Source organism: Rutilus rutilus (genome assembly GCF_951802725.1).
Source record: "Rutilus rutilus genome assembly, chromosome: 14".
Classification (NCBI taxonomy): Eukaryota; Metazoa; Chordata; class Actinopteri; order Cypriniformes; family Leuciscidae; genus Rutilus; species Rutilus rutilus.
In genome coordinates, this window is record NC_140219.1 from 17,610,332 (window position 1) to 17,754,510 (window position 144,179).

At 38.5% G+C, this 144,179-nt stretch overlaps 3 protein-coding genes across 6 annotated transcripts; 1 reads left to right on the plus strand and 2 right to left on the minus strand.

The window, feature by feature from the left end:
• The first annotated feature begins 30,569 nt into the window (after nt 1-30,569).
• On the plus strand, nt 30,570-103,840 carry gria1a (glutamate receptor, ionotropic, AMPA 1a). Of its 4 annotated transcripts, none has more exons than XR_014629807.1 (16): nt 30,570-30,869; nt 31,022-31,156; nt 53,604-53,843; nt 58,645-58,829; nt 62,444-62,497; nt 67,960-68,118; nt 68,279-68,446; nt 69,345-69,449; nt 69,701-69,811; nt 72,508-72,714; nt 73,171-73,598; nt 88,210-88,408; nt 90,321-90,568; nt 94,704-94,846; nt 97,768-97,902; nt 101,647-101,785. XR_014629807.1 is itself a non-coding variant. In XM_084430304.1 (16 exons), exons 1-16 carry the CDS (start codon nt 30,788-30,790, stop codon nt 101,812-101,814), a joined length of 2,739 nt encoding a protein of 912 aa, XP_084286430.1. In that variant the 5' UTR covers nt 30,570-30,787; the 3' UTR covers nt 101,815-103,840. The 4 variants fall into 4 exon arrangements, 2 of the variants coding, with proteins under 2 accessions (XP_084286430.1, XP_084286431.1); XM_084430304.1 differs by having other exon boundaries at nt 94,704-94,818; nt 101,647-103,840; XM_084430305.1 differs by lacking the exon at nt 94,704-94,846 and adding an exon at nt 95,298-95,412 and having other exon boundaries at nt 30,579-30,869; nt 101,647-103,840.
• Nucleotides 103,841-129,626: 25,786 nt separating this feature from the next.
• lonrf4 (LON peptidase N-terminal domain and ring finger 4) lies at nt 129,627-142,285 on the minus strand. Its single transcript, XM_084430432.1, has 12 exons — nt 141,001-142,285; nt 137,841-137,959; nt 136,763-136,885; nt 136,468-136,638; nt 135,707-135,836; nt 134,625-134,700; nt 133,111-133,225; nt 132,660-132,781; nt 132,265-132,423; nt 131,793-131,955; nt 130,206-130,355; nt 129,627-130,104 (listed from the first exon to the last, which is right to left on the minus strand). The coding sequence occupies exons 1-12, from the start codon at nt 141,311-141,313 to the stop codon at nt 129,955-129,957; spliced, it is 1,791 nt and encodes a 596-aa protein (XP_084286558.1). The 5' UTR covers nt 141,314-142,285; the 3' UTR covers nt 129,627-129,954.
• A 448-nt stretch (nt 142,286-142,733) lies between these two features.
• Nucleotides 142,734-144,162, minus strand: med7 (mediator complex subunit 7). Its single transcript, XM_084430433.1, has 2 exons — nt 144,023-144,162; nt 142,734-143,671 (listed from the first exon to the last, which is right to left on the minus strand). Exon 2 carries the CDS (start codon nt 143,660-143,662, stop codon nt 142,934-142,936), a length of 729 nt encoding a protein of 242 aa, XP_084286559.1. The 5' UTR covers nt 143,663-143,671; nt 144,023-144,162; the 3' UTR covers nt 142,734-142,933.
• Between the last annotated feature and the right edge of the window lie 17 nt (nt 144,163-144,179).

A 144,179-nucleotide genomic window follows, 5' to 3' on the forward strand; every position in this document is an offset into this window, starting at 1 on the left:
AATAAGCAGACGGGAGACCTATGATTAATGGAGGTGCTGGCTCAGGGTCTCTAGACAAATACATAGAGGAGAAAACCATTGATGGTCTCATTGATCTTTCCCCAAATTATTCACTACATTAGTATCGTTCTGATTTTTAGATTGCACCAAGAGATTAGATCCTGTCTGATGAGTACTAAGATTAATTTCAAGTAGCCTATATTTCATAGGTTTGTAAACAAGCCACAGCTTTGACCTGATCCATATAAAATGAATGCAGCTGTGAAATGCTTTTAAAACTGTGTGGGCTGCATCTATAAAAACAGCTTTTGCACTTAACCCTGAGTTATCGGCATTATAAACCCTGGGCTGAGGTCACTTTGAACTGTGGCTAAAGCAACGTTTCATACAGTGTGGAACCATACAGTTATAGAATGTTAGCTGTTGCAGTGAGTTGTTCAGCAACAGACAATCAATCATAAAATAAAGCTACACAGTGCTTACCTCATTATATATTCATGAGCTTTTTATAGTCCAGACATTTTCACATGCTGTTTAGTTTTTTTTTTTATCATCTCAGAAAATAATAATTATAATAATGACTAAACATTGATATTGGCAAACTCGTTAACAGCAGGAACAGTTTCCTGTTCAAATGTGTCTGATTTGTCTAAAGTTATTGACCTCATTATTATGCAAATAAGAATGCTAACAGTGTAAAATATCTAAAAGGATCAATAAGGAATGAGCAGAAACATTAAAAATCCAAAGTTGACTATTTGAAATATAATAAAACCAAAAACTTTATGTTCCAGAGCAAGATGTGAAAAAAGAGGCTGATTTTCTTCCCCTAACGCCATGAGAACATTAGCTTATTTGTTCCACAGTATGGAGAACAACAAAAACAAGGTGAGCCAAATGCTTTCCCCGCTTCTTTCTCTCCCACCGCAAAGACAATGTTCTCTTCAGCTGCTAGATGAATGGAAATAGGTGTGATGGGGAGACTGATGCCTGCTATAGGAATATAAAGAACTGTGACTCTCTCAAAAGACAAAGACTGCAAGGGGTTAATGAGTGGGGGACGGTGACAGGAGAGAGCCTATTATCACGCAGCTGAGATGGATATTAAATTGAGTCATTTCTTTCTGGTCCAGCTGGCAGGCTGCGATAAGGCCCATTCCACTGAACCTGTGAACCCTCCAGAATCCATCAAACTACAGAGCATGGGCCTTTAAACACCACACACCTTTGTGTCTGAGCCTCGTTTAAACTCCACAGAGTGATGGAGGATTGTAACGCCAGGCTAATTGATAATTATTTGGTCTCCGTGAGTTTAAGATATCTGAGAAAAAGAAAGCTTGTGCAGACTTGCGTGGGTTTTCAATGCCAATTTGTTTCTAACCAACCATAAAAAAGCCAGAGCTCCACAATCTGCTTCCCAAACACATATGACGGAGTTGCGCACCATTAACAATTTTCAAACTCATTTTCTGAATGTGAATTTTATTTGAACCAGTGTAGCAAACAGGACGCAGAACTGTAATTTGAGACAGACAGACAGACAGACAGACAGATTGTTTGACTGAGCGTTTAGCTGCTCGCGGGACAGCAGCATAATCAGTACTGCATCGTAAAAGGCAATTTAGAGTCTAATTAAAAGAAACATCCCAAAACATCACTGGCCTCTGCTCATTACTGCATTACTGTGCTGGGTCAACAGTCTAAACATTTGGTTAATCATAACACAGCGAAAGCTGCCACGCAAGCCCTGCCAACATGGTAATTACTATAACTGGCACCCAAGACAGAGAAGCAGTGAGCTTCAGAGCCAGAGATGAAAAACTATTAGTCATCTTCATCAGAGTAATTCAACAACAAATTAGCACACATTACAGCAGAGTTCCTTTTTTGTTCTGTATTTCAACTGGATCTTATTGACTTTCATTTTACAACCTGAGATAATTGTGAAGATAACTTTGTAATGTTATCGAGTATCCTTAAGACCTTTTGTTTTTATATTATCTTGTGTGCATCCATGATTAAAGCTTCAGGCTGCTGTGGAGACGTTGAGGTTTAGGCCTTCCAGGGGAGACACATCCATTACCTGTCCCCCTCGTGGCAGCAGAGGGCCAGACGAGCCGTCACACTCATGCCTGATTTATTGGAGCTTTTAAAGCCTCGTCATCAGCGGCCCGTTTGATTTACACAGTGCTGTCCTGACAGCTGTCGACGCTTGGCAATACAGCAACTTACTGTAAACTAGCCACTCAGGACAACAGTTTTTATCACAGCATGACTTACAGTCTGTCTCTAAAACCCAATAGTCACTCTAAAATTCCTGTGGGGGGATCTGTGCAATATAGCTATGCAGCACAGTGCGTATATATAGCCCCTTTCACACAGCGCTTTGAACCCGGGAAATTGCCGGCAAATTGCCAGAGTGCCTTCTGTGTGAACGGAAACATGACCCGGGATTGATGCCGGCATCGATGCCGGGTTGGAGACCTAGTAACATTGCCGTGTTCAGTCCCGGAATGCACGCTGTGTGAACAAAAGCCGTTATAATGCCGTGTTGTAGGTGACGCTGAAGCGCGGGATCGTTCGCCAGCTGTGAAACGGTACGTAATGCGCAAGTTTATGATCGAATCAGAGAAAAAAATGCACAAGCGTGGTTTCATAAGCAGTTCAATATGAGATCGCAGCTCATAAGCAAACTTAAGACGCTGCTGAGACACAAGTCACATCGATGTCACGTGTCGTTACGGTATTTTTACGGGTTGTGTGTGAACGCACTCTCTGATTCCGGAAAATCACTCGCAGTGTGAATGAACCAAAATCAAACGAACCCGGGTCAAATCCCGGGTCACTTTATCCGTGTATTTTCCGGAATCTCTGTGTGAAAGGGGCTAATGTGTGATATAGACTAACTTTGTTGTTTAATAATGCAATTTTTTTCCATTTTCCATTATACTCTATTATATTGCGGTCGCCGGTCAGGACCACTTTTTTTGTCACATATAAATGTTTTACAGTAATGAGAATTTGTGGCAGTTTCTGTTGGTGTTGGCGGGTTCTGCTCTGTTCTGGGCAAACTCTAGGACCGAGCACAAATTAAACCCCTCATGGGTAACGGACCAGATCCAGCAGAATAAGATGTTACAAAATGACTGACTGATTTGCATAGAATACAATTGCATCAAATAATTAACATGAGTTTGTTTGTCAACATGAACTTTATCTGGAATTTGAACGTGTTTGAGTTTGAAATAATTAAGATAATTAATGAGCATATTAGAATGATTTCTGGACCATCTTCTTTTTTTTTTTTATTCAATTCAATTTGATGGAATTTGATTCAGTTCAAATTGGCTATTAAATAGTATTTGAGAGGATGTCTCAATGCATCATGATGCCTAGATTTTCTCAATTTATTTTTTACAATGTAAAAACGGTGTTCACTTTGCACCCCACTGTATGCTTTTATAAATATAGAATGGAATCCAGGGGATGCTTGTGAATCAATTACAGGAGTGATTCAGTGATTGCTTTTGAAACAAACCAAGGAGCTCTGCAGCAGTGAGTGCACTTGAAAGTGAGTCAAAATATGTGCTGTTTTCAGCTGCCGTGTATGTGATAAAACACTGATGAAAGCTTGTAAGGGTTGCCCCACGCTCTCCTGACCTTGATAAGGCATTGAGCTGCTGGCTGCCGAGCTGCAGCTGTTCTATGGGAAATTTAAACAGGGTCTTATCAGATTCTGCAACTCACCAACTGACTGAGTGCTGATATAGACAGAACTTACCGGGGAGGAGAAAATGTCTCACCGTCTGCATCTACACATAAAAAGCTTGGTGCCGCAGACATTTTGAGCAGTGGCGGTCATATAAGTGACTCGGGTTCGAACCTGGTCTCTGATGTGCCACGATCCAATTTCCCCCTCTCTGTCTCTCTCAAATACTTTCCAGGTGCTCTCTGCTCTGCCCAATAAAAGTGGCAAAAGCCTTTTTTTTTTTAAAGGGCTCGCCTCACTAGATAATTGCTTCCTCTGGAAATCTTACAGTCCACATCAGGAATCGAATGCAAAACCAGTCTACAGTTCTCCTCGAGAACATAAAAGTCATGCTGCATAATTCGCAGACCCAGAATTATAGTATTTCTTACTTTAGAAAGCACTGGTGGCTATTTTGAATATATAACACTTTTGAAAAGCAGTAATGGCTGATACAGGGCTTGGGGTAGTAGAGTGCATTTTGAAGCACGGTGATAAGTGATAAGTTATAGAAGCCATATGCGTCATGCCATGGTGTTTTAAACAGGGTTTCTGCTCAACTGTGCTTGAAATGGAAAAAAACAGTTACAGTGGTAGTTACACCACATCCTTCTCTCTCTGCATCACTGCAGCAGATGTATCAGGTGAGGAGCACTGACCTGCTTTACACTCTAACATGCGAGTATATGTGAACATGTTGACAACTCTCAGTCACATACTGTAAAGCTCAGGTGTGCTCAGGTTTGATGTGTTGTGAGCACTGGAATGCATTTCACCTTAAAGCTGGTGTACTGATCCTCCCTGAGGTCAAATATGTTTAATCTACTGTACAACCTGCTTTGATCATGCGTTAATAGTCAGAAGCACACATTAAACATTTGAACTACATGCTTAGAGGTCACAGAACTTAAAGTCGGCATGAAATGGAAATTGCGATCATCTTGTCTTACATATTGCGACATATCCTTGCACAGATAAATGATTTATAATAAACACTGTAATATTCCATTACAGTTTTTTTTTACAATTCGTTAGCCTCATAGCATAATTGCCTAAGTAATATAAAAATAAAAATAAAGGACTTAGGCAATTATGCTATGAGGCTAACGAATTGCTAACAGGCAGTTGCCAATACTTCAAGTACTTTTTCTAAACTCTTAAAGGGATACTCCACTTTTTTTGGAAATAGGCTAATTTTACAACTCCCCCAGAGTTAAACAGTTGAGTTTTATCATTTTGGAATCCATTCAGCCGATCTCCGGGTCTGGGGGTCCCACTTTTAACATAGCTTAGCATAATGAATTGAACCGGACAAGACCATTAGCATCTCTCTCAAAAAAATGAACAAAGAGTTTCGATATTTTTCCTATTTAAAACTTGACTCTTCTGTAGTTACATCGTGTACTAAGACCGACGGAAAATGTAAAGTTGCGATTTTCTAGGCTGATATGGCTAGGAACTACTCTCATTCCTGCGTAATAATCAAGAAACTTTGTATTAGGAAAAATATCGAAACTCTTTGTTCATTTTTTTTTCAAAAGGCAAAAAAAAAAAAAAAAAAAAAAACCCTGCTAACCCGGTTCAAAATCGAATAATTCTGTCAAAACACTAGAACTAGTTTTCTATCCAACAGGAACATATAGTCAATCAAGCGCAATGACTGTGAAACTAGTTGGTGGCATTACAAAAAGTGTTACTTGTCATGTTTCCGTTCTACCTGTATAGAACATACAGTATGAAATCCCTTTTTTTTTTTTAGTCAGCTGTAAACCACTCTATATTTTTGTTTGAATTCATGGTGCATTAGATAGAATTTGTAAACATAGTATCTGAAAGTGAAGGAGTCATCAATACTTCATAGAATGTACAACTGAGAAATAAAATCAGTAAGTGACAGAATTGCTGCAGTAAAGGCTTTATTAGCAGTATGAAATTGCTGCCAGTGATCAACAAAACAAAAAAGACAAACATATGTCCTTTGGTTCAAAGTGTGCAAAAATAAAACAAAGTGACAGAAAAAAGGCACAGAAAAAAAAAAGAACTGTCTTGTTCTAATCTATTTTATCTAGCATTTGCCACATGTTCTCGTCCACATCACATCTTATGTTGTTTCTCGCTATGCACCTTGGATAGAAATGCTTGGCATGCCTTATCCACCCCTGGCAGTCTTCAGCTGAGATGCCTCTGCATCCAGGAGGGACATTTGATCATCTGGCCTATGATCGAAGACATTCCGCCTCCAAGAAAAGAATTCCTCAATGGGGTAGAAAGGAGAGTGAACGGTGGAATGCTACATTGTCCCATTCAATCACAAATGTCCTAATTTTTCCTACCACCTGTTCTGCTCCTGGCACCATTTGTTCGTGGAGGTCATCTAAAAACATAAGGCACTCTGTGTTGTAGGACCAATCTGGCTTTTCTGCAGCACCAAACCAGCACTTGAGCAGCACACACTGTGATAGTTGTTCCTCTCTGACCCGGCACATCAGCGATGGCCCTTTTCCCAATTATGTTTCTTCCTCCTCGTCTACATGTTTTTTCCAGGTTAAACCCTGCCTAGTCTACATAAATGAATTAATGCAGTGTCTGATTAGCTCCATAAGAGGAAAGAAATCTCTGAAACAAATCAAACACACAATGTTTAAATGCTTTTCAATATGCTGTGTTTAAGCATTTGTATAATTTTGTATTTTTGTATTTTTTACTTAAAAAAAAGTCTATAAAGATCCATGATTTTGGTATTGGGTAAGTTTATATGTAAAGAAAATGTAGGCATTTTGGAAACGTGTTAATTGTGCAAAAGTGTATTATTTTAAAATGCTGACATCATCACACTCATGAGTTGGCTTTAAAAGCCACATGCTGACCTCAACATGGAACATGACGAGAATAACTATCACTTAAATGTAACTGCTCATTTTACCAGAGAAACAAATGCATTTGTATATCACAAGACAGTAGGTTACCAAACATGACAACAATTGACAATAACAACAGGGTAAATAAAACTTGCAAATGGTCAAACAATATAAACATATTCATTGCTGGTGAATGCACCTAAAACCCTTTTTTCATTCTTATTTGAGCAAAAGAAAATAAAAAAAGCTTTAACTCAACTCTGTGATGATTTCCCTTCTCTCAGTTATACTTTCCTGTCTCCACTCCACTTTCCTTCAAAATAATGGTAAAAAGTACAAACAAATGATTGCATGGTGGTGTTTATCTGTTTCATACAGACTTTGTGGTTAAAAATGAATATGTTTCCATGTAGTGAAGCATAAAAACCTATTTTTTTTTTTATAGACAGAACAATGGTCCCTGTATTCTTTCCTTAATGCCAAGAAATGAGATCCTTTTGCATAATTTCTCTTCAGAATCCTTCAATTTAATGTGTGCTCTACACAGACGGTTATGGCAGTTTATCAGCATTTTACTTATATTTGTCTAAAGTCAGGTTTAGACTGATCATCATGGCACAAGGCCATTAGAAAAAAAACACCTGGAAGAAATTATATTAAAAAGCATATCTTAAGCGTGGCCTGCGTTCATGTTCCATCAGACAATCTCCAGCACATTACTCACTGTCATATCTCAAATGATTCACCGTGCTATGCATAATGCATCAGTGTGAATCTTTAGAGGTTGCCTGCAGATTGCCAATGTTCTGACTGCAGGTTAATCTATCCTATATTCAGTGGGGAAAAAACAAACCTGTTGTTACCTTCTGCTGTGTAGATCTAACTTTTACACAGGTGTGTTTCCCCATCATCTCTCCATCACTTCAATCAAGCCACTGTTCAATTAATAGCCTGGATATGGTGATTTTAATGCATGTGGTTCAGGGTCTCATTACCACTGTATTGTTCTCTCAGATGCTGTGTAATGCTTCTATTAAACCAACCAAGTAAAAAAATATATATATATATGGAGATGGAATTGCTCTGGGCTTTGGGAGTAATTGAAGGAACGATCACCTCGCTACCGTCATTATCATGGGAATCTGAGATTGACTGTGCCATCATCCTCTGTGGGTGCTACCATTTCTTCTCATTCTTCTCTCAACATCCGCTCCAATATGTCCTCCTTAATAGCTATCTTTCACTTTTATTCTTTTCCCCCAGCCTTTCAAATGACTGAGAGGTGCATCAAAGGATGCCAAGATTCTAGGCAATAACAATAAAACGCTTCTGGTGAAAAAGAGGGAAAGCAATAAGAGTAGAGTGTTCTCCTAGTGTGCCAGCAAGCAGCCCTGAGACTATTGAGAATTAACCCATCTGCTTCAACTCCATTTTCGCTGTTGCGGATTACACAAAATATTGATGGAATTAGAGAATTAAAGAGGAGGTGGTGAGTTAGCATCTCCAGATATTTGGCTTTTTAACTTTAATGTTCTGGCTCTTTTAATGGCTCAAGAAACACATTGCAATGTTCAGGCAGGGAAAAGGATCCCAGGAGAGCCGGCATAGCCGGTGGGAGTGAGGATGCTGTTGGAGCTGAAGGAATAGTGGACCCCGATGGAGCCGAAGGAGTCTAGGTGCAGCTGCAGGCCCGGAAGCCCATCGTGGAGTCAGGGGGATGACAGGCAAAGAAGAAGTCGGAAGGATGTGGGAGCCCAGTGAAGCCAGGGGGATGACAGGGCACTGTGGAGCTGATGAGTTGAGAGGCCGAGGCGGATTAATGGGCTTGGAGGGCCAAAATGGAGCCAGAAGGTTGAGACTTTGCGGCCATCACTCCGAAGTCCACGTTGGATTTGGGTGACCAGGAGGGCTGAGGAGAGCCGGGGGATCAGGAGGATGAGGCAGAGCCAGGGAGCTGGACGGAACCAGCGAAGGAAAATAACTGGGTGGAACCAGAAAAGGAAGAGGAGCAGAGGAACTAGGCAGAGCCTGGGAACTGGCGGAGCTAGGAGACCGAACGGAACCAGCAAAGTATACTTCAGAAGTAAAGGCTGATGAAAATTTTGCATTGGAATGAATATATTACATAGTACAGTATGTTAAAATAGAAAACATTTATTTTAAATTTTAATAATATTTCACAATATTACTGTTTTTAATGTATTTTTGGTCAAATAAATGCAGCCTTAGTGAGCATAAGAGACTTCTTTTAAGAACAGTAAAATAATTGCCAAATGATGTTACTATCATTTGGGAATGGAATTGCATTTCTTTTTTCCTATTAATTCCTTAAAAGTACTAAAAGAACTGTTAAAGAAATCATTGACGATTCCCATCCCTACTTCTGTATTACCATTGGCCATATGCTCAACACTCATTGCTAATATCATTGTGTGAGCATGCTCATATGAGCATCCCGGGTAATGCATTCTATGTATTTTTGTATTTTCCACCTGTTATCAAGCGTATTCGTTTTTTCTGTCCTCTCTGTATTACTTCAAGGCTTCTCTGAGGCTTGGAAAAGGTCTGTATGTTTATATACATGCAGCATTTATAGTTTATTAAACTCAGTGCCATGACATCAGTTTCCCACCCCAACCCCCAATCCCCAACCCCATTCCGAAGGGCTGGAGGAAAATCTGTAATGGCTTCAAAGTGTTCTGCCGTTTCCATGGAAACAGCAATAAAAGCAATTAATTGTGATGCGCAAAAAAAGTGTACAAAGAGCCATCACTTCCGAATGGCCCTTGAAATTCCATCAGAGTCATTGCTTTGTCTGTCTTGCTCTCCTGCTCTCTGCATGAAGCTTTGAATTGTTCACATGCTTCGTACATTTGATTTTGCTCTGCAGTTTTCCCATCATCGGAACTGTGGCATCTGGGGGAGGGTGGCAGAGAGCAGTGCTCATCCCTGATGTGTGGCACATTAGCTGGTATTTGCATAATGTCTCCAGGCCTTATTAGGGCCATGCAGAAATGCTTTAGGGAGGATCTCCTTGGTCTGATCCTGCACGGACGCTCATGTTTCACACCTCCCACTACTTTGCAATGCAAATGAATCACACATGTGAACAAATCAGTTCATATATATATATATATATATATATATATATATATATATATATATATATATATATATTTCTGATATTAAACTTTCACTATTTCTATATTCACAATTTTTTTGAGGATTTGTTTAAGGCAGTGGTTCCCAAACCTGTCTTGGAGTACCCCCAACACTGCACGTTTTCTTTGTCTCTCTAATCAAACACACCTGATTCAACTCATCAGCTCATTATCACATGGGTTAATGAGCTGATGAGTTGAATCAGGTGTGTTTGATTACGTGCAGTGTTGAGGGTACTCCAGGACAGGTTTGGGAACCACTGGTTTAAGGCAAGACGCTACAGCCTTGAAACCAAAGGTCTTCAATCCTGCTCCTGGAGGGCCACTGTCCTGCAGAGTTTAGTTCCAACCTGCTTCAGCACACCTGCCTTTGAATATTCAAGCGATTCTGAAGAGCTTGATGAGCTGATTCAGGTGTGTTTGATTAGGGTTGGAACTAAACTTTGCAGGACAGTGGCCCTCCAGGAGCAGGATTGAAGACCTCTGGCCTAAACCATTGTTTTTTCAGACTTTAGGCTATTTTGCTTCTTTCAGACTAGTTGAAAGAAAACCTCCAAAATATTTTGGATTAAAAATGTGTTTATTTTATTACACTTTTTCTATGTAGGTTTCAATTATATACATATATTTAAAGGTCGTTTTCTCAAAATGTTTTTTCTCATGCACTGAGCCAGTAATTACCCCGTAGCACTTAAATGCACTAAACCTTCTGGTTTTATGTCTTTATTATTAATGTTCTTATAACTCTGATATGTCAACCAAATTAAACATTAATTTTGAATATGGCTTTATCAAGCTACAGGATGAATAAGCAATTGTATAAGTATGAGGGGTTGGTCAAAACAAGCCTGCAGTGAGCCATAGAGAATGCATCATCTCTCTCTGTGTAAACCTCTTCTTGCAAATATTCACAAAATACTGCGTACAGAACAGCCTTTTGTGATTGAGCACAACTTGACTTCAGGCTCTGATTGTGCCAGCAATGGAGACTGAGAGGCAGTGAAACAAAAATGTTCAATAGGAATGTGTTGTATATGTGCACCATGGATGCTCAGGGTTAAAATAAGATGTAACAATCAATATCTTCCTCATCTTGTCATCTGCCTTTGGCTGTATCTTTTCTCTCCTACTCAGTCTCACACATAACAGATCATGGCATTGTTCAGGGTTTTTGTTGCCCACACCCTATCATAAGATTAATTTATTTTGCAGCAATTAGTAGGCCATCCATGATCCAGAAATTTGAGGCCCCTCGCAATTTTAAATTATTATAAATAACCATAGCTCACACATTAGCGGTATTAATGAAAAAGGGGCCAATGGTGTTGACACCATATTGACTAATGAAAGAAAATTACGTTATATTTGTGCATAATTCAGCATTTATTTTTTAAGTATGATGTACAGTATATAAAATAAAATAAAATAAAAATAATATATATATATATATATATATATATATACAAAACATCCATAACCTGATCACCTTCTGAGCCTAAATAGGACAGTTTGGTTGCAGTTCATGAACCCTTGGCACTTCTGGCATATAATACTGTGAGGAATCCAAATGTAGATGCTTGATTTTAACTGTAGTGTCAGAACTAATTTAATTCATAAAGTCAATTGTTAAATTGATTGGAATATGATCAGTAATTTGTTGGAATAATGTATAAAATGGCTACAAAACTGCTTGGTCAGAAACTGATTTTAAAAGGCTACATTTCATGAAACTTTATCTAAAAAATTGTTTTAATTTTGAATGAAGAATTTTGAAAGGAAACTAAAACAAATCCACTCTCAAACTCTAAAAACTCATATTCATTCCATTGTGATCTTATGTAGGTACATGTATGGAAATGGCGTTAGCTTAGCATAGAAAGCTAAATTTGCAAGCTGTTCTCAAAACCGTAAACATATATATTTTTAAATGTAGTGTTTTATTTTAAACTTGTTTTAAACTTCTGATTTTGATTGATTCTGTTCATAGGGTAGAAAAAGTAGGGTAAAAAAAAATAGGACTACATTAAACAAAAATCTGCTAAGCATGTTACAACTGGGTTAACATTCAACTTTGTAATATATTTGTATCCTTCTAAAAAGAACAAAGATGCTTAGAAAACATGGATTTGAAAACCACATATTGCCACAATCGTAATTGGCTTCACGTTTCATTAGTCAAACATTTCTGTCATTTCCCTGTTGGTCTAGAAATGTAGCCTCCTGTGAGGAAGAATATTCACACATGTGACGTTACGGCGCTCTTCTTTGCCTAACATAACAGTTCAAGAGTGGCCTGACTGTGCGTATTAATCGAGCATGCATCATAAACATGATTTTGTGTAATATGGTGGCCCAGAGAGTTCAACGCGCTGCAACTGAAGAAAACACATGCAAATAGAAAAACACCCGCAAATTAAGAAAACATCTTCATCCATTTACAACACATGCGTGCTCCAAATACTCACAACACAACCAAATACAGAAACGCGCTACAAATAGCACAGAACACAACAGAAATGTTTCCAGGGGACCCCAATAAGTGACGAACCCGGCTGGGACGTGCTTATTGCTCGTGAGCATTCCTATCCTACTCCCTTCGAAGGGCAGAGCCCATGAAGTAGGGACTTTGGAGTGAGCAGCCCAGACAGCAACATAGTGTCGGCCCAGATCCGGCCCACATCTGGACCGTGTGAAATCCACATGAGCCAGATTTGGGCCAGATCTGGGCTGATACTATGTTGCTGTCTGGGAGGGCACTGCCATTATGTAGCCATTAGGAACGCACTTGGTGAAGGGAGCAAAGAAAGACAATGTAATTTCCTCATTATTTTCACCTGGGATGTTACCATGACAACGCAGCATGTGTCCATCAGCTGAATAGCTGATATTACCAGAAATATCTTTTTATTGCTGTTAACATAACTGTTGCAAATAAATATACATTTTATACTAAAAAGTTTTTAAAATATGCGTTATATATCTGTGTGTGAGTGTCTCAACTTTAAAAATTGGTGTCTCATACTGAACCCTGCATTACCTAACATTTCTTATGAAACTTATTTAAACATGACAACATTTGTACAATGTAACTGATGTATAGATTAATATCGTTCCCTCATGTTCTTTTTCTCTATCTTTTATTTTCATTGTTCTTTTCTCATTAGTATTCTTCTGATGACATTGAACATAGTGTTAATACATTTTGTAATATACAAAGTTGTCGTCTCTGTATGTTTTGCAATAAAATAAAATAAAATAAAATAAAATAAAATAAAATAAAATAAAATAAAATAAAATAAAATAAAATAAAATAAAATAAAATAAAATAAAATAAAATAAAATAAAATAAAATAAAATAGGAGCTATAAGCACGTCCCAGCCGGGTTCGTCACTTATTGGGGTCCCCTGGAAACTTTACCGTTGTATTCTGTGCTATTTGCAGCGCGTTTCTGTGTTTGGTTGTGTTGTGAGTATTTTGAGCACACATGTTGTGAAACTGATGAAGATCTTTTCTTAATTTGCGGGTGTTTTTCTATTTGCATGTGTTTTCTTCAGTTGCAGCGCGTTGAGCTCTCTCAGCCACCGTAGTACATGGATGAATTATGACTTTTGCTGAGTCCCAATTCGCATACTATCCGTCCTAAATAGTATGCAAAACTAGAATTAGTACGTCCCAAATCGTAGTATGTTGAAATGAGTATTCCAAAGATACCCGGATGGTCTACTATTTCCGGTTAGAATTCGAAGTGCAGATCAACGCACACTCTAATGGCTAATATTGCCCACAACCCATTGCGTGCGGGAGGGAGGAGCTTTGTGGTGATGGTGGTGATGTAGACATGGCAGCCGGATGCAGCAGCGGAGATCCGCCCTCAGTTTTTAAGTGTAAGAATTCAAATGTTTAACCCTAATTAAAGTGATATATTATTGTCTCGTAATATTAATGGGTTTATGTTGTGCCAAAAAAGTACCGTGTTTATCAGGCTACAAAACAATAAATAAAAAGGCTCTAGTAACGTTACAGTGTCATGCAAGTGTCTTTTTTAATGTATTTCTTTTGATGTTTCTGTCTTAGATTTGTACCTTACTATAAAGCTAAACTAGCCTGGCTAACGTCAGACCTCGTCTCATTGAGACGTGGTCTGGGAACCACATGTTAATGTTCTCGTATTTGAGGCGTGGTTTACGAATGCCCAGAGCCGTTTATTGGGCGCTACAAATGTCTATCAAATGCGCCTGTATGTAGCTCATAGCCAATCGTTTAAACTATACCAGATGACGTATGTAGAGCGACAGAAATTCGACGAGGAAGAAGACGAAATAAACTTGCGTTCTAAACTACTTAGAACACTATCTAAGGCTGCATCGAAAGCTAACTTCGCATCTGATGCCATGTTGGATCCATAGATATCAACAAACTGCTTCGGTGTGTCGCATAGACGTCGTCATCGTCTTGTTGCTGCTCCCTCCCCGGCTGAAGTCTTACACCCAACAATAATATATCGTTTTTAAAAAGTACAAAGTGCAGTAGCCTACATAAACAAATGTACACCAACAGACCTCGTTCATGCCTGGGGGAGGATAATGTTCGCCAAAAGGCTTCCTCAACTGTATAACTTAGCCAAAAGTAATTTAGCACACTCAAGTGTAGGCTAACGTTAAAAACATATTTACTGGTTTATTTATTTTTTGTGTCCAATTTTAGGTCTTAGTACAGTATTTATTTGATAAATCGGATATATTTTTAAGAATTTTTGTTCAGTCTTTCAGGTGAAACACTTGTGAATGGAATGTCCATCCTTCAAAAATCATTTCAAAGTACACTAAGGAAGTTGTTCTCCGATTATTCATAGCACATTAAATTAATGCCATTAACATTTTTAACAGTCAATATAAAATGCATTTAATTACCTGCTATAATTAAATGCTTTCTCCCAGTCTATTTATTATTCACTTACTCATTGCTGTGAGTGAGATTTCTCAATTGGACATTTCAATTCGCATTTAAGCCTATATCTAAAATAGCTGTATTGAAAACCATTAAAAATGAAAAACATTTAAAAGGGTTGAGTCAACAAGACATTTTTGCAGGGATTTGCTACTAAGCTGGGCTGCGTTTCCCAAAAACATTGTAAGCCTTAAGGCCTGTTCACACCGGGACGAATTTCGCGCGCGATATTCGCCGACGTTTAACGCCTCGTGACTAAACAAAGGGCGCCAATGTGAGTGTGCACACCGACGCGAAAAACGCCACGCGTAAAAGCGTCATTTTAAAAAAAACGCCTCGGGTTCGTTTTTCGTTTTTTTGGTTTGTAGTCAACAAACTGGGCCTTAAAGGGCCTTACACACCGGGACGAATATCGGCGCGCGTTATTCGCCAGCGTTTTTCAACGCGTTTTTTGTGTTCACACCCAAGCGATTTTCGCTGACGATGAGCCGAGTGAACATGCAAATTCATTCCCTGACATTAGATGGCGCGATTGTCAAACGTTCGTGGGAAAAAGTTACAAGCCTATGTACATGAAAGACAATTAAGTAAAATGAAACTCACCATCAAGGCCCATTTACTCTGCAATACCACTCCATAACAGTTCTCTTTTATCAAGATTTTTGTAGTCGCGTTTGACATATAGTTCTTTATGTTCCGACACCAACGAGGCCAGCAGCTCTACATTCATCTTGCCTTGCATCTTCCTCGTCTTATTTCTTCTCAGCAGTGTAGACGCTATCTTCTTCGCCTGTATGTGTGCTCGGCAAGACCGTTTTGTGTTTGAGCGCCCCCAAGTTGTGTTTTACTGTAACTTCAGAAGCTCCAGACACGTGAGCAAAAGCGCCAATCTCATTGGTCGGATAGTTTTTGACGCGGCGCGTCAAACCAAAAAGACGAACCCGAGGCGTTTTTTTAAAAATGACGCTTTAACGCGTGGCGTTTTTCGCGTCGGTGTGCACACTCACATTGGCGCCCTTTGTTTAGTCATGAGCCGTTAAACGTCGGCGAATATCGCGCGCGAAATTCGTCCCGGTGTGAACAGGCCTTAAGTTGATCAACAATTGCCACCAATGGTCTCTACGATCAACTTAGGCTTACAATGCTTTTGGGAGACGCAGCCCTGGTTTAGTCCAGCTAACCAACATATGGTATTTGGGTTGCTGATCATCCAGCATGAGATACAGTACTGGTGTTTGTACCAGACTTTCTAACTAGCTTAACCAGCAAGAATATTTTGGTCTATAAATAATACCATGCTAAATGACCAGATTCATGAGCTAAATTTATTTATCAACAGCAAGACAATTCTAGTCCACCAGCTAGACCAGCACTAACCACTATAAACCAACTTTTGTGTTAACATCTAAATGAACTGTTTTTAAAAGTCAGTGTGAGTCAGTTACAACCGACTTTACTTCAAGATTGAAATGTATTTTTGACCTTTTTTTTTTAAGCTATGGTAGATATAGCACATTAATGCAGTGGTTCCTTTTTGACCACAAGGCCTCCTGCTGAAATCGTACAAATTTGTATACCAAAATACGTACAAATTACCTTGAGATCAGGTTGTCCTGTCTAACTGAAATGTCTTATTACATTGGCCAAAAAAAAAAAAAAAAATCCCTAACTGTTTTTCTTGGTTGTCCATGGAAACTTGAGCAGAGATGCGTCTTCAAAGGGTTCTTCACATTTATTAGCATTTTCCATGCTAATGAAAGCGCTATCAGCACTCTTCGCCCCTCGGCTACTCCCACAGGCCTGCTTTGTCTTGCCATTTCCTAAGGTCTGACCACCAGACACTGAGCTTGAGCTCAACCATTACAAGGCCATCAGAGAAAAGAGAGATTATTTCCACCTCCGGTCACATGGGAGCAAAAGCCACTGGGAGCCTCACTAATTGTGCTAGCAACAAAGGATTCAAGCAACCCCAAGGCCTTAGTGCTCCAGAAGTGACCTGAAAGGCATAGCCGTTGATGGAAGGAGTGAATGGTGAGACGGGCTTGTTACCATCTAATGGGCGACCGTATTTGTGGAATGAACTAAGAGGGGTTTGTTACCTCAGTCCGACAGCTGCCTTTACTCTCTGCTGACAGTTGGGACGGAAAAGGCTTTTGAATAGTAGTCTTCCCTCATCTCTTACCATAGTTGCATGTCCGCTCTCATCCAGGCCTGGGCAGCACAATCCCATGTGAACTCAGAAGGAGAAGGGAGAGAAGCAGTATGATGTTTTGAGAGATGGCGATAGGGCTAATCAGCAGGATCCACTGCATAATACTGGGTCTCAGAGAAAATGTAGGTTGGTTTTGCACCAATATTTAAAAGCCGGATATACATAATGTTTCTGATTCAGTATGACCCAAATGGCATTTGACCTGAGAGATTCAGAATCAATTAGCCGCAGGCTCTACTGTTGTGTTGAAAAATTATTTTCGGAGCAACTCTTCAGGGTATTTTACATGTTCCAATATGTGTGAAGCTTTGATTGCGTGCATATACAGGCGATTTCCATACACGCAAAAGACGATATAGAATGATGGCCATTACCGCTTCTGCTCAATGCTAGCAAGTGAATATCTGAGGCAGTTATCATAAATATTGTGTTGCTTATAAAACTGATAAATTAGCATAATAACATGCCATTTAATTCTCCATAAAATGTTTTTCCATAGTTAATTATGAATAGCACTCAGCCTGAAGGTGCAGTCACATTAGTGAAATTTCACAGACAAAAAAAGTCTGTTGTCAGATGTGTAGCAATGTATTAAACACAGCTCACACAGAAGTCACTTTCAAACCAAGCAGCTTTCTGTTGGCACCAAATCTGTGTCTTGAACAAGCTGTAAAATCTGCATGGGAAAATCCTTCGCTCTAACGCAGAATTCCAGATCATGTGGATTCCTATTGAAATAACTGGACTTTTCTAGTGAAAATTTGCTGTACAATGGTAGATTTCACTTGTTCACTCACTCACTGTACTTCTAAATAGTAAACTATAAGTTTGATGTTATGTTCACTTAAAGAAAACGTACAAGTATACTTGTGTAACCGGTTCTAACCAAGCAGGATTTGAACCGGGGTCTCAGGTGTCGGAGACTGGCGAGCTACATGTATTAAGGATGCTAAAGAACGCAGCCGTTAGATCTCCTTTTGAGGCAAGTGGGGGGTGAGGTTTACACGCACAGCTCTTACTGGCCTTCAAGTCAAGCACATTGTATTGTGGGATACTGTGTTTTCCTTCAGTAAGCTCTGTTGCACCACACATTTTGACAAATTGCACAAGCAAAAGTGCACAAACTTTGCATGCAGTTCAGCCTCCATTCTGGCACCTTTCATCTCTTTCCTATTGCTAATGAAATGGAAGCGCACACTGTATAAAACAGGCTTTATCCCCTGTCACATGTGCACACTGTGATTGGGATAGATTGGTTGTCGGGGGTGGTGAAATACTCCTGGATCAATGATATGTACAATGAGGTAATTTTTTGTTTTTCTGAGTATTTATTCAGCAGGGATCTGTGCGTGTGCCAGGAATGCTTGTCTTGCTCTCTCTGCGGAGTGACACTGACGACTCTCTCTTCTGACACTCCTCTAGGGTGGCCCGCTTCCTCTCATCCATCCATGCACTTGTCTGCCTTGTTGACAAAGCTTCGCAGGTCTCTCTCCATCAACACCACCACCTGACAGCACAGCATTTTACGCCGCATGGAAGACTGTCGCGGAGTCAGGTAATGAGTTTGCTGACACAAACTATGCGGGTCAATAAAACTCAAAGATGTTTCGGGCTCTGGGAAATGTCTTTTCTGTAATGTCTGCTGGGAATGGGATCTTTAATATTGACCTTTGGCTATTCTCAGACACCGAGCTTTTGAAGCCATTACAGAGTCTGTGACACACTTTTCACAGAAGCTCACTTTGAAATACTCACCGCATTCACCGTTTTGAAGTTTTTAAAAACATCTCACCAGGGAATTTTGTTTTTAGCAAATATCAAATTGAAAAATCTTTTCATAAAGATTTTTCTTGCAGAGATGTAAGAGTTTATTTATTGATTGATTGATGATCAATGTATTTTAAACTATTCTGTTCATAGAGTACCTTAATTTGCCTTTGGCGCTGACATGGCTTAATTAAATAAACGGGTTTTACTATAATTAAATGCATTTATAGTTAATATAATATTTATTTATTAAAAAATACAGATAGCATCAAGGCGGTAAAATAATTTAGGTTTAATTCATTTTGTAGATTTTATTTTGGTAGATTTTTTAAAAATACTTGTATTATTAATACTAATAGTAATATTTGTAAATACTTTTTTTAAAGTTTCTGCCAGTTGGACCCCTCCAGGCGATTTGTGGATCGAAAATGAATATGAAAGGCATTATCCATCTGACACAGTGATGAGCCAGTAATAGAGCAGTGGAGGCACCACATGTGAGTTTTCACCTGAATTTCGCCATTAGCACCCTTACATTCACGTCAGATTTTAGGATATCAATGACAACGCAATAAGCTTGAGGGTGGAGAAAGAGACATTGCCTTCCTCTGAATCCTTATCTGTATCTGGTGTCACTGTTCGACAGTCACTTCTGAAAAAATGACTTTAGACACTTTTTGAGTTCAGAATTTTTAATATTTACTTTTTAAAATGATTTATTAAATATTTTTTTGTCTTGCCGATTATTTTCTCATCAGATTTTTCCCTCAGAGAAAACGCCCCTCCTAAGTAGGTATCTTTTGTGCTTGTATAGAGCAAGTATGACTCATTTCATGACCCCCCAGTAATTGGCATGAGACCTTTACAAGATCTGTGAGCTTTAACTTCAGGTTAATACTGGACAAGAAGACTTGAACCCTGCTGTACATGCCTTTAGGTGCAGTAAACTCATACATTAAATTTAAAAGGTCATCTAGGCCATAAATAATACAGAGCATTCCTCTTACAAACAAAACAGTGTCTCTTACGTTCATGTTTAATTATTTTAATGAATTCCAAGCTAATATGAATTCCAAGACCCTCTAGTGACTTTTTTTTAACATCCCAACCTCATAAAAAATGTAGGCAATACTGCTGTTTGAGGCAAAGAAGAACATGGGCTGAATCTATGCTGATGAAGGTACGTCTTGAGTCTAAGATGCTCCCAAAAAAGGAAAGCTTTGGCATGGTGTCTTTTTATTATAAGATATATGTAAACATTGTTGTATTAATAGGGCTACTTTTGTGGTTAGGGAAATGTGTGGGTGGAGTTCACGCTACTGTATATTTAAGTTTGGAAACAGTCTAATCTTGGCTGCAAGATGGACCATGTTGCACATCTTAATGGTCTCAAAGGGAATTGAACGTGTGTTATTCCAGAATACACCTACGTACATAATGTAGGTTTCCAGAAAACGCCTACACAGCAACTATACATTAAAGGAGCAGTAATAAATGTAGACGTTTCTCAACGTTCTGCGTTCCACCACTGAATTATCAAGCACAGAATAAATCTGATTGGTTAAAATCTGATTGGTTAACATGCAACACATAAATTAGCTCTATATTCTTATATTGCAGATGTTTAACCAGAGGGTTTTTTTTTTTCTTTTTTTTTTTTGAAGACTTGTAAAACCAGGAAATTGACTATATTTTCCCAGTCTGTCTTTCACGTCAGTGTTGTTAGCTTGTCATGGCATAATTTTCCTGCGGCTTCAGAATAATTAGTCTCATAGTTTTATATATCAGGTGACTGGCTCAAAACCTGTATGTGGAAGGAAGAAATTAGTCCTTATGGTCTTTTGCTCTTTCTCTAATTCCCTTCACTCATTCATCCTGTCATTCACTTTTTGTATGGCATTAAGGCGATTGCTTCAGACAGCCAAACGATTGAGATCATTAGGCGAACTGATTTAATGAACAGGAAGCGTCCTGCTTGGCCGTGGCAGGTGTGCGATACTCACACAGACAGGCACTAATTGATTTCTCAGCCAGTGATTTCCCCGGATAAATATATGAGGGCCCAACACCTCCACAATGCGAGCCGTGCTAGCACTGCATAAACAGTGCACAAGGCATGATACGCAAATCCATCAACGCTAAAAGAGCACCTTTGTTTACCTCATATGGCCTCCCAGCATTCTCGCCTGTTGCCACGTAGACTCTTATATCACATTCAGGTTTTGAAAAGTGATGGTATGACGGCCGAAATCAGGAGTGACTGTTGTATTGTATACAGCATGATATGGTTTTGTCTCTTCAGTTTTGACTTTGTCCATCTCCTGTTTTTCTGCTCTTTTTTTGTAACCCTCACAATACCATTTTCTTTATTATTGTTAATTATTAGGTAATGCGTGCAAAATGTTTGACTATACCTCACTAGGTGTGCAGCATCTCACAAATACTTATTTTTCATATTAAAGGGATAGTTCACCCAAAAATTTCAATTAGCCCATGATTTACTCACCCTGAAGCCATCCTAGGTGTTTATATGTCATTCTTCTTTCAGACGAATACAATCTTAGTTATATTAAAAAATGTCCTGGCTCTTCCAAGCTTGATAATGGGAGTGAATGGCTGTGAACGGCAGATGAGGCCGTACGCGAACGGGTTAAAGGCCGTACGGATTAAAGGCCGTACGCGAGACGACTTACGCCAAAAGAGTAACACTTGAACTTGATGCACAACGTAATGATAGCAATTGACGCCTCTCACGGTTAAAACAAACAGGGCTGGGCAACCGCGTTCGTCATTACGTTGTGCATCAAGTTCAAATGTTACTCTTTTGGCTTGAATCGATGCGTACGGCCGTCTGCCGGAAGCTAGTTATATACTTTTTTTTATGTAATTCCTTCTGAAATTTGTCTGAAAGAAGAATGTCATATACACCTAGGATGGCTTCAGGGTGACTAAATCATATGCTAATTTTCATTTTTGGGTGAACTATCCCTTTAAGGCTGGAATACACTCAACTTTTTGCCCCAATTTCCAGTCTAGTCACCATGAGTCAGCGCTTGTTGCAGATTTTGAGCAGGCAAAATTGACCGATTTCACAGAAAATTGTGTAGTGAATGATGGGCATCAGACTATGATTCCATTCAGTCGTAGGATATCAAACATGTCTGATATTTTGAGCTGATTTTAGAACACATTGTTATTATACGTCACTCATCTCTTAGCAATGAGGCACATGTTTCTGCATGAGTTTGTTGTGTTTGGAAAAACTTGACAGTCTGGTTGTTTGTGATCCATAGTTGTTTAGTGTATGATGACCATTTTTTCTCTGTAGCCATTTACAAAGTTGGGAAGTGTATGATCTTTACCTTTTCAGTTTCAAATCTGTTTCAGATATTAAGTCATGTAGTATATTCCAGCTTTTAATGACATCCGAATCCTAAAAATGCAATTCAGCGTTTGTGTAAATAAAGATGGCTTCCTCTAGACATTTTTAAAGGCAGCATGAATGTATCCTGTACTGCTATTGGTGCGTACAAGTCATTTAAAAAATCATCATATTCACGAATTGAGCAAACATGATCACAACTTAGAGGTATGCCAAATATAGATTTAGAAGCTGTTCACACTGACACACTGTGCTGCTTTTCGATTGTGTTCATGTCTCACATCTTTTGCAGCGTCTCACACATGGCACACCATTCTAAAAACACTCTGCTCAAGTTAAAAGATGTGCAGCTTTAAAAAAAAAAAAAAAAAAAAAACTTTGTTGTCCTTGCATTTCTACACAAAAATGTGTTGTGTGAATGGCCCTTTAAATTGTAATGAATCTTTATAAGTGATTGTATAGTTTAGTTTGTGCATAATTTGTACAGACTTGTTTACTCTTACTGAAGAATTGTCTGTCTGAAAATGCTAATCATATAGCGGTTGATGAAGAGACTGACTTTTGGGGGGGAAACAATCCCATAATTATTCAGGGCAGTATGAGAGTGGTGAAAAAAAAAAAAACCCGGAAAAAGCATCAACCACATACCTAATGTGCATATTTTGCTCTTCATTATGTAGCATGAATGCTTTAAAAAAGATTCTTGTCTTGGAAAAAATAAGATAAAAAAATTGTCTGATCAAAATACTTTAACGCACATCACACATCATAATTACAATTTCTCAAAGTGGGAGTTTCTAAAGTAGAAACTTTATGGGAGTGAATGCAAAATTTGTATTCAGTAATCAGAAGTGTCCTTTTTGTCAATTTCTTCATTATAATAAAACAAGTTTTGTAGTGTTAAAATATTTACTTTTCTATATCTTGAATTTTTGTTCTATTTCATTACATGACGTTATGGTGCTTTGGGAGGTACTGTCATACTAAAAAGTTGTTGATTTGTGCTTTAGGGTTCAGAAACCCCACGAGTGTCCAGTGTTTATCTGTCGATCGTTTGGGCCCCAAATGCATCTTTACCCTTCTGTTTTCTGAGGTCGCTGTGGGGTTTGGAGAGAGCCAATGATTGGCAGTCGTGGTGATTGGCACTCATTATTAGCCTCATGACTGCTTTGCAACCAAGTCCAATTCCATTTAACAAAACCCAGCTATTGCTGTCAGCCATTAATTTGTTTTGATTGATTTTTAATGCTTGTCAACTATAGTCACATTTGGGCTGAAGCAACCACAGTGTGTCTCGCTCTCTTTCTTTAACCCACATGTCTCTGTAGCTGATCAGATTAATTTCTTAGTTTCCTGCACCTTTTATTAGAGGGGGCGAGAACTGTTGTACACTGATAAAAATGATTTTGTGGTGAAGTAAATACTACAGAACAGAAAAAACTATGTAATTACATGAAAAAGTTAGTTCAGGCAAGAATAAAAAAAACTAAGAAAATTCTATATTCGTACTCAATTCAACCGTGTAGAAATGAAAGCGTTATATCAATGTTATAAAATTAAGTAAAATTATTCAACTTTTCTGAAACTGGTGTTCCCATCATGCACTGGGCCTTGAATAATTAATAAGGTTGTTTTACACTGGTTATATCATTGCTTTTGTTGTTGGGATTAGTAACTTGCCATTTTTTGACATTGAGTTAATTTTCTACTGAAAATGAAAAATACAAACACAAAAACGATCCATCAAATGTTACCGTCATTGTGTATTGTCTACCAAGTATTGAGGTCTCTTCGTTCACGTGACGTGTAACTTCAGACATATAGATATGGTGTCACACAATTTTTATTGTATTAATTACTTTATTATTATTTTAAAAGTGTGGTTTAATTCAATGTTATATTGTTTGAGTGAAATGTATTGCAAAGGAAATTTAAACTAAATAGATATTACTCAACCTTTTACTAGCCAAGTTAAAATAATTTTCTTTACTTTCACTTAACTTTAAGTTGAGTTTACTTAATTTCATATGTGAAATTTACTTAAAAATATGCGTGCAAAAACTTGCCAAAGAAAAATTAAGTAAATTTTACTTATTGTTTTTTTTTTTTCAGTGTAGATGTATTTCGACTGCTTTTTAAAATGTGGATCAAAGACTAGACGTAGTTCAGAAGTAATAGCTGTTCGTCAGTATATATATCTACCCGTCGAATACCCTCCATCTCTCTCTTTTATCCATCCTCATCAGTGAGAGTTTCCACCTCTTCACCTTGTCTTTATTTTCTCCTCCTCTTCTATATGAGCGTACCAAATGAATGGCCATATGGCAGGCAAAGTTCATAAGTATTCACAATATTTCTATTTTCCCTGAAGGAATTTATCATGAGTCAAGCGATAATAATTTGTTCCCTGAAATTTGTCATGTCTGTGTGCGGGGGTGTTCGATGTTCTGGAACCTGGCGAGGTATCGACTCCATCAATCAGTATTACCGCGGTAACATTCTGAAAGCCCTACATCCAGCGGCAGGCAGCGGGATGGAAAGACAATTATACCGGCGGGAACATGGAATGAGCGAGAGAGACAGATGGGGGTTTTAGGCCTTTAAAAAATGCCAAACACACATATCTTTGACTCACTTGTTTTCTACCTTTCCATCAGTTGGTGTCAATCGTAGTTATTAACAGTGTAATTTGTCCCTATAGACCCGCCATGATTCAGAATATTCAAAAATAGAGAAAATATGTTTTGTGCCACATGCAAACAAAGGGATCCGGAGACAATTAGTCTGATAAGGCAATTCTCTCCAGTCAATCAAATATGGTATTTAATTCAGTTGTAAAACCATTACCACCATAACAATTTATGCAAACTTGCTGTAAATAATACATCTTTTCCTGGCTATCTCTACATGTTCTGTTGAATCTACAGAGGTACAGATCTTTATCCTAAGAAAAAAACCCACCACACTTGATCACAAAGTCTAATTAAGTTGCAAATCAATACTCACAATTAAGACAGAGTTGAAGTTAAACATGCTTCCCTGCTTCATATCGATCTTTAGCATTGAGACATTGGTCCAACAAGTCAAAAAGGGATCCTTAGCTAACAGTAAAAACTAATTATGAGAAACTGATGTTGTCTATGAGTATACAGCTATTTCGAGCCTGCATGAATGGAGAAATACTGAAATCTCAAAAACTTCTTTTCAAATCCATATTTCTGACATGACAACTCTCTGAGTGTTTGGCATGGTAATGGATAGCGAGGAGGAGCGAATGTAATTTGGGCCTAATGGGTGGAGCTAGATTATCCAAGCACACCCTAACCCTACCCACAACTCTATCCCTCCACCCCTTTAGAGCTCCAGAGAGGAGGAGCTGGTCGTCATTTGACTCTGCAGTGAGTACCACTTGTATATTTCTGGTCTTGGCTGAATAGATTACTACCCTGCTGCTGCTGCTGCTGCAGAGCAAGTACAGGACTTACTACTGCCAGTGCATGCAAGACAAGCTGCTGTACAATATAGCGCACATGAATTACCTGTAGCAGATCTATATAGGTGGAGCTGGGGAAGGTGGAGTGTCTGAAAGCACGCTGCAACAGCAAATGCTAATCAAGTATTTGAAAGTTGAGCACACAAGTTCATTGGCTACTGATACAGCAGGAACCAATCAGATGTGCCCTATAGAGAATAATTTGATTGCAAGCAAATTGAGTTAAGAACTTATCAGCCTGTGCCATCCAGAATTTCATGACAGAACTTTGTCTTTCTTCCATATTGTGAAGTAAATCCGAGTGTAACATATTGTCGAAAAAGAGAAAAATGTAGGGAGGGGACTTTGTTCTATTGGTGGTTGATTGGATTTTGAGATGTTGGCGTTGCACAAAAAAAAAAAAAAAACTGACATGAACTGACCCAAACTTTTTGTTTAATATCCTCAAATAGCATTAAAAAATATATATATTTCAGGTTGATCCAGCCAAGGTGCATGTGCAGTCCAAACATACATCTCAGGACACTGACTGTTTCTATGGGAACCGGAGCTTCTAACAGCAGCTGCAGTTACTTGATGACTTTACCAACTGGCAATTGGCTCTTTTATTTTGAGGGTGGGACTTTTTCCACCATATGGTGCACTGCAGTTTCTCTTATGCAAGTAATCTCTCTTGGTATTTGCAGTCTTTGGTCTTTTGGTTGAACAGCCATCAATTTAGTCCACAATCATGAACTAAACAGAACATGACAGACAAAATATAAACCACATTTCTATAGGTGTCACTTACCATCTAATATAATCTGTCTGTCTGTTTATATGGCCTTCTGGGAGGTATTATGTGATTAGTGGTATAGGCATAATGCTTAAGCTCATGCAAATGTTTGTGTCTTCCTGTGAAAGCAAATGCGTAAACAATTAAATACTACAGAAAAAACAAATGTAATTTGTACTTAAATAATTTAGTTCAGGCAAGAATAATAAAAAAAGAAGTAAATTCTAAATTAGTACTCAATTTAAGATTTAAATTAAAGTATAAATATCAACGTTATAAAATTAAGTAAAACCTACTTTACTTTCTGATACTGGTGTTCCCATCATGCACTGGGCCTTGAATAATTAATAAGGTTGCATTTTTCACTGTTTTATCATTGCTTTTGTTGTTAGGTTTAGTAAATTGCTGTTTTGTGACATCTGGAGTTCATTCCACATTCATATTCAAAAATAATTCAAAGAATGTTACTGTCATTGTGTATTGTGTACTATTGAGGTCTCTGTGTTCGGGTGGGTAACACATCACTGCTATTATATGTTGTTTACACAATATCTACTGTATTATTTATTTGGATGTTCTAAGTTAAATATACACTTTAAAAGCATGACTTAATTCAGTGTTATATTGTATTGAGTAAAATGTACTTGAAACAGAGGACTGCAAAGTAATCTTTAACTTAGTAGAAATTAGTTAAACTCTAACTGGCTTGAATTTAGTTACTTATTTTCTTTGATTTTACTTAATTCCATATGTGAATTTTTTACTTTTTATTTTTTTTAATATGTGCAAAAACTTGCAAAAGAAAAATGAAGTACATTTTACTTAGTATTATATGCGGTATTATAAACTGGAGGAAAATATATAAATTAAAGATGATTCTGCGAATCAGTATCATGTCTAATGCACAGAAGAAAAAAACACATGCTGGCATTAACCGTTTGAGTTCTTTGACTGCAGACATCATCTTGAAAAAGAGATAACATTAATTATGTAGGCCCCAGAGAAGAGTGCACAGGGCAGAGAGAACAAGTTGTGTGTACAATAATCAAAACATCTTACGTAATGTGTGCAACTCATTTTCCAAGCCTCTAACTACTTGCTCCTTTTGCCTTGATGTCTAATAGAGGTCTTTTGGGTTGAATATTATACAGGCTTAATGAGAAAGGCCTCTTCACCTTCGCGCTTTCCAATGAGTAATTGAGCTTCATGGTAAGAAGCTGGTGTGGCTGATTTCAGCCCATATGCTTTATCTCGCCTCATTTGTATGTGTGCCTTCCTCTTGAACTTAGTTCATAATAAATGATACCTTCTCTTTCACACTTTGCAGGTGATGGTAAGTTCTCAAAATTCCTCTTTCATTTTCTGCAGTGCTACATCTCACCAGATTTCCTGCAGTCTCAAAGATGTCACAGCAGCCAGATACCTATCATGTTTTATCACTGGCGCATTGTGCGTGTTAAATTGAAGACAGAAAAAAAAAAAGGACTCTTGTTTCTCAACCCACACCCATTACATCGCTTAAATTGTATTGTCAGTGAAAATATGCTAATTGGGTCCTTTTTGCATGAGACAATATTAAAAGGAAAACAATTTTTTCATTATCCAGAGAAGAGAAATTGCCAGGGTCTGATAAATTAGTTTATCCTTAATCCTAATTATGTCAAAGACAGGATTTGCCCTTTTTCATAAACAAGTAGGGAACTTCACAAAAGACTTGACAAAGTAACGTGGATAACATTTAAGCCCACATTGGGCTTAAGCTGAGCTGGGCCCAAGTAGGTTTGCTCATCAACAAGGATAATGCTATGACCGAATACATATGGCATTTTTACTGTATCCTCAGACATGTGATAATTTAACCTATATGCATGATATATAATACATCGATCCATGAGAATATGAGCATCCAGGGCTCATGTTTGAGAATTACTGTTGTGATGCTGCAACAGTGACTGGCATGTTGTTTCCTGCAGTGTTTGCCAGGTAATCTCTATAGCACTTAAAGTGCAGTGGATTATAAATAACCCACTGTTGTTCTGAATCAGCCCAAAAGCTCTAATCTTGTCATTGCTCTCTCCAGCTCAAAGTGGCTGTGAAGCCGGCTGTGCAGCTTTAAGTGGTAGAGATTGCCCAGCAACATCATAAAGGATGGTTTCAGTGCCTGAGACTGTATCTTACAAACCATCAATTTGAACTCAGTTTAAATATTGTGTGAACCAAGGAAGATAAACCATAAAGTGGGCCTTTGAATTTACTTGGAATCCCCTGCAACATGATCAAACACTTTATTCATTTTTATTTAATGAATAAAATGTTTATTTATTTATTTTTATGTACACAAAAATTATACAAAAAATACACATTTATAAAAAAATGCGAATTTCTATTCATTTTTTTATCTGTTTCTTCAAATTCAAATTGCAATTCTACATCCTGTTTGCTACCTCAATTTAAAAGGCATTGTCCATTTAGTTCTGAATGGCACACAAAACCCTGGTATACAGTCTTGAACCACATCAAATTTATGTGAGCTGTATAAAGTTTTTTTTATTATTATTATCATATGGCCTACTGGGAGGTATTATGTGATTATGCAGTGGCTGATTAAGACTCTGGTGCACCCAGGGCATTCATTTACACTGCCTCTTTCTGCAACTTTTTTGCAAAGTAGGCTACAACGTGAAAGGCTGATGCTCTGTAGTGGATTCACACATACATGAGCGTCGCGAGGCAGTTTCATTTCGATTGAAAAGACGCAAAACACGCGAAACCGCACAGCACACTCCCAGAATCTGCATGGTGCGTTTCCACTAGCCTAGCGCGGAGCAGAGCGAGCGTTTTCAGTTCAAATTAGCTGCGCGCTCATGCGCTCACGCGCAAGCTTAAAGCTCAACTTCCATTTGGAATTAACTGAAAACACTCGCTCTGCTGGATACGCTAGTGTAATATGGGCGTTGAAATGAAACGCGCGTGCTCACGCAGTGTGAATCTGGCGGTAGATCGCGCGTCCACAAAAAAATAAAAACTTGTAAAATAATGAAAATAATAAACTTTCATTAAAACATTCAGGGAATTTAGAACGTTCTGATGAAAGGATAGGCCTAGGCTAGAAATACGTTGGTGAATGAATCGCTTGTTTTAAAAGAAAACAAATATATTTGCGTGGTGCCCCCCTGGACATTGTGCACCTGGGCACTTGCCCAATTGCCCATATGGTTAATCCGCCTATGGACGTAATGCTTATTCTAAGCTTATTCAAATTTGCATCTTCCTGTGAAACCGGATGCAGTAAACTGGATTGAAATATCTAAATTAAATTCTCTAAATCAGTATCATGCCTAATTCTCAGGGAAGAAACATGCTGGCATTTACGTTCTTTGACAGCTGACACCATCCTGAAAAAAGATGACACGATGACATAAAATATATATATATATATAGACTTCAGATGCAAAAGCATCTGTCTTGCAGCAGATGCAAAAGCAGCTCTAAATCCGTCTAACGTTTTTCTTTAATATTAACATTTTTATCAGGTTTCTACCTAAGTACCTATATTTTTTAATGGGCTGAGTCTGGGATTTAGTGAGTTTGAAGTGAAAGTATTTGATGAACGTATAGCCTACTATGTGCGGAGAGCATTCACTCAATATTATTATCTCATTTTTGACATAGGTGGCTTATATGGCTTTTGCATCGGAGGTCTTCATATATTCTAGCTTAATATGGTTAAAAAATGAAAGATGTCCAACATGTAGGCTAGCAGCAAATTTCTTATTTCAGTTTTCCCCGCAACAACTGTTTTTAATAAATGTACATACAGTTCTTGAAACCACTGGAATCACAATACGTTCTTATATTCACTCCATGTTCTGTTAAAAAAAAAAAAAAGCTTATCGTCAATTACAGGAAACCAGAAGAAATATCAGAGCCCTGCGAATATTATCTTTGACAATGAAGGACCTTGAAGTGACAAAGGTTGAGAAGCACTTTTCTGAAACATCATTTCAAAGTATGCGCTCTTGTTTGTTTACGCGTCATTCGCCATCGTCTCTTTGTGCGTAACAATACAGTTAAACGCGAGAAAGATCGCTGGGTAATTCAGTCATACAGTACGTGGTTAATCGTGAACGTGAGAAGAAAGTCCACTCACGGTGTTGCGCTGGAGTGGAATACGGTTATTGGGGTCCGTCACTCATTCTCTCTCTCGCGCGCGTCCGCGGCTCTCAGAGGAAGTAGTACTGTTCGTGTTGAAAGAACGGCTGGGAGCGCAACACACAAGGACGCAGCGCGAGAGAGGACAGCAAAGAGGTGCACCTGTAATCCACGCTGTTCACTCGCCGATGTGCGGATAGTGTGAGAACATCCACAAGAGATATTCTACACCTCGCGCATACCCATGCTTGGGATTTGGCTTTCTTTTTCTTCGCTAATGCAAAAGGAAATATGCAGCGAAGCCTCACACTGCTCTGCACCAGTTTTCTGGGATTGTGCTTCGGTTCCAGTTTTCCAAGTAATATCAACATAGGTGAGTGAATTACAAAAGTAAAGGGTGGAGTGTTGCGTTGTGAATAAAAAAAATATATATATATATTATGGTCTTAGTAAATGTACTTATTTTACCAGAAAACTGCTTGTGTTGTTTTATTAACGTATTCTGTAATGTATCTCTTCCCACAGGAGGATTGTTCCCAACCGAATCACACGAATATGAAGTGTTTCGGTTTGCGCTCTCGCATCACCAGGATATCCCTAAACTGGTACCTCAAGTGGATATGGTCAAAATGGGGAATAGCTTCTCCATGACATATGCTTGTGAGTACAACCCATTTTTACAGTGTAGAGAAATTGTGTGTAGTGAATATCAACACACTGCAGCTGCTGTTCATGTCTATCTGTTGCGTTGATGGCAGAATGATAAAATGAAGAAGTCTGTATGTGAAAGTTTTGTCTCCCTGTTGCGCATACAACGCGGAGATTAAATCGATCTTATTTGTATTAAACACTAATATATCTGGCATGGCAAACGTTTTTGAATGTATTATTGATAGGCCTATATAATTCACAACTGCATAAAGTGCATGGTCAGACGCAAAAATTGCGTGTTACGCCGAACGCGCGTGTGGAATATGTGGTTAGGAAATAACCCAATTATCAAATTAAAACATTTTAATCCACATATGTACGTAATTTGTTTGTTTCTTTTGTTATACTGTGCGTGCAATTAATCTCAATTATGCGTCATGGACGCGAGCGATTCGTTGCTGATGCATCATGAAACCGTTGTTATGCTTATGATGCGGATCATTATGAATTAATATCTATTTTGCGGATTTTTTTTGAGGATTGTCGGTCAGTTATGTTGGGTCATTTTGTGATTAAGTAGCTTGTAAGATATTTGTGTTTCTAGTCTTAAAGCGCACAACGTGTACCTTTCAAGCTATTTAGGCTCACGAAGATGTCTAACAGCAGGAATATAGTATAGGGATATAGACCGGGGATCTCTCTCTCTCTCTCTCTCTCTCTCTCTCTCTCTGTCTGTCTGTCTGTCTAACTGTATCAGTGATTCCCAATCAGGAGTAGCCTACTTTTAAAATTAATTGTTAGATCTTTCTTTGAGAATGCTTTTCATGTGAACCTAGAAATGCTTACAAAAAAATACAATCTCTGTTGTATTAGAAAGTACTTAAAGTATTGATCATGTTATGTTTGAAAGTGAATCATTGTAATAATAGCCACTTAATGATAATGCAGAGTGATATATCCAGTATAAAACAACATGATTCTTATGATTCTTGAGCCTTACTCATTGGAGAATGTAAGACAAAAAAAAAGGTTGGGAAACACTGCTCTATATCAGTCTTTGTCTGTTTCTTTTTGTCACCAAAGAATATATAGAGAGAATAGAGTTTAGAGAATAGAGGGGTTTTTTTTAAATATGACGCAAACTAGACACTTGAGTGGGAAAATCAGTAAGCAGATATCTTTCAGCTCTGTAACATTTTAAATATTCTTTGTTCTGTAATACTACTGAGAGGACATCAAAGATGTTCACATTAAATCCAAGGATTCGTCTCCCCCAGGCTACCAATATTTCTTTTTTTGATGTGAATTTTGAGCTACGCATAGACCCTCCTGCCTCATCCTCTATTCATGCATTCTGTGTGTGCCCATCCATCAGCACCTCATGCCTTCTCTCTAGTCTTGAGGAAAACCAATCAGATGAAATGAAAACGATTGCATAATGGCCTTATTAACAGATATTAGGATGCAGATCCAAACAGTAATGTGAGGGTCCCCAAACAGTGCAATTAAACTTCATCCACTGATTCTGTCAGAGCTGGAGGTGTGCAGTGGGATTTGTAATGGAGTGAAGAGACAAATCAGTCCCTCTATGAATTTCACAGGGTTCTCTCAGGTGGAAAATTCAACATGCTCATTAGCCAATGATGTTCTTGCACTTTTTCCTCACTGTCTTCCTTTTTTCCCCTCAAGATAAGACATTTGTTATTCACTGACCCATTATGAAGCTCAGTCGTATTTAAACGCTGCAGCAGTTTGTCCCGGATAATCGAAGGTCTCTTGTATTGCTCGGCTGTGCTCCCGTCCTGATCTGTTGCATGGTGAATGGGCAGCCCTCACACAATGAGCTGTGAGAGGAGTGCTGTGAAGGCCCCGACTCTGTGTATTGCTGAATGGCCTCTTGTGCCATGGACTGAATGTGTGTCCGGAGACGCCTGAGGAGAGTTACCCTCAGTTGCTCCCCCTCTGTGTGGGCTCAGTCCTTAGAGCAAATCATCCCTGTCAGCACCTGCCAGGGTGAACCAGAGAGGGGTGAGTACACAGAAAATGGGGTAGGATTGTTCTGGGTAAAAGGTTGATTAAATAAGAAGTGGTGTGGCACCTAGGAAAGCACAGTTTTATTAATAATTGGAAACCGTAATGAGAGCACACCTACCCCTCATGTTCTCTTTGGGGTCTCAGAGACCTCAAGGTGATTTTAGTAGCTAATGTTGCAAATGTATTTTTCTACAAATGTATTTTTTTTAGTTTAATACTTACCAATCTTAAGAGAAGTGATGATAAATGAGCAATATCACACGAGTAGCTGTGCGATATGGCTGTATATCAGCACGGCTGTGGCCGAGTGCTGTAGGTAATCACAGCGTGCTGATACACAGCCATATCGCATGGCTGCGAGTGTGATATTGCGTTTATACAACAGTTTGACGGCACATGTTAGTAAATAAATATGAAACAACAACGGAGTGTTTTTAAATCCCTCTTGTGCAGAACTACTTCCTTCCGTCATGGATTCAAATCTCAAGTTGACAGTTTAACAGTTGAGCCCAAGCCTCTGTTACTAATTCTAAAACATCACTTTAGAACTAGTAATGAAGGAGTCGCTTCAATAGGGTATATGTCGAACGTCGCATGACGAAACCGGAAACCTGGTCTCATCGCATCCGCTTGTCATAGAAAGTGTTAACAGCCGTATGAACTGATGCCGATATCTATGGAATTTTAAGGTAATCAGCTAACCTACCTATCTCACTTTGTTATTGGCTTTTTATTCTATTTAAATATCTAAACGTTAGTGTGAAGATTTTTTTTTTTTTTTACTTTTAAATATCGATCTTCACATGCGAGGGACATTGGTTATGATCATCTTTGCTCGCTCCTTTTAAGTTATCTTGAGTAAAACAGTAAAAAAATGCATGAAGCACATACAAAGGACCTGAACCGGAAGCGATGCGTTCTGTTTTCCGGTTTCGTAATGCGGCGTTCGACATATACCCTATTGAAGCTTGTTGTATTATGTAGAGTAGGCCTACAGTATTATGGTATTATGAGAGAGAGATCGACTAAACGAGTTTGTTACTGCATCTGATATAGTATTCATTCTTCAGGTCGATGTCCATAATATTATATCCAAAAAATCACTTTGAATGTCTTCTGAGAAAAGCAATATGTTCATCTTTGTCCTTCCCATGACAGCGCTAAAACAACTTCCTTGTGGCTCACTCATAAAGCCGCCATCTAATGGCGCAATAATGTAACTTTCACTGAAGTCCATATCACGATTCTTTCGTAATATCAAATATGGCGTATTATTTATACAAAATAATATTTATTGAACAACAATATTTAAATGAACAACCATAGCCATTTTTAAAAGACAATAGGAAATAAACACAAGCAAACAATTCAGTCAAACTTACAAGCAGCACTCTAGTAAAGGATTTAAGTGAAATATAGCCTACACTGTAAAAAATGATTTTTTGGTTAAGTAAATACTACTGAAAAAAACCAATGTAATTTACATGAAAAAGTTAGTCCAGGCAATAATTAAAAAAACTAAGTAAATTCCATATCAGTACTTAATTCAAGCGAGTAGAAATGAAAGCGTACATATCTACTCAATAAAATTAAGTAAAAATTACTCAACTTTTCTGATACCGGGGTTCCCATCATGCACTGGACCTTGAATAATTAATGAGGTTCATTTTTCACTGTTTTCTAGCTGTATTTACACTGTTTTATCATTGCTTTTGTTTTCAGGATTAGTAATTTGCCATTTTGTGACATTTCAAGTAAATTTTCTGCTCAAAATGACACATTCAAACACAAAAATGATCCATCAAATGTTACCGTCATTGTGTATTGTCTACCAAGTATTGAGGTACTGTATTTGCATTTACATGAGACTTAACATCTGACATGATGTAGTATAAATTACTTAGATAATCTAAGTAAAGCACATACTATAAATGATTGGTATAATTCAATATTATTGTTTGAGTGAAATGTAATGCAAAGGAAATTTCAACTGAATTGATGTTAATCGACCTTTTACTAGCCAAGTTAAATGACTTATTATCTTTGTTACTTTCACTTAACTAGGTTAAGTAAAGTTTACTTAATTACATATTCCAAGTAAATTTAACTTAAAGATTTCTAATTAAAGCTACTGATAAATATGTTTAGGTTTTACTTGGCAAACGTTGTAAATTTACTAGCATTTTCTGAGTGAAAAAAATTAGCAAGCTTTTTTCAAGTAATTCCTACTCCAAATTTTTTACAGTGTAAATATAAAGTTATGAAACTTAATTTTCCCCTTAACCAAAATCGATTTGTTATGGAACAAGTAATAGATTAATAAGACCAAAGATTGCCCGTTTGATATACCCCAAATTAATTATATCTCATGTTTAACCACTATCTACATAAGAGCCAGCGGCAAATACCCGAAGGACTGGCTGAGATGACGCTGTTCTCTGGGGGAACATGAGCGCTGAACGGCCAATGACGGCCTGGAGCTCGCATGTGTATATGCGATATTATATATATATATATATATATATATATATATATATATATATATATATTATATAATATTATATATTAGTCACATATTTGAGTTCTAAATAACTACATTCTTACCTAAAAAAAACTCTTAAAACAAAATTTTGTGACACAACAAAAGTAAGTACTATTTAAAAAGAAATATGGTGGATTTGCTCAACCGCCATGACAGTCGAAGCAAGCAGAGTGATACAAACGGTGAAACGGTTGGAAACTGGGTGAATAATGCACGGCAAACTGTTGTATAAACAATAATAAAACTCATTCTCCATTTAATGTGCTATTAATGTTTGGGGTCTAAGAGATTATACATGATATAAACCATGAATGAATGCGGTTTCTTTAGTGTGTTTTTAGTTACATTTCTGAAAAGTGGACATTTACTTTGTGGTAAAACAGCAGGAAAAAGTCACAATAATGTTTGCTTACTGGGATTTGATTGAGTAAAAGAAACGTATTAAAATAACTTTAAGTTTGAAATTAGTTTTATTATTTTTACCCTAAAAAATTGTGGTTTCCAGAGAGCATCAGAACCTGAGGGTTAAGACTGTCTTTTGTGATTTTAAGTTTGGAAAATTGTGTGTGCTGCTATTGTTCATTTGTTGTATGAAATACAGCATCAGCTGAATATGATATCTCTGTTGATTTCCCAGAGCCATGTTTGATTTAATTGCTGCTGTAGTCTTGTGTTTTCATGTGTTGGATTAGCAGTGTTGGGTGGTTTCTGATAACTCTTATTATATTAAGCTGGAGTAAATTTAAATATCCTGTATTTTTAGAGAGGTAATATTAATTACATTACCTCGTGGTAAAAAAAAAGTAATTAAAATAGTTGATACATAAATTGATAAACCAGGACCTGTTTCAAACACTCTCCCACTTTCCAGGAATAGACACGTTTTCACTCCCAATTTCAGAAGAATGTGCAATGCAATTTATTCAATGACCCCCAACCGTCTCGCTGACATTTGAAGTCCTCACAGTTAATGGTGGATTCCTTTATTTGATCCGTGAGCTGATCAATAGCCGGACCCCATGCAAATGGCTCCACAATCAATATGAGATGCTCACCGATTCCTGCATGTAAAGACTCAAGAGCCCACTTAAAGATCTATGGGAGAGTGTGATTTCTTAGACCTCCAAGAAAGAAAGCCTTCAGACCAGAAGAATATTAGCACGCTTCTGGACAAAGAACGGAATCGAGTGTATTTCCTGTTGCTATTATTGGATCTGCATTGAGCAAAGTCTCATAATGCTCTAAATTAAACATCTGTTTTTTTACTGCTCTGCTGCTGGTGAAGAGTAGTATGTTCGTGTGTTTCCTTTTATTTGGTGTTTCAAAGTTTGTAGTTTACACCTTCGTATCTGATGTGATTGCTCTTGGGAGATGGCTGTAAACATGCATCAGAGTATCTCAGTATAAGCAGCAGCGGCTTCTGTCATAAGCCTGAAATGTCTTTCAGCACTTCACACTGAGAAGAAAATAATAACCCTCTACAGCATGTCGTACAGTCACAGAGAAATGTGTACGGCAGTGAACCTCTAGGATTGTGAGTGTTGGGAGAGCTCCGGGGTATTGTGTTATTGTGTAACAGGAGAACGAAGCGGTGGAGGGATCGCCCTCAGCCACTGCAGGACCTCCAAATCCTGATCAGAACAACAAAATCATCTGGATAGGATTCCCTAAAGCAGGATATTCAATTAAAGTGCCAAGATGTTCGGTCTTTAAATGTTCTTTCCAGAAAAGGTCAGAACAAATCAGAGTTTCAAAACCACAATGTCGAATTCTGTTACAGGTTGTGCTGTTGCTTAGTAACCGTAAACAACCTACAGTAAACTGATAAATCACTTCCATTATAATCAATGTTCTGTCTGTACTTGTAGAATTTTAAGCAGTTGACACATTTCTACTGTCGCATGGCACTGGAAGTGTGTGAGTGCACCTTGTTAGCTTCTGGGTCGCCTATGCTTTATAATGGTTTATAATTATGCAATCGTTTTTTAAATTAATCATTTTATTCACCAAAGATACATTAAATTGATCAAAAGTGATCTTAAATACATTTACATTGTTGCAAAAGTATAGTGTTTTTCTTTTGAACTTTCAATACATTAAAGGTGTCAGGATAAACAGAGGACCCAAGAGCGAATGCAGGTACAAACAAAGTTTTAATTATGTTTTATTAAAGTTCGGGAGGAGCACGTTCAGATAATTAACACGAGTGGAGAGCACGCCAAATACGCATTAAACTTTACTCCCTCTAATTGTATGCAAGTGTGAACTTGTGAAATAGTAAAGAGGAAAAAAAGGCAGTCAGCCGCCAGGCGGGCGCAGAACTGGATAACACAATTATAATTGACTTGGCTTAATGAAACAGAAACAGCAGGGATCCCCGAGCTGGATAGCAGCGGTCAGCGAGGATAACAGTCTTAGACCAGTAGTTGCAGAATGGCAGGTTGAGGAGTAGTCGAAGGCCACAAGCAGCAGGATGGCTGGGCAGAGCACAGTATAAGCAGACAAGTAGACGAGAACTGTAGATAATACAGGAACGAGCATTACAAAGGCCCCGTTTACAAGTACATGGTTATTTTGAAAAAAGGAGACATTTACCCTGGTTTGTGCCCTTCGTTTACACGCAAACGGAGAATTCGCTTCTGAAAACGATTCTTTCTAAAAACTCCGGCCAGAGTGGAGATTTTGGAAAACTTCTTTTGTACGTTTGCATGTAAACTGAGAAAAACTGAGTTTTAGGATAGCCGACATCACAGTATGCGACAGAACTGGCACCTGCGTCAAAAGTGTGACCAGAAAGAGGAAGTGATTCGTTGCTGTTGTTGCTATTTTCGGGATTCTGATTGGCTAACGTGGGCTTGAGCTTCTCGTTACACTGCCACCTACAGGTTTGGCATGCTCTTGACGGCATATATACACGGGTTCGTGTAAACAAACACATTTCTGAAAACTGATAGGTGTGCACGGTGTTATTTTTGAAAACGGAGAGGGTGAAATGTCCGTTTATGAAAATAGCCGGCCACGTGTAAACGTAGCCAAAGCAACAATAATCTGGCACTGAAACAGGGAGAATGGTAGCTAGAAGTAGCAGACAAAATCAGGTTGAAGAGAAAACAGGTGTCGCAAACACTGATTGCGATGAAGATCAGCTGAGAGAGAGAGTGTGTGTGTGTGTGTGTGTGTGTGTGTGTGTGTGTGTGTGTGTGCGTGTGCGAGAGAGAGATCAACCCTGGTTCATGACAAAAGGATCCTAAAAAATGTTTTATTACGCTTTCCACAAAGACAGTTTTGTGAAGAATCATGTGGCAATGAATTTTCAGCAGCCATTACAATAGTCATCAGTTTTGCCATCACAAGAATATATTACTTTTTCAAACATATTCAAATAGAAAATGGTTATTTTAAATTGTAATAATATTTCACAGTAAGTGAGAATAAGATACTTTTTTTTTTACCAACCTCAAACTTTTGAACTGGTGAACTATGAGAAATGTTTTGCGTTTCACATGAAACCAATCCCGGTCTGGACCGGTACTGGTCCAAAACCAAATGTGGATCTCTTGTTAATTGTGACCTTTGACTTAAAGCAAACATGAATAACAACACCTGCCTTTCACAATATCCCATGCCAGCTCTGCACACCAGCAGCTTAGGAAAATGCAATGCAATTTCATACATTTTGGGCATTCACAACGATAATAGTGAGGTGATTGAGTCCACTGTGTGGTGAATTTGTATGGTGGCTTTTTATCTCTGATTTACTATAGCTGTTGGTTTTTTTAAGAGCTGTGAAAAAGGATCCAGCGAGGGATGTACTTCTCCAATGAGGAAAAGAAAGGAGCTGTCATGTTCAGTCTGAGACGAACAGAGACTCCCTTGTCTCGCACAGTCCTTTACATTAATGAGAGACACAGAGAGAACCACGTCTGCTCTCAACTGTCTTCTCCTCCTCAAAAACATGACAACCTTGCTGTTTTTTATTTTATTTATAAAACTAGAACAAAGAACATAAAGGTGGTAAAACACTAAGGGAGTCTTTTGGTTTTCGAGCTGCAAATGACAAATAAAAGAATGAGTGCAACAAACTGAAGCATAAATTCAGTATGAAACAATCTTGCCTCTACATTGTTATCTAGTGCAAGAGACTTCACTGTCCCCATACCATCATATAGAGTCATTTTAAATAGTGGAAGCAGTCCAATTATGCTTCATTATGAGGATGCCCCATATAGCCTGAGCTTCCTGTCTTAATGAGGACACATGCGGCTGTCTTGGCTGACATCACCATAGAGAATTTAAGAAGGGTTTTTTAATTCTAATCCCTGTAGGTCTTAGTGCTTGTGAAGACGTAATCATGTACTGTATTATCCATGTTAGGAAAATGTTTTATGATGGGGAAGATCTGGCTCAGGTGTAGGGTTGAGAATCGATAAATACTACACTAAGAAAATGAAAAGGTACACCGAACCTAATTAAACTGAAGAAAAGTTTTCTATACAATTAAATAAAACCTATCAAAAAACAATAAAAACACAGCTGGTGTGGTAAACATGCACAAACAAGAAAATACTCTGAAGTATTTAATATAGATAGCTAGAGATACAAACGCAGGAGAAATATTAACCGCATCAACCTAAATATAATCGGCACCGAACACTGAACTGAGGAAACCAAGGGCTTAAATACGCAGGAAAAATCAACAGAACTAAGAACAGGTGTGAAACTAAGGAGGTTACTATGGAAACTAACAATCACTTGTGCTGCGTTCCAGTCCACTTTTAGACACGCACTTGTGAACTTCCCTAAGCACTTCCCCTTGGGGGAATCCCTGCCGCCATTTTGAAGTGCGTTCCACTTCGTGAAGTGGACGAGGGAAGTTTATATGGACAGACCCTCGTTCCCTCGATTTTGACCGAGGGAGCGAGTCTACTTCAAATGCACACTTCAGACACCTATATGTCCCACAATGCAATACGATTGTGACGTTACCACAGATCTCGTCTAATCACCACCACAACAGACAACTCTGTATATTAATTATAATTTTATTTATAATTTTTTTTATTTAAAACAACCCAAACACACATAAACATTTGGATGCTGCGTTAAACAAATTCTTAAAGGAAAAAAAATGTAAATAATAAATCAACTCCACAGCTGATTCCCAGTGATCAAGGGCTTAGGACGTTCCAATTCAGCCCATTGCAGTTTCCGCCAGTAATGGGCACTCGTGCAACGTAAGCAATGACGTACATCCGAGTGAACGAGACGGAGGGAAGTTAGCGAGTGAAGGGCATGACAATTTTGGACTGGAACGCAGCCTTGGAATACATGCAAACAGGAAATGAACAAAATCAAACAAAAACACAGAACTAACAGAATTAGTCTTGTTAGCCTTACACATATTTTTTTAACAAATTTGTTGCCGTCTTTTTGTACAAATGTTTATTTAGTTATGCCCACTAGATGATAAAAATATGACAACAGAACAATTTATGGCTTTTAACCACAATTTGACCAATAAGAAATACAGTAATAATACATATTAATATTTCTTATTATTATATAATATAAATATCAATATAATGTCAAATATGAATTCTTATCTAAGAAATAACCATATTTTAATTAATTAGAAATAAACTAAATGAAATAAACTGTTTGAGTGGTGGATGATATTTGAAAAAAATAATTACATTTTAAAATATGCTAAAATAGAAAACTTTATAAGTGATTTAAAATCGTATTAATATTTCACAATATTACTGTTTTTACTGTATTTTTGATCAAATAAATGCAGCCTTAGTGAGTATGAGACTGAAAAATCTTATCAAACTCTGAACTTTTAAACGGTAGCGTGTTTCTGTGATTAAACATTATTCGCCCATACACTTTATTTAATTTAGCCTATGCAGTGTTACGTCATGAAAATGCGGACTCGTGGGAAAACCGCGAGTGTTTAGGGTGCGATTTGGGACAGGGCCTCTGATGACGTCTGCATCGGCACTAAGGCGGCACATTAACCCCTTCCTTAAAAATGTTTTTTTATTTGCTAAAAATAGAATAGAAAATCATGATCATAATTTTCAACACGTCAGTCTGAATTTGGGTTTTCTAACAGTGATGTTGATTTATGTAGTTACAACACAAATGGATAAAGTAAACTAGAACTGCGCCACATTTACTCATTCTATTTAATGTAATTTAACAAGCAAACCAAATGATTTTCATGACATTCTATTTCTATGACTATTTATGCTTTTGCTTAAACATTTGCATTCTTCCACAGATGGGGACGAAAATTTCACAAAAACACTGCTATTCAGTGGTTTTGTTTTACTGCTACTACTGAATTTATTTTAGTTGAATTGTGAGTTTACCGCCTGAATTGAATGTGCTGAGAGAGAAAGTATGGGTTCCACGAAATAAGACAGGCAGCACATCCTTCTATTTCTCTTGTTTCCTCAGAAGTACAAAAAGACTTGTTAATGAAATCTGAACCAGGCACTTTACGATTCCAATCCCTGTGTGTGTGTGTGTGTGTGTGTGTGTGTGTGTGTGTGTGTGTGTGTGTGTGTGTGTGTGTGTGTGTGTGTGTGTGTGGTCAGGTTGCTGTCTCTTAAGATGCCTTGTGATTGAAGTGGACGGAGGTCTGGCTTTCTCAATTATCCGTTTAATTAGGCATTAGGTTCATTTACACTGTTGTAAAAAACTGTGGAAGAGAAAGTAAGAGACCAGCCCTGTCCCTGGATATCAGCTGATATCGGCCTCTTTTATCCTTAGCTACTTTGCTTAAGCACAAGAGCGTATGTTACTGATGCCTGTCTGAGGACGGCGTTTGTCCTTTCTGTGATGTCGAGGACACATACTGAGCTCAGCAGCCACTGGCTCACAGCACTATTAGCACTCTTTGAAAGTGTGACCGTTTTGTTCATCCCCTGCACACCAAGACCCGGGGTGTCAAGTTCTCTGGCCAGCCTGCCCTTACATTATTCTGGCCTACTTGAGTATCCTAGACTTGAGTATATCCATCCATTCGAGGGGAAGGGTTTTCAGCAGGGAATTATTGTGCTCACATGTATTAAGGATTGTGTGTGTGAGAGCTTGAAGATATGTCCAAACATGCTATTTGAATGTATACTGTAGAATGTGACGTTTTATCAACCAACACGTCTACTTAAAATAGTAGCTTGTTTCTGGAAAAACTGCTGTGTCTGGTTTAGAAGCAGATGAGCTGCTGTTAGTTGTGTTACTATTTTTAGTTAATTTCTCCACGTCATGGCCTATCAACATCCTTAGTTGTTTCTGAAACAGCATTCCTGTCAACCAGACAATTCTTCATAAGCTATACGGTCTACTTTAAAATGCAACTTTGCATAACATTTGTAATGTAAAAGACTTTTTCCTTGAGCTAATTCTTAAGCCGTTCACACTGATAGTGAATCAGCTTATATATATATATATATATAATTATTTATTTATTTATTTTTTATTATTATTTTATTCAGCAAAAGTACTTTAAATTGATCAAAAGTGACTTCAAAGTGCCCCTATTATGCTATTTTAAAGTTTCCCAATGATGTTTTAGAGTTTCCTACAACAGGTTTACATACGTCAAAGGTCAAACAACTGTTTCATTTTCTCATAATATACATTTGCACATCACCACATTTTCAATGATTCTCAAACAACTCCTCAGATGAATCAATCTTTCTAAATCCCTCCTTTCCGCAAGCTACTCTTCTCTGATTGGCCAGACAGCTCAGTCTGTTGTAATTGGTCTACCGCGTGTCGAAAACAAAAATGCCCATTGCCATAACAATGTCAGCTGAGCTCTGCTTATCCTGAAGCTTCCTACACCGCAAACTAAACACAGTATTTTACCGTACACGATTTTACCATATCAATCCGAGCAAGCGTTTTGCGAATCCTGCATTGATCGCCGAGATTTGAGAAGCAGTCGTCAGTAAAATATAGGGAACACAGCAAAAGTTTAGGATTATACTGCTGTGGTATTGTGGTAAAGATGAACTTTAACCACTGATTCTTCACATGCTCGTCCTTGGGCAGTGAAAAAAAACTGGCTTTACCTTCACATTGTAGAGCACAGCGTCTTCTCGACATGATGCTATCCAGTATCCACAGGAATCAGCTGCAGTGTTTGAGGGTTCAAGTTTTCCCTGGTGTCTGCGCGCGCAATAAGTGGACGGGCAATATGCTAATGTTTCGTCTTGACGTCACAACGAAATGGCTTATGACTCGTTTGAAAAACGATTCATTTCATTGACTCAGAGTCGACTCTTACTTTTGAAAGATAATAACGTTATATACGGTGCACTTTCAGATTTAAAACTTTGCAGGATGTTTTCATTCACTTAGAGCTATGTTACACACTACATGAAAGGTAATTTTCAAAAATCCATAATAGGGGCACTTTAAACTAATTTATAATGTTAGCAAAAAAATATATATGTTTGTTTCTGGTTTCAATATTGGCAATAATCAGAAATGTTTCTTGAGAAAAAACTATCACTGGAGTAATGATGCTGAAAATTCAGTTTTGCCATCACAGGAATAAATTAAAATTTAAAAAAAGTTATTTTAAATTGTAATAATATTTTGCAATATAACTGTTTTACTGTATTTTGATCAAATAAATGTAGCCTTGGTGAGCATTAAAGGCTTTAATAAAAAATAATGACCTACATTTTTTGGAAGGTAATATAATGGTTTTGTTTGACTTAAATGTGTCTTGTGGGTTGGGTTAGAAGGGATAAGGAGCAGGTTAAATGTTTGTTTGTTTGTTTACTTTGGTTGTGAGTGATGGCATTCCTGTTGTTTTTATAACCCTTCTCAAATAAAATAAAACTGAAAGACAAAGACATTTCTATAACACAATTATTGCCCTCCAATTTTATGCTGTTATGGTTATACAGTTTGGGTTATGATTCAGGCATTGATTGGTTGGACATTTGCTGTGTGAGCACACAGTTGTGCCACCCAGCATGTCTGCAGTCATATTGTGCCATATTGTCTAAGGTGGATTTTATTCTCTTCCATATTTATCTGATTCTCTCACTCTAAAGCTCAGGTTGTGCGAGTGACTCATTCTGAAGAAGTGAATGCTCATTTGGCCAAACCAACGGCACCTGTGAGCTTCCACCCACCCAACACTGGATCACTTTTGCTGCATTGAGAGCTATTTGTGGCCTTCAGTATGAAGGACCTGTATCTCTTTATATCATTATCATTAAGGTCAATAAAACACAGTGAGAGGTATGGCTTAGTTATTTTCACACCGTTTTTAACACTTCTAAATCTAAACATAGACTATATGTTCTGGACAGACAGACTTTTAATCAGACCTGTAAGGAAATCGTTCAAGTGTGTTTGTGTGGCTTTTAAATAATGCTTTAGGGCCACAGCAGTAACTCTTAAAGTCCCTGTAAAGGCAATTCTAAAAAAAAAATCTAAACACATTATAAATGTTATAAATGTATTGCTAAAACATATTACAAAGACTGTGAACTGTGAAGTACTGAATTGTGGAGTTAGACCGTTAAACAGTTTTTCACCATTGCTGTGTTCCGGATTTTTTGGGCGGGGCTAAAACGGGGGCTCGATGACGCACTGGAGCCCCTGAGCTTCTGGACACGCCCCTACTCGATGACGCACTGGAGCCCCTGACGCTGGCCCCTCCCCTAACAATATAGCACATTCACATCAGTTTGCCGATCGCGAGTTAATGTCAGTACTAGTACAGCCTACAGTTTGCTAGCTAGCTATGCCTTCGTCACGGAGATGAGTACTACCTGGATGCGATCACGTACAAAACAGATCGGTGTCCTTATTTAAATTTCCGAAAAACAATCACATCAAGAAGAGGTGGATTAATTTTGTGAAGAGCCACCTTGATGGACAGCTGAGGATCACCGCCAAAACCCGCTTCTGTAGTGATCGTTTTACACGGGATAGTTTTATAAACTTCCGTCGGAGACAACTGGGATTCACTGATAATTCGCTGTTACTGGTAAATGGGGCCGAACCGACTATCTCCCGTCTCGGCCTTCATCCTCCCGTCGACCACCAATGAGTGTAAGTTGCCTTGTGTGCTTATGTTATAATTATAGTAGGTAGTCCAGGCTCGAACATGTATGGCTTTGTAAGCTGCTAGGAGCATCCATTCCGGCTGTAGCGGTGACAGTTGAGTGTGGCGACGGCAGCTTTCCCGCGAGTGGGCGTGGTTTCAGCGCAGCCAGCGGACACGCCCCCAGCGTTTGAGAGCAGAGACTACTGCTCATTTTATCAAGATTTTGATAGCTTATTTTATGTACTTGCCGGCTTTTTTTATCATTCAAATTTGGCTGGGTGGCTAATAACACATTTTTCTGTGGTGTGACAAACTCAGAACACATACTTAATTTTGACTTTACAGGGACTTTAAAGGTCCCATTCCATGGATTATTTTTATTATTTAATAATGTTTCCAGGGGTGCCCTTATAATGTTAGTATGTTTTTTAGATCAAAAATTGTTATAATTTAGAAATAAAAGGCATATTTCCTAGCCTGATTTCATTCCCTGGTTTGAACACTCTGTTTGAAGGGGCGTGTCTGCTGTGAGACTTCAGTGTAAACGCCCTCTGCTGTGATTGGCTGACATGCTTGCATATGAAATATCTGGCATTAAATGTGGAACTATCTGGAAAACTTTTACTATTACAGCTATTATACGTTTTTACTATTACAGCTATCTGGATTAACGAATCGTGAGAAGTTTTTTAAGTATTTAGATCTATTTCAATCACATAAAAGGTTGCAGTTATGAGCATTGAGCAGATGACAGTCTGTTGATCGCGTGAAAGATCTTATCATTGCAGCAGTTTCTGCACTATCACTAATGATTTCACCAATGCAAACATGATAAATACAGTAAGAGCTTCGTTGTGCAGTGTAACAGCGTCATTGATTTCATAACGAGTTTTGGCAAGTGTCCAGATAAACTCGCGCTGTGTGATTGATAGCTTGGGCGATTGGAAAGGGATTGTTCTTTGATCGCTTTCTGTATATTAATCACAGTTTAAGTAAGATTATTTTCATCCTACTAAGAGAAACGAACGATGTGAAGAGTGATCGCTACTTCCATATTAAATCACTACTTACCGCTTGCTGGAATATAGTTGAAATAGTCCCCTTCGTCAGTATGAAACGCTGAGAGAAGTCTGCTTGATATTATTCCAGGTTAGAAAAACAGTCCGTGGTGAAATGGACAGAGCAAACTAACAACTTCGAATTAAACTTTTGCGGTATCCGATTATAGATAAACATCAACCACGTCTGTTGACATTTCGCCATCAATACGCCTGTGTTCCTGTGGGCGGAGGTTACGGTTCTAGTGACATCATTAAAGCAGGATGTAGAGGGGTGTAGTCCAATCCAGCCGTTTTTTGTAGTCAACTTCTGTTAAATAAAATATCTCGCTTGGCATTGAACTTTGAGCTTTATAATTTTACAGATATTATTTATACTCTAACAACAACATTACACACTAACTAAAGTTTGAAACATGGGATCACATAGAACGGGACCTTTAATGTCAGCCACCAGGCAGGACAATTTAGTTTAGCTGTTTCCATAAAATGAAGCAAACATCAAATTGAAGCTTAAACTGTCAATATTATATTCTTTTTTATTGCAGCAAGCATGATGGACAATATGACTTGCAGTACTCAGGCTATTTGTTGTGTTCGGGTACTAGAAAAAAAAAAAAAAAATTCAGAGGTTGCTTCTGGCTTTCGCTAAATTGGTTTGTTCTCCTGTTGCAGGAGTGATAACAGCCGTTTCCATCCTCAGAGGCCTTGTCAGCAGACAGGTTCAGGACATGACTACCGTTATCCACAATAAAAAGATTTCTCAGGATCTTCTTTTGCACATTCAGTGTTGAGCAGAAATTATCTATAAATTCTATAATTAGAATAATGACAATACTTGAAACTTCTGGAACATGTGGATGTGTAGAGACTCAAATTATATATTTTTATATTATAATTTTTTATTATTTAATTACAGTAATGAAAACTAGATGGAATGTTGCAGTGTTTACTATAAATGATTTATCCATCCATTATTGTTTATTTTGTATTATTTATTTTTTTATGTTTTGCCCTCATAATCTTTCATCAAAAACCATTAGGGTCCCCTTCCCCTCGCAACAACATCTCTTCTCTGGCCCTCTCCCAAATGACTCACTTCATATGCACTAACAGTCTTGTGGACTTACAATGGCTACCACGTACACGTGTCCGTTAAGTTGATGAGACCATAGGGTGTCCCATTTATCATTTTAGTTGTCAGAAGAGTGCTCTCGAGCAACCCCTTTGTGGTCGATATGCGCCCTCGATGCGCACTTTTGCCGAGCTCGCACTGAAGCGAGCTCCTCAGCAGACGACTTCTCGACAGTCAAAGCAGTGTGACGTCACGAAAGTGCGGACTCGTGGCAAGTGTTTAGGGTGCCATTTGGGACAGGGCCTCTGATGACGTGCGGACCGGCTCTAAGGTGGCACATTAACCCCTTCCTTTCAGCAACCTGTCACTCGCATCAAATCACAGAAATTAGCAAATGACAATAATCCAATCAAAATCAAGTACTGTTCTACTTTTTTTTCATTGCCAGCTGTTTCCCTCAGATGTTTGTCAAAATAGGAGTGAGAAGATGAGCACAATTTTTGTTTCATGCTAATTATAAAACATTATTGTAAAAGAAAATGTATATTAATGGTATTAGTGCAAAATGCACTAAAACTGTAACAAAGTTAAAGGATCAGGGAAGAAGGAGGTGGGAACGCACACACATAAACAAAACATAACGTAAAATAGTCCTGTCATAATCAATCACGCCTCATCATGCTTGCCACAAAGCACTTCATACATGTCATTCTTCCATAACGCAAAGGTTTTCACCCAACAAACCCACTCTGTCAATCATAAAACACAGACCTAAAAAACACTAACATCATGTAGCATTATACAATGTTTTCTTTTCTTTCTTTTTTTCTTTTTTTTTTTACAAAACAAGATTGACACTCTCTATTGCTTATAATTCACTGCTGTATATTACATAGTCCATGTTTACATTACAGTAGAAAATTAAGTTTTGAATGAATGGTAATGAAATTGAAAGACTCACACTTGTGTATGTGTTTAGTTTGATCTAATTTCTTTGATAGTATTAGATTTTTTAGAATCAGAATATATTTCAATTAATGGTGTTACTGTCTTGTTCATTTTGTGTGTTGTGCTATGTTTTGAACTTTAGTTTAGCAGTTTTGAAAAGAGTATGTAAACATGCAAATTGGCTTGTATAGTACAAAGTTTTGGTGGTGTTCGTGTCTAAGTGAGAAAAGAATTCATGTAAATTGAAAGATATTGTCATTGAAGGCATTTTGTGCCAAAACAATGAGATCCACATTTTAATCCACATAGATTGCTGTTGTCATCACTATGTAAAGAGTTTTGAAAAAGTGACCTAAGTATTGAAAAATGTGTCCTAGAGATTTTTTTTTTTTTTTTTTTTTTTAAACTGTAATTTCAGTCTTGAGGATGTCAGTTCCTTTTTAGACAAAATAAATTTTTTAAGACATTGATAAGTCCTCAGCCATTGTTTATTGAATGGCAGTATCATGGGATATGAACAACAGTACATGCAAATGATGAGAAGCCCTCATCCTGGCTTATGTTGTCGTACCATGCACATACTGTATTTGTAAAGGTCGAATTCCTTGGAAATAACACATTATGTATAGCTGACCTGTAACTGTCCACTTAGGGCATAAATACAGCAGGATACAGGCATGATTATTACTACACATTCCCTTGAGCACCCACAGCAATACGCTCCACTGTGTAGGGTAATGACTTGTAACTCCCACCAATGAGTATGGACAGCCTTGTGTGTGTGCGTGTGTTTTATATTTGAACTGTGAAGGTAGCTTGTGTGCGTATGTTGTGTGCCAGAGGATATGATATGTGTGTGCGTCTGTGTGTGTGTGTTTATACAATGGACTGGAGGCCAAAGGAGCGAGCAGAACACCTCATTAAAGCAGTAGATGTGGATGGAAGAGGTGCTGCTCACTGTCCTTTAAAATTTAGTCCACTGCAGAGTTATTCAAATAATCCATATACCGACACGTCATCAGGCATCAACATACACCAAATAACTGCACATGAAAGGGCACACAGGCTCCAATAATCCACAGGTTTTCTGCTCACGATTGGAGGAAAAGATAAATAGTGAGAGAGTGAAACAGATTGAGAAGGAAATGGCTATTTAGTCTCCCCAGTTCTCCTGAGGGAGTCTACCTGAGAATGCTTTCAGACTGCAGTTTAAAGCAGGTTTACTCTATAGTGCTGCCTGGCAAGAACCTCTCAGACACGCTGTCGTTTAAATAGACTGGCCTCACATATATTAAGTGGAACTGATGTAATTTAGGATAAGGAAAAACAGAAAAGCCAGTTCAGCAGTCTATCTACAACCAATATACTGTTTCTTCACTGTTGCCAGTTGATTTTGGAATTAGAAAGTGAAATATTTCTCGTTTAACGGAATAGTTAACCAAACAATTTAAACCCTCTCTCTCATTTTGTTCCAAACATGTCGGACTTCCTTTGTTTTGGGGGACACAAAAAAGGAGAACATTATCAGGATGCTAAAAGGGGGAAAAAGTAATTGTGTTTACATAAACTTTAAAAGTTCAATTTCATTTCAATAATGAAACTGAAATCATACCAGTCCGTTTTCTGTCAAATCGGACTAGCAGATAATGGGACTGTAGATTGGCTTCATTCACTATGTTATGTTCAGCATGAACACACTTCAGAAGTGACCCACAGTGTGTATTTAATCTTTCGAATATTAAATATTCAAATAATACTTAGACAGATGAGGAAAAAAAAACATCTGTAGTTTGATTATAGATGTGTGTGTGAACATACTTGTTGCTGTCTGTGGTGTTTGAAATGACATGGACATTAATTATTCCTTTGGAATATTAACATATGGAATATGAAGCGAGTTAGAGATTTGTGATGTAGAAGAAAGTGCATGAAAAATTACCATGTTTTTTTTACCTTGAACTTCTGGCAACCACAGCTGCTGTCATTTTCATTTTTTCAAACTGTAAATTCAACAGGATATTTTTACAGTAGCTTCTAGGCTTATAGCATCAGCTTGGCTAAGGCTCTACGAGTCTCATGACCACAGACAAGCTGAACGTTCAATAGAGTCATCAGTCATCCCTGTCGAGGGTCTGGTAGCCGAACAGACCTGTGGAGATCTGTTTGCGAGATGGTGCCAGAACGGGCAGATGCTGCCAGGATCTTTAGCAGGGCCAGAGAGCACAGGTTGGCCAGAGGTGTTCACATCATGTTTTACGCCTCCACTCAGGCTAACACAAACCACTGCAGGCGGCCAGTGTGTTCCTGTCATTAGAGGGCCGGATGACACGGCCATGTGCTCCCTGTCAGTGGGAACTTTTCAGAACAGGGAAGCAGATGTGAGCGAGAGAGAACCGCACACTTGCAGTCTGCTTCCACACTATCACACACACAGGAAGCGGCAACGGCCGTGTGGCAAATGGTTTCCATTGAAATTTTTGTAAATTAGTTACTGATTAAAAACCAAATGCTACTATTGTTTCTCCATTTATGTTACTATTTTTGCTTGGATTACATTAAAATGTCTTGGAAACTTTTTTCACCGGATATTTATTTTTACTTCTTTTCAAATGACAAATTATGGTTGTCCTTCACTTGATAAACAATTTTGTTCCTAGTACAAAATTAAAGTAGTTGTAGAAAGTAAGATTTCTTCAAAGTTAGTGAAGAATTTTAGATTAAATTAACAAATTTCCTAAACTAGTGAGAGTGTTTTACTAGTAAAACATGTTTTAGGAGAGTTTATTTTCCACAGGGCCAAAAATAGCCATATTTGAAGAAACACTCATTGAGGAAATTGCAATCGAATTTTTTAAAAATAAATTAATACTTTTATTAAGCAAGGATACATTCAATTGAACGAAAGTGACAAAAAAAACACGGTTACATTGTTACCGAAAAAAAATCTATTTAAAATAAATGCTGTTTTTAACTATTCATAATCAACATGTATTATGGTTCATCAAAATGTATCATCAAAAAATATTAAGCTGTTTTAAACATTGATGATAATGAGAAATGTTTTCTGACCACCAAATCGGCAAATTATTATGATTTCTGAAGGATCACGTGACCAATGGCTGCTGAAAATTCAGCTTTGCCATTACAGGAAAAATAAATACATTTTTAAGTATTTTAAAATAGAGCTTATTAGAGTTATTACATTTAAATGGTTATGGTTACAATACAAAATATTGTTTTTACTGTATTTTTTCATCAAATAAATGCAGTCTTGGTTAGCATAAGCATTAGGTTGGTTTGGCTTTATTGGTAGGAAAATAGAAAAACAACAGGAAATGGTGCATGGAAAGGAGTGTGTCTCACACTCGCATCACTCTCAAGTGCATCAGTGTGACTATCCCAGATAGTATTGCAAGTTTAAAAAAACCATGAGCAAGACACTAAAGCTGTGTTCGGTAGGCTAATATATCACTGTTATTAAAGTTAAGTCATTTAGAATGAATTATGCCTAATGATATCAAATAAAGGTAATGAATATGTTCTGCTGATGCCTGTTGCCAGGAACCAGTTCAACAATATGTTGTAGTTGAATGAGCACAGGTTATTAACATTGTATGCATTGAATTATAATTTTTTTTAAATATGTGAAACCATTCAAGACAAGCACATATGGTATGATGAGGATCTCGATTCAATATGCCATATGTCTTCGGTAATAGCTAACACAGAGGGATGCAGTCCCCCACCTTCCTTTCTCTTTTCACTTTCTCTCTCTCCGGGTCCACAAAGCTCAGCCCAGACAGAATTAATGTGCAAGTCATCAGTCACAGAGGAAGCAGAGCCGTGTGATAAGAACACCCCCCAATATTACCTCGGAGCTCACGGCAGCGTCTGTTATAGACGTGCCACACTCATTATTGCTTAGCACCAAGCTTGTGACTTTTATATACAGTGCATGGAGAACAGTTTGATGAATGTGCCTGTGTTGAACATCACATTCTCTTTATATGATGTAATTTGCTCAGAATGAGACAATGTCTATCATACAGATAAAGTGTTTTGGCCGGATGTTAAAATGAGCCATAGTGCATGTGATGAAGGCCAGTGGTCACAAACTCACACACACAAAAACACACATGCTGGAGGAGTTGGCACCCTGCACTGCTTGTGGGCTGTTGCATGATGGGGCAGGCAGTTTGGGTGATGGCCATGCCTATCGCTCCTACTCCCCCCGTGCCCCTCAGGCGGCCCCTGCTGGGATTTGGGCCTTGGGCAGCGAACAGACTGCAACTTCAATCTGTTTAGTTGCGGGACTGAAACGTGAGGGCCGGAGCCACGGTGAAAAATAACCTCCGCCAGGGCAAAGATAGCAACAACAGAGTATGATACAGCATTAAAATACACTGGGAAACCTGGTTCAAAACCGATGGAGGCCATTTTGCCACCAACAGGGAGAGAAAAAAAATATACTCATCGTTCAAGGCAGCAGAGATAGAAAAGCGCCCTGCTGTTTGGTAAATGTCAGCGAGACCCTTGGTGCATTGATTATCTGCCTCTTCAGAAACTCCATCCGCACCATTTCCAGTCCAGTGATGCACATAGAAACGTTTACTAATTGCTTCTCGGAAATTAATAATAAAAACCAGCAAGATGCTAACAATGCGACATGAGTGATTTCTGTTTTGTAAATCGTGTTCTGTTGTCGTCTCCAGTCTGTTCGCAGTTCTCAAAAGGGGTGTACGCCATCATCGGCGTGTACGACAGGAAGACCGTCAACATGTTGATGTCATTCTGCGGTGCACTACACGTCTGCTTTGTGACGCCCAGCTTCCCCATGGAAAACTCCAACCAGTTTGTCATCCAGCTGAGACCCGAACTGCAGGATGCCCTGGTGGGCGTTATCGAGCACTACAAGTGGTCCAGGTTCGTCTACATGTACAGCTCGGACTCTGGTGAGGACTGCTTTTATGATCGAAATCTTTGGATTTTGGGGGAAATTGTCCAAGAATGAATTGCACCCACTTATAGCACTGTTTGTTTACACACTCTTATTTACAGCATTTGATTATTATTTTGATGTATAACTGCTTCCTTGATCTTGTGTTTAGAAGAAAATAAATCATTTTTAGATAATAATCATATTTATTATTATTATTATTATTATTATTATTATTATTATTATTAATGTAAATTTAGATAATAATATTGTCGATTTCACAATTTTTTCTCACACAGTGGCAAGGTATTCATATTTTTGGGTTCTTGGCATCAAAAAAATGTGAAAACCCCTGACATAATCAATAGAAAATCTCTATAAATCTGTCTTAAAGTGCTCTAAAATGTGCAATGTTTAATAAGCTTCATTTGCATAGAATGGAGGCGTGTTTTCCACTCATTAGAATTCAAATACAGTATGCAGCATTCTCATTGTGTAGTGCTGTAGCGATGCATTTAACAAGTCTTCTTTAAACTGGTTTGTGGGTGCTCAGTGAATAAGACACTGGTTTTTGTTCTGAAATACCATGCGCTAAACTGAATTCGCCCCTTAGAGTTCTCTTTTTGAATACGTTGGTTTTCTGAGACCCAATATTTACCACCACATTGCTGGTGTGCACATTGAGTCAGCTTTTGTTCCCTGTTTGTTTGTGAACATGTTGGTATGTAATGACAGATATAGATATGACTCATGAGAGAGCTGCCTGCTTGTGTGTTGCTGGGATGAACAATAGTGTTCTGATCTGAGTGGATGCATCTCTCCCCTGCACTTGGAGCTCATTTGTGCATCTTTCTCCATGAATATCTGCCAGAATGAAACCATTGTGCCAGAGTAAAATATATCCAGCTGAAGGCTGAGGAAAGAAAATCCCAATTCCAAAGCACCTCTGCACATGGTTTCATTGTTATCCCAAGAAGGGTCCAAAATTAACTCTTCTACCACACATGCCAGGGGCGATGAATTGAGAAAATTGACCAAACAATAAATATTTCTTACAAGCCATGAAATTATATTTTGTTTTATTTTTATTTTAAAATGCATTTTTGTCCTTTTGGAAATTATTTAGCTGTTTTCTCCATAAAGGCCTAAAGGCCTTTTTTGTTTTCCTTGATTTTTTTTGTCCATAAAGTTAGTCAATGCATTCTTCAAATATTTTTTGTGTTCCATAGAAGAAAGAAATGCATACATGTTTGGAAATTTTACTTGCATTTGGTGCATGACGAGTGTTAATTTTGGACCTTTTTCCACCTACCATCCCATCCCACCCCGTCTCTTCTCACTTCAAAATAAATACCTGAAATTCCCAGATCTGCTCTAGAAAAGTCATGGGCATCCGGTGCTGCTCCACGAACAGGTAAAATCTGACACACCTGTCAGCACCAGGTGTGCTTTCCCCCCGTCCCCCCCTAGCCAATCGGCTGCAGTGTCCCTATAATGTGTCACCATCTGTCACAGACATTCAGCTCAGCCGACCATGATGGGAGCATGGCGTGATCTGCATTAGTCTTTTTTAAGAAATGTAGTTACCCATAATGCTCTCACCGCCAGCCCTCTTCTTTCCAGCTCACCTTTTTGCTTTGTCGCTGTGAGTTCTGTCATCGCTGTACGCACACAATAGGTTTGAAGCCTGCCTGTATTCACACCACAGGTGTCTCAGTGATGGTTTTATCTTGTTGAAGTGCTGAGGGCTCTGGGTTAAGATTGTGGGATCATTAACTTTGTGACTGAGAGGAACCAAACTGCAGGAATCCATATCACCAGCCTCTTGTTGCCTAGATACAGCGCTGCACTGTCTACGGGGTTATTTTAAGCCTTTTAAAGACATACGTGTGAGAGTGTATGTAGCCCGTATGTGAACCGAGTCACGCTGTAAGCTTCCTATGCGTATAAAACCGACCCCGCTGCCGTGTGCTGTTTTGCATGTTGGCGTAGTACTCCATTGGCGTCACACCACCCCAGATGAGTGAGAGTGAGGCTAAGGAGAGACGTCTTCCCCCGCTGGCCCTGTTCTCTGTGTGCATCGTGAGCCATTTGTTCAGCCTGCTGGGAGTGTGAGCTCCTTAATGTCAAATCACCCTGCAGTCTTAAAGTGGTCCAGCTGTACTCACACTGAGTCAAACAGGAAGAAGCACTGAGATGCAGACCTGCACTCAGATGCAGAGGGGTCAAAGGGCAAGTGCTCAAAACAGAGGCGGACCAAGCAGAGGAGGGAGTCAATATTTCTCGCGCCTGCCGTCAATATGTGCTTTCTTTACTTGGGAATCCAACTATTATTGACTTGTTTTTCAAACTTCACTGTAAATATGATTTGCTGTTGTCTAGTTGGACTGTTTAAATAAGTTTTCTCAAATCAGTTTTTCCTGTAATATTCTGAAGAATTGCACTTGTTGCTTTTTCTATGCATTTAGTCCCCATTCCAGCTACAAAAAGGACACAAATGCTCCATTTAAATATCGTAACTGTATAGTTAGCATGACTTATGCACTATATTTCAAATCCGCTGAAGCCACATGATAGCTTTGTGTGAGAAACAGACTGAAATTTAAATCATTGTTCACTGATAATCTTCCCCTCTGGTGCCTGTTAATCGCTGCTACTGAATCATTATGATTGTGAGCTCAAGAACTGAAACAGTTTGATTCATGAATGAAATGAAGTTCCAAATGTAGGTTTGGGAGGAGCCTAAACATTCAGTCCTGTCAATCATCAGCAGTCACTGCACCATCCCTCCTCTATTTCTCTTATTCTTCCTCTGCGCAGTGCTGTTAGAGGAGAGTCTAGCTCGGAGCTCGAGCCAAGCCTCTGGTCCGAGCCTCCTTCGAGGACAGCAATTAAGACTGAATGGGCAGGCGAACTTAACAAGATCATTGAATTTATTTATTGAAAAGATCTGACTCAAAATAATTAATTCACAAACTGGATAACACTTCCTAGTTATGAAGGATGTCAAGTTCTTATTGAAAAGGGCTCATATAGACTCCTTTTATGATACTTTTATGGTGTGTTTGCTTCCTTTTAAGCTTGAAAGCTACAGTCCTTATTCATTGTAATTGCATGAAAAAGAGTGACCAAATTTAATTTAATTTAATTTAATCACAGTTAATAATTATATATATTGTGTGTGTGTGTGTGTATATATATATATATATATATATATATATATATATATATTTATTTATTTATTTTTCAGCACAGTAATTGACCAAAATGTATCCTTTTAGTGTCCCACAATTAAAATAAAGTCATATGATGTTGAGGTAAAATGGTAAACAAGCGATGACTGACTTTTGATTTTGGGGTGAACTAATCCTTTAACTTTAAATCGTTTAAGTGTGTAGTCCCTATTGTAGTCTAGTGCACAGAATGATTCTTCTGGAACAGTCACAGTTTCCTGTAATTTATTTCGTGGTCCATCCCACCCCATAAATGAAATATTTATACCTGTTATCGCTGCTGCGGGATCCATTGGTTCCATAAATTATAATGTGAGCATCCTTGTTGCTCTCCTTTTAATTGCAGCTCATACAACAGCTGGGTGGTGTTGCGTTAAACAAAGGCTATAAAATTCAAGTACATGCTTTTTCTTTATTTGTTTTTTTACTTAAATTTGTTTTATGTTTTGAACAGCACCCAAAGTCCATTAAACATTTCATAAACAATTTCCCATATAAATGCTCACAGGGGAGTTACTGTATTTATGTCTCTTTGTTAAGCTTGCCACAATTTACAGGCAGTCATAGACTTTCATAGTCAGTTTTTGAGAAGGATTTAAAAAAAAACTGGATACTGGATTACTGGATGAACTTGGGCTTGTTGTGTGATACTCGCACAGCAAAAAGCATAGATGGCTGTGAAAGTGTGCAGTTGAGTGTTTGGAGAGGTTTTGATGAGTTTGGAGGAGCTGGCCATGGTGCTGAAGTACTGAGAACACAAGGAGCAAAAGCTGCTCTCAGCAACAGCATAATAAGAGCAATCATGTATGATTGTGCTTTCAACTGTCATCACGTCATGGCATCATATGATCCTTCAGAACTGCTCAGTTCTTATGTGAGAGATGCAGCTCGTGTTACAGTATGTGTAGACACCATCACTCTGTTCCAAAACCTAGTGAGCTGCTTCCACAGGCAACATTTTAAAGGCATCATAACCATGTTCTTGGTTTGAAGGCTGATCCAAAAAGTTGATATTGTTGGCTCTAATGGCTACTAAGCACATTGTTTTTGATCTAGAGAGATTTCTGTTGGTGTCTGAGGAGAAAGCTGATTGGTCCTATGGGGGTTTCCCACATGCACATGCAATCCTATGCCAAGATCAATGTCTTCACTAATCGAACCCAATTTCCTGTCTGTGAACAGTGTGGCTTTCACTCTCCACTGGTCTGTATCTTCCTGGCAGGTTTTTTCAGAAATTACAGCTAATAAAGTGGCATTCAGATGGTTAGATGATTAGTTGCTGGAGATAACAGAGTGTCGATACTATACAGCTCTCGAGCTGCTTTAGATTGAATTTTTATAATGAATTAGCTTAGGCATACTATCACATGTCATTATTTACACAGTACATTTCACACAACTTGTCACATTAAGTGTCCCATCTTCCTCCAAAATTGTTAGTTTAAGTGCAGTTAGATTGCTTGTGAAATGCAAAATTAAAATCTAAAGTTCTAGTAAATGAACTGTGGAGTTTATTACCTTAAAATTGATGTAACTCAACTTTTTTGAGTTCTGCTAACCTAATATTTCCCATTTTTATTCAAGGACTGGCAGTTCTGCAGAAGGTTCTGGACACAGCAGCAGAGCATAACTGGCTAGTGACCTCCGTGAACGTGGAGACAATGACAGAAGCATCCTTCCTCAAAGTGTTCCAGGACCTGGACAAAAGAAAGGAGGGCCAGATCATCCTCGACTGTGAGCTGGAGAGACTCACCTCCATCCTGAAGAAGGTAATTGGCTCTCACCAGTCTTATTACAGTCATACATGTTGACAGATCCTCCAAATGAATTTGGGATTCACTTTCGATGCAAATGGAGCATGTTCTTTGTTTTAAATGTACTAAGACTACAATATGTCTTTTAACCAAGTCAAACAGTTAGTCATCTGTAATGGTGCTAATAACCGTGCCATTATGAATATATAACAGTAATCATTTGCAGGCTCAGATGACTCAACTTAAAATGCAATTCTGAGCTTGAGTACTTGGATGAAGCCTGTGACCACTCTTATCAGATGGAGTGGCCTGTGCAACAGGCCCCAAGATGCTCTCTCTCTCATAGAGCGCCAAGGACGGAGCAGATAAATAACACTGGGCTGACATTTGGGGTTGGCAGCGGAGCCATAGTGACGCGTCACTTTCTCTATCAGCTCTCCCCACTGCCTGGAGGAGGAGGAAGCGCCCTGTTACTGTAATTAATGAGAGCGTGTCTTTTCTTCCCTTTTTCTTCTTTTCTCTATTTCATGACTCAAACAGAAGACCCTCGACAGGCTATGTTCTGTTATTGATAGCACAGTGGCCACAGTTAAGGCTGTTGCATCATTTGGTGGCAATTTCCACAGCATGTCTAGACAAATTTTTTCCTGTCTGAAAGCAATCATCCATCACCACGCATCCACCAATCATACCGTAAAACAACATTGGTGTAATTTTCCCCCACTTTGATTTCTTTCACTAACACCGGGGGCCAGACGGTTTAACTGAGGAAAAACTCTCTGTACATGTTTTTCATCACTCTCTTAGCATGCAGTATGTTGCATGGAGCTTTTTAGATATAAATATTCCCTATTTTTAAGACCCCAGTAGTTTGGCAAACACAGTTTACCCCTTTAGTAGGAGATGAAATCATCATTATTTTGGTCCACTTTCCAGCATTTCCCTCTGCTACAGGTTTTTTGTCAACTTTTTGGAGCATGTTATCATATAGATTGCCTCAAGCTTAAAGGACAAGTTCGGTATTTTACACTTAAAGCCCTGTTTACAGATCGTTTCTGATGAAATAGAACGGTTAAGATTAAAATTTGGACACATGCTGCTGTCCCGAGAATTTTAGGTTTCTTTCGCTTTCCCCCCCACCTACAGAATGGCTGCCTATGGGCACTGGAACAATCCTTCCTAAAACGCATTAAACTTTCGTTTACAAAGACGTGAAACTCACCGAGTGGTCAGGGGTGTTCACTGATATGCTCACACAAAAATCGCTGCAAAAGATGCTTTCCAACAGGTTTTATCGTAGTTTTTGTCCAACTCCATTGACTTGTTTTGGATGTGCTGTGAGGTACGGTATTACTCCGCCGCCGGAAACTGGACTGGAGTGTCTATTATTCAAGCTCTCAACGGAAGAATCTACGGGTGTGAGGCGTTTGGAAAAATAGGTCCACAGTTTTACACCGAATGGTAAAACACCTGTTGGAAAGCATCTTTTGCAGCGATTTTTGTGTGAGCATATCAGTGAACACCCCTGACCACTCGGTGAGTTTCACGTCTTTGTAAACGAAAGTTTAATGCGTTTTAGGAAGGATTGTTCCAGTGCCCATAGGCTGCCATTCTGTAGGTGGGGGGGAAAGCGAAAGAAACCTAAAATTCTCGGGACAGCAGCATGTGTCCAAATTTTAATCTTAACCGTTCTATTTCATCAGAAACGATCTGTAAACAGGGCTTTAAGTGTAAAATACCGAACTTGTCCTTTAAGGTGCAGTCACATTTACAATTCCTCAGCAAAGTTTTGCAAGCAAAATCCAGTAGTTTCAATAGGAACACTATTGACAATAGACAGTGAACCTTTTTTGCCCACAAAATTTTGCAGAATTTTTGCTAATGTAACCGGATCCTTACAGACATGGACTAAAAGTCACAAAACAAATTTTAGTTTTTGAGGCTTCTCTTTCATTCCTGTGTTCTGCATTAAAGAAAAAGATCACCCAAAAATGTAAATTCTGTCATCATTTACTCACCCTCCTTTAATTCCAAATCTAAATGACTTTTTCTTCTGCAGGACATAAAAGAAGATCATTTTTAAGATTTGGTTACTTTTGACTTCAATTGCATGGACAAAAACCACTGAGACATTTCTCAAAAATCTTCTTTTATGTTTCACAGAAGAAAAGTCATACATGTTTGGAACAATGTGATGGTGAGTTTTACATTTTAGGATGAACTCTCCCTTTAATTTTGATCACAGCACTGAAACACACAAGACGACGCCCTGGGCTGGCCTGCCGGATGAAATCTTACTGGGGTCACCATTAATAACTAACGCTACTGTCTGTCATGGCCACTAGCTAAAGTCAGCTTTCACAACTTCATTTTACAGAAAAGTGTGTAAGAGCAAACATCTACTCACATACATACAATTTGGTCACAGAATTGTTCTTTACGATCGCTCATTGTTATTTCTGAGTACCCCATTAGTCCCGTACATCCCGAGTATATGCAGAGGATTTTCTTTAATTATAGCCATAGAACAACTTAACAGTTTGATGGTGTCAAAGTCTTTGATACCCCTTGACACTGCACACTACGCACTCACGTACATCCACACAGGTTAAAGCTGTGACCCTCGGTCAGTGTGTACCAAACAGAACTGAGAGCGCTGCTAATGTGTTCCTCCCCCGTCAGAGTATGACTCATTGTTTTTCACCACTGTTGTACTCTTCATGCCTGCAGAAGCTTTGTTATCTCTATAGCCACACACACACACACACACACACACAAAAACGAACATCACAAATCTTCATTCCTCTCCTCTTTGTTACTTTAAAATCATAGCCATCTTGATTCTGAAATACCCTGAACTCAGTGTAAAGATGAAAGCTCAGGATTGTTGTCATATCATGGAGATGAAATGTGCTGCTGTTGTTGTTGTTATTATTTAAATGTTTATGCATTTTGCAGACACTTTCATCAAAGTGACTTACATTGCATTCAAAGTGACTCACATTACACATTTTATCAATTCATGTGTTTGCTACTAGGAATCGAAACTATAACTTTGGTGTGTACTCTTTGAAGTAAAAATAAATAAATATAGTTATTATTATTATTGGTGTTGTTGTTGTTATAGATGATAATAATCATTATTATTTATTAACCATGACTTTGGTGTATACTGTTTGGGGTAAAGGAACACTAAATATTATTATTATTATTGATTTGGTTCAAATAGTAATAATAAATATTATAATAATTATAGTAAAGTAAAATTTATTTATATAGCGCTTTTCACAATAGATAATGTTTCAAAGCAGCTTCATAGAAAATCACAATGTCACTGTTTATACTATCTTAATATCTTAATGCATTATTGTCGGATTTAGCAAATCAGAGCTGGGCAATAATATAGTTTAACACATGCTCATTGACTACTGATTCAATTGATGAATGCAGTGAAAAACAAAAAATACAATACGTTTTTTGCAGTTATGTGACAGCAAATATTATATTACCGTGTGATTTATTAATATTTGTGGGTTTACTGTCATAAATAAGGCTTTATATAGTGCTGTGTTCTCCAAAATGAATACTGACCGCTGTAACTTTTCATCTTATTTGTTGGTCCATTTCAGATCATCGAGCTGGGGAAAAACGTGAAGAGTTATCACTACATCCTAGCAAACCTGGTAAGCAAAAAAAAAACAAAAAAAAACACGGCACTCATTTCAGCACTATGAGAGATCTCATGACTAAACCTCAGCATAAGGCTTTCAAATGCCACTGGACTCTTGATATTACAAGTGATTTGCATATTTTCACTACTGACCAATCGTAAGAAGATGCTCACTATGACTAACAAATGAGATGTTATATAAACGTTGCCTGGAGAACTGCTCTGTGAATATGAAAAACTACAAGTGATTTCTGCAGTCTTTGTCTGTATGTGCGCTCAACGTATGAGAACGGAGGGCTAAATTGATTTAAACAGAAATGATGATAATCGCAGCATTAATATGCTGTGGTGTGCTCCTGGATGGCACACTGCTGAGGATTTTAAATTAAACTGGTCCGGACGTTTTGTTAGATGTAATTGTAAATGATAAACGATAAAGGTTGCAAAGCAATAAAGAAAGATTTGCCACTGCCTGCGATTTCCATAATGGCCAAATTTTAAGAAGTGAGCAAATTACTCCCAGTGTCCTACGACGGGGAGCTCAATTCTATTTACACTGTGTGTGTGTGTGTGTGTGTGTGTGTGTGTGTGTGTGTGCGCGCGCATACATGGACGTTTGTATCTGAGTGGATGCCCGTGTAAGCTTCCCCTCTGTGTCCAAGCCTTTTGGGTAAAGGCTAGTTTCTATAGTAACATCACCAACTCACTGCACCACATTTACAGGGACGCCAAGCGGAAAAAGATACAACTCCATTCACTCAGTCGAGAGATAAGAACACCTGCTACAAGTACATCCGAGAGGAGAGAATGGGGAAATATCGAATTGAGTTAAAATCAATCATCATTTTAAAAATCCAGATATTCATTCTTAAAAAGATTGATATTTTAGAGGATGCATGCGTGGCTCCTGTTATTTTTTAAGATCAATATTTTCATAATAAAAAAGTTAGGAGGTTCACTGTACTGTACCAGCATTTCCTCCATGACCTTTCCATCTTTAGCACCACGGTAAAATATTATTTTTCACAGTATTTGACTGTTAATGTGTGGTCACATTAGCAAAATATGACCACGGGGTGAAATTGCAAGCACACTAGTCAACAGTCATGGCCGAGTCAGACTGGTAACCCGAAGGTTGTGCGTGACGTGATCCGTGAACCGATCATCTCTTCTGATTTAATTACAACTAATCATGAGTTCATGTTGAAGTAACTATTAATTCAGGTATTAGTACATGATTATTCATGCCCTGTTATTGTAAAGTGTTGCCAAAAATTCTCCTGGGGGAGGATGCCCCTAGACATATTTACGTACAGATGACTCTAATGATCAATTAAACAAAAGAGGAAAAAGAGGAGCTTCCTCTTTAGTTTTCCAGTGTTGTGGAAATATCCTAATGGTGTAACACAGACAGAGACTGTGCAGGTTTTCATAGGAGGCACGTCCACCTTATCTCACATTTTGGCTGCAATTTTCAAGTCTTGTGCTTGACTGATGTGATTTGAGAACCTGTAATGAGAATACAGGTGTCTTTACCCAGAATCTTGCATTCCTTAGATCATTCACTTGGTTTGTGTAGGATCAGATGTGCAACAGCCCTCTCTGTAGTTCTAGAGTGGGAGGACCGCCTACGCCTGAAATTGAGAATAATTACGCTGAGCCAAGAGAACAAGACTGGCAAAAATGAACGAAATCTGTCAAAAACCTGTAATCAATTATAATAGTCACATACAACTGAAGGATATCATCAGTGGTGCCCTGTTCCAGGAAACAGGATGTCACTGTTGCTATGAGAGCAGATAGTTGACATGTGAAGGAATGCCAAAAGACGTGCAGCTGAACGAAAAAAAAGAAAGAAAGAAAAAAAAAAACACAGAGAGATGCAGCCAATCATGAGAGAGCAGTGGCAGCCCTTCAGAAAGCAACTTGCTGTTGTAATCAGTAATGACTCCTGGCCCCATTTCTCCTCCATCTCTCGATTGGTTATAGACTCATAGAGTCCCTTGCGTGGTGTCTAACCAGGCAGATTCAATTCAAGGCAAACATCACTATTAAGATTAGGCCTACTAACTCCTGCTAAATCATTCAACTTAATTCAACTTGCATTTAAACTTTAATTTCAACTTAAACTTATTTCATTTAGCTGTCGAACATTTCTAATTTTCGTTGATGTTCTTAATCTTATTTATTAATTACCCAAAATTATTTGTAATTATTTTAGTTAACAATAACAACACTGCTTCAATATAGTTGTTGCGAGTATTGGGCTACAGTTGGACCAATGAGCTAGTGGTTATAAAGTTAAAGGGACACCAGGCAACTTTTTCGTGTTAATAAATCATCTTCGTAAGTCGGTATATGGTTAAATGACTCATTACAGGGCGAATGAAGACTCTCTCACCCGCAAATACTGCCTGTAGGAAGAATATCCCGCTTGCAAGTTCGGTGTATCCTACCCGCGTCCTTCAGTCTCGCAAAGTCTCACAAAGTCTCAAACATCGCGCGAAGCAGGATCAGTATACGGCAAGCATCCCCAGCACAGAGGCAGTCTAAAGAAATTCGGCTAGAGATTGTTGATAATGGCAGAGCAGCGAAAACCCTTGACAGAAGAATAAAAAAAAAGGAAAAGAGCTTCAGACCGAGCGAGGGCTCGCACACGTATCAATATTGGTCAAGCTTTTTCAGAATGGCGAGAGCTGAAAGACAGAGAAGGCTCCAAGTCAGATGCAGACCTCGCATTCTTGCTTTTGCGATTGCCTACACTTTTATTTTATGTCACTAAGTCAACGCGTCGGATAATAGGCAATAAACATGTTGCACATATCATGATCGAGCTAGAATAAACGTTCTGATGTTTTCTTAGACAAGCAAAGGTAAACCGTCATTATACCAGATTAACTTTTAGGCCTTGCTAATATAACTTTAGACAAATATTATCCTCCGATATATATATATATATATATATATATATATATATTTTTATGCTCATGTCCACTCTCCCAAAAAAACAAAACACGAAAGCAGTAACTTTAGTTAGCCTCGTTCATATCGTTCGTTCCTGGTAAAAATACTAGTATGCATGATAACACAATAAAAAAAAAAAAAAAAACTCGCCATCAGTTGTGAAGAAAATATTGCTTTACTTGCCTCGGTAGACATAACTGGTTTTGAAATAGCCGGTTCCTCTGCTCAGCTGTTGACAGCTGATCAGCTGGGTTGCTCGTGGCGAGGGGGGAGGGACAACAGTTCGTTTTTACGACAGTGTGTTTGAAAGCATTTACTACCAGACGCTAGGGGGAGCTTCGTAGAGAAAAAACACTCAGACTTGCCTGGTGTCCCTTTAAAGTAGTGAATGATTAAAAATATATAACCTATCTAAATAAGAAATTTGAAACATTTATCTTTCAGAAATGAGAGTTTCTGAAGTGTCGAGAGTTTCGCTTTTTTGAAATCAGTGAAAGTTTCATTCTGCAAACTGCTTGACTTTGTTTTCTCCTTTAATTTATTATAAATTTGTTTGGTGAATGAGCTCTTGATTGCCTTCAAAGACTGTAGTCATGTTGATTGAGGGAAGAACGTGCCATGTTTCATACTTGAGAGCTTGTGATGACATGCGTCCCAGTTGTGCGCTCAGTAACAGCATGGCATACGGTATGTGCAGTGATGCAGGCAGCCTGTGTATCTCTGATTGCCTTGTTCACTCTCACCGCAGAGAGTGATGAGGCTGTGAAACGAGGTTGTGTGACGCTTCAGCCCTGAGGCCAGCCGTGTGATAGCACTTCACTCCAAGAATTGATTTGATGTTACAGGAACAGTTGTCCCTGTGGAATGGTAGGTTCCAGTAGGGAGACATTTACATTGGTCAGGTTTTTTTTTTTTTTTTTTTATATATAAATGGGTCTTTCTTTATAAATGAAAACATACACTAGCATTCAAACGCTTGGGGTTAGTAAGGTTTTTTCGATGTTTTCATAAAAAAAAAGTTTGGTTAAAAAATTGTTATGCTTTTTTTTTTTTTTAGAAGCCCTTGGGAAATATGATACATTAATGTTGATTAAAAGTATTAATTTCTGCTAAATAAAAAACTGACCCTAGACTTTTTAACATTAGTTTATAGTTGCCTTTATATTTTTGCTTAATATTTTTCCTAGCGAAGGGACAATTTTTTAGGGGTGTGTGGCACCATAATATTTAGGTTGACAGCCTCTCCTTCTGCATATTTAAATTAATGGGCAACCAATATGGGCCAACATTGGCATATGGGACTTCCCTGAGGTGCCATTTCATTTTTGCCTGTCAGTGAGGATGTCAGAACGTGATATGTTTGATTGCCTAGAGACACTATCAGATGTAACAAATGTCCTAAAGATTTGCTGCATATCAAATAGTCTGACATAAAATAAAAATAAACACATTGCACGGTCTGCCAAGTATACTATTCAGTCTTTGATTCTGAACAGTAGTTTATTTGTGTGTGAGGGTATTTGAGGTAAGACACAAGCGTGAGGTCATGTTAGAAGCGTAGTCAGTCTTGTTCGTTGTCCTACGGAGCAGATGTTCCCTGGGTACACAGGGACATGTTACTGCTCCTGGGGGACCAAGCGTGTTAAGGGATAAAAGATCAAAGATCAACACACTTACAGCCTGACAAGGGCTATTACACTCAAAACTGTGTGTGAGACACACACCAACGTATTTTGTTGGTGAGCTGAACACAAACTGATCTTTAGTACACAAACATTTATATTTGAGCTTATAGGAGTAAATAGTCAGCTTCATGAAATGAAACATTCCTTGTAATACTTCAGGTTAGATTCAGTTCGGGATGATCTCTGGTACGGAGAGTGTGTGGGCTGCTCTGGGGCAGCTTGCCTCAGCTGATAGGATTGTGAGAAAAGTCCTTGAATTACTGAATAGAGCTATTGGGATTAAAGACAAACCTCCAGAAAACTCTCATGGTGTGCCACTGTTCTTTTTTTTTTTTTACTTCAAATTCCTATTCACAGCTCCTGCATTTTCCAGCACCACATCGGATAACAACCGAGCTTTCTTGGATAACCAGCCTCAGTGGATGAGAGGGATTAGCCTTTTTCATTAAGTGATTGACCCAGCCATTCTTTCCATTATAATTTTAAACCCTGAATTACATTTGACAGCACTCCACAGGCCCGGCCTCATGCTCTCTCGCTACACTTGACCATTATTGTGGAAATGACTCCCTCTACTGCGAATTCAACCTGCATTTCTTGTCGAGGTCTTACGTTGGAATTATTTTTTTTAACAATTGCAAGGGATTCGTCATCATATTTTATCTCAGATTGGTTTCCCTTTTCAATTGAGTCAATTACTTGCCTTTAATGATTGGCATTTGGTTTAAATTGGATTCTTATCTTCTTATTGACTATGGAAACCTTCTGCTCTACTATAACTGAAATCACAGTATGTCACGCTAACATGTTTTCTGTTCTCCTGTAGGGATTTCTGGACATCGACCTGACAGAGTTTAAGAAGGGTGAGGCGAATGTAACAGGCTTCCAGCTGGTGAACTACGCAAACCCTAATATTAGTAGAACAGTGCAGCAGTGGTTGGACTTTGAAAACAAAGATGCCAAAGTTCCCAAGCGAGGACTGAAGGTACATTTCACCATGTAAAGAATGAATTCAAACCTGATACATAAGAAGTACAACAAAAAAAAACATGTAATTAGGTTTATATGCATTATATATATTAAATATATAATGTGTATGTACATTAAATAAAACTAAATACATTAAATGTACTTCTTTTATGCAGTACACTGGAGCTCTCACATATGATGGGGTCAAAGTCATGTCCACAGCCTTCCAGAACCTCCGCAGGCAGAGGATAGATATATCTCGGCGTGGAAACGCTGGAGAGTGTCTGGCCAACCCACCAGCACCTTGGGGCCAGGGCATCGATATTCAGAGAGCACTTCAGCAGGTATCTTGCCCTGTTGGGACTGCACACAGATATACTTTTGAATGAACACATTGTTCACAAACATAAACGTTCAATCTGCAAGACTGACACTGGTTCTAATCTATTCTGAGTGCACAAAATGAAACCCCAATAAGCAAATTACATCTTTATTTTGTCTCATAAAGTTCACATTGATTCACCAACGAGACCATCACAATCAAATGTGACACTGCAGATAATAAAGCCTGTTGGCGATAAACATTTATGCTGGTCCTAACAGCACATGACAAGTTATATTTACAAAGAGAGGGAAAGAACACCTGGCTTTGTTGCGTTACCCTTAGGCAGATGTTTGTCTCTTCGCTTTGGGCAGCGTATGAATATTTAAGCGCAGAGCATAGAATTTGGCTGACAAGGTTGAGCAGAATTTGTTAGCACAAACCAAATGAGACTTATTGGAAATCTTTTTTAGAAATGCCCTCTCTTTGAGAAGCCATAAACAAATTGGTATTTTCTTCCAGCCGTATCATTCGTTTTTTGAGTTCACTTAACTTAATTATAAGTGTGAGGAGGTCTAAGCAATGTAGTAAACTCAGTGTCTAGCATTCTTCTTGCAGAGGTAGGCTCTGTCACACAGTTGCCCACGGCTGTGTCTGCTGAGAGTCTGATGTGTGCTGGACTGAGGCAATTTGGTCCATCTGCTGGGAGGCTAGGGAGATTGATGTTCAACTCGGTCAATTAACTCCATCATTCGGCCTGGGAGACATTCTGTACTGTACACACAGAAGAGGCGCTGTGAGAGATGTACACCCTCCTGGGGAGGAGTACTTGAGAAAGAGAGAAAGAAAGAGAAAGAAAGAAAGAGAAAGAAAGAACGAAACAAAGAACGAAAGTCATCTTCTCTGTGTTTTTTACTCAGGTTCGGATTGAAGGCTTAACAGGACACATTCAGTTTAACGAGAAGGGACGAAGGACAAACTACACTGTCAGTGTGATGGAGCTCAGGCCGACGGGACCGAAAAAAGTAAGTACTTAAATATCAGGAAAAGGATTAGGAAGCCTCTCGATGTGACAGACTGTTTCACATTTCTCAGATGGATTTCTACTCTTATAGTTTAAACGAAACATTCACAGACTCCTGTATGGTTATTGTTTCAGAAATCCACTCTGGCCTAATAAATGAGCACTGTATTTGATGTAGTGTCTCCTGTGGGAAATCTCAGAAAGGTTTCTGATGATGCTCAAGTTCCTGTCCCTGATTTGATCTTTTCTCAGGTGGGTTACTGGAATGAGGATGAGAAATTTGTGAGCACGGCGGCCTACATGCCAGGCAGTAATGAGACTTCCGGACTTCAGAACCGCACATATATTGTTACCACTATTATGGTATGTCTTCAGATCATTTTTGTGATTTACTGGTTTAAACTTGTGCTGGTTTGAAAACACATTAAATGTTATACTACTGTTCAAATAGTTAGGGTCAGTAAGATTATTATAATTTTTTTAAACAAATTAATACTTTTATTCAGCAACACGGGCGCCTTCAGATAACCAGAGGCCCCTGGACTACCCCGAATACAAATGTCACAAGGCCATTAGTCAATATAAACATTTCAATTTGTGCTCAAGTATGTATAAATTCATCTGGCATAACTTTAGAAACTTTTCTTCCAATCCAATTTTTTAGTGAACATCACTCTTGGTAGACTTATTTTTTGTTTAGAAAACAGTCCGGTTCCATTCACAAAGCAGGGCTTAGCCGAAAATGCGGTTGTGATTTCTGAAAATTTACGGATGTGAGTTCGGTTATAGAATGTAGTTGTCACTTCTGTAATCTCCCATATATAAAAATAATTATGAAAAAAGTATTATTTTCGTGCAGCCAGTAGGCCCCTCCCCAGTGTAGGCCCCTGGGCTTCAGCCCATAGAAGCCAGTGCATTAATTCAGCAAGGATGCATTAAACTGATCAAAAGCGGCAGTAACGACATTTATGTTACATAAATCAAATATATGTTTCTTGAGCACCCAATCAGCATATGATTTCTGAAGGATCATGTGACACTAAAGACTGGAGTAATGGCTGCTAAAAATTCAGCTTTGCCATTATAGCAATAAATTGCATTTTAAAATGTACTTATATAGAAATCAGTGCATCAAATTTCTCTGTCGATGGGTGGTCCAGGGCCCTTAGAATCTTCTTAACCTTTCCCAACATTACGGCGCCCCAAGGTCAAACAAAAATACAGGAATTCGGACAGAGCCCACTCTCATGATTGTTCTTCTCCATTTTTTTTATTTCTTAGAATGGCCGATGCATCACCTCCATGTTTTTATCCCTCAGTATGATGACGGTAATGCTGTTCTGTGCAGATAAAAGCATGAAGGCTCTTTTGTGCTCTGTCTGTAAATGAGACATTATTGCTCCTCCAGCCACAGTGTTTTCATCTTATACTTAAAGGGGAACCGTGGATTGAATTGCCAGCAGTGGACAAAAGATTAATTTTCCTTTTCTTTATCCTCGTCTTCTTTGAGGCGATCTTTGGGCTTAGCCTGCGTTTTAGCAATTCTGTCGCAAGTTAGGCTTCAGAGGGCATTTATTAACCTTTCATATGTGGACTACCCGTCTCTTTCCAAGCCAGAGAAAGGGCAGAGTGAGTGGAACGGTCTCCTGATGGAAGGATGTTGGGGGAATAGGTGATGGGGGGGGGAAACAGTAATGGATCAGCGTGTGGGTTAGGGGCTAAGCACTCACAAGGGTGTAGGAGGGATTGCAGGAAATAGTCTGAGCTATGCTGTTTGTCCTACAGAGACTGTTTATCAAAGAGGCTGAAAATAGTGGCATCACCACGGGTGCTCTAAAGAATGATCTGTTTCTCTTGAAAGACAGCATGTACTGTAGGCCATCTCGGAGGTCTACATTAGCAGGTAATATGGTGCCACTGTTCAGGTCTGTTTCAGCTGCATTGCAGCACAGCTGGGTTCAAATGTTTTGTTGTACTGAAACATTTGCAGATATGACATTTTTAGGTTTGTTTCTGGAAAAGCTGTTTGGCAAAAAACTATATATCTCTGTTTGCTTTGGCTGATTAGTTTTGGCTGATCAGCAAGGGGTTCTTTTCTATTCTTTGTCACCTCACTCTATTTTTCTTTCCCTCCTCTATACGCTCTTATGTTATTTGTGAGCTCCTTAGAAAAGTCCTGTTACTGAGTGAGCTGTCAGCAGGGCCTCAGGTGGCGTTTGTTGTAATCTCCTCAGGATGTCCAATCTTTCTGAAATATCACAATTGAACTGCTAACTCATATTACAGACCTTCCACAAATAGAATCACTCTAGCCAGGTATGTCCCTGATGCTAAAGAAAAGTCATCTGAAAATAAACCTGTTAAGTTCACCATGTTCTAAGTAACAAACCACTATTTCTTATCTGCTTTGTCAACTATTTCTTACCCCAGCTCTCAATGTCTTAATATATGGTTTCCATAATGCTTACAGCCTGTCTATTGAGTTAGATGCGGTGGCCGAGAGAGCTCAACGCGCTGCAACTGAAGAAAACACATGCAAATAGAAAAACACCCGCAAATTAAGAAATCTTCATCAGTTTTACAACACATGTGTGCTCCAAATACTCACAACACCACCAAATACAGAAACGCGCTGCAAATAGAACAGAACACAACGGAAATGTTTCCAAGGCATCCCGATAAGTTGAGCTCTCTCGGCCACCGTAGTTAGACTATGACTAAATTGCTGCCATAATCAATGGAGCTGTCTACATCAGAAGTTCTCATTGTATTTATCTTATTTGCCTTGTCTTAAATACTGTAAAATATTTTTACAGACATAATATGTATTTTTTTTTATTAAAATGTAGTGATGTTAATATTACAAAAGTAAAAAATATTATGTCAAATATTAAAACATCCATTTGTATACCAAATGATTTTCATTGAAAATAAAGTAGGATACATAGTTATTCACATATTCTTTTAGTCTTGAATGAAATGTCAGGTCAGTTACAAAGAAATAATGGACATATACAGTGAACAACAAATATTTACGTCTACTTGTGTGTCCTGACTAGGAATCGCCATATGTCATGCTGAAGAAGAACCACGAGCAGTTTACAGGGAATGATAAATATGAAGGTTACTGTGTGGAACTGGCAGCAGAGATAGCCAAACATGTGGGATACCACTACCTACTCAAAATAGTGGCTGATGGGAAATATGGAGCCAGAGATGCTGAGACCATGATGTGGAATGGAATGGTGGGAGAGCTTGTCTATGGTGTAAGTGCTACATCTTATTTTCTCGCTACATAAATCCAGACCCGAATATCAGAGTGTTAAGGACGAATAAGAACACAATAGCTTTTTTACCAGTTATGCTACTAATAAAAAAAATTGCTGTTATAAAATCTCAATCATTTTAATCAGCATTCCACTATTGAAAATCTAATCATTATTGTACTGAGAAAACCAGACCTCATGCGAAAAGGTTTAGCAATTGACCAAAAGGCTTCAAATTTTTACCTCAAGCATAATAACACGGAATGAGAGAAAAAAAATCCTCCTGGAAAGCCATTTACTGTAGATGGAGGATAGATTAGAGCAGGTCCACTCTTCATTTACTTTGTCCTAGACTGACTTCTTCTACTGGTTCTACTGGTTCATGTGTAATTTAATAAAATATATAACAATATATACTTGCTATTTATTGCAATAACATCATAAATTCCTCTGCAGAAAGCTGACGTAGCTGTGGCCCCACTGACCATAACCCTTGTCAGGGAGGAAGTCATTGATTTCTCCAAGCCTTTCATGAGCCTCGGCATCTCCATCATGATCAAAAAGCCCACCAAGTCCAAGCCTGGTGTGTTCTCTTTCCTGGACCCTCTGGCCTATGAGATCTGGATGTGTATTGTGTTTGCCTACATCGGCGTGAGCGTGGTGCTTTTCCTAGTCAGCCGCTTCAGTCCCTACGAGTGGCACGCAGAGGACTATGACGACGGAGCTGAACAGAACCCTAACCAGCCCTCCTCGTCATCCGCCCAACCGGGTCAGGGCCAACAGAACCAGCAGAGTCAGGAGCAGAGCAATGAGTTTGGCATCTTCAACAGTCTCTGGTTCTCATTGGGAGCTTTCATGCAGCAGGGCTGTGATATCTCCCCCAGGTGAGATGCCAATTTGTGTTTTAGTTCAACGCTTCTCAACTGGTTTTGCTTTACGATTTTAAATCGGACATAAAGCGGCAGCTCAACACTGAAATTGTTTTTCGTACAATGGTGAACAAAATTGTAACACATCACTCTAAAAAAAAAATGCTGGGTCATTTGGCAACCCAGTGTTGGGTAAATATTGTACAGATCACATGGTGAGGGTTTTTTCATTTGCTGGGTTGTTTTCCCCCCCTTGGTGCTGGGTCAAAGAACCTGATGTTGAAGGTTATTCATTTTATATAATCACTATGCAGTGACTATGAAATGGCCTTGTGTCTGTTCCAGTTCATTAAATGACAATCTAGACCTATAGAGAGCTACCATTGTAGTCAATGGAGCTGTATTCACTGCATGTGCTCAGCAACTTTGTTACATATGACAAGTATGTCACATAGATCTGGTGTATGCTGGGATTGTAAGGCTAGCGTTCCAAACAGATATTTGCTGCAAAGTTCATCTATTAAAGAAAAAAGGTATATTATGAGACTACAGACGTTTCAACTGTAATCATTTGATTACACAGTTGAAAACAATTGAATTTCATTCAGTAAGATTCCCCTCTGGAAGTTTTCCCTCAGAAGAACAGAACACAAAATCACTGTTGACAGATGTATGCAGTTTTAACCGGTTTGGCACAGACTACCCAACATTGTGTTGCACTGACCCAGCTCTGGTTGGATGTGTGAGGGAGTATGTCAGTAAAATTCACAGGAGCTGAGTTACACAAAAACTACCCAGTACCTGAGTAAAAACAATTTAAAAAAAATAACTCAATAAAATGACCCAACAGACTGAAAACAGCATTTGGGTTCAAATAACCTAGCATTTTTTATTCTTTATTAATTGGTTTATAATAGTTTTTTTTTTTTTTTTTTGATTGGTTCATGCACTGTTTATCTTTACAAATGAACTCCTATTCAATGTCATTTAGGTTGTATTTTCTTTTACTTCACTTGGTTTGAGTACGAGTATGACGTCATGTCATGCAACTTATCCATGTTGGCATTTGTCTAATTTTGCTTCTACCAAGTGACAGATGAATTGCAGCAAAATACCATAAAGTTTGTCTGGGCACACACACATACAGTAGATGTCAGTAGAAAATGAAAGTGAAAGCAATTTCCTTTTATTAGTTGGTAAGCTGTTTATTTTGCTCTGGCACTGCTACACTATTACATGGTTAGTTGCATTTCATTATGGTGATTTCTTCATCATGTCTCGTTTTATGTTTCGATATCAGTTTCAAATGACACAAAGGTGCACAGCAATCATATATCGCTTGCCGAAGATTTTTTAAATGTTTAAATGTCTAGTGATTTCTCAGCGGTACTGCTGTTGTGTGGCTCTTGGCAGATTACTGATATGTGCTTGCAGTTTAGCCATTTCTCATTTGCACAGCTGGTTTGTGGTATATGGCAGTATTTCTAAAGATCAAATAGAGTTGCACATCCACTTGGACCGGACACAGCAAGTCTAATTCCACAGTGTCTAATGAGAGGAAGACAGCAGCTCTTTGAAAGGCAAATTAAAGTGCTGTGAGGGCTACATTTGAGCCTTCCACTCAGTGCTGCTGGTGCGCAGGGCCAGAGATGAAGTGTCTCTCGCTACACAGTTGCTGGACTCTTAAAGGTCACCAATTAAAAACCTAATTAATTGGGGGTGAAGCTGGCAACATGAGGTCAATGGCTGTGGGTTTTAAGGGCACAGGGAGAGATAGTACAGTATGTCTCAGAGAGAGAAATGTCAACGGCTGAGTTCAGGCACCAAACAGCATTCGCACCTGTGGGCAACACATTGAAGTCTCGCTGATGCTTAAAGCTAACATTCCAGATGGATATCCTAGATTCCTGGTTCAGAAATATAATTAAACGTCTGTCTGATCTGTGAGTCTCTTAAAAAGTTGAAGAGAGAGGTAAAAATGTGTGGCTATGTTCTGTTCCAACATATAGTGACTTAAATTGCATTCAAGGTATATGTATATTTTTAATCCATTCATGTATTCTCTATGAATTATAGGCTGTTCTAAACATGTAATAATCCTATCATGCATTGTAACAATCTCAGTTGGTGGACAATGTGGGAGAAACAGTGATTATTAATCCAAAACACATTTCATTCAGTATTGAAAATTATCAATAGAAAAAGTTCAGTGTAGTAGAAGACTAATTATTTTAACTAAGATTTGTGTGCATTTCACGATGTTAGTTTAACAACATTTTAACGGCAAACTGTATTGGAATACAGTTTGCCTAGTTTGGAGTCTGGACATTTTACATCAGTCACTTATGAACTTCCGTTTCAATTCAGATTCTTCCTTAGGAAGCGCTTGTCTATGTAGACTGACGGTTTCTGTTGTTTTTTGCAGTTTTGCCTGTGGATGCCATTTCATCAACATAGCCATAATTGTACCTTTCCTTTTTTGGAGGGGACAATTACTACCATAAGCATAATTACAAATGGGTACGTTGGCAGGGAGTCATTCAAAAAAGAGATGGGATAAGTAAATAATGAGTTCAGTTTCAAAGGTAACATCTCACACCTTTTAATATGGGTTTTATGTTCAGCAGCGCCTGTATGGCAACATGCACTTTAGGTACCATGAGTGCTCGCTTTTTGGTGGTAATATTATTATTATTTTTATTATGTAATTCTTGGCATTAAGTTGATTTGTCTACAAGATAGAGCTAGCAAAAACTAGAGTGATTGTGTTAATGCATAGAATCTTTTTTGAATCCTCAAATGGCTCTTTTTCCACCAAATGTTTCAAACTGACTGTCCTACACAAGCTAGTTTGGTTGGCCGTCACCACACACACACACACACAAATGCATGCACACACACACACAGTAGTCAAAATATGAGCCCAAAACACAGGGCTTAAATACACAGAACAAACTGTAAGAAAAAATTATGTGGACGTCAAAGATCTCAGTTTATTACAGCATAGCAGTGGCAAGGTACACGAAGCACCTTGGGTTCACCGGCGTTAGAATGAACCCAGAGCATCCAAATCTCAAACCTTTTATCCTGTTACAGTTTTACCACTCTTAACATAAATGAAGTTGCTCTTGTTGCAACAGCTGTGGTCTGTATGTTAATGAGGTTGTGACACCTCATTGTCTGAGAAGGTTCTCTGTGTCCCACACCCATTCCCATCCTACAATTGATGATGACCATTTGCTCAGGGTGTGATCAACCAAAATGGTGAAGAAACAATATAACTTGACTTCCTTCATCTCTATGATAATTAAGTCATTTTGGGGATGAGCTCATTCTAAAATCAATCAACAAGATGAATAACCGTTGCGCAAATTAATTAAACAATGAAAAACCATAGAAACTAACTGAAACCTAGAACACAGAGCTAAAACAGAAACAAACCCGGATTATCCCTTACAGATTTGAACATTCCTGATTTGTATATTTCCAATAATTTTCTATTCTTGACTTATCTTTTTTCTTAATTTTGGCAATAGATGAACTACAATGAACTACAATCCCACAATGCAGTGGAATATGGTTATATATGGTTTATTTATGTACTTATTTTTTGCTATGTTGGTATGGAAAATGACCTTAACCTGAACTGATTCACAGTGATTAATCTTGAACAATCCCTCAGTGTGTCATCCAGCATATCAGAACTTCCAGGCGGTATATGTCTCTGTGAGCTCCTATATGAATTGATCGTTCTGTCTCAGCCGTGATGCTGAAATGTCAGCGGTGTGAGAGAGAGCAGAACGTCACTTTCCTGTGGATGTCTCCTGTGATGGGGCGCAGAGCGGCTTCAGAGGATCTTAATTAGACTGTGTAATTTCTCCCTGTCATTTTTCCCTGTGACTCAGACTCTGCAGAGTGCAGTCGACAATGCTGTTGTGATTATACCTTCTCTCTCCGTGTCACTGAAGTTCTATAAACAAGTGAGGATGGGTTGCGGATAGCGTGTCCGCATTGCGGGTGAACATGTTTCACCATCTAGAACACGTCACCTCAGACATTGCTGTATATGAGCAGACATGCATGACTGGTTCTGTTTGTGTGATGACATTTAATTAGTGACTAGAGGACGATAGAGCGAGTACGGCAGCAGCATTAACCACCTCCATTACGCTTCTTTAATCATGGGTAGTCAGAGCCTCTTTCCTCTGTGATCATCTGCATGTGAATTTACACTTACTCCTCCCGTCTAATGAGCGCGGATAGGTTGAATGGTGAGTGGTCTGGCCGCTTGATGGTAACAGTCAGGCTAGTTTGCCCAATCGTGTGCTATTTATTCTTTGGGAGAAAAAAAAATCCTTGTTCAAATGTCAGACCTGTCACTCAAACTTACCCATCAGGCATAATTTATGCAAGCCACTCAAGATAATGTTTATCTCCTCACACAGGTGGGCCCACAATCTTACACTGTCCTCTTCTCTTCTCTTCTCTTCTCTTCTCTTCTCTTCTCTTCTCTTCTCTTCTCTTCTCTTCTCTTCTCTTCTCTTCTCTTCTCTTCTCTTCTCTTCTCTTCTCAATATTATATATACAATTATAAATAGTAAGATTTTTTAGAAGCATAATATGCTCAGCAAGGCTATGTTTATTTCATCAGATTTAAGAAAAACGGTCATATCATAAAATATTTTTTTCCTTTGATGGCAAACGGAATTTCCTTACTTTTGGATAGTTCGCCTGTGCTAGGCTAGCGCGAGTCAACGGTGCACGTTAGCCTGCCATTAAAAACAGTTTTACCCACTCCACAGTACACCAAAAGCAAATAAATTATAACGCCATTGTCATAGCTTTCAAACGTGGCCATAGTCCTATGTAGATACTCTGTAACTTTAGTGATGAGTGTCAGCAGCAGGTAAATACACTTGCGTGATTGTTATGTGGACCGGCTCTCTCGGTTTCCTAGGTAACCAAACATAACTCCGCCGCTGCTGTAGACTGCTTATAAATACAGGGAACAAATTATAACTAATGCAATGTGATGAAAGGGTAGTTTGATTTCTAACATTATTCTCTCAACAGACATTTACATCGATAGTCTGGGGTTATAATTTATTTGCTTTTGGTTTTTAATGGCAGGCTAACGTGCACCGTTGACTCGAGCTAGCCTAGCATAGGCGAACTATCCAAAAGTAAGGACTGGATGAATTTTTTTGAAAACTGTCTCCACTGATGAATAACAACCAGGCTCACTTGAAAATGAGGTCCGATGTCGAAAATCCTGAACCACCCCTTTAAGAACTCTTTCTAATATGGCAGTTTGTTGCTCAAGAAACAACCATGACACTTTTTTTTTTAGGATGCATGTGTTCATCCACTGCAAAATAACTGCGCTTTTCTTACTTAGTATTTTTGTCTTGTGGCATGAGTTATTATGTCTTGTTTTCTGAAAAAAAAGGGAAAAAAAAAAGAAATGATGTGAGTTTTTGATTAAACAAAATGATCTGCCGGTGGGGTAAAAAAACAATCTTAATTCAAGATTATTAATCTCACAAACAAGATTATTTGTCTTACCCCATTGTCAGATAATTTTGCTTGTTTTAAGCAAAAACTAAGTGAGAAAATATTTTTTTGCAGTGTAGGAACAGCATTTATTTGAAGAAATCTTTTGTAACAAGATTACAAAGTCTTTACTGTCATTTTTTTTATCAATCAAATGTGTCCTTTTTAACACTGCATTGTGTTGTATTTTGTACATTTCTTAATCTTCCCAGCCACTTCATGAATTTATAGTCTTTGGCAGGAATCTCCCATAGTCCCCAGAAAAGGGAGAAAAGAAATAAAATCATTAATTTTAAATATATACAATAGCCCACTACGACTGTCAACTGTCACCCATATTTACAGAGTGACTAGAACTACCACTGTGTTAAAAAATTGAAAGTGACTCCTCCCTTTAGTGCAGAATAGAGTCGTGCAAGTATGATGTCAGAATGTATGAAAACTCATTCACCGCTGGTTCCTTCGAGATTTTCGAGGTTTTATGTTTTTTTAATGTGTGAAATAAAAACATAACTTGACGATACTTTGACGTTTCGTTCTGCAGCGTACACTGCACACACTCACACCCCAAACTGTCTAATGTAGTTACTTATTAAAAACATACATTTTCAAAAATGAACATAACTGCTTCAAAATTTGCATTTTTCCTTATGGATGTGTGTAATTTACGTTATTGAACAAAATGGCAAATTATAGTCATATATTATAGTCATAAAAAAAATTATATTATATTTTAAAAAAAATCATAAAAACCCATATAACTTTTTTTGAAGGAACCAGCGGCGAAAACCTGCATACCTGCACACTCTATTGTCATGAATTCCCATATGAATGTTTAGACTGAGGTCACATTGCTAAGCATTGGACCTGTATCTGATCTAGAGCCACATACTGTATGGAAGTGGCCCAAATCAGAATGGAAAAGATCAGATTCCATGTGGTTTGTGCTGTTCACACTGATAAGAAAATAAACATCTGAGTCACATTATGAGCAAAAAGAAATTGGACTTTTGCCTGCAGTCTGACTTCAACCATGTTTGGCAATACAAATTGGTGTTTTAAATTCAGCTTGTCCTTTTAGTTTAAGCACTTGTTTGGTTTCCTTGATGTTTCATTTACGCAACTATTCTTTGCCAACATGCGTTTCTTTCTTTCTTTCTTTGTGCTGCTTTTAGTTAATCCTATTGCGTCAGTCAAAGATCCTTACAGGATAAATGAAAAGATACTGTCAAACATGTTTTGGGGAGAAGATAACAGTTTTATGAGGTTTGTTTTTTCTTAATGTGTTATGCAACAGGCCCCCTGAAGCGAGTGAACGAACATACAATAAGAACAGGAGCAGCAACAGTTTTCTTTTTAATTATCTTCAGTGAAGCAGTCCCTGGAGGACTCCACTTAGACTTTGTTTTGCAGTTCTCTCTACGTTTCCTCTGAGGAGTTACAACGCTTATTAGATATTTAGAGTAACTGCCTGAGTCAGTGTCCAGCGTTCTGCATATTTACTTGCGTGCTCATGATCTTCCTCACATCAGCTTGTTTATTTCCAGAAAAACAACTGTCTTCCTGCTTCCTATCTCCTTTGTGTTCTACAGTAGAAAGACATTAAAACATGAGAGTGAGTAAATGATGATAACATTTCATTTTGGGTATCCCTTTAAATAATTGTACAAATTCATTGTAATACTAACTCTCTTTATGATTACACACATACCATGTGTTGTTTGCTTTGTGTTTTGATTATACTCTTTAATGGTATAATTCTGAATATGTATTATAATTATTAGTATGCCTCAAAAATACGCGTGAGTGCACATGTGACTACGTTATGGAGAAGAAAGAGAACTTTAATTTAAAATACTTAGTAACCCAAATGTACATTTAGTATAAAGTAATGCGTTACTTCTTACATCAAAAAGGTCATCTGATTACGTAATACACGTTACTTATTGTCACGCTAAACTGTGGCTGTAATGAATTTGCACGATGATCAGAGATAACACAAACGGTCTTTAATATAATAATCCCAAAAAAACGGAAATACACGAGAATATCACGGGGAGAAAACACACAACCACTTAGCTAAAGACGACACGGGACAGTGAACAGACAGAACTCAGGGTATAAATACACAGGGGTAAACAAGGAAACTAAATAAACAACAGGTGAACTAACAGACACACACTGCAAAACTGGGTCAACATACAAATAGCAGGAAACAGGAAAAGTACAGAACCAGTGAAACTAAACAGACTAAAACATAAACCTTAGACTTAAAATGCGCCCAACACTGTCTATTTATTTATTTACTTACTTAATTACATGGTTCAGAGTTACCAAAATATTGACTCTATGACATGGATCTGGGACGACATGTACAGCAGTTAGACTTTACGATGATGACACCTATTGAATAGTAGGCTACGACGCAAGTTAGTATATAAGAATAAAACGTCATCAGCTTGCGCTAGTGGTAAACAAATAGAGCAGGATGAATCACACTTTGGCAATTTATGTGCACTGAAAAAAGAGGAGGAAGTGAAAGAGAATATGGACGCGGTTATGTCTAGGCATAAGAGGCCAATTTTGCATGTCAGATTTGCAAATGGAGCTTGGAGGTAAGTATTTTTAAGTTTTAGCGCGTTGATTAATGTGCCATTTCATGTTGCATTTTTATTGGCTGGTCAGTAGATCGTACGCAGATCGTAGCAGCAAACACACTGTGAGATGATCGTGCTAAAGTTCTGTATCAGAAAATGATCGCAGGCTGTCTTTGGTCGCAAGACCGTGACAACGACCGTCTTTGAACCTTTCTCACTGTATGACGTAGGACCACCGTTTAGGAACCACAACCACAGAAATCGTGGGGACAGCCCAAAATCGTACAATGTGTACTGGACATTAGACATTTTAGATATATAGTTTTGTCATCTGCTTTACATCCTCCCCAGGAGAAAGGCATTTCTGTGTGGGACTCAGAGTCAGATGGGTAGAGACTAGAATAACAGATATTCAATTCAATGTCAGACAGATGAAAAGAGAAAACATGCAGCGGACAAACAGTGGGCTTCTCCGAGCTACACAGAAGCACGCTGGCTGTAGACGGGTTTCAGTCAGTTCGAGTGTGGACAGAAAGCTGCCCAGTGACAAAACCCATCTCAGCCGCCTGTTTGGAGAGAAGAGAGCGCTGCCATGGCAACGCTGAAAGACATGGGTGTTTCCTCTGGAGTGGCACAGCTCACAGTGTGAGAGCACTGCTGACTGAGTACCACCATCCGCTTGTGTGTGTGGGGGAGAGGCAGGTTTAGCCTACATTATAGGCACCAAATGTCCCCACAATGATGGAAGAACAGTCAAACAGTCAAATGTAAAAAGGTTTATGTGACGGTGGTTTCGGTATTGAAAATGTAATTAGCTGGCATGTCAATGAAACGTCCCCACTATAGAAAGCCATGTGTTTTTTTAATCGGGTTTATGTGCCATATTAGTGTCTGTAAAGTCATAATTTGCATAAGAATGTATGGCTTTCATTGGTTTTCATGATTTATCAGGGGATGATTTGTGTTTTTAGGTGCATATTGTATCTAATGCTGGTTCTAGGTGTGTGTGTGTGTATATGCTGTTGCAGGGAGAGTCAATAGCCACAAATATCCGGGCCACCTTCAGTAGTAAGTTATCTTGAACAGGGCAGTGCAGAAGATTATGGCTATCATTTATATAACACAGGAGGGCAGTTATATCTCAGCAGTGGATTTCATAAGACACTTACACATCCATCTAAATAAGAGACTCTGAGCCAAGCGTGTTTTATAATGACCTGTGAGATTTATGAAATTAAAAGTGCACAAATAAAACACAGCAGTTTCATATCTCTACATACCGAGTCACATACATGTGCTCTGCAATTAGCATATTATGTACACATTAGGGAAATCACTCACAGTTTTTCTCTCCTTTTAATTGCAGTCGTTTGCAGTAAACGGCATTTGCATAATCATCTCATTCCATACATGCAGAGCGTAAATACTGAGGAAGTGAGGTAGAGGGAGCGGCAGCTTGGATTTAAGCACGGAGAGATTCTGACATGTGACCAGGAATGAGATCAGTGTGTCAGCTTCACACCGCTCAAACGGCGCCCGGCAAAAGCTGTCAAACAACATCAGAGCACTGAGCTGCATTTCCCTCTGCCAGCTTCAAATGTATGGTGCCCGAGCCTCCTGAGCACATTTTGCCTGTGGTATATTTGCAGAGTTTGACTTGGGCTTTTTTCCACAGCCCACTGATGTTTTCAGGGGTGTAGGAATTATCTGAAAACTGCGGGAGGGAAAAAATACATGTTATTAGCTTGGCTCATGCATATTAGGTGATTAAAAGATTTGCTTAAAGTGCACATGCTTGAAGTGGGCACTAGCTATAAGGATTAGCACTTATTAAATTCTGATACAGCCGATTGGAAAAGGCTTCCGCTTGAGCTTAAAGCTGTTGTTTTACACCGCAGGCTACTTTTTTTCCTTCCAAAACAAAGCTCTTTAAATATAAATATAACGGTTATTGCAAAAAAAAAAAAAAAAAAAAACTGTGGGTCCCTGAATCTCAGTATAAATGTGCTTGTGTAAATCAAGAAGGGGAAAAAAATATTCGAAATATTTTGAAATGCATTTAAATATGAATAATTGAAAATATATTAGTTTCATTTCTAACTATCATTTAAACAATATATAACATACAATAGTATATAGTTAGTGTTATTTTTAGTATTATTTATTATTATAGTATTTATTATTATTTTGAATTAGCTTTTTTTATTTTTTATTTTAGTTTAAGTTTTAGTAATTTGATTGTGCCTTTTATTTTTATTTATTTATTTTTAGCTTTATTTCTATTTCAGTTTTGGTTTTAATAATTTTAGTACTTAAACTTTTTTTTTACTTAGCTGCCAAGGAAATATTTCTTATGTTTATTTAATTTTTAAATTTTTAAATTTATATTTTTTCATCAAATATATATTTTATTTTAGTTCATATTTTTTCCATGCAAAGTAAGTGTTAAGATGGTTCACATTTGCTGTGTGCAGCGTTCTGCAGTGTTTCAATAATCAAGCTGTTATTAAAATCACAATATGGTGAATGCAATCAAAGACATCCCTTAGTATTGAGTCATCCATTTTATTTCCGCAAATAAATGTACTTCAGTATGCCTTCACATTTGATTATCGCTACTTGGTGTTGTAAATATGGCATGCTGTGTATTTGTCAGAATATGTATAGCGTATTTAATGGTAATTAGCTAATATGAATTATGAAGCTGAATAAACAGAAGACACAACACATCAGCATCTTCATGAGACCAGTTTAGCGCTAACTCAACACACTTTGGCAAGTCCTGTCGTGAATCATTTTTACGGTGTAGCCTGGTATTGATTTACCACCATCATTATATTATAATACTGCTGTGTACTAAACCATTCAGCAAATAAATTTCCCATCCTACAGGTGCTTACATAGCTTTCTGTACACAGCTGGATTTGTAAACACATTTCACGCAATGAGAGAACACGGAAATGAAATATAGACATGAGTAAGAATCTCGGATTTTATTTTTTTTACCTTAACAAAGGTAAGAAAAGGTTTTTTTATTGGGAATTTAAAATAGTCTTTGTTAAAAGAGTTATACCAAGCCATGAACCAAGCCAATCAGCTACGAAGTGAATCACAACAAAACTTTGATTTGAAGCAAAAAATATTTTGGAAATAGGACAAGTACAAGACTGTGTACTTAACGGTTTTAGTGAGGAAAAGAACTACAATCCCATGAAGCATTGCGATGGAGAAATCTAATCAACATAAATTAGTAGTTTTAAATTTATTGCAAAGTATGCATAGGCTATATACCTACAGTATTTTTAAGGCGTATGGGAGTTTGACTTGATTATGACTTTGGCAGTGCTTCATGGGAGTGGGCGGAGCTAAAGAGCTATTTTGGAGCATGTTGCTTTTTTTGACTCTCTGATTGGTGTAATTTCCTGTACAGCACCATTATATTTCATCAGGAATTTCACTGTTAAACACAAATATTGTAAAAAATATAAGATGAAATAATGAAGACTGACGGCTTCAGCAGAAGCAAATTCCATATATTAACAACCTTGTATAGCTCTCAGTAAGTCTGTCTTTAAAGGTTTATAAGTTATTGTTCAAAATCAAGTTTTTACTTTCGGAACCCAACTGTTGCACATGGGGATTCACCGAAATTTCGGCCGCCGATAATTATCGGCCGAAAATTGCATTTTCAGTTTTTGGGCGAAAGAGAAAAAAAGCTACGGCGAAAATGTGCCGGCCGCACCTCCGTGTTCAGCGATCTGCATGTTTTGTAACTTCGCGAGTGGCTCCGCTTTCCGCTTTCCGCTTTCCGCTCCTTGTGCGCGCACTGCTTTCAGCTCCATGTGTGTGTGCGCGGCTGCGCGCGCTCTGCTCAATTTTCTGCTCCGTGTGTGAGCGTAGTGCGCTCTGCTCTGTCGCTCACGGCCCAAATGCTCCACTCATGTACCGATCACGCTCACCGGAAAAGCAAAGTCTGCTCAAATAACGCGCGGACATGAAATTTCTCTGTAGTAGACTTGTTTCTGTTTGCAATAGCCCTGTGCTGTAACATGGTGTGTATAGCAGTGATGGACAACCCTGGTAAAATGACGCTACCATCTCGTTCACTGATCCACTCCCTGCTATCTGCTCACATGCTCTGATAATAATAGTTTTATAGGACTATACTTTATTTTGATAATTAGTCAAGAAATAAATCTGTTAAATCTGAGTATGTTGCATAGAACTGAATGAAGAACAATATATTGATATTTAATATTTTTTTAATAGGGCTATTTTCTGTCCAATTTTTGTTTGTTACTTTAAATAAAAGTGTGGTTATTTTGTTTTATTGGCTTGTAGTTTTTTTTTATCTTTTATTATTCAGATTCAGTAAAATTACTGCATTTAATTTAAAAGTCTAATAATAATACAATTATAAAAATAAATAAAAAATAAGAAACTAATCTTTTTTTATTATTTTTTTTTTCGGTTTTGGTTTTCGGCCAAGTGCATCCAGAGTTTTCGGTTTCGGTTTCGGTTTCATCCCTAGTTGCACATAGACCTGTTAGCTACACTGTAAAACAAAATGATTTTTTAAAAGTTCTAAATAAAGATTATTGGAAGCAAATGCTATTGAAGTTTTTCTATTTCAAAATGTCACATTTAATTCCATGTGTTGCTTGCTTGCTTCTTTTTTTTATGATTTGTAAAGACCTTTTCAAATGAAATCCTACACCACAATTTTTCAGTGTCTCCTGGCTACACCCATCAAGGTGGATTCACCATGTAGACAGTTAACCCCATTCTTAACTCCAGCAGAGAGAGAAGATTATGCCGCCAGGCTGCCAGGAACTCTTCTATAGTCCTGCAGGTAGACCATTTAGAACTCCCTCAGAGACATTACACTGATCTCGTATGCCTGTCTGAGCTTCATTCAGGCCACGGGATTAGAGACCACCCCCAAAGATCTGGCAGAAACTAAGAGATGCTTTAATAATATACTTGTCACAGTGTTCTGGCCAGGATTTAGCCAGGGGTGAAGTTGTTTTTCCTTGTAAAATTGGAATTTGATATATCTTGAATATATATATTGAATTTGAGATATCTCAGTCCAGCCTTTAAAGAATGAAATCAAATATCCGTTATGCTCTTTCTCTTAAATATATTTGTGTTTGCCCTTTTGACAATCTCTGCAGATTCAAAGGGTTCACAGGATCTTGCCTTTATATTTCTGTTTGTTGCAATCTTGACAGCCTTTCATCACGATGGGTTTCGCTTCCCTCACAGCTTAAACGATTAAACCGTGCATTTGTTTTTGTTTGTGTTTTTATCAAAGCAGCTTTTCCTGTTCCACCACACATCAAACTGCTATTTTCCCTGGAACTTTTTTCACACACCGTGTCTTGTTGTGTACTGCTTAGACAAATTTGGACAAATTGCTGTTTTCAGGGTTTATTCGTATTATTTTTCATATTCTTATTATTGGTTTAAGTGCAATTACAATGGCAGCGGCTGAGTGTTCTCATCACCATTAATCCCTGACAATTAACATGCATGTATTACTTTAACATACTGGCAACTTTCTAAACGTGAGATTAATGCGCTGCTGGTGAGTTGTATTGTGATGGTCCTTATCTCGTTTCAGCACATTTCACTAAGAGTTTATAGCTGAGTGGAGTCAGAGAGTAGTGTATCAAACAGACTAGACCACCGACCACTGTAAGCATCGACGTGTGCATTGAGAAGCTACAGTACATGCCGGCCAGTATTTGTAATGCAGTTAGGATTAAGAAAATGTTCAGTGCTCCACAGAAATGAGATTTTTTGAATGGGTACACTTGATAAACTCATAATGGATCTCCATTTGAGCATGTGATTTCCATTAGTTTCTCTGAATTATTTAGCAGCACAGATACAAAATATTCAGTTCCTGAGTGAAATTCTGTCTGATACTCATAAACCGATAATTATGTTCTTGTTGACTGATAACTGATTATGACTGATGTTAATTTTCTGTAATGTTTTGTCTATGTGCACTACCATTCAAGTTTTATCAACGTTGATATCACTGATATATGAAAACAGTTATTATAAATTGTAATAATATTTGACAATATTACTGTTTTTACATGCAGCCTTGGTGAGCATAAGTGACTTCTTTCAAAAACATTTAAAAAAAAAGTACTGTCAATTAAAAATAAAACACTTTAAAATCAATCATTTTAAATGTTAGAAGTGAATTTAGGCACCACAGCATTATATGTTAAATTTAATTAATTGTGGCCATGTTACACCACTAACATCTGAGAACTAGAAATTGTCACACAATAAAAAATTTTTTATATATATATAATTTGAAACCAGTTGTGTGTTTTAGTTTCTCTAAAATAGCTGGTTTGGTTTTTAGTTTTATAATACAAAGACACATTTTAAACATGGCATTTTAAGTGTACTAAAAGTTATTTGCATTCACATATACGTGTATGTTTCCACAGGTCTCTCTCTGGCCGTATCGTGGGTGGTGTGTGGTGGTTCTTCACTTTAATCATCATCTCCTCATACACAGCCAACCTAGCTGCTTTTCTCACAGTGGAGAGGATGGTGTCCCCCATCGAGAGTGCAGAGGATCTGGCCAAACAGACTGAGATTGCTTATGGGACTCTAGACGCCGGCTCCACCAAGGAGTTTTTTAGGGTGAGAGGCGCCGTGAATGAGGGGAAATGTTAACCTAAAAATCTTTATTTAAAGGTATTGCGGAGGATTTTCTTTTTCCGGGTGGATCATCAAGACTATTGGTCCTCCTAGTTGTCAATCATTCTGGTGATATGTTTACGTAAGGCCGTCGTACGTGCTCGTCCCTGGGTAGTTTTCGCTTTCTGCGCATGCGCACATTCGGGTGTATGTGTGTGGTGAGCTACGGTTTCAGCCATTCATTGAAGCTCGCCCGTTCTCACCGGGTTGGGGGTCGCAAGAGAAAAAGTGTCTACGAATTGTATGACAAGAAGAGAAAGGCCTCTGAAGAAAGAAACAAGACCAGAGTGTTTTTGGGAGAATATTTCACACGCTAGCGTGCGCTAAAAGCACAGGTTGGGCTTCCCACTGATGCCTCAGTCACGAAGTTTCTCCTCGACAGGTAAAGTTTGGCATGCTATTTGGAGAAATCCATTTAAAATCACTGCTAGTAAAAGTTAATGTAAGCTATAATTAGCGATGCTAGCCCTGGCACAAGTCACGCACCGCGCAGACACGGTAAACATCTCAATTTGTCAAAAATAATTATGACCAAATGGTAAAAGGTATCACGCTGAAATGTTCTAAAACCTTGTGTGTTCATTTTTGATAATTCCAATGTGTTCACATAGTATTTATTACACAAATGCAACAAGCTACTTCTCCATTGCAGATCATGTCTTGAGTCCTCACTCAATCGATCAGTATAATAAGTAAATAAAACACGGAAGGGCATTTTACATTTTGTCTTGCATGAATGTTTTTGAGTTAGAGTGTTTTTGGGAGAATATTTCACACGCTGGCGTGCGCTAAAAGCACAGGTTGGGCTTCCCACTGATGCCTCAGTCGCGAAGTTTCTACTCAACAGGTAAAAGAAAGTAGGCTTGTATGAGCCATGCCAACAGCAACTTGTAAACAGAGCGTGCACGAGGAGAACTAGGCTCGTGCATGCTCTCTCGTGCACACGTTTAATAGGCGTTCCCTCTCGGGAGCAGGTAGAGTGTTGCGCATGTGCATTTTTTCAAAAAGTGGAGAGGGCGGTTCTTTTCGAAAATTCGGGAAAATCCTCCGCTATACCTTTAAGTCAAAGATATTATTCAGCATAACTGAAATTTAAAGTGACCCTATCATGCTATTTTAAAGGTTCCTAATTTTGTTTTGGAGGTGCCCTACAAGAGTTTTACATGCATCCAAGATCGAAAAACACATATACAATATACATTGCGCATCACCTCATTTCTCAAACCGGTCAGTTTGAAGATTCAGTCTCTCTAAACCCATCCTTTCCGAGAGCCTACTCTGTTCTGATTGGTCAGATGGCCCAGTATGTTGTGATTGGTCTACTACTCACAGCGCGTAGTGAAATGACCATTACCATAGCTGAACTTCAGCTCCAGAGGCTTCCTCAGCGCTTCAATACACAATGATACGAACAGTAACGCTAGCATCAGTTTTATCATATCTATATGAGCCCGAGTCCTCATCCTTTTGAAATGCATGCATTGCTTGCTTTCCCAGCGCAGAAAACAGCATCTTCTCAACATGTTCCAGACCTCAGCTACAACTGCAGTGTTTGAGAGCGGCTCATTGAAGATCATAGACTGGCATTATGCTATTTTGCTACAAACCTATGTAGGTTTGTTTCGGAAGTAAGGCTAGACTCTTTCAGGCAGTTCAGAATCGGTTCGTTCTTTTGGGAAACGATAACTCCATTTCATCATGCACTTTGATCTTTGAAACTTTTTTGATTTTTACATTCACAAACAGCTATATTACATTAGAGGCAATTCAAAACAATTGTAAAACAAGTGCAAAACACGTTACCACTTTTTACAGTGTGCAAATGCATAATATTTCACTTTCTTTCCTCTTTTAGAGGTCAAAGATTGCGGTCTTTGAGAAGATGTGGTCCTATATGAAATCAGCAGACCCCTCAGTGTTTGTGAAAACCACAGATGAAGGAGTTATACGGGTGAGGAAGTCCAAGGGGAAGTATGCCTATCTGCTGGAGTCTACCATGAACGAGTACATCGAGCAGCGCAAACCCTGTGACACTATGAAGGTCGGAGGGAACCTGGACTCCAAAGGCTACGGCATCGCCACCCCCAAAGGATCAGCTCTCAGGTAAAGCCAGCTGTCCACTGTATGCTGACTGTATTTGACCATTATGAAAATAACTTCAGATGGTGGTTCAGTTGTGGTAGAGGCTGGATACAGTACTAAATTGGTAAAAAAACTTTTACATCTAAGTTTACATCATCTACTAGTTAAATAAAAAACAAAAGAGAAAAGAGACGGGAATTCATTCAAATAAGTATGCCAATCATGTCACAGCACAAACATGGCCAAATAAACAAATAGATTTTCAATTTTGCAAGCCAGTTCTGAACAGATTATGAAGGACTCAGCAAACTAATGCAATCTGCTATACTTTACTGAAACGGTATAGCATCACTCTCTCACTGCAGTCCAGGCACCTAAATCAGCTCTTTTAAATGCCAAGTGTGCTTGAGTACACTGCATAATCTATATGTGGAACTATATGTGCTCTTCTCCATCATTTGATGATTTTTCTTTTTGCTGACATGATTGCAGGAAAATATTGCTGAGTTTTGCAAATAAGACACATTCATAGCAAAACAACAGGGTTGTGCTGAGAATGTCAGTGACTTAATTTAATACTCGCGGCACAGCGCAAAAAAACTAAACAAAAAAAAAGCACATTCAGTGCCTGGATTCCGGGTGGTTTGTGAATAAGGTGGAGGTTTTTGCCAAATTGGTGTGGCTTCAGTGAACTCATCTGGTTTCTCTTTTGAAGGACTTTTTAATGACGTTATACATGATCATTTGAACCAAGGGCGAGGGTAGAAGTACTGTGCTGAGCAGCCTCTGCTATAACAGAACATCCTGTTGTGTGGGTGTACATATGTGTGTGGAGCTGTTCAAAATCCCGCCTCTACCTCATGTTGCTTGAAGGGGTTTTCAACACACTCCACCAGAAGTGCTTGCATAAGAAACGGCAGGAAAATGATGCGCCCTCTTCAGAAGCTCTTTAGGAAACACGTGTGTTCGCCGTCCTTTCATTAAACAGCAGCGCCGCTCGGCAGAGCCCATTGAGACACCACAGACATTATTCACGACAGGCACTTTGAAGCTATAGGTCTACTGGATCCTAATTTCAGTTTCTCTCCTTCATTCCGAATTACGAAAGCTCTATTCTCACCCGAGTGACTTGTGCATGAAAGAAATTGGGCAATCAGTTGTTATTCTTATGCAAGCCACTTCTAAAGATGAATGTCGACATTAACATGTTTCTTTTATATTCTCTGCAATATAAGGTGAACAGTTGTTATTTCAATTGTACACCACCATCATTAACGTCACATTTATTGTGCTTGAATGTACCCATCTGACTAATACACCATGGCCTACATGATATTACATTCATTGCAGTGCAAAGGGCCTCACAAGGGCAATTTGGAGCTGTTGAAATAACCTCAATAACTCCATCTCTCTCTAATAAGATAAGCTCCTTGGGGAAACGACCTCATAGCAATTGTACAGACATTTTTTGGGTCACCTTATAGCAAAGCGAACATAGAGGGTGGATGGAGTGGGAAAGAGAGAGACATCAGATACAAGATGTAAATGACTTCCATCTTGCCACCTAGAGCAGGACTCGAATTAAATGTAATACTAGCTTGCCATTACATTGACAGCAAGAGTGAAAGAGGCTCGGAAATGGATTCATAAATGTGTTTCTCTTGAGTTACCAGCTCTGCGGTGTATATCTGATTTTGAGAGAGAGCAACTCCCTTACTGACGCGTTTACATGAGCCGGTAGATTCTATATGGGAACCTACTGCATTATTTCAACATGTGAAAGACGATGGGAGATTTTGCTCTCTCTGTTAAAATCAATAAACACTGAATTGAGCGTTTAGATTGTTTGTGATTTGCTGAACTAACCATGTGGTGCAGTTGTCAAAATGTAATAATGCTCCTGTGTATCTTTACTGAATTTTGCATTTTAACCAATTGTATTATTTATAGACATCTGGCACAGATCTATGGAAGCTTGTTTACGCCTCAGAATAAAACGATTTAAAAGATCATTTTGACTTTATATCACGCAATTCTGAGAAATAAATATTTTTATTCCGCTAGTCTCATCTTGCTTTAATGATACATTTCATAACACAGATGTTAATTGATTTTTTGAACTTGTTTTACCTTGTACTTCACTTTGTGTTTTATAGGTTAACTGTGTTTTATAGGTTTACTGACTGATGGAATAATCAGTTGTTTTGGTGCATTTTGACAGCTGTTCCACATTTTCCTTGTCTTATCTCAAACTGACACCTTAAATCGGTTTGTTTTAGTCAAGATGTGACAGCCCTAAAGATTGATATGTGCGCCCTTTTATCTCTATTCATCTGTGCCATTCTTTGAGTTTAGTCAATGAAATCATCTCACCCAAAGCACTGCCACCTCCTGAAGCAAATGATCATCAAACTGAATGTAGCTTTTTGTTTCTCATTCCTGAGACACTCTCTGACTTCTTTCTTTCTGGTACTTCTGGGATTAGAAAGAATTCCTGGGTTTTATCAAGCCAAACAATCACTCCATATACAGGCAGAGCTGCAGACGACATTTGCTCACAATGCAGATCGGCCAGCCGATTCTGTGGGTCGTGAGGAGATGTATATTTGTGCCTTGAACTGTAAGGGGTGTTTAAGACCTGAGGATGAAGGAGAAGATGAAAAGAGAGACACACGCTTCAGATGTGGTTCCTGATATCAGTCGTGGGGGGGTGGGGGGTTAAAATCAAAAATTCTATTTTTATCATCATCTACTCTGTCATGTTATGTATAATGGTCTTGCTACTATGAAACACAAAAAGAGAAGATTAGCAGAATGTTCATGCTGCTCCTTTCTAAACCATGAAAGTGAATGGTGACCCAGCTCCAAAAATGACAAAAAGCACCATAAAAGTAGCCCATACCTATAAACATATCTGCTGCAGCTCTCAAATCTTATATTTACTTTACATTTGTGTATTTTAAAATATGGTGCATTGCATTGTTTGTGAAATGAGCTAGCCAGTCAGTTTTCCAAAATCGTAGTAACAAGATCTTGACCAAAAATTTATGCACCTCTTTGTGATGCTATTTTCATCAAGAGGTGCATCAATTTTTGCTCAAGATCTTGCATTGACAATGCAAGAGTCAAGCACTCTGTAAAGTCTACTGCAGCACATCCCAAAGTCTCTCGATGAATTTAAGGACTCAGAAGTGGCAATTTAGATGTGAAAATGATTCTTCATGCTCCCTCCCAAACATTCTTTGACAATTTAAGCCTGATGAATCTTGACATTTGAGCCATGATGTGTCTTCCTACATGGTTGTTTAAGAAATGAAAAGCTACACACTCCATCAATTAGGGTTAAAAGAACTGTTGGCAAACATATAACATGCTAGAAACATAATAATCACAGCAATAATAATCCAGTCATAGACTCTTTAAGTATTTGCCTGTTTATATCCAAACAGCGACTTGGCCGGGCAGTGTATATATATATATGCATATATGTATGTGTATATATTACACGCATACTGTGTATATATATATATATATATATTACTCACATATATATATATATGCACTGTTACCACTGTTATGGCCCTGTTTTTGTTGTTTTTATAGTTTGACAGCCCTTGGTCACCATTCACTTTCATTGGAATAAGCAATTTCATGAAAAAGTATTCTGTTTGTATTCAACAGAAGAAAAAAGAAAAAAGAAAGAACAGTTTGGTCTGAGGGTGAGAAATGATGACAGAATTTAAATTTTGGATGAACTATCACTTTAATAATTTGTCTAATGTCTTTAGTCTGTTGTTTTAGATTCACATTGTTACAATTCCCTAAAAGGGAAGAACCAAATGCAGATGGCAAAAACCAAGGACATCTTTTTTCTTCTCCTCTGTCTGAAGAAGTCTTGTTTTGTGCTTTATAAAACCTGTCTTTCTCAAAGGCCACTAACAAAAGCATTGTTCTCCATTAAAACACATGTTAACATACTTTATATACAGACTCAGGGCAAAACCACTGCAATTGCCATGCATTTAACATTTCAACCTACATAGAGCAGTGGCTGTTGTGTTCAAACCAGTTTGAGTCTGTTCTCCCATCACACTGTCTCTGAAATGGTTTATCTGGGCTGACACTGACCAAAATATTATTTCATTATCGTTTCAAGAAACCCAGTAAACCTGGCAGTGTTAAAACTGAATGAACAAGGCCTGTTGGACAAATTGAAAAACAAATGGTGGTACGACAAGGGAGAGTGTGGCAGCGGAGGAGGTGATTCCAAGGTCAGCCCCAATGTGACAAACCCAACGGGTAAAACCACCACTACCATGGGGGGTAACCGGCAACTCACGCCGACCAAACACTCTAGACGAAAACAATATGATCTAAATTGAGCTTACTTCTAGCAAATTTTGTTTGATTAATAGCAAGTAAAGTTTTGATCAAATTATGGCAAGTCAGTAATAGCCAACCACATTCAAGTTATTCCAGATGGAGTGTTTGCGGTCTGCCGGTTACCCAAAGTGATATTATAATGCACATCTTGCAGCAGGGAGCAAGGAAGCATCGCTAGATGGAGTATTAACCCATATCACTTTTACTATGAACTACCAACATGTTTCTGATATGTGTGCAGTCAATAAAAAAAATAAAAAAAACACACACAACAGTTGAGTTGATATTGATGGGTATGTGTTTAATGTGTGCTGAATAACATAAAATAACATGGATAATGTTATTTATGTTATTTCCCTGGTTGAAGAATCCCAGTTAACCTAGCGGTGTTGAAACTCAGTGAGCAAGCCGTCTTAGACAAACTGAAAAACAAATGGTGGTACGATAAGGGGGAGTGTGGAAGCAAGGACTCCGGAAGAAAGGTCAGTTCACACATTTGGTCCTGCTCTGTTCCCCTCAGTTTAGCCTTCCCAGAACCCTTTCAGAAGGTTCAGTAAGGAATCTGGACATGGGCGGCTCTTACTCTCTCTCCAGAGTTGTATTCTTTCATTTGGGCTGGCAGAGGGCAAAATAAAAGGCTTTTGAAAATATTTTAGCCATGATTTAAATTGAAACTGCTGGTATTTTCATTGACTTTTACAGGTTTAATTTACAATTTACAGGTTTAAACTAGCAAGCAAAGAAGTAGACATGCTAGGTCTGAAGTATACAAAATTGTGTCCTCTTCCGTATGCATGTGACTGGTGTCCAGTTACCAGTTTGGTAGTAGACACTGTCATTTTGCATTTTTAATTAGATTTTGTGTAAAAGCAAAAGCTTACCTTTTGACAGTCAGGTAAAAAAAATATCAAAAACAGCTTTTTTTTCTTTCTTTTTTTCTTGTTCATTCATCACACTGGAAATGGAAAGTCAAGTTGTGTGCATTTCTTTGTGGTATTGCAGTTTGCACCCTGCAGTGTTATCCATTACCGATCAAAAGTCTCTTACGCTCCAAGAATGCGTTTATTTGTTCAAAAATACAGTAAAAACAGTGATAATGAAGATGTTTTAAGAGTAGTATGTTAATGTGCAATTCTGAACATTTCCGACTATTATTTTTGTCCTGTCAGAAATGACAAATTTGTGTATATGTAATAACTTACATTCTAAGATTAAATAAATTAGATTAAATTGTAAGCATATCCCTTTGTTTTTTTTATGTTGACAGGTTTCTTCCCATTTTTTGAATAAGTCAGGGAAATGTTGTATTTCAAAATTATAATATTTAATAGGATTTTTATATTATTAATTCAATTGTAAGTAATAGTATGTCTAGCTCCTGGAGTCGTGAGGTGAAAAGGCCATCATTATAGACTGGATGACTCACTGTATGATACACACACTTTGTTTAAAATAGCCTGGTGGTCTGAATGGAGCTCTGGAGAGAGACTCTGATCATCCGTAAGAGTCAAGCCCCCTTGTGGTTCTCAGCCTCTGTGTTCTTCCTTCTGTCTGCCCTTGGAGTGTGCATGTATTTGGATGCAAACCCAGTGGACAGCTGTCTGTGCTGTCATAGGCCCCGGCCGCCACACACCCCCACCGCACCAAACCCACCTGCATGGCACACACACACACACACATCACATCTCCCTTAGATTGCCTTTCGGTAACACTTTACAATAAGGTTTCATTAGTTAACATTAGTTAGCTACATTAGTTAACGTGAACTAATAAGGAACTGCACTTCTACAACATTTATTAATCTTTGTTAATGTTAATTTCAACATTTACTAATACATTATTAAAATCAAAAGTTTTACTTAATGCACTGTGAATTAACACGACAATGAGCAAGCTGTATTTTTTATTAACTAACATGAACAAAAGATTATTAAATACTGTAAAAAATGTATTGATCATAGTTAGTTCATGTTAGTTAACTAATGTTAACAAATGAAACCTTATTGTAAAGTGTTACCTGCCTTTCTTAGAGAACCGGTTCCACACCAGTTAAGCTCCTTAGATTGTTATTGTCCTTTATAAAGGAAATATATCACCTTTGAACAGCTACATATCCAAATCTCCTTAGATTCATGGCCTGGGCTGCATGGGTGCCAACCACTAATATAAACATTTGTTTATAGCTGTTATACTGTGTGTGTATGTTCTAAAAGATTGTAATTTATGCTAACTAGTGGGATAAATAAATAAGTGTTAAATTAGTCAAAGGTGAACACAGACTGTTACTGCATGAATGCATGTTCCTAAGGCCTAAATGACAACCCTTAATTTAACAGTTATATTTTATTATATAAATTTTTTTTTTAGTTATGTTGTTTATATTATATTAACATCAATAGTATTAACATTTATTGAATTATTTACTAGTTAATATTATAATAGCATTTATTTTAATATAATATATTTATATTAGTTACTAATATAATAGGATGTTTCATAATGAATAGTATTATTGATTTGTGCATATCATTTAGCAATAATGCAAGATATCAGTTCAACAGTCAAAACCGAAACTAAATCTTTATATTATTATATTAATGATATTATATACTCAGGTCATGTCTGAGCAGGAAACATTTTAAGCAAACTTGCAACATTGTTCTAGACAGTTCTTATTTTAGCTTTTATATTCAATGTCTATGTTTAGATGTTTGGTGATGAATGCATAAAAGTGTATATGTAATTTACAGGAATGCTTGTATTGTCTTTGTCCATGTGAATTTGTTAACGGTGTAATACAGTAACTCTCATCTAAGACGCTGTTCCTTCTCCTGTAGGACAAGACCAGTGCTCTTAGCCTCAGCAATGTGGCTGGGGTCTTCTACATTCTGATCGGTGGTCTGGGTCTGGCCATGCTGGTGGCCCTGGTGGAGTTCTGCTACAAGTCCAGAACAGAGTCCCGCAGAATGAAGGTGTCTGCGCGGGCCACTCAGGCCTTTCACTGCACTGCCTTAGACAGCAGCTACACTGAGCTGCAGAGTTACGGCCTGTACGGTCCCGACACTGTTAAGATATAAAGCACTCTGGGGTAGGAACCTCAAGTACCGCGGAAAACTAGGCCACATTCTGCCCACATAGCAGCCTAAGCAGCCCCCCATCTAACCGTCACCAGAATCAAAGCTTCTGCTGCCCACTTTCAGTATCATCCTTCTTTCCACAACCTCTTCTTTTTCTGTTTCTCTTACACTGTTGTTTTAAAACTAGGGCTGTCAAAACTAAAAAAAATTTGCTATGATTATTTAATAATATTAATCAAAATTAATTGCATATATCAATATTTGCTGGGAAATATCTCAAATTTATTCATTCTTATTTAATTAGATTTTTTTTTAACTTTATTTTAATATTTAAAAAAAATAGTTTTTAGTTATTATGTTTAATTTATTTGTTTTTTTATCATTTCTTTTTAATTGTTGGCGTATACAAACATGCAGACAACATTTATCTTGACAGCCCTATTTAATACTTCTAATCTAATCTAATCTCTCTTTATCTCTTTATCTCCCTCTATTTCCTGCTCCCCTCAGTTTCCCGTTGGCTGCTAGCCTCTCTGTCCATAGACTAGAGCTTTGTTTATATGCATCGTGTCTCTGTTCATTCATGAAACAGAGCAAGTGTTCCCCGGAGACACTGCAGGTCTCTGTTTTCCATCATGACTCCGAAAATAGTCAGTCTAGATTTATGATTATGCTTCATTCAGCTTGTGTGCTCCTTCATACATTAAGACCCAAGTCAGATCTTACCTAATGTACTTTTGCTAATGCATAGTTGATTAAAAGTATCTATCAGGTAATAATTTATTTTATTCAGGCCAAACTGACAAATCAAAGAAGCACCATTGCAAAAAAAAAAAAAAAAAAAATTGGTCCTTGCTGAACGTAACTCGTTGAATATACAGATACCTCAGTGTGATTTTTGTAATAAGTATCTTTATGACAGGCAATTACCCAAAGTAGGATTTGTAGCAAGTTTAGCTGGGTATTACACACTCGTGTAATGCTATAATAGCACAGATTAATATAGATTTGCTTTGTTAATTCAATTGACAGGAGTCACATTTCACAGCTGTCCATTTTTCATATTAGGCGAGCTGGAATCTGAGTCATTATGGGCAAACTAATTAGTCTGCATCAGGCGTATAGCTTCATCCCCCAACGCGTTGAAGTGTAGGGCAATGAAATCATTCCTAGATTGGAAAAACGCGATTTAAAGGGACACATCATTAGCCTTGGTTTCAGGCCCACTGGCTGTGACTACAATAGCGGATTGCTCTTCACAACAGCAGCAATAAAACGATGACATTTCTCACTTCCCCACCACCGTAGCAAATTAAGCTCGTGTTACACGCCTATCAAGACTGTTTATTGTCTACCCACAAGTCAGAGATGCTTTACAGTGTCAGCTTTGGTTTTGAGGGCCTAAATACGGTGGTCCTTGGGGGCACAATGCAACGACAGCAGCAAAGCAATTAAAAATTGACAACACAACAGCATTAGCCCACAACACATCTTTAATGCAAATAAGGGTCGTTCACATATTGAACATCATTTTGAACAGAGTGCCCAGTACAGTTATATGTAGCACAGCATGGAATTGCAACACACAGGCTCATGGGAAACAACGTGCCTGTGGCGACATTTCTGCAAAATGATATTACGTCGCTGCTTGCACATTTTGCAACACTTTCAAAGTGAAATGTCCAGTGAGTGGCGCTAAAAACGCATTCAGTTTTGTTCGAAACAGATGAATGTGAATCTGCCATGCTTTATTATGGTGCTAAAAGGTTAATGGTCTATCGCGTTTGAAAATAGCGTGGCACCTATACTAAACCTAACCGATAGTGTTAACAATAGCAAACTAGAGATAAAATCGCATTTGCTGAAGCAACCATGTCATTTTATCTTGCTTCTACATGTCTTTGAGCTCTTTTATTGTTTCACGGGACTCGTACCCGAGTGCTCCGCATCGCAAGAGCAATGCTGTACCAGGTGAGCGACCAAGCCAGTTTATTACCTTCAAAAAACCCATATGGAGCTCATTATGTGATGCAAACATAAAACAATATTAGTTTACAAATCATGCACTTTGGTAAAAAGTGTTTTAAGGTCATAACATTAATCGATAATCTGCCACTCTATAATATGTTTAAAAAGGAATAAAAGTGGTTTTACTGCCAGTAGTGTCCCAGACTGCAACATAGTGTCGGCCCAGATCCGGCTCACATCTGGTACACATGGATTCCACACGCCCCGGATCTGGGCCGACACTAAAGGGGCTTTCGCACCAAGTGGTTCTAGGAACTTAGTTCTAGGAACTAGCAGCCACCAGGGTGGTTCCCTTAGGAATGTTTTCCTGGTTGCATTCGCACCGCTAGTAAGAACTCTGAAGTGACGTAAGCCGCGCTTGTTGTTGTGACTTTTATTTTGACGGCTGAGAACGCCGGCCAGCCAGAGCCACACAGTGCTCCTTGTTCATTAGTTTACGATCTGTCTCACAGTCTTTTCTAATATGTTATTAGACATAACTGTTATACATAGAAAGTAGACAGTATATGAAAAGTTATTAGCGTATGCCGTTTGGTTGATGTCCAGTGTTGCTAGCTGAGCAGAAATACATAATCATGTCTCGCTTGGTCCCCTCAGAGTTGCGTTGGATTATCTCTTTAGTGTAAAGGTTAAGAGGCCCATCTATCACTGTTTCCCATGATCATAGAGTTAAGGTGATGATACACAGGGCAACTTTTTGAGCAATGTTGCTGGGCAATCTTGCCGAGCGATTGTTGCTTGGGCACTTTCCCATTGAAAATGGGCAATACATTTATATCTGGATAATTTAGATCGGTCGTGGGCCCTGTGTCTCATCTGGTTACCCGTTGACGGCAACATTGCCCAGCAACATTGCTCAAAAAGTTGCCCTGTGTATCATCACCTTTAGTTTGTGGAGTAAATATATAGGCTATAATCTGTGAGTTTACACAGCTTTTTTTTTAAATGGCGGGTGCTGGTGTTTCAATCAGCGTACACTAAAGTCACTGGTAGTTCCTATAGTGCTGGTTTAGACCCTACTCTGAAGTACGAGCTAAATTAGTTCCTCCAAAAGGATCACTAAAATACGAACACTCCAAAATCTGGGTTCTCCGCCAACTTTGAAAAGGTTCCTCCGGTGCGAAAGCCCCTTATGTTGCTGTCTGGGGTTCATTTTAACAGAAGTTAATTGTATGTATAGGTATGAGTTTTGCAAAAATGTAGGTAGATGTACATCTTTTCAGTGAGCCTACAGTATGTTGTGGAATTGGTAGGTTTTCAAGAGGAATAGAGTGCTACTATTGTTATTTATTGAAGCAATATGGCTAATATTGGATTGTTTCCTGAAATGCATAATTATCGGAAAAGTTTCATCTTTTTGCTTTGCTAAAGGCGTTGTGTCGCGCCCTCCAGGCCATCATGCTGATCAATTAAGTCAGGAAACCCAAAAGATGGAAATCTGTTGGCATAGACCTCACAAATGTTGTCTAACTAATTATCCAGTCATCACATGACAAAACATTTTATGTGCATACTCCATTAGGCAGATGCTTAAATCATCATCCTACTAAAATTGAGCATCTTTCAAACATTTCCATTTTCCTGTCTAACGCTGTTGTATCTCCATCCCAGCAATCCATCAACGACGCCATGCGCTGCTCCACGCTGACCAGGATGAGTGGGAATGGTAGCGGTGGGGAGAACGGGCGGATCGTCACACATGACTTCCCCAAAGCTGTGCAGACGCTGCCGTGCATGAGCCACGCGGCCAGCATGGGCCTGGGAGCCTCTGGCATGTGACCATCTTGACGGAGCGGCACGCGTCACATGTAACGCACGGACCTCCCGTTCACCTGCCGTCTGCCCCTATGTCTGTCTGCCCGCCCGCAACAGACGCACCGTACTGCCAAAATGCACTCGAAAACTCTTCTCAGTGAATAGCCACCAATAAAACTATTTTCTAAAGAAAGACGAAACATTTTAAAAAAGGGGGAACATGTGCTGCAATAACAAGCCTGTGGGACTCTTTTGGGGGAAAAGTGTTCGTTTATGTCATGAATTAAAAAAACAAAACAAAAGAAGTCACGTGTCTGATTCGACACTCGCGCTGTGCCAATATTATAAACCTGTTTACTTCTGTCTGAGTGTGCAATATTTTAGTTCATATCAGTGTTCGGCAATGTTGTCTCTAACTTGATTTTCTTTACAAGGATTAGCTCACAGAGATGTTTTGTTATTTTTGCACAGATGTGTTCTATGATATGACAAATACAGCATTTCTGTAAGTTCCTTTACCTTATACTTACTAGAAAAGAGTTAAAGTAAGCTAATGAGCAAGATCTTACTCATTAAGATGGATCCAGTGCCCTGTGAACAACTTTGCTTATTTCTCTCCATCACTGCATATTGAAGAAACATATCAGCTCATTTAACGACCTGTCGATAGTGTAAATACTCTGATGTAAATCTGAAACTGAGTGAGGGATAAATTTGATTTGTTGTCGATTGGTAGAACATAGCTGAAATGAACTTGTTGATAATCTTGCTCTGTGATTTCCCACCTCATGGACCTTGCATAGCTGCTACGCCTCGTTTCAGGCACCATACCTCATCGGAAGACCTGGGAGCGAGCCGCCACATGTTTTGATTGCCACTTCATTGTGAGCTCTCCCAGGAAGGAGGAAAAATTTGACCTCAGTTATGGGCAAATAAGCTAGTTTGTCCCCAACACAAACCACTGAGTCTCATTAAGGTGAAGCCATTGAGTATGCATTATGAGAAATTATTCTTGAATGGTGGTGCTGTAACAAAAAGGGACTTATTATGATACTTTGCTAATGATTCGTTCACCTACAATTAGGCCTGCATGGAATATCCAGAGATTTCCACCAAATCCAAATGCCCATCGTTGAGTTTTTTTTTACATATCCCCTGTTATATCTGGCTAATTTGCTAATGCTAAAAGTGTGACTCTATATTTAATAACAAATTGCCCCCCTCAATCAGTGCAAACTGGGTGAACTATCCTTTTAAGTTGTTTTCTGTTAATAGAACAAAAAAAGAAAATAAAGCAGATCAGCTACAAGATCCAAACATAGGCTGTTCTGTCTTATAGACACACTGTGCAACAAGGCTCCTCATGAGATGATGTTTGTGGAGATATCATTGATCGGCTTCTGGGGTCAAGCTGACCTTTCAGGGCTCTTTGCTTCATCACTGCAGGCTTTCAGAACATGGCTTCCAGCTCTACCTATTCAGCCTTCCCCTCCACACTGCCATTGTACCGTGAAACATGACACACTGTGTGGCCATCGAAACTTGTATTTCTCTGGCTTTTTCTTTCCATTTTCTTGACGTGTTTTATTAGGCACAGAGCACTGCGGTCCTTTATGGCCTCGTGTGAAAGCAGTATTTTATAAGCAGTAAAAGATTTGTAAAGTTAAAGTGAGACATTTACCATTTATACCGCTGTGAGATTTTGAAGAGTTACTTGAACTGGTGTTTTACACATAGCTGAAGCATATTCTAATGATGGATTTTCTCACTGATAAGGATTTTGATTAGTTAAGAGAGAAACCTGGTCTTTGAGAGTCTTTGTGTTTCTGCTATAACAGTGTTGATACTTCTTATTTTGGGGGTATTTTGATGCAAAATGTATTCTTCATGCTCACCTACTTCTTGACTTTTTCACAAACTTTAGCATTTTATTTGGGATCTTATTGATTTATTTTGTTCTGTTTTGTTTTTTTATCATACAGGAGAGATGTGGTTGAAATTTGACTGGAAAATACATTCAATCAATAATGAATAAAACTTTTTTAACCACAATCATCAAGAGTCTGGGCTTTTCAACAATGGGAAATAAATGACATTCTATCCATATATTTTTAGTCGTAAATAGGCTACTTGTGTGGAAAAAAAATTATGTATTCAAATTAGAAAAATATTTATTGCTATTTTATATAAATAATGATTGCTTAAAAGCAGGGTGATTATTCATTCTTTACTTAAGTGGCCATCTGTGAAAGATTGGTGTTTAATGTATTTCCCACTGATCTCTAGAGCTTGACTCACTGTAGAGTATTTTAATTACCTACAGGTGCATTCCACACATAATCACTGATGTTTAACCAGTTGGCATATGTTGCCTCAAACCTATTCATTTTAGGAATTATTAATTCTTTAATCTTTGTCAATTTTAGCTCCCCTGCAGAAATAACGGAAGGAGTTAATTGGGATGCCTCATGGCTCTCATTATGGAGATGTTAACAAAATATGGAACAAAGAAACAGGTGTTTGTTCCCTAATTTTTAGTTTGGTGTGATGCCATACATCGCATTAAAAGTCTCATCAAGGCATCTTACAGAAATCTAAACCGTACTGCAGCTACATTATCGAGCAGATGATAAATCTGGCATGTAGTAAAAAATAACCAAGTCACAGCTGTAGCCAATATTTTTCACAAACATATATGTGCTGAAACTTCAATGATCGCCCATGTCTGTTTCAGTTCCTTCAGGATCCCTCAGCCACACTTTAGAGATGCATTAGTAATAACTCAAGTTTGTTTTCTTTCTTTAAGATTTGTGCTCCGGAGACTCATTTGTGAAAGTCTGTCAAGATGATTTGTAGTGTAATTCCACACATGATAGGCAGGCCTCTGTTGTGACTGAATATTATTTTTTTTTGCATATCAGATTTATAATCAGTTCTGCTCTATTTCCATGTAGGACAGTTTATTCTAAAAGCTGGCATACTGTGCAAAGTGTCAGATGTGGCATTTTCAGCATAGTCCTGTTATCCGCCGTGACACTAGAGAAAATGAATCGTTTGTTCATGGGAAGCTGCAGTCAGGCAATGAAATCTGGGTTTGTCTCTTATTTCCCCAGAGGAGGGTGACACAAGTTAACCTCCTTAACTTCCTTGATCTTCCAGAACATCATTACTTTCTAAAGTAAAGGATATGCTATAGGCCACTGAGAAAAAAATAAAATAAAAAGAATTATTGTTTTTTATATATATATATATATATATATATATATATATATATATATACAGTGAGGAAAATAAGTATTTGAACACCCTGCTATTTTGCAAGTTCTCCCACTTAGAAATCATGGAGGGGTCTGAAATTGTCATCGTAGGTGCATGTCCACTGTGAGAGACATAATCTAAAAAAAAAAAAATCCAGAAATCACAATGTATGATTTTTTAACTATTTATTTGTATGATACAGCTGCAAATAAGTATTTGAACACCTGAGAAAATCAATGTTAATATTTGGTACAGTAGCCTTTGTTTGCAATTACAGAGGTCAAACGTTTCCTGTAGTTTTTCACCAGGTTTGCACACACTGCAGGAGGGATTTTGGCCCTCTCCTCCACACAGATCTTCTCTAGATCAGTCAGGTTTCTGGGCTGTCACTGAGAAACACGGAGTTTGAGCTCCCTCCAAAGATTCTCTATTGGGTTTAGGTCTGGAGACTGGCTAGGCCACGCCAGAACCTTGATATGCTTCTTACAGAGCCACTCCTTGGTTATCCTGACTCTGTGCTTCGGGTCATTGTCATGTTGGAAGACCCAGCCTCGACCCATCTTCAATGCTCTAACTGAGGGAAGGAGGTTGTTCCCCAAAATCTCGCAATACATGGCCCCGGTCATCCTCTCCTTAATACAGTGCAGTCGCCCTGTCCCATGTGCAGAAAAACTCCCCCAAAGCATGATGCTACCACCCCCATGCTTCACAGTAGGGATGGTGTTCTTGGGATGGTACTCATCATTCTTCTTCCTCCAAACACGTTTAGTGGAATTATGACCAAAAAGTTCTATTTTGGTCTCATCTGACCACATGACTTTCTCCCATGACTCCTCTGGATCATCCAAATGGTCATTGGCAAACTTAAGACGGGCCTTGACATGTGCTGGTTTAAGCAGGGGAACCTTCCGTGCCATGCATGATTTCAAACCATGACGTCTTAGTGTATTACCAACAGTAACCTTGGAAACGGTGGTCCCAGCTCTTTTCAGGTCATTGACCAGCTCCTCCCGTTCTGGGCTGATTTCTCACCTTTCTTAGGATCATAGAGACCCCACGAGGTGAGATCTTGCATGGAGCCCTAGTCCGAGGGAGATTGACAGTCATGTTTAGCTTCTTCCATTTTCTAATGATTGCTCCAACAGTGGACCTTTTTTCACCAAGCTGCTTGGCAATTTCCCCGTAGCCCTTTCCAGCCTTGTGGAGGTGTACAATTTTGTCTCTAGTGTCTTTGGACAGCTCTTTGGTCTTGGCCATGTTAGTAGTTGGATTCTTACTGATTGTATGGGGTGGACAGGTGTCTTTATGCAGCTAACGACCCTCAAACAGGTGCATCTAATTTAGGATAATAAATGGAGTGGAGGTGGACATTTTAAAGGCAGACTAACAGGTCTTTGAGGGTCAGAATTCTAGCTGATAGACAGGTGTTCAAATACTTATTTGCAGCTGTATCATACAAATAAATAGTTAAAAAATCATATATTGTGATTTCTGGATTTTTTTTTTTTAGATTATGTCTCTCACAGTGGACATGCACCTACGATGACAATTTCAAACCCCTCCATGATTTCCAAGTGGGAGAACTTGCAAAATAGCAGGGTGTTCAAATACTTATTTTCCTCACTGTACATATATATATATTTGTGTTCATGTTGCTGGCAGGTATAGCTGTGTTTGCTGTTCTTTGCAACACATATGGAAAAATTTAAAAATTTAAGCAATAATGAAACTGTTGTCAGAGTTATGTTTGGTTTTATGTGTTTGAGTTTGACTTTGAGTTGGTTTTCACTGTTTCTAGATCAGTTTCCTTTTGTTCATTAGTTATTATGGTTACTCGTGGGTTAATTAATGTTTGCGCTTGATGTTCATTTAGTTCATCGGTTTGTGTCAGTGTAAGCTCTGTGTTTATTACAGTTCTTTGTCTGTTAGTCATCACATTTTGCTTAGTTGATTATGTTCCTGCCTGTTTTTTCAAGTTCTTGTGTAAATAAAGTCTAGCTGCATTTAGATCCTCTTCATTAATCTTTATTTTAAACAAGCTGTGACACATGTAATTAGCCATGTTCATATTTGGATACAAATATCCAAAAGCGATTTTGAGTAACTGACATTTTAGAAGCAATATTGTCAGTTACTTTATTTGTTTTTGCTCTGTCAATGGAAATAATTCCATACAAAGCCACAGAAAAATAACCAAGTCTTCAAGCAACACAAAGTACTGGTGTTACTGAATTAACGAGTGTTTTTGAGGGAATTGCTTAAGGTGAATGATTCAATGGCTCACTCATAAAGACAGTCTAGTTTCATTCCTGAATGAATCACTTAATTTGAACAAATCAGTGTAGTAAACGATTCATTGGCTTACTGATAAAGACACTGGCTGCATCCGAAATCGCATACTTCCCTACTATATAGTAGGTGAAAAACAGTATGTGACAAAAGAAGTAGCCTATGTCTGAATTCACAATACTCATAAAAGAGGCAAAAAGTACCCGGATGACCTACTACTTGCGAGATTCTGAAGTGTGCATATGATGGACACTTTACTATCCCATGAGGCCACTGGAGAGGATTTGTGAATGGCAGTGAAGTGACATAACTGACATTGGTAGGTCACATGATAATGACAACATGGCGAATGTAGTGCGTCCAGATTACATTCATACTGCACACACTCATACTACATAGAACATACAGTACTGTTTTAGCGGTTGTGAAGTAATTACTTGTTAAAAATTCTTGCAGCTATTATTGTTTCATTTCAGAATGAATCAGCATATTTGAACAAATTGGTTGAGAGAATGATTCAGTGGATTACTGATAAATACAGTCTTGTTTCGTTCCTGAATGAATCAGTGAATTTGAACAAATCGGTTGAGAGAATGATTCAGTGTTTTTGAACAAATTAGTTGATTTTTTTAATATCTCACTCATAAAGACACTCACGTGTCAGCACCTGCCACTGAAAATTCCCTCCACTAATACACGAACAGTCCATTTCGCTTGTCTGTGGAACTTGCAAACACAGACAAGCGAAGTGATACAAACAGGGAAAAGTCACTCTTGGAATGCAGCTCAGCCAATCAGATTCAAGGACCGGAACTGACTGTTGTACAAGTATTCTTAATCTGGGGCCCTGCATACTTCAATAACTTCTCTGACATCATCTAATCAAAAAGACTTGAAAAGCATCCAGTATAAAAGAAAACCTCAATTTTAAGGCAGTCTAAAATAGCAGTATGCTTCCGGATAGCCTGAGCTGTTTGATTGCCCACACTGTGACTGTGGCATTGTAATGTGTGTGATTGTGTGGGCCTGAACAGCATACATAATGAAGGCACAGTGTGGGTGTGTGAGACGCCATGAGAGGATCCATGACACCTGCCACTGTGCCTCAATCCCACGCTCTTTCTTTTCCTTTCTTTGCTATTTTCTCACACACTCCTCCCTGTGAATTGTATTTCTTCCCATCAATCTATCTCTCTTCTTTTTGTCTGCACAATCAAGTCATAGCCCAGTCAGTCACGGCCGCTTTTATCTGAGCAGAGGTTCTCAGACCATCCGGCATCACGTCCAGGTTTTCAATAAAATACAGACACAGACATTCATGAATATATTACCCGCAGCAGTGATGTACTATGAAAAATACAAGCAAAGGATATCTTAAGTGACATGCAGTCTCCTGCCTAAGCTTCTCGGCTCCGAGATTGATATTAATCATGAATAGTAAAGGGGGCAGAATATTTGATCTGGGTCTGATCTGACACTACCATCCCATCACTGAGAGACAGAATGGCTCGGAGAAACGCAGTACATGGCGGATGGATCAATGTGGTCTGAAGAAGCAAACATACATGAAACATGACAGAAAGTCGCCTCTTTTTAGATCATACTCCATACTTTTCCATGCAATTACAAGGGTTAGAAGCGTTCCATTTTTTTTTTTTTTAAAGCAAAAGCACTGTAAACTATATATAGGCTATGACTGGACTGGATTGTTGAGCCAGTGACTTGAACTCGAGATTCTGATCAGTTTATTTCATGAATGAATAAAACAAATCGTTTATGTGAACAGGATGAAATTCATTAAAAATATCAGACTCACAAGAACTGTTTGTTCACAAATCAGAAAAAATATAGCCCTAGCTCAAATGTTAGGATTTTTTATAAATAACGACAAATTTGAATGTGCTTCTAATTAAGACATATTGTATATGGACGCCAATTTCTACCACATAAGAAAAACTATGATGATTATTAGTCAAAATTATTAGAGGCCTAAGTCATAAAAATGTATAATTATGACTTAAAGGTTTGAAATTTGACATACTGAAGATATTTGCCATGATTATGACTTTTTTTACTTTTGAGGTTAAAATTATGACTTTTTATGTCACAATTTTGACATGTCGACTTTTTTGAAATGTTTTATTATGAAGTACTACGTCATTATGAGATGAAGTCAAAACTGTTACAAAAAGTCATAAGTATGGCAAAAATATGCAGTATGTCATAATTTCAAATTTTTCTCAAAATTATGAATTTTGTCACAATATTGACATTTATCTCATAAATTGATGTACTTTTGTAAATTATGATTTACTAAATGATGATTTTCTAATATGAATAGAAGGCTTGTACTGTAATATAGACCACTTTTATTGTGATTTTGCATCCACTTTGACACTTCAGCTTGCATCCTTGTTTATTGTAATGGATTGGAAAAGAGCATTCAAACCATTCTCCTTATGTCTTTTGCAGAAGAAGGAGTCAAAGTTTGGAACTACAAAAATGTGAGTAAATAATCACAGTTTTCATATTTTATGGCGAGGGGTTTCTGTAAGAGGTGTGATTTGTTTTTATTTGTTTGTTACAAGGGGGCAGACGTGAGTGGGAGCGATGGAGTGATAGATGAAAAGAGAGCGGGCATGCTTTCGTACACATGTGAAAGAGAGAGAAAAGAGCATTGTATTTGTAAGTTGGCTCATCAGCTGCTCCCACTGTTCTGCAGTCTGTGCGGAGAGCGGAGGCCTGTTAATCACGCGGGCTCATCACTGCAGTGACAAAGATAGATCCCCTGCCTCCTCTCCTGCACCGCCACAGTGATGCGAACGAATCACGCTAATGTGCTCATGATTTCACTTCTGACCTACAAAGGCGCCCTTCACCGTTTAATCCAACCCATGTTAATGCACAGCCTTTGATCTCACCCAAATCTCCTCCCTGAGAGGGAAATCACTAAACGCTGTATGCGGTGAATCAAAAGTTAAAATGAAGGCGCACTCACTCCTTCTACAGTGGGTGAAGCAGACAGGCTCACTTGGCCAGTGTTCGTGTTGGGCGTAGATGTAGAAAGTTGCCAGCGTAAGATGGATGGTGAAGTTAAATGAGTAACGCAGAGAGCGGAGAGATGTATGGTGGTGCACATGGGGTGAGACGGGATGACGGATGAATGGATTACAGTCACACTGGAGCCTTGCTTGTCACTGTTGAGAGGGGAGCAGGAACAGCCAAGCAGGACAGTCCCAGCTGACCTCCAGTCTGTTACAAGCCCGACTATAGGGACATCACACGGAGAGAACTGCAGGTTATGCCTCCCACTTGAAGGCATTTTTGTGTATTATGATTGCCATGGCTAGAGTTTGTTTGAGGCACTTCTGCTAAGGAACCAATTTAAAGAGATAGTTCACCCCAAAATGTTCCAAACATAAAATTGCTTCATACAACTTGTGCCTTTTTTTTGCTCCTGGAGGGCCAGCAGAGTTCAGCTCCAACACCAATTAAACACACCTGAACCAGCAAACTAAGGTCTTACTGGGCATCCTAGAAACTTCAGACAGACGTGTTGAGGCAAGTTGGAGCTAAACTCTGCAGTACAGTGGCCCTACAGGATCGAGTTTGGACACCCCTGTTGTGTGTTTAATCAAAATGTCATAACTCGATCTTATGGTGAAAACAATAGTCTTCTCTCTAGTGACGTATTCCGGACTTCTTGAATCATGTTAAGGTCACTTAAACCCTGTCCCTCCACTATCGACCGCAAGCTCGCATTTATTTTTAAGTACAACGGCCACATCTCAAAATTCAATCGACAACCGATGGACAGAACCAAGTCCCTGCCCTACATTTTGTTTTCCCCTTTTCGATAATACATTACACTTGGATGTGTCACAAAACAGTAGAAAAGATCTGTCACCACTTTTCATAGCGACCTTAAATTGTTGTAAAATCTCTGGCTTATCTTTTCCAGCAAATGTACCATATCTGATATCCACACACTCAAAGGCTTTGCGTCTTTTATTTCATACTTCCATTCAAATCTATCAAGTGCAGAACTCGTATGGCCCACTTTTAATGTTGATTTGTGTAGTTTTACAGTTGGTCACAATGAACTGTCATTGTATAGCGGCTGAGCTCTTCCAGTCCAGGAGGGCCACCCAGACAGCAACATCGGCCCAGATCCGGCCCACATCTGGTATGTGTGGATTCCACGTGTACCAGATGAGGGTTGGATTTGGGCCAACACTATGTTGCTGTCTGGGCAGTGTCCTGCAGACTTTAGTACTAAACCTACCCACTTTAACCCACCTTTCTGTAATTTGCAAGTAATTCTGAACACCTTGATTAGAAGTGAATTAGAGCTGAAGTGCCTTGTTGTATAGCAAGAACTGTGTAATAATTGTCAAAACTGTCAAAAAATTTCAATACATGTTTGTGACAGCATGAGGGTGAGTGAATAATGACATTATTTTTCATTTTTGGAAGAAATATCCCTATTCATACAGAGGAAAGCACTAAGTTCTGAGCAGTGTACATAAGTTGTGTATGTAGATCACTGGTGATCACTTGTGTAATGTTTCATAATTAACATCTTGAGAGCAATGTAAATGCAGTGCAGTTTTATCTCATATACAATTTCCTAGCATCTTTGTATTGTCAAATCGTACATTACTTCTAACAAACAGAAAGCACCACTTGTGCTTTGAGTGTAATGTGAATGTATAATAGATGCAGCCCATTTTCAGTTCAGTAAACAGCATCTCTAACCTTGAATAATGGATTCAGCGCCTGAAAGAATGATCGGTGAACCTTGATCTGAGTCCATTGAAGTTTAATATCATTCAGAATGTCAGAATGCTTTATGGCAGAGAAGCATAATCCTTTTTCACTGAAGGTTGGGCTTGTCACCCAGACGTGCTCCAAATTATCTGAGATAAATTTTTGAGTTAAATTATGGCTGAATAATCATTTCAATTGATTTATTTGTTTCAAAACTATTTGTGGACTTTAATATTTTGTCATTGGGTGTAAATAGACTGTGGTCCAATTACTGAATGACTCGCAGCTTGAGTCCTAAAAAAGACTCCATTAGAAATCTCTCTGGGTATCTTTTCCCAAACGAGTAACAACCCAATGTCCTCTGAGGTTTTGAGTAGCACATCTAAGACAGCAGAACAAGCTTTTCCACTTCTTGATCCCCGAAAATCACTTGAAAGCATGAGGTTTCCAAAAATGAAACATGAGCAATGAGAAGTGAGTACATGTTCAGTGCGGTCACTGCCATTGGCTGCTCAGACCCGCTCACGGGATCAATATCTCAGTCGACATGGTCAGACCTGCTTTTTTAAACTGGCAGAAGTCCACATGATCGCCATCAGCAAATGGTAATGGGAAAAAGAAATCAATTGGAAACACACAGCACTTGCCTTTTGTCATTTTGCCTGAAAAGTGAAGATCTGCTGTCAGATTGCAGAGTATTACTGTTGTTCAACTCAGCATGATGACCATTCAAGAGTAAAATTTACTTAAAGTTCGAATGTAAATGGGTTTATTTCCAATACACTTCAACAATGTATGTCACCTACAAAATGGTGTATTGCCCAATAAATAGGACATATTTCTGAATATAATGGTCATGTAATGTGGCAGTCTTTTATATTTCTGAGACAGTATTCTACAAAAGGCAAACTATATCAGCTCATCATAAAGGTGGGCTACATGACTAAACTGATAATTAATCTTGTCACAGTTGTGGCATTTAAGTTTCTTTCCTTTGCAGGCACAGTTTTCATTTTCCTGCCTCAATCATAGTGGGTCTTTAATAAGAGAACAAATTCTATATTCACGAGCATCCACTGGACCATTGCGCTGGAATGCAAATAGGTTGGCTGCAGAGAGGGGGGAAGTGTGCTGGGCTGCCATGTCCTATTGTGGATTTTTTAAAGACATGGCAGTTTTGATGATTATTCTAATCCCACCAAGGACCTCTTAGTCTGAACTTTCCTTATCTCTCACTCCCAGTCATTCTCTCATTAAAAGGCAATCACAGGCCACCAACTCTAATAAACCTGCAAGTTCCCTTTTGAAATAGGGGTAAAATTGACATTTCTGGAGGCTGCTGTTTTTCCTTTTCGTGATGGTAAAACCACTAGATGTTCGTGCAAATAAATGTATATTGAGCTATTGGCATAATATGTATTGTTTCTAGATTTTAAAGAGTGTAAAAGCAAAAGTCACATATAATAAAACTCAGTGAAGGGCAAGTCCTTGTATTTATAGAAGGCAGGTATAATATTCTGGCTGAGTTCAACTGGCGTCAAAGATTTTTGGGTCAACTAATCCTCAAAAACACACACGTACAGGTACAAACAGAAAATCTTACCTGAAAGTGGGAACTCTTGTCAGAGCTGTGGCACATTCATTAGTGCACTGCTATCTATGTTGGAGCTGCAGTGTTTCTAAGGATGCAGGTTTGGATCTGAAAAAAAGGGAGAGAATTAATTTTTTTTTGCATCAGGTTCCACAATAATAATGTGTCTCAGATCATTCACTATATGATGAGGTGCTGCATTGTTGTAAAATTCTCTAATTCTGTTAAATACATCACAGGTTACATCTGTGATAATTGCAATTTTGTTAGTAAGTGGTAATTCAAGGTGCAGTCATTCCACCTTAATATCATTAAAATCATTGATGCTTTTGCAACTAAGCCTGTCATGAAAATGAATTTTGTACTGATGATTAATTATCACACAAATAAATTAACAATTTGGGATTTTATTCTGTTTTGTTCATGTCACTTACAGTGTAAGCCTATTTTTTATTCGTAATATAATAAAAATAGATGCATTATTTACTATGATGCTGTAAAAATGTATAATATTTATATAATTCGTTTATAGTTAATTTATAATATTATATTTCCCTTAATTGGATGGCAAACATGAAATGTAAACTGCACAATTATTGCCATTAGTGTCTTAACAAATGTCTCAAATTAGAATGGATGGATTTCCCTCACTTCCGTATTAGCACTTTTTGTCCTTTAACATTTAAAGATCTAAAACTTTCAAAATGACTTCCAATTAACCTCCATGGTATTTATCTTTATCAAATGCCCTGTTTACACATGGTATTAAAGGGTTAGTTCACCCAAAAATGAAAATTCTGTCAGTAATTACTCACCCTCATGTTGTTCCAACCCCGTAAGACCTTCGTTCATCTTCGGAACACAAATTAAGATATTTTTGATTAAGGCTTCTAAGGAACCGAAACTTGCTGGCCCAGAAAATGTATTAAAGACATCGTTAATATAGTCCAAGTGACTCCAGTGGCTCAATCTTAAGTTTATAAAGCGACGAGAATACTTTTTGTGCGCAAAAACAAACAAAAATAACGACTTTATTCCACTATTTATTTCCTTCTCTCTGGACCTCTAGTTGGTTCGCGTAGTGTTTTTGCGCAGCGCGTCTGTGTTACACGTGCAACACAGACGCGCTACGCTTAAACACTACGCAAAAAGACCCGTGGCCCAGAGAGAAGGAAATGAAAAGTGGAATAAAGTCGTTATTTTTGTTTGTTTTTGCGCACAAAAAGTATTCTCGTCGCTTTATAAACTTAAGATTGAGCCACTGGAGTCACTTGGACTATATTAACTATGTCTTTAATACATTTTTTGGGCCAGCAAGTTTCGGTTCCTTGGAAGCCTATGGAGGAGTTAGACAACTTTAAGATTTAATCAAAAATATCTTAATTTGTGTTCCGAAGATGAACGAAGGTCTTACGGGGTTGGAACAACATGAGGGTGAGTAATTACTGACAGAATTTTCATTTTTGGGTGAACTAACCCTTTAAGATATGTTTTGGTCGATTGGACCACAAGTAGATGGAGACACATACCCGTTTACAGCTGGTGTTTTAACAGCCGTCACCTTTGTCCACTTTCAACCACTTCTGTCCTGATTTCTTCGAGGACTCTATCGCAGCTTTCATTGGCCAAGGACCGCCCAGAGGCCGTCTGACTGACATGTAAAGCAACCAATCACAGTTCGTTTTGTTCCGGGTCATGTTTAGGGGCGTGAAAATCTAACTTCGATGTACCTACAATAACAGACTGGTGTGTATAACACTTGGACGTATTTCAAGAGTCTGTGCCACAAACTTTACATACTTCACATACTTGGGCTCATGGTCACAGCTGTAAAAACGACGGCGTTCTTCTTCCATGAGGAACTAGTCTCCCGGACGTCCTGTGTTTCCAGTTAAGTGTGCCATACAGAATGCATCAGACGTTCAGCCAGCGGTCTGTGGGCATGACGTCTGAGGCTGAGACTAATGAGTGGGTAAATGTATGGTTTTTTTTTTCAGATCTTTCAATCGAATGGACAAAATAAGCTTGCGCAATTTACTTATTAACGTGCACGGACACGACGGAAAAACATACGGAAAGCAGCAGCTTTTGTTTCTGCTCTGACAGCGGTAAAACCGCACCGAACTGTGAGTGTGTGTTAGAAATCATGAATGGTGAGAGAACATTGTGCTTGGTACGTTTTTCGTCTTCAAAACAAACTTGGGTCTCCAGCCAACAAAGTTTAAATCCCATCTGGCTAGCGCTCTTCCCATAATATTTAAGCATTAGGTCAGTAGGCGGAAAGTAGGCAGTCTTGATTGATGAAACCCTTCTTAACCTGCTTTGGTTGGATTTTTAGCACTCAGATATACTTGTAGCTTGGAGCTGTTCTTCCACCACATACACTCTAAAAATTTGGCATGGATATGGAGTACCATTCAGGGACAGGGCTTTTGCAGTTTTATTGTTCCACTGAAGAGTAACATAAAGCTTGGGCTCTTCCCAAACTTTCAAGATCAATGATTAATGCACTGAATGGCACAAAGCCAAACGTTGCAAAAAGAATTTATGTAAATAATATGCATTAAAATAGAGCACCAGCCAAACTCAGAGCAAGCGGCTGTCACTCTGTGTGATTCACAAATCTATAAGTCCCCTTTGTTACTAAATTACATCCGCAATCTGTTAGTGCTTCAGGGCTAGAGGCCGCCTGCACAGATCTGTGACTCGCGAAACAGCCGTCCACAGCAGTGGATCCACATTTTAACACTTGCAAGCATCCAATGAGGTTTATTTTCAATCTTACGCAGCATGGGCTGTAAAGTATCAGGAAGACACAGCATCCTGGGGCTTTGCAGTTGAGAAAAACAAGCTAAAAAAGCACTCAAAAGCAGGCATACTCAAGTCATCATTCTTACACAATATGCTTACACGTTTGTATTTAAACATGCATGTGAACTTTGAAATAAAACATATGTTCTGCTGTATTAAAGAGTCTCGGCTCACTTGCGCTGGATGAGAGGCACATTTCCTCAGATGTCTTAGGATATGCATTATTTATGGATTTGTTCACACAGAGAAGCCTCATATGGTTGGCTGCCATGTCCCAGTTGTGCTCCCAGAATCCTCTTCTCATCATCTTTCGGAGGAGATAAACCTCCTTGGTGTAATGCAGAGGACCTGTGAGATGATACGGCTCTTTGCTCACAGAACAACCAAGATTATGTGCTCCACGACTGCGTCATGACGCCGATGAGACTAGGATAGTTGTACATGTCACATTTTGAGTCTGTGTAATCAGACTGTGACAATATTTTAAAAGCACTGTCTATTCTGTTTTTCATGTGATATCAAAAAGTATTTATTTGTCTATTCACATTTTCATATATTTGATATGCTGTATATGCTTTCCTGTGTGTGTGTGTGTGTGTGTGTGTGTGTGTGTGTGTGTGTGTGTGTGTGTGTGTGTGTGTGTGTGTGTGTGTGTGTGTGTGTGTGTGTGTGTGTGTGTGTGTGTGTGTGTGTGTGTGTGTGTGTGTGTGTGTGTGTGTGTGTTGTTTGTTTACTTAATTTCAGCTAGCTTTTCCAATTTCGGTGCAAACAAAGCAAACAAGTTTGACTGATGAGAATGATCTGATTAGAGAATGATGTCTGCGTACCGCACTGAAAAGCCATTGGCTGCTGAAGTTCTGTCACCATGACAATGCTCAGTCAAAAGAATATTGAGAACTCATTGAGGCACTGATGAGAATAGACAAGCATGTTTTCATCAGTTAGAGCAAAAAGGCCACTCCGGCTTGCAGCCAAATAAGAGTTCGTTCAGCCTCTGTGCTTCGACAGACAGACGAGAATGAGTTATGTGCCTAATTATATTTAATAATTACAGTATATAATAAAATATATGTAATATAATTATATAGTAAATATATTGCTGGTTAATGGTTTAAAGTCAAAGACACAATAGCAAAAAAGCACTACTGAAGAATCATATCAAAATTGCTTACTGATAACATTTTTTTTAAAAAGCAGTAAAAAACATGTAAAACGTAAAAAGACAGCTTCAAATTTAAAATTTGATTTAATGCGAGGAGTCTTTATCCTTAACATACATCAACAAAAGACATTTGACCAAATCAGTATATTAGAATGATAATGATATCTGAAGGATCATGTGACACAGAAGACTATACAGTATGCCGTAATGATGCTGAAAATTAAGCTTTGCCATCACAGGAATAAATTATATTTAAAAATATTTAAACGGAAAAGTTTTTATATAGTAGTAGTTAATTATAATATAATAACAGTTTTACTGGATTTTTGATATAATAAATTCCACTATGGTAAGCAGTAAAAAAATCTTACTGATCCCAAACTTCTGAACGGTATATATGTTTATAATAATAATAATAATAATAATAATATAAGATTGTATATTAATATAGCAAATGGCAAAACACTTAGGAAAATGTGCTGGACTAACATCTTTCTACTGCACTGTTCAACCTAAAAATTTGTTCCAAATAACATCTTGTTTCTTAAATTAGATTTTTCTGTTGAATATAATTCATCATAATGCAATAACACTGTCACTATCTTTATTTCCCCAATAATCTGGTACAACCTTACATTTAACACAAACTTATTCAGTGTCACACAGTCTACGCCAAGATTGCAGTAACCCTATTGGAAGAGTATAAAGAAAGCTCCAAAAAATATGTAATAAAGATTTCAACTCGCAGTAAGCAGAAGCTGGTTTTCTATGGGGAGGCTTTTGACAGTCACTGTTTCTTCGGTTGCCTGCCGATTTCAGGTCTCTTTTCTGAAGCTCAGATTTCTATGCTGGAGAAAGCTAAGAGACTGCTGATTTTTGCAGGTTTGTGGAGAATGAGAGCTGAACATGAATGGCATTTTTATCAGCCAAGTTCACTCGAATACCTGTCAAAATGAATATGTCTCCTGTTTGACCATAAAGATAGGGAAGGAATATGCTTCTCTTGTAAGTTCCTCTTAAATGCATTAGGTATTATGCTACCCTTACAGGTAATTCAGTAGACCTACTCAGGTAGACACCATTACTGTGTTACAGCTTTATTTACTGTATGCGGATAAGGGGTCATGTCTTGTATGAAATGATGTGGGCTTTTCATCCATTGCTGTTTGGCATTAAACTCAGTGCTGTGCATCTAAACCTGATCTTTGAATAAAGATCGGGTTTGCCTGCCTTTTTTTTTTTTTCATTCAAAATGTTTATTTCATTTGCTATATGGCTGAAGCTCCATCGGCCGTGGAGCTTGGCCCACAGTAGACCGCACCATCAGCCAGCACAATCGCGGCCACTGGACCTGTCCTAGAGTGGAGAGGATTGGCGTTCAGCATGGCCGATCCGCCACTGACATCTGCCCGAGCAGCCGGTATCCCGAGATTTTCACTGGTCTCAGTGCTCTCAAATCCCCAGGCCGCTACACAATCAAGCCCGCCGCTTGACTCTGAGGTAGACCTTTTGTTTTCGGTTGTCCCTGTGATTGCTATCGCCATTTTGTGTGTGTGGGCTGCACACATTGTGCCCATTTCTTCCGAGGTGGCGGTGGCTTTTATTTCTGAACTTTCTGTTGGTACTATCACAGCCACAAACGCTAATCCTGAACTCCCTGTGTTTCCTGATGCCTCTGTTTTGTCTGCCGGCACTTGAGAGTCTCCAGCCAAGATGGCCGCCGCCATGCCAGAGCCCTCTGCCAAGATGGCTGCCACCATTCCAGAGTCTCGTTCCGTCATCCGTGTCTTTGGACAAGATGGCCACCTCTGCGCCTGGCCCCCTGAACTGCTCCACCCCAGCCTCTCACTCTACGTGTCTGGCCCACCTTCCCTCCCCCTGTTCCGCCTCCCACCTGGACTTGTTTTATTCCTTGTGAGCATCTGAAAGCCGTCATATAGCATATATGATATATGTGTCATATATTCCCTGTGCACTTGTGGAATTTGTTATTTCCTGTCGTCCGCTTTGCTTTGAAGTTTTTCATGTTGATTTAGTTCCCCAGGTGTTTCCCATTTAACCACGCCCCCTTGTTATCTTGTTTAGATCATTTGTCTGTGTATATATAGTGCTTATGTTTCACGCGAGGTTTGTCCGTCGTTGTATGAGTTTGCTTAGTTCTCTTCTGTTACCCTGTTTCCTTCCTAGCATTTAGATTCCCTCTCATGCCTGCTTATTTTCACCTAGCGTTACAACTGGTTAAATATCCAGTAGTCAACATTTGAAGTGGATCAAAACCTTTCATCATTTTCTTGGCATGTGTCAACAGATATATTGCCATGGTAACTTTTTGCTTCAGCACAATTTATAGAACATATTGGTCATCTGTGGGAAGATTTTTAGTCAATAAAAGTAGAAATGGCAGTTGGGAGTGAAAATGTTATGCATATGGAGGACCATTGAGCTTTTATACAACGTCAGAATACAACAGTTCAGACTTCCTTTTTAAAGAACAGAATATTACTTCAGATTTAAGTGACATAGTAATATAACCTTGGCTTCCGAACATCACGTTTAGTGACTAGACTAGTGGTATGAGCGTTTGTTTAGTGAGTAGTGTTCTTAGCCGGAGTTGTTGGTGTGCATGGAAATGCAGTGAGATTGGCAACCATCTACAAACTTTCGGTGTTCCTTAGGAACATGGATCCGTACCCTCACTTTATCCCCCTCCTAGAAACAAAAAGTGCGAGCACCCCACTTAGCATCAGTGTACCTTTTTATTTTGTGTTCCAGCCACGCAACCCTTCAGCGAACAGTCATGTCAGTAGGTGGGTGCGCTGTAGCAGATGGCAAAATAGACAGCCTTGTGTGCATTTGCCTGCTATCGAGGATCTGAAAGGGGAAAGTACCAGCTGCTGTGTGTGGGGTGGCACGGTACACCTGCAAGAAGTCAATTACCACAGGTTTCCATGTTGATGTTGCTGGATGTCCATTTGGACAGTGTGTTTGAGCACATGGTTGAACCTCTCTACAGCACCATTAGCTGCTGGGCAGTAGAGAGAGGAATGATGGAGACGAATATTCCTTCCTTCCAGAAAAGCAGAGAAAGCAGCAGATGTAAACTGAACACCGTTATAGTAATAATACTCAGTGGATTGCATGGTGGCTGAAGTGATAACCATAGTGATAGTGTGAGTAAAGGAGACCTCAGGCCATTGACTGTAATAATCAGTTAATGTTATAGCAAACCTGCAGTCGATGCAGCAGTGTCAAATGGCCTGACTATATCCACAGGCCATTCTGTCGTGGTCCATCTGGCAGCAGCACCGGCACTGGCTGGAGGGGAGCAGGATGTGACTTGACGGTTTTGTAATTGAGCTGACACACGTGGCAGGAACGGACAGCATCATGAACCTGAGCACCCATCCCTGGCCACCAATAGAGATCACGAAGCTCACCTTTTCCTGATATCCTTTGTGTGCTATGGAGACCAACACAGATCGAAGAACAGCTATTGTCCTTAACAGACAGATCCAATCGCAGTTTATAGTATGGCAACAACTCAACGTCATACCCTTGGGGCATTAGAAATTTGTGTAAGAAGTTTGGTAAGAGCAGGACCAGAAGCACATGCAGCATCAACATCAGCAGCAGACAGAGAATTACCGGTGGCAGAAAAGCAACAAAGTGTTCAGCCTCTTTTGACCTGCTTAATCAATTTGGATCTTGTAGGCATGCAAGCACTGGAGCTACAACTATGTCAAAATCAGGAATACACTTACTGTACCATGACATAAGTCCAAGAAAGAAGCGCAAAGATGCATCAGAAGGTGCAGGGGCATAGAGTATCACCTGTACACGTGATTCCTCAGGAAGAAGACCCTCCACTGAAACAGTATGACCTAAGAACAGCAGGCTGGTTTGCCAAAATTCGCTTGTCTTTATTAAGCTGCAGCACAGCAGCACAGTTGTGATGGCTCACATTTTTGATGGTTTCATCCAGCTTTACGCGGTGTATTAAATTTTTAGCACATCCAAACTCGGTTGACTCAGCAACAGCGCAGTGAAAGACTGGCACAGGAGAAGCAGGCACAGGAATGGCATTAGATTAGATTAGATTAGATTCAACTTTATTGTCATTACGCAAGTACAGGTACAAGGCAACGAAATGCAGTTTAGGTCTAACCAGAAGTGCAATAGCAGCAAGTGCAGGATATACAATGGTTCCATAAGTGCAGAACATGGATATGTACTGAATAAATATAGAGTTGAATACTATTATAAACAACAATTTACAGATAGATTGTCCTATGAATATAATATACAGATAACTATTACTATAAACAGAATTTTTACAGCTAGATATGTACTGAATATAATATACAGATGGCTATTACTATAAACAGAATTTTTACAGATAGATATGTACTGAATATAATATACAGATGGCTGTTACTATAAACAGAATTTTACAGATAGATATGTACTATGAATATATATACAGATGGCTGTTACTATAAACAGAATGTGAGCATAATATACAGATGGCTATTACTATAAACAGAATTTTACAAATAGATATATGTATAAGTTAGGCTAAAATGAGCAGTATAACAATGGATTTAAAGTAGTGCAAATTAAGTTTGGACAGGAGCTATCCGAGTGAAAGTGCAGTGGAAAGTAATTGCATATTACAGTTAAAGAACGGTATTGCAATGTATATATAACAGTCGGTACTGTAATAAACAGTCGGCAGTGCAAATTGAGCATATTCCAGTCAAGGTAGTAGTGCAAAATGCATATGTAAACAGTTGTTACTATAATAACAGTCAGCAGTGCAAATGAACATTATAGTATTGCAAATAACAAAATGGAGGCAGGTGTGAGGAGGGAGAGGAGAGTCAATCAGTATATGAGGGGAGAGGAGAGTCAATCAGTATATGAGGGGAGTGGGATCAATGAGGGTTAGAGTTTAATAAAGAGACAGCTCTGGGGAAAAAACTGTTCTTTAGTCTGCTGGTCCTGGTCCGGAGGCACCTGAAACGCCTGCCGGAGGGCAGGAGAGAAAACAGTCTGTGGGCTGGGTGAGAGGAGTCCTTAAGGATGCTGCGAGCTCGATGCAGACAGCGTTTCCTCTGGATGTGCTCGATGGCAGGTAGTGGAGTCCCAGTGATGCGCTGGGCGGTTTTCACCACCCGCTGCAGTGCCTTGCGCTCTGCAACAGAACAGCTCCCATACCACACTGTAGCACAGTTGGTCAGGATGCTTTCTATTGCACAGCGATAGAAGTTCACCAGGATAGTGGAGGAAAGCTGATTCTTCCTCAGTGTCCTCAGGAAGAAAAGGCGCTGGTGAGCCTTCTTGACCAGGCTGGAGGTGTTGGTTGTCCAGGTCATGTCCGCCGAGATGTGGATCCCCAGGAACTTGAAACTGGAGACACGCTCAACAGCCATTCCATTGATGTGGATGGTGTCGTGTGTGCCTCTTGACACTTTCCTGAAGTCCACGATGAGCTCCTTCGTTTTGGTGGTGTTGAGGAGCTGGTTATTTTCGGTGCACCATGTGGCCAGGTGCTTGATCTCCTCCCTGTAGGCAGTCTCATCGTTGTTGCTGATGAGACCAATCACCGTAGTGTCGTCCGCAAACTTGACGATGGAATTAGATCCGTACACAGGCTTGCAGTCGGAGGTGAAGAGGGAGTAGAGGAACGGGCTTAGCACACAGCCCTGTGGTACACCAGTGTTGAGTGTGATGGACGAGGAGCAGTTGGAGCCTGATCGAACATTCTGGGGTCTGTTGGTCAAAAAGTCCAAAATCCAGTTGCTCATGGAGGTGTTGAAGTTTGGCTATTAACTTAGTTGGGATGACAGTGTTGAATGCTGAGCTGAAGTCAACAAACAGCATGCGTGCATAAGTGTTCTTATTGTCCAGATGTGTGAGTACAGAGTGCAGTGCCATGGAAACTGCATCCTCTGTGCTCCTATTGCTACGGTAGGCAAACTGGTGTGAGTCCAATGTGGATGGTAGAGAGTCTTTTAGGTGTGCCAGGACCAGCCGCTCAAAGCACTTCATTACGATGGGTGTGAGTGCTACAGGGCGGTAGTCATTAGGAGGCAGGACTTGATTTGTTTTCCACCCTCACATGCAGAGCAGACATTAGGACCCTCCCTATGAGTGGTGTCCCTTTGTACACAATGAAAAACGTAGCAGGAACTGAGTGGTCATGTAGGGAAACGTTCGTTGACAAACATCTTATCACCAGAATTTGGGCTTTTGAATAAGTCACAAGTCTGGATGTGGGTGGCGACAGCACAACATTACTGAAATGGCATGCATAATGTTGTAGGGCAGAATAGATAAGTAAGACCTACTGTCAACCACAAAATCCAACACACAATCCACTGTGAGCGTGAAAAAGATGCAGTCACTTGTGTTGCTGATACTACAAGCCAAGTATTCGGAGTACAGGATACTTCTGGTAATTCAATTTCACAGATCTTCTGAGTATTTGATTACACTGATTTGCACAGTTTAGCATAATGTCCAATCTTGCAGTTGCGGCTGGGCAGTTCCCAATCTACAGCGAAAGCATGACTTCCCCTTCCCAACCTGAGCAGAATTAAGAGGCGCATGCGACGGTTTCTCCCTTGTTCTGTGTTTTACTGTGTTTTGCACCACTTGTATGGAGGCGGTCACTTGGCGGGAATTTGAAATGGATTTAGCCTAATTGGCAGCAGATTCAGTCTGGCTTGCTATCGTAACAGCTCTGTCCAGTGTAAGATCAGCTTCTAGTAAAAGACACTCACATATTCGTGGGCTAAGCACATTCTCTACTAACTGATCATCGTCAGTACTGGCGCCAAACTTATATGAAACAACAAGCTCTCGCAAAGCAACAACGTACTGTAAAAATGTCTTGTGAAGCGCCTGACAGCATTTACGGAAGGTGTTTCGTTTAGCTACTATGTTAGCTTTTAGCACAAAGTAGGCTTTCAATGCATCCTCTGCATCCTTATACGTCATGCCTTTGTTAGGCAATGAGAAGAAAATCCGTTGTCCCTCTGTACTACCAAGGCAGTGAAGTAGTACATCTCTCCGTCTTTCGTCCGCCTAGGCATCCCCTGTAGCATCGATAACTCGTAGATAATTTTCAGAAATCCGCAGCCATGTGCTGAATGGTACAGCAGGCTCACCTCACAGGGCAAAGCAGGCAAAACTGGCAAAGCACGTTAAGCTGGGGACAAACATAAGGGCTGTAAGGCCGATTATGAATGTAATTTGATACTTATGACTGGTCATGCCCAAACGCGCCGAGTCAAAGACAGTTGCGTTAAGTCAGTGTCACAGTCGGTGTTTAAAGTCTAGGAGACTAAATGGTTAGTTTAACCAAAAATGAAAATTCTGTCATTAATTGTCCTCAGTTGTGCGACAGTCAGTCACTGTTTGAGGATACCATGGAAAACTGATTGTTTGGCCAATAATTCAAGAAGGGCCGGAAAGCTCTTGATTCTAACTTGTACTTGCCCTTGTGAAAATGTACATAGTTCTTGTAATTGTTTAACAGCATAATGTTACAATAAGGCTAGCTGTAATTACAGGTAAGACCAGTGATGGCTCCTCAGTTGGCCAATGTTTACTTTTTTCTTTCATGCCACAGTTGTAATAATTAAAATATATTTAATTAACAGATTATCTATTATAAAGTTAGTCAAAATTGACAACATTAAATACAATAAAATGTGATAAATTCTAGTATGTGTGGTCGAGTAGTTTAAAAATGTAGTTTAAAAAACTTTTTTATGTTGGTACAAAATTATGTTTTATCTGCTTTTCATTAGTTTAGATCAAGTTTGACTGTATGTGCGTTAACGCCATGTAATTACCGCATTTACGTGATTTCAACTTGTAAAAAGGGTTCATGTCCTCCTAGAGCTCATAATTACTGCTTGTAACCCAGGCTGCTAAACATTTTTGGTTCCCAGAACTTTTTTTTTTTTAAGGTTTGCTTTTGGTTAGCGAGGAAAGTTTTCTTAACGAAAATAGAACTATGTTTTTGGTTTGTAGAACGTTACATTCTAACGTTCCCCTAACTGTATTGTTTTGTTTTCAAATGTATTAGCTCTTCACAGGGAGGTTAGAGATTACGGTGTCTCATCTTGCCACCTTAGCGAGGGGACAAAGCCAGCTGCTTCTCATGGAAGCTAATCTCTACCTCTACGAAGGGAGACGCGCTGTCTGCGTTTGTCTTATTATTACCAAACGCACCCTGAGACTCAAGTACCAAGGCTCTGATATGTTTACCTTAACTCTTTTGCACACAGCATTTGAAGCTTTATCAGTGTATTGACACAGGGGGATTAGGTTAGTGTGGAACAAGGCAGCTTTATCAGTCCAAGCTCTGCCACCCCTTAGACGCTCCATAATCCCTACAAAGAGAACCAAGAGAGGGAGACAAACAGACATATTCGGTATCATCTCATGCATTCACCATTTATCTCTCTGAAGTATTTGCATTTGACACTGCAGCTCACAGACTGTAAACAAACAAAAGAGTTTGTGTGTGCACTTGAAAAGTTTATTTTCAATTAACTAGCTACTTAAAAGTTTTATTTAGTCTCTTATCTATCATGCAATGGTTTCCATGGCAACACGGGGTATTAGTTTGACAGGCGGTGGCGGGCCTGCATCATCTCTTCAATCAAAACTCTCCATCTCTGACTGTGTCACAAGATTAAGATGATGATGATGATGAAGGACTGAAGACAGCATTAAATTATCAACTTAATTTAATAGAACTAAAGACAAACTGGTGTAACTGTAGGCTACTGCTAACACAAACAATACCGGACAAGGAGTGCAGGTGAAGAAACAACTTAAGAAGGAATACAAACGAGGATAATTAATCACTACAACTGATACATATGAACCAATGATAACGGTAACCAAGGAGACAAATGGGCGGCGGGAATCTGAACAAAGAAGACACGTGACAAATGAAAACAAACTGAATGTCCATGAAAACGAAACTGAACAGAACAGATTGGTGACAGACTGGCTTTGTGAAAATTTAATTGATTTCATCCCTAATTAACTGCCATAATTTTGACACAGCACTTCAACTGTTTACCCAACACAATGGGGATTTCATCAGCACACGCAGATGTCCTATGTAGGTTACCCTTAAAGGGATAGTTCACCCAAAAATGAAAATTATGTCATTACTCACCCTCAGATTGTTCCAAACCTGTATGAATTTCTTTCTTCTGTCGAAATATCTTCTTTTGTGTTCAGCAGAAGAAAGAAATTCATAGAGGTTTGGAACAACTTGAGGGGCAGTAAATGATGACAGGATTTTCATTTTTGAGTGAACTATCCCTTTAATGCACTAACTTACTAACATTAACAAGTGGGATCTTGATGTAAAGATATTTTGTCCATGCATACAAAATAACAATAGTCCCTATTGACCTTTATTGAAAAAAAAAAACCTAAAAACTAGCAAAATGTGATAGACCAGTCTGCTTGGAAAGGGGAAAAAACGAACATCTTTACTCTTTTACGGTAAGAAATGGAAGACGCTGATAGATGCTAATACATCAGACAATCTGATGCCAATCATGTGATTGTATGACGCCATCTAGTGGATGCTTGGTAATACAAACTATAAATAAATAGGTTTAATTTTAATGTTTTATTTATATTATTATTATTATTATTATTATTAATTTGATTTTGCAATTTCCAATGACAGAAAAGCAATGATATTTTGAATGATTTTCATGTTACATTTATTGTAGTATAATGCATATCGTATAACTCCTTGAGAGTTATACAACAAATCTCTCAAAAGAAAATCACTGATACAGGCCCCTAGTTTACACCAGGGATTACAAATTATAAAATACTCTGGCAAAGGCTGCTTTAATTCCAAACACATCAATATATGACAATAACAGAATCAGTGACAAAAAAAGAAAGAAAGAAATCAAAATACTATCCATGGATCATTTAAAAACAAACAAGCAATCATTATTTGCCATTGACTGGAAAATTGTTGCTTCGAGCAATTTCTTAACAAAACAATGGATATAATCTTGATTATTAAGTTTAATTTGATTGGACTAATCTATAAAACCAAAGTCTTTTTTCAACTGATTTGAGGTTTACAGGAGAGTCCTTCTCCTTGTTTTTGAGCCTATTAGTGAAGAATAAAGTCACACATTGCACGTGTACTATTCCCAAAGCAACACCACAGGATCTGACACTTTCACATACACTAGTAATAAACAGGGGTGAACATTTGACATTGTCAGACTCGATAGCACGTAACTGAGTCACTACAGATGAAGCAACAGTTCTGAAAGCATTTGTAAGTGATTTTCAAGTCCTTAATCCTGAGACAACAAGAGGGCACCTTAGACATGAAAAAACACATCAGATGCAACAATCAGTAACGTTTCTATAATTTAAATTACTAAAGCAAATTAAAATAAAATCCTATTCTGATTTGAATCCCTTTAATATGTGTCTCTCTGATTCATTGCGGTCTCGAGAGAAACATAACAGGCCTTTTTCTATCTCAGTTTAAGAACCTTTCTGTACCTAAAAGACCAGCCCTAAAAAATCTTTCCTCCAAAAGTACCCAGAGTTATATTTCCTCAAACAAGACACCGTTTCTGCACGTTTAGGCTTACTGCATTCAAAACATGGTCGAAAGCCAAGCACCCACCTGTTAATAACTGTTTTTCAATATGGAAAATTGACAGTAATCTTCAGAGCAGTGCACAAGAGATAAAATCTGAAAAAAATAAAATAAATTGACAGTGCAGGTTGGTGCATTTTTACCCTTGTTGGACTTCCAGCAATAAAAAAATTAAAAAATGGCACATTCACCAGAGTAAAAAAAAAAAAAAAAGGTAAGTTTTAAGCCCATTTAAGTGTTACATCACATATAACTTTGCAGTTTTAACATTCCTCAGAATGTGGCACTAAAACAGAAGAAAGAAATAAGGAAATTAAATGTCACAGTCCTCCTTAACTAAATATCTGAAACTAGATTAAGGCCTAACACAAGGCACAAGCACACATAAATAATCCAATATGACTGACACGAAGAGGTTTGGAGAGCTGTACTGATCGACCAGATGGCTAAAACATTCACAACACCTCCCACAACGGCCCTGGTGCCCATGACAAGTCTGAAACTGCCGTTTGATTGAGAATTTTATACGCTACAGTAGCAGTTAAAAACTTTGGGGCTGGTAAGATTTTAAATTTTTTATAGTCTCATCAAGGCTACATGTATTTGTAAAAATGTAAAAACAATAATACTGTAAATTATCATTAAAATTAAAATATCTGTTTTCCTTTTGAATATTTTTAAAATGTAATTTATTCCTGTGATGGCAAAGCTTTATTATTATGTTGTTGTTGAAAACAGTTTTTAAACTCACATTTTTTAAAAACAGAAATCTTTAGTAACATCATAAATGTTCAACTATAAAACTGTCACTTTTGATCGATTTTAAGCATTCTTGCTAAATAAAGGTATTTATTTCTTTCAAAAAAATACTACAGACTGCTAGAATTCTTTCCTCTTTTCCTATCCTCCTCAGTGTTATGCCAGCAAGCTTGCAACAGATTTAATTTTAAAAAATGAAACAAGCACAACTAGCAGCTTTCATTCATGGGAAAAAAAGGAAGTGTATTCTCTGTCATTAGTATAGCAATATTCATAATATTATTACTGATTCTACTAAAACGTACGGCCGGAATTGTGATTTTGAGTTTGTAGTCATAAGCGTTTCATTCATGCATAATCAATGAGCTCCTATTCAGTCATCAGAACCTTGGGCCAACGGTTTCCCTCTCGGCCACAAATGTGAGCTACACGTTCAAAATAAATCCTGGACAGGGCGCAGCACTACTGGAAACATCTCAAATGTATGTCAACAAAACTAGCTGCAACATTTGGCATCCACTCTGATGATGTTTAATGAAGCTAACAGCGTGAACCAATAAACAGCTGTTCTGTGTAGAACGAGTCCTTAATTCTTTGGTGCTTGACTAAGTAGGAATTAGTTCAATGACTAATTCAATAGTTGTACAGCCACTGGAACAAGTCATCTTATTTTCAACCAACCCATATCATAGCTGTCCGTTGTATAATCCAAGCACAATATCTTGTGTATGGATTATGATAAGAAAACAAAAAAACAGTGACCAAAAAAAAATAAAAATAATTTCTTCCGTGGGGCATGCATGTGATGAGATCAGCAATATTGGCATTTAATGTGTCTCTGTCCTAGCTCTGAGAGAAGTATTCTAGTACAATGCGTAGATGACCCAGTCTATCCTTCAGGGAAGTCAAAGACAGAACGGTGGTCTGATAGGCTGGATCTAACTGCAGCACTGACAGCAGCCACCAGCACCAGGCCGGTCCATTAGCAGACGCCTGCAACGCACAAAAACACATTCATTCTCGTTAGAAAGTTACTATTAAAACGCAAGATCGGTGGTTTTGCTTAATAAGCACAATATTCAGCGTGCTCTGACCTGAATGTTGTCCTCTTTCTCGGGCATGATGCCGTACTGCCGGCTGATCTGCTCCTGAATGCGGCTGTTCAGCCGATGGTACCACTCTCTCGCCTGCTGATACACGCTGTCATGGAGAAGCTGCAGTAATTCAAGCTCGCCGCCTTCGACCTAAACAAGTAGAAGTTTTCCTGTTATTTGTATGCTTTCTTCAACCTGATGATAAAACAATGCTTGTGAAATCATAATGAAGATGAGTTAGAAAAGAGCTTGAATTTGTTGACTAACAGGCAGTTAATCACAAGCTGTTCGATGAATACACTTGCAATTAACGCTAATTAACATTAAGTATTTACTTGATATCAAATTTGCAGTGCTAACAGAAGGTTTCATATTTACAGCCATTATAAGCAATCTATCATGCAAACAGGCTCAGGCTTGTGATAGTGGTAATAACCCCCTCATGAATCTTTTATGCAAGCTTTTCATTTAATGTTCAATCATGACACCTTATTTAGGTGGTTGAGACACAAAACCATTGGGAAAACGACTAGAAGATTAAAAAGTCCAACCTTATTCACTAATAATGATAACTGAACAAAAAACACCACACTGTTGCGTGGCTCTACTTGCCTTAAACATTTCATTAATAAACCTTTAATTGCCAGAGTCAGAACCAACCTGAACCTGTTTAAATGACTGTATAACCGAGAAATTACAGTGTTCTGTCCTAGTATGTGAGCTCAACCGGATGCAATTTAATGAAAATAACTGCAGCAGCCAAATGGCTCGATTATTGTTATAGTGACAATCATCTTGGTGTCACTGCACTATTTGAGTGATCACAACAATCATGACCACTTCCACATATAGCCTCAGTGGGCACCACAACTTCCTATGCAGTGCAGTGTATAGAAAGTGTGAGAAACTTCTGCACAAATTTCAATCTTGAGGAAGTGTCCCACAACAGGTCAAAGCAGTATTAAAACGATCCTCCTTTATGCAGGCATTCAGATCATTATATTTTAATATGATATACTGTTAATAACATATATTAAAAATAGTTGTGATTGACAGTTATTAAAATGACAGAATATAATAAAATGACAAAAAGAGCTTGCTACTGCCACAGTTTGCTATGGTAGAATAATATCCCGGGAGGCTCACGCAGACAGCACTTTAGTTTAAATACTAACATACATTATAGAATGCAAGTGTGCCATCAGGAAACATTTCAGATAAACATGTGCCAGATTTCTATTGTGACAAGAGACTGTAACCTTTAAAATGAGAAGTACATCAAGGACTGTATTAAAGATACTTCCTATCTTAAGCCTCAAGTTAAGATTTGACTAAACTAACTGAAATCACCATAGTTACTAAATAGATTAGACAGAATTCTACAATGTTTCAGTGGTACGGCGCCATGAGAGCAATTTCATTTACACGATTCTTGTATTATCTGGTTATAAGGTTTAATTTTTTCATATTTGCCATATAGTCTTTTGTGCTTTAATAATGCTGTATTGCATTAAAGAGTTCTTCCAATGTGCCTTTTTCTTGGGCTCAGATCTGAAATTTGAGTTATGGCAATCTGTAACCTCTGACCTTATGGTCCTCCAGGTACTCAATATCAGCAGTTTGGTAGCCATCTCTCTGTCCTCTCCTGAGCACTCGGAAGCGACTTCCTCCCACTGTATCCACATAGGAGCGACCATCGGGAAGCAATTCAAGTTCCAAAATATCCAACATGCAGCCATAATCTGCAAAGCTGTGACAGGAAATTCTAGTATCAAAACACTGTATATATATGGCTTTTGTTAAATAAATAATGACATGGTGTATTAAGTCATGTGTTATTGTTCATCTGAGGTTGTATTTACCTAATTTTAAGGTCTGCTAACAATCAGATACGTAAAACCATACAATTCTAAAGGGTGTACTTTCTTTTTCACATGACTGTATGTATATAATTTGAGAATTAATAAGGCATAAATTAAGTTTCTTAAAATCAGTAAGTGCGGAAGCTACCATAACGTTAAACGACAGATGTTAGCTGCATAATATTTTATTTGTATACCCTTTGCCATGCTCATAGCTGCACATGCCAAACTTTTTGGTGCCCGTCTCCATACATCTGCGCATCATCAGACGGTAGCGAGGCTCAAAGATGTGGAGCGGGCAAGGGATGCCAGGGTACGCCACCGTGCACACAAAGATTGGGATGTCCTTTGTCAAACTGGAGATAAAAGATGGTCAGTTGAAAGATGGCACACTTTATCAGAGGCTTTAACAGTCCAGAAGACATTTGATATTGTGTGAAGACTTCTAGACACCATTTTATACATTTTGCAGATACTGGAGCTCTTCCAGACCTCAGCAGCATGGGAAATTCCATTCATAGAAACTCCTTTGCAATAAATAGGCAGGAGCACTGTTTTTTTTGTTGTTGTTATCATTGAGAGGGGCACTCACTTTGAGAGCTCTTCCATCTCTGCCTCGTGCACCTGTTTCCTCTCTGCCAACTGCTGGGGGAAGAGGCGGCAAATAATCTCCTGCAGCAGCACTGTGGGGTTGTACTTCCTGTTCTTAAAATACTGGGAATAGGAAGTAATGTGGTGAGACTTATACTGCTATGTAATATGATTTGTAATATGATTATGGTTTTATTTTTCTTTATTTACTTTATGAAAACATAATGTGATTGACTTGAATTAGAAGAATCAGGTCTGATTTAAGACATGTTATTCTGTAGGTGAAAAACATTTAATTGTAAAATAAAGTTAAATAAATAATAAAATAATACAATTGCAACTTTATCTCACAAGAGAATTTTTTAAATATAAAGTTAGAATTATATATATATATATACACACACACACACACACACATGTAATTATTGTAACAGTCTGTGTTTCAGTAGTACCTCCTGCAGTGGTTGTTTGCAGAGTGGACAGCGGAGATTGTGATCCAGACTTCTCTCGATGCAGTTCTTGCAGAACGTGTGTCCACAGGGTGTTGTCACCGGCTCATAGAATAACCTTTAATCCATTGATCATGATAGTGATCATTGATCCATTGAGCACAGATAAGAGGTGGGAAGTTAATAAACACATCTGTTTATGCACAACAGTCTTCTGGAATAAAAGACTTAAAATACTCATTAAGACAGATATTTTCATCTGGTTTTATCCCATTTCATTAAGAAGAGGATCACTTTGCAGAAATATATCAACTGATAATAACAATTGATAAGGAATAATTAACAACATGCCGCTTAATTATCACAAATAGTAGTGCATTATTTTGTCCATTATTTTTCAAATAATTCAACAACCCGGAGTCAATATATTCCGCTTACATTACAGTTACCACGCCTGTTCAATGTTGAGCCAATCACCGACAGGGGGAGGGTGTTGTGAGGTTTTGTGCTCGTGCACGGCTGCACGCAAAGTCGGAGCTGAAGAAGAAGTTGGCTCAAAACCTCACAACACCCACAAAACCTCCCCCTGTCGGTGATTGGTTGGAACACTATTTGTTTTGGTTTTGAGTGGTTGGTGAAACCAATTGTTTTTGTGTGCAGATCTCAGAGCCTAGGCTGCCTACAGAGACGCGTTTTTTTGACGGCATGCTTAACTGAGAAACTGAAAAAATGTCATATAGCTTTTCAGTTGCAAAGCTATTTTACTGATAAAGACGCAGGGCAGCACTGGCAACAAGTTTGTGTGTGTGTGTGTGTGTGTGTGTGTGTGTGTGTGTGTGTGTGTGTTTGTATGGGAGAGAGAGCAGGAGAAAGAGAGTGTGCTTTCCATAGATAATAAAAGGTAATTCCATGGTGAAAACATGGATATAGTTTGTCATTTTTATATTATTGTTTGATATATAGATTTGCTTGGTCAGTGTCTTTGTAGGTTTATGTTCTTTTGCTGTTGTAGGCTGTAAGGACCTCTGAAATCATTTGACAAGTGATATGGACATATAATGTAATCAAGACATTCTCATTCACGGTTCCATGCTGGTGGAATGCTCTCCCTACCCTCATCCGGAATGCAGAATCCCTGACAACATTCAATAGACAACTGAAAACTCATATCTTCCATGAGCACTTAACCTCATAAAAAAAAAAAACTTTCCTTTTCTGTAATTGCACACCTTAGAACGTTTGTAAACCATTCAGAATCAAGCATTTAACAGCTCCATAGTAACTTACAATACACTGGTATGACCGCAAAACAAGAATGTTCAAATGCCAGTGTCATGACATTTCCCAGTTTTGAATTACACTCGTTAAAGTATTAAAGAATATGTTGTGTCTTCAATTAAGCAAGTGCCAGCTGTAACCTAACATTTAAATACTATATCAAAGTTCAAGAAAATGCAAGGGTCTGGTAGCAGGATATAAGGTCAGTGAAAAAGGACACACTATAAATCTCCACTGACCTGATGCAGAGAGGGCACTCAAAATCAGTCACTGTCAGAACGCTGAGGCAGGACTCTCTGCCCACACTGCACACACCTAAAGAATCAAACAACCAACATAAACTTTGAATGAATGTCATTCTGATTTGTTGTCTATTCATGTCTAAACAAAGTAACCGCTTATGAAGTCAAATGAAATAATATTTATATGAATAATAATATTTAAAGGTATAGCGGAGGATCTTTCCGAATTTTAGATAAGACCCGCCCTCTCCACTTTTTGAATAAGTTTGATTGATTCACCTGAATGATTGACAATTAGGAGGGCCAATAGTATAGGTGATCCACCCGGAAGTAAAAAATCCTCCCCTATACCTTTAATAATAATAATATGAATATATAACCCATTATGTTTACCTGGGTTGAACAATGAACTACTATGAACTAATGAAAAAAGAACTTACAAAACCCAAAGTAATCTTGAATATCAAAATTAATATCATATGTTTAATATGACAATTTACTTATGACGTATCGTATGTATACATATGCAACAGGTCACTTGAGGATGTGTTATACTGTATATATAGCTTGGCTAATGTGCTATGTTATGAACATAATTATGGCCAAAGTGTCAAACCAGTCTCACACAATTTGCTGAAACTAACACCTACTCACATTATTATGTATTCCTTACTTAATGCGTAGTTTTAAAAAAAAGTATGAGATTAATGATGATTAATAATCCTCATCAAGTGACAATTAATTAAAATTGTATAAAGCAAAGCAGCTGAACTAACTACTTTTCAGCATTCTGGACTGGAACTATCTATTTAAAAAGTAAACTTTGAAAATATTATTGAATTATATTTAATACAAAAACAATGTTTGAATCATTTCTAGAAGGTGTATAAAGCAAAGCAGCTGAACTAACTACTTTTCAGCATTCTGGACTGGAACTATCTATTTAAAAAGTAAACTTTGAAAATATTATTGAATTATATTTAATACAAAAACAATGTTTGAATCATTTCTAGAAGGTGCATATATAAATGCGAATGCATTACATTTGTTTCCATGAGCAGTCAGTAAGATATCTTTACCTCCGTTCTGTTTCTCCTCTCTCTTCATCATCATTTCCTCATCATCCTCAGCAGTGGGGAGGAAGGACACGGCCTGACACAGGCTCAGGCAGCACTCGCCGCTGGTGCCGTGCTTCACTTTAGTTGCATTCTAGGACAGAACAAGAAAGACCTTGAGAGTGAGCAAAAACTTTCCCATATAGCTCACATCACAAATGAATTTATTTGTATTGCCATATCAGCATCAAAGTCTATTTTCATGAGGAAAAAAAGAGAATCTTTAAGAAAACATCACAATCACAACTATATCAGATCTTTTAGTTGATATCTTTATATTTTAGTTGCTCACAATACCAATGTTACACAAGAGAAAATGTGACCCTGGACCACAAAAAATGTCGCACGGGTATATTTGTGGCAATAGCCAATAATACATCGTATGGGTCACAATTAGCGATTTTTCTTTCATAAATCAGTAAAGATCATGTTGCATGAAGATATTTAGTAAATTTCCTACCGTAAACATAATATAAAGTGGATGCAGAACAATCGCGACCATAAATGGACAACTTTAAAGGCGATTTTCTCAATGTTTAGATTTTTTTTATTTCAGATTTTCAATAGTTGTATCTCAGTCAAATATTGTCCAGTCCTAACAAACCATACATCAATGGAAAGCTTATTTATTCAGCCTGTATATGGTGTATAAATCTCAATTTAAATTGACCCTTGAGACTGGTTTTGTGGTCCAGGGTCACATATGTGCTGTGCGCACACCTCACCTGCCCGGCATCACTTTGACCTTCAGCACTGCTGTGCGTGTAGCGCTGACTATCTGTGCACGAGGGGCTTACAGAGCTGGTGATGGGACAGGGATCTTGCAAGTACTCCGACACAACATGCAGGATCCGTGGAACTTCTTCCGGTACAGGCATTCCCTCTGCTTCCAAGATCTGCACATCATGTAAAACATTTTATTCATGCAAAACGTGCTCCATATTTGGATGTTTTGGTTCTGACTCTCTCCAGAAAAGTGAACTGTTCATCAAACTTCTGGAAACGTTCTGAAAGACCCACCTTCTTAATCTGGTTTTTCGCAGGGGCAAAGTCAGGCTGCTGCTTCAAGCAGTGGTAGAACTGGATGAGGGCTTCAGTCTGTCTGCCCATTTCAAGAAGAACATTCCCTTTACGAAAGAACCCCTAAAAACACAGAATTTAAACACAAAGTATTAACACAAATATTCCTATTCAATTTATTAAATATAATTTAGTAAAAGTCTTCGGGAATAGAAGTAAATCTCCCCCGTTTTACATAATATATATATAATCAAAACATAATCAAACACTACATTTTACATTTTTTAGGTCAGGAAGATTTTTTAATGACTGAAGTATCTTATGCTCACCAAGGCTGCATTTATTTGATCAAGAATACAGTAAAAACAATAATAGTAATATTTTGAAATATTATTACAATTTTAAATAGTTTTCTATTTTAATATATTTTAAAATGAAATGTATTTCTCTGATGACAAAGCTGAATTTTCAGCATCATTGCTCCAGTTTTCAGTGTCACATGATCCTTCAGAAATTATTCTAATATGCTGATTTTCTGCTCAAGAAATATTTTCTTATTATTGTCAATGTTGTGCTGCCTAATATTTTTTGGAAACCATGATCATTTTTTCAGGATTCTTTGATGAATGTATAGTAAAAAATTAAATAATAAAATCCTTAAAAGAAATAGAATTCGTTTGTAATGTTATAAATTTACTGTCACTTTTGATCAATTTAATGCCTTTTTGCTGAATAAAAGTGATACATTATAAGAGCATTATTAAAGATTAACTTTGAACGGCAGTGCATGCCAGTAAACTGCTGTGGGAATAATGCCAAACCACAATGTGCTCTGTCCATACCAACAGAGATGATATAACTATGAAACTGTTTCCGCAAAACCAAAACACGAGACTGCACAGACATTTCAGAAATCTGGCTTGAGTATGCAGAATAATAAAAATGTATCATAAATTGATACAGATTTTAAGAATGCAGAATATAACTCATCTGTCAACACCATTCCTAAACAGCAATCAAAGTCTTGTCCCAAGACAACATATAAATAACCAGTACAGTCAGCAAAGATGGCCCTCACCTCAGTCCAGTTGGGTCGCACACAGCACAGGTCATCCAGGTCACGGAGGGCATCAGAAAAGCGACGGAGGCCCATGCAAGCCTCGGCCCGCCACACTTTCAGACTCACATCATCCGGGACTGTAGATGCATGAAGAGATGGGACAGTATGATCCTCAGTCTCATTTCAGACATAGATATGTGGCTTTTATGGAGTTTTTTTTTGTTTTAAATGTGCATAAACAAAAAGAGAGAAACCTAAATGGACATCTTTAATCTCTGAACAGCAGCACTCTGCATAAGCATTCCTCCCACCTCTAGTGAACATTGTGTTTTACATCTGCACCACTTGGATGGCATGAGATGACCATCTAATAGCATAATGCAAAAAATAAGGAAAAGAAACTGTGTAATGCATAAAGATCAAATGCAACGAATGGAGTTCGCCTGCTATAAGATAAACAAAGGAAGGGGTGGATGAGCGTGCTTTAGAGATTAATCAAATTCAACTACAAAGGGATCTGATCTGACAGTGATCGGAAATCCAAAACTTCTACAAATTATTGCATAAAGAGGGACAGAAATTCAGGTTGCATTTATATATGTGCACACAGACCGATGAAATAACCAGGCTGTTACAAACCAGATTATGTTGTAGGATTCTCGGTTACACAAGAGGGAAAGATTATGTGGGGCAGAACGCTGAGCGTACAGGAAACTGCCTCTAATTGGATTCAAAGAGTTGACAGACATCTGAGTTTTGCCTGGGAGGGTTTATGTTACTAGACAGATAACTGCATTCATTCAGTGGCCGTAAAATGATACGTTTAATTCGCTAAAAGACAGATGGTACTGTTGATGTTAATAGTCATGCTATATCTAAAAGAGAAGAGCCTTACAATACTACCAAACTACACTATAGTGCACTATAGCTCATTATGTCGGAAATACGTTAATTGCACAGGATTCTGCACAACCACATTCATGCATCTTAGAATATGCCCTGTAATGTCTCCTTTGTATATATTGTATACCCAAGGGGACTTGTTATTTCACCAACGTGTGCCCTAGAGATTCTTTCATGGCCTTATTTACCCTTGTTAGTGACATCAGCCTCTCACAACATGTTTTAACCCATTTTCACTGGTATTCATTAACCCTTTAGGAGACCTGAGATTATGAAATCACTGTTGCTTTCAACAAGCACAGCTCTCCGCTCTAAAGTGTGTGAGTAGGTGGATCACAAAGACAATCTCTAACAGTCTTCAACTAACCCACGCTGTGTTAAAATGAATTTTATGCAGCAATCTAGGGCAAATATTTCTAGAAACAACAGATTTCAAACTCCTGCTGCATACGGGTTTCATTATCTCAGCCTACCTGTGTTTATAGGCTGATCTGATTCTAAACATGCATTTAGTATATTAAATTTTAAATGAGATAGTTCAAAATGATCAAAAATGAGTAAATGATGAATCGTTTACTCACCCTAATGTCATTCCAAACACAAATGAAGATATTTTTAATAAAATCTAAGATTTCTGTCCCCATTTCTGTGACAGCTACATAAAGTTCATAAAGAGATTGTAAATCTAATCCTAAGCGGATTAGTCTAAATTTTCTGAAGAGACACGATCGCTTTATAAAATGAACTGATTGAATTTAGGCTTTTATTCACATATAAATATTGATCAGCGAACATAAACAGAAGCTCAACCATCTTTGCTTGACGTGCGAGAACAAACTTCATTGGTTCTTGAAGAAGCTCAGACGTGCGGCGTCACGCAAGAATGAACCTCATTGTTTCTCGCACATCAAGCAAGCATTCTTGCGCTTCCGTTTACCACAACTGATGCGTTAGTTGATGAATGTATATGTGAATAAAAAATAAAAAAATCCTGTTCAGCGTATAAAGCGATCGTGTCTCTTCAGATAATTTGGACTATACCGCTCAAGTCATATAGATTAGTTTTACGGTCTCAGTATGAACTTTTTGAAGCGTCAAAGTGGTAGTTGTGTAGCTGTCAATGGAGGGAAAGAAATCACTCAGATTTCATCAAAAAGATCTTCATTTGTGTTCCAAAGATGAATGAAGTCTTTCGTGTTTGGAACGACATGAGGGAGAGTAAATGATGACAGAATTTTCATTTTTGGGTGAACTAACCATTTAATTGCATAATCTCTATGATGCATTTTCCACATGATTGATATTCTATTTACAGATCCTTGTAAATTTTATCCTCATTTAATTCAAATCATCATACTTCCAGAGATTTTTAATTGCATTCAATGTATTCCTTTTTCATTAGTGAATATGAGGTTCACAAACTCATTGGCCTACTTCAGCAGAATGAGGTGTGCTGTCACTGCATACATGTCCTATAAAAAGCAAGAGCCGGCTATTATTATGAGTTGCAAATATCCTGTACAGCAAGAAAAAGAAAGGTTACAATTTGCTGTATAGAATCTAGTGAGCTTCCTATCTTGACTGCACAACCTAGGCACCTTCCATGTCACCGATCATTCTATTATGCACCATATTTGCAATACTTGCAAAAAGTGGGTTTACTTTTTATAGGTGGTATAAACGCAGTGGATTCATTCATCCTAACTATAAATCAAAAATATATATAGGAACAAAGAAAATGTAACATTTCATTAATTTTGTCATGTGAGCAACCAATAATTAACACTGATAAAAGTCTCGTGAGACTTACGTAAACATGCAACAGTAACAGTTTTGGTTTATTTTAAGCCAGACATAACGTTAGTAATAACTTGTGGGTGGGTAAGTGACTCCGGTTAAGTAATCACACTCATAGGTCGGTATTCCGAATCGTAGTATGTTTTGATTCACAAAAAAAGAATCGGTTCTCAAGATTGATTCTTTCGACTACTCTCGCGCGTATGTATCTCTGTGTTTTGAACGCAAGCGCCTTAAAGCAACATAAAATAATTCGGTTGCTGAAATAATCATAATTTAAAAAAAAAACGGTGTTTAATAGAAAGAATTAACGAATCGAGCTCCGTTCATAGCCCTAGTTTTGAGACAGCCATAGTCCGAGCATCTGCATGTTCAGTTGTCATAACCGATACTGAACACTACCGTGTTGCACAATAAACACCAATGTGGTTGCATAAGGTAATTTGTCTCGTAGACGGAGTTTGCATCCTTAACTTACCCATCTCGATCCCTTCGTCCGCAATACGAAGCGCTTCTGTAAACTCGCTGGTTTTCAGCTTCTCCTGAATGTGACACTTCATCTTAGTCTCTTCTGGGCAACATTTCTCAATGACGCTGAACAGTAACACGTTGTTTTTGATGTTTTTCGCATCTCTCTGTTTCAGTCGTTCTTTGCAGGTGGGGCATCTCGAGGGCAGGAAAGCGCCCATGCATCTCCTGCAGAACGAGTGACCGCAGCTCATGGTCACGGGCTCGCACATAAGGAACAGACAGATCGGACACTCCAGCAGATCCATGCTGGACTCTTTCATCCGGTGACAGCTTCTTCCTGAAAGTTGAACAGCTGATGCCCTTTGTCAAAAGTTAAAGAGCTCGATTCTTGAGCATGAAATGTGGCATGCATAAAAAGTTAAACGACACGGGTAGTTTAACAGCTCTGTCCTATCTCATTTCATGATCACTGCTTTTATAAGCTTCCAAAGGCCGATGGCAGTTTCTGCGAAATTGAGCCGAGTGTGCCAAGACTAAGAGCATGCTTTAGGATTCCCTCTCCAACTTACTTTTATATGTGACAATAGATTTAATATGTATGATTATCTGTTGTCAATCATATCTCAGTCTTTGTTGTGAGAGTAACGTTTTCCCTTGTTGTGTGTAGTATGATGAATCGGTTCACTCCGCTTCAGTCCGATCAGCGTGGCTTTGCTGACTCTTCCGAACTCCATCAACGCAGTGCAAGGGCAAAATAAAAAGCGACCGATGGATCTCTATTTTCCTGTTTTTAAGTTCGCTAGACCAACATCTTTCTCTTGTGTTTAGACCGCAGATAATGCTGTGTTCGCCACTGACACCATTACATTACATAAATAAAAAAAACACGTGACGCGTGGTGGTGCTTCCCATTGGCTCCCCCGCTCCGCGTTCCACCCTGTTGTGAAACAGCGAATGCCGCGTTTCATAACAGGGAATCTCGCGCACTAATTCATTGACAGCGTCTTACAAATCAAACTCTGCCATGGACATATGGGTGTTCAATATTTGTGCTTTGATAATTGCTTTCTTGCCTTTTCTTTGTGTAATTTATCATTTGCCGCACGTAGAAAAGGGTTTTGCTTTAGATGTTGAATGCAGTCCCTTCCCGCGATCATGCATTCTGTGCCACTGATAACATTATAAACCCTGAGGAATAACATTGTGTTAGTATTTCTTAAACATTTATCTCAAATTGTCTACAACTTCTACATAGACATTACCTTCGCAAACCTTTTAATAAATCTTCGTATACTTGCTGTATTCATGTCTGTGTATTTATGGACTCGTGTATGTCGAACACATGTTCAGTGGCATGCTGGTGAGTAAAGACTTAAAGCATAATAGGATGACACTGCAAATACAGAGTCATTGTAATTACCAACCAACGATACAAATGTCCATTTGGTTAAAATCTGCGTCACTGGTTAGACTAAAGTGCACTTACACAAGATTGCATAAGTGCAGTAAAGGTTGTATAAGTTTGCATTTCCTCCAACCAGTCTGCATCATGTAAACATGTGACACTGAGAATGACTAAATCACATAACACAACATTGTCTGGCTGCACAGCAGGTTATTACTCAGCAGTTTAACTAGTTTTTTTCTTCCTTTATCATTATCATGTGGTTTATAATGTGGCTTGAACTGATGCTTATAGTCTGTTTTATTTATGTGAAAACAACACAAAAAAGCAGTGAGTGATATGAAAATGAAAAGACCAGATCTTTATTATTTTACACATACAGCTCTACTTCAATGACTCTGTGAGCAGACCACCGTGTTAAATAGTAAAAATGTCTGTATGTGTTTGTGGTCTGCCTATGTTGAGTTTTGTAACAATGTTGAAGAACGGGCATGTCCTGAATAAAAATAAAAACACAATACATTCCTTAGACAGCTCATGTCATCTCATCAATAATACTGCACATTGCAGCATCCTTGTCCCACACTTTGTCCTTATTACAAGACACGTTCTTGTCCGTTTGTGCAACCATGCAGCTAACACCCGTCACATCTACATCCATAGGCTCTGTTTTCAGTCTTGAGGCTCCAGCTGACCCCGCGCCACCAGCCTCTCCCGCGCTGGAGCTGTTAGGCTGTGGCAAATCATCAGGCAGCGAAACAAGACACCCTTGAATCATCTCCACCACCCGCTCCAGATGCTTCTGGAAACGCTCAGCCGTCTCCAACCTCTGTCTCTTCTGAACCTCCATCATGACCCGAAGCGTCTCCCTGGCCTGGTGAGGACGGTACTCATTGATGAGGTGATGCATGTGGACAAACAGGAGTTTCAAGTCCTCCATCTTCTCCTCTCGCTTAATGCTGCCTGGGCTTTTGATGAGGATGTCCAGAAGGTCCAGAAAGTTGACTAGGATGGACATATTTAGTTTCTTCAGCTCTCTCTTGTGGTCAAACTGCATAGGGTGGAGGCGCTCGATGCCCTGGGTCTCCAATGGTCGAATGATGATGTCATCGCATTGGAAATGATTGCCAAACATCATGTAACTGTCTCGAATAGGAGGAGGGGGCTTGGGGGCCAGTCCCTTTCGCACGTTCTCATCCGTGTACTCCTTGATAAACTGCATTGGAGGCGGTGGAAGAGCACTGACCTGCTGTGGCTCCCCCATGGTTTAAATCTAGTCGAGAAAACAATCAAATCTATTTATTAAATAGAAAAGTAGCAATATTGTTATTATTATTTATTAAAACTCTGTCTCTCTGGGATGCAATCTACAAGTATTGACTCTAAACAAAATTCGCTTTGAAAAATTATTTGCTCTCCTAGATATATTACTGTCAAACAAACATATTGGGGGGCTTCGGAAATGCAGTAAAAGCATACACATTTTTTATCAACAATAACGTTACTTGTTTAGAAACAGCTAAAAGCTTACAAGCTAAATGCTAAGTTACTGTTCACCAAATAAGTGATATAGAGAATCGCAAAGCGGGACTCATTACTGTAGTAATCAACAAAAAATACATACCGAAGCTGCTGGCTTTATTGAACAAAAAGAGTGTCGGCTATGAAAACAGATTTTCAGTAAACATAAGCAAAGCGGTCAGGTCCTCCTGCATGTCTCAATTCTCGATTTCTATTTCCTTCATGTTTGAACATAAATGGATTGCATTGGTACACAGTCT

What these genes read in the sequence shown, in the direction of transcription:
- gria1a (XM_084430304.1), top strand. Translation starts at nt 30,788, where the DNA reads ATGCAGCGAAGCCTCACACTGCTCTGCACCAGTTTTCTGGGATTGTGC. An exon ending in CATGTACAGCTCGGACTCTG is followed by an intron (nt 53,844 to 58,644) that starts GTGAGGACTGCT and finishes TTTTTATTCAAG; the next exon opens with GACTGGCAGTTCTGCAGAAG. An exon ending in TGGGAGAGCTTGTCTATGGT is followed by an intron (nt 72,715 to 73,170) that starts GTAAGTGCTACA and finishes ATTCCTCTGCAG; the next exon opens with AAAGCTGACGTAGCTGTGGC.
- lonrf4 (XM_084430432.1), bottom strand. Translation starts at nt 141,313, where the DNA reads ATGAAAGAGTCCAGCATGGATCTGCTGGAGTGTCCGATCTGTCTGTTC. An exon ending in GTCAAAGTGATGCCGGGCAG is followed by an intron (nt 135,837 to 136,467) that starts GTGAGGTGTGCG and finishes GTTCTGTCCTAG; the next exon opens with AATGCAACTAAAGTGAAGCA. An exon ending in GAGATGGAAGAGCTCTCAAA is followed by an intron (nt 132,424 to 132,659) that starts GTGAGTGCCCCT and finishes TTTTATCTCCAG; the next exon opens with TTTGACAAAGGACATCCCAA.
- med7 (XM_084430433.1), bottom strand. Translation starts at nt 143,662, where the DNA reads ATGGGGGAGCCACAGCAGGTCAGTGCTCTTCCACCGCCTCCAATGCAG.